General features: G+C 39.6%; 5 protein-coding genes across 10 annotated transcripts; all 5 read left to right on the plus strand.

Annotated features, from left to right (window-relative positions):
* Positions 1-962: 962 nt before the first annotated feature.
* On the plus strand, positions 963-24,617 carry LOC130421070 (macrophage mannose receptor 1-like). Its single transcript, XM_056748738.1, has 6 exons — positions 963-1,002; positions 1,237-1,275; positions 4,546-4,896; positions 5,508-5,858; positions 5,958-6,041; positions 23,933-24,617. Exons 1-6 carry the CDS (start codon positions 996-998, stop codon positions 24,295-24,297), a joined length of 1,197 nt encoding a protein of 398 aa, XP_056604716.1. The 5' UTR covers positions 963-995; the 3' UTR covers positions 24,298-24,617.
* A 4,409-nt stretch (positions 24,618-29,026) lies between these two features.
* Positions 29,027-31,180, plus strand: LOC130420444 (early activation antigen CD69-like). The gene is given in 3 exon segments (XM_056747731.1): positions 29,027-29,063; positions 29,154-29,504; positions 30,942-31,180. Coding segments are annotated over 3 exon segments (627 nt in total).
* A 9,164-nt stretch (positions 31,181-40,344) lies between these two features.
* LOC130420550 (solute carrier family 12 member 3-like) lies at positions 40,345-55,774 on the plus strand. Its single transcript, XM_056747885.1, has 26 exons — positions 40,345-41,104; positions 41,450-41,593; positions 41,690-41,765; positions 42,016-42,111; positions 42,734-42,873; positions 42,961-43,071; positions 43,200-43,311; positions 44,896-45,026; positions 45,340-45,424; positions 46,275-46,432; positions 46,850-46,957; positions 47,074-47,197; positions 48,482-48,583; positions 48,917-49,072; positions 49,180-49,279; positions 49,354-49,465; positions 49,536-49,661; positions 50,944-51,050; positions 51,146-51,228; positions 51,701-51,766; positions 51,858-51,962; positions 52,067-52,178; positions 52,540-52,626; positions 53,563-53,698; positions 53,790-53,857; positions 54,049-55,774. Exons 1-26 carry the CDS (start codon positions 40,787-40,789, stop codon positions 54,185-54,187), a joined length of 3,102 nt encoding a protein of 1,033 aa, XP_056603863.1. The 5' UTR covers positions 40,345-40,786; the 3' UTR covers positions 54,188-55,774.
* Positions 55,775-82,517: 26,743 nt separating this feature from the next.
* kdm5a (lysine (K)-specific demethylase 5A) lies at positions 82,518-94,724 on the plus strand. 5 transcript variants are annotated; one of them, XM_056748895.1, is made up of 27 exons: positions 82,521-83,217; positions 85,043-85,120; positions 85,195-85,317; positions 85,450-85,620; positions 85,702-85,830; positions 85,917-85,977; positions 86,049-86,143; positions 86,322-86,480; positions 86,554-86,673; positions 86,753-86,911; positions 87,002-87,183; positions 87,274-87,436; positions 87,880-87,999; positions 88,334-88,528; positions 88,619-88,800; positions 88,880-89,004; positions 89,076-89,226; positions 89,915-90,038; positions 91,000-91,355; positions 91,623-91,761; positions 91,854-92,033; positions 92,116-92,886; positions 92,964-93,092; positions 93,173-93,317; positions 93,400-93,620; positions 93,695-94,126; positions 94,251-94,724. In XM_056748895.1, the coding sequence occupies exons 1-27, from the start codon at positions 83,071-83,073 to the stop codon at positions 94,458-94,460; spliced, it is 5,067 nt and encodes a 1,688-aa protein (XP_056604873.1). In that variant the 5' UTR covers positions 82,521-83,070; the 3' UTR covers positions 94,461-94,724. The 5 variants fall into 5 exon arrangements, with proteins under 5 accessions (XP_056604871.1, XP_056604870.1, XP_056604872.1 ...); XM_056748897.1 differs by having other exon boundaries at positions 82,523-83,217; positions 92,116-92,832; XM_056748893.1 differs by having other exon boundaries at positions 82,518-83,217; positions 86,049-86,134; positions 86,753-87,183.
* Positions 94,725-96,854: 2,130 nt separating this feature from the next.
* Positions 96,855-115,974, plus strand: LOC130421157 (ubiquitin carboxyl-terminal hydrolase 15-like). Of its 2 annotated transcripts, XM_056748898.1 has the most exons (22): positions 96,855-97,212; positions 101,224-101,360; positions 101,506-101,636; positions 104,718-104,844; positions 105,595-105,740; positions 105,903-105,967; positions 106,071-106,160; positions 107,244-107,391; positions 108,930-109,103; positions 109,205-109,363; positions 109,445-109,669; positions 110,446-110,529; positions 110,598-110,692; positions 110,774-110,950; positions 112,805-112,920; positions 113,005-113,268; positions 113,596-113,666; positions 113,747-113,862; positions 114,052-114,201; positions 114,456-114,559; positions 114,906-114,994; positions 115,085-115,974. In XM_056748898.1, the coding sequence occupies exons 1-22, from the start codon at positions 97,124-97,126 to the stop codon at positions 115,298-115,300; spliced, it is 2,973 nt and encodes a 990-aa protein (XP_056604876.1). In that variant the 5' UTR covers positions 96,855-97,123; the 3' UTR covers positions 115,301-115,974. The 2 variants fall into 2 exon arrangements, with proteins under 2 accessions (XP_056604876.1, XP_056604877.1); XM_056748899.1 differs by lacking the exon at positions 106,071-106,160 and having other exon boundaries at positions 96,856-97,212.
* Positions 115,975-135,259: the final 19,285 nt, after the last annotated feature.

Genomic DNA, 135,259 nt, shown 5'->3' on the forward strand with positions numbered 1-135,259 from the left:
GTACTGAGTAAAGTTTACAAATAATTTGTATGTAAGGACAACAGTTCAAGTTAATGGGTGCCAGTCAACAACATTTTCCTAAATATCTTCTTTTGTGTTCTGAGGAAGAAAGAACGTCAAACAGAAATGACAAGAGGAAATTTCATTTTTGGGTGAACTTTCCCTTTAAAGACACATACTTTTAAAATCACTGGACTTTATGAATTGTCATCAGTTTGTGTGAGTAAAGGTCTGATGTTTAAATCAATAATCTGTGAATATCTTTACTGAAGTCTCATCTATTGTTGGACGCCTCATTGCTGGTAAACATTGACATTCATCCAGAGGTTCTAGTGTTCACCTCCACAGACCATCATGACACAGTTCTGCTGAATTAAGGATCAGACATTGTTGAATGTAGAGAGAGTATGAACACACATGATGAATACTGACTCATAACGTGGAGATGGTGGTCTAGTGGGTTAAACCACTGAACTGATAAATCAAAGGTTGCTGGTTCGATCCCAGCAGCCACCACCAGTGTGTCCTTGAGCAAGATACTTTACTCCATGTTGCTCCAGGGGGATTGTCCCTGTAATAAGTGCACTGTAAGTCGCTTTGGATAAAAAGATTGCTAGTGACTAAATAAGAATAAAATAACTACACAAGCTTCACTGGATCTGTCTCCTTTACTCAAGCTTTATTGTCCTGATGAGCTGCACCAAACCTGTACTTTTATTTCTGTTTATTAAAAGAAAACATGAGTTCACAGCAGAAACTACACTTTATTTTTCTCACACAGACTGATACACAATATGCAAACATAAAAACTGACACCAGAAATATGGAAATAAGACTTTCTGAAGAGAAACACAAATAGAGGAGGAAATGAAATATGAAAATGAGTCTTCTAGAGAAATAAACAAATGATGTGATGTGTTGAAGATATAATATAATGACATATAAACACACACAGAGACAAACAGCAGCAGATACACCAGAGAAACACACAAGAGATGAAAAGTAAGAACTATTTACATTCTCATTCATATTAAAATCATTCTTTTCATCATTCTGTTTTATAAACATTTTGAATTCATCTGAAAATAACTTCTAATAAAACTTTATAAAGAAGAGATGCACTTTTAACTTCAGTGACATTTACAAACACGACAGACAGACACGTAACAGATGTTCATCATTTGATATTTTGTGAAAGAATAAATGATGCTTAACAAAACTGTGTTTCTTCCTCAGAAATGGCTCAGACTCTATATTTCAGTCTTCTTGTCATCGGTGAGTTTGAGTTTCTGCTTTTATGTTTGTTTTATAATGGCCTACTGTATATATGAATTTATAGCATATATTTGCACTTCAGTATTGTAGTTATTAAAACAGTATGCAATAACAACATTTTGAGTATATATTATCATATTTATTAAATGAATGCCACATTATTGGGATAGTTAAAGCCCTCTCTAACCTTCCAGATAAACAATGTGTTATTTATTACCTGTGTGGTGTTTTATTTCCACTTTGGAAACATTTTCTTTATTTGTGCTGAAAACAAACGCCTTTCCACTCTGATTAGTAACGGGAAAAGAAGAATAGCAATAGGTGGATTTGAACCCCCTTCGATCGGAGCTAAAGCTTTACTTTGGTACGGAGTCACTACCCCTATGCTTCTGGAGCGGATTAGTGATAGGTGAACAACATATTCTTGTACAATCCCACTGTTTTTACAGGGAATTGTGCAGAGAGCAGCGCATTTTCTTTGTTGTCTGCTTTATTGTTAACAGGTGGAACAGCCTAACCTATATATGCTTGATTTTCTTATCAAGAACGCGTAAAACAAAATACTCATACACAGACTGATGCCGTAGCCAAGGTTTGAAAATTTGTGAGGTCCGGGGTGGGATGAAACCTAATATTACCAACAAATACTATAAATTATTCATCATGAATAAATGTAGTGATTAATAAAGTTAACAAATTATAAACTTATATCTATGGACAAGGCTTAATACTGTGGCTAGAGGTTTTCTATAACAACTTTTATTAAAGGTAGATTAGGCTCTGTGACGAGCAAGTTTTGAACCTGCGTTGGTAAAGACTCCAATTTGGTAGGCAGACAGACGGCATCTTTAACCCCTACGAGCAGCAAAGCTCGTAGACTACATCTACTCTACACGCCAAACAACATGTTCTCGACGCGTGACATCAGACGTCACTTTCGCATGTGTTAAAATTGGCGTGTTTTTGACCCTCCTAGCTTTCCATAAAACCGCCCACGAGTCCTGTGCATTTTAAGGGTGAAGTATTTTCTCTTTGAAATACATACCCACCCCTCCTCGCATAAGTATGTTGTGTGATACTACACAGCAAATTGGACAGTGTTAAATGAACACTGATGGGTGTCTATTAGGGATGTAACAATTTACTCAGTTCATGATGCAATTCACGATTCTGATCTCACGATGTGATTTATACATGATTTACTGGCGATTTAATTTTACAAAATGAGTTGAAACAAATTATAAACTAATAACTTCAGTTGCATTATTTCTTAAATGCTTCACATTTCTTTATATAATAAAATGATGTTTTATTTTAAATAACAAAGCTAAACTGATATTTTAAAACAAAATTATAAAAAGTCTCTTTAATATAAACAAACTAATACTGTCTGTGCTTTTCTTGGATTATTTTTCATTTATGAAATATCAGCATATCCACGTTTAGGTTTGCAGTGAACATGGCGACACCTGCTGTTCAAAAAAATTATTGTGATTCAGTTCACACTTCAACCGATTTGAATCGATACACATTATAATACATTTTCAACCAACTCACAGTGAATTGTAACATCCCTTGAGTCTATATGTGTCCCGCCAGGGATTTCCCAATCACTGAAGGAAACATCAACAATGAGAAGTCACACTGATAGTGTTTAGTGTTTCCTTCAGTTTGGGTCTTGATCCTTGATGTCTAGTAGTTCAAGTCTTTCTCCAATTGTAATATTGTGCTTTATGGCTGTATTTATTACAATAAAAGCAAAGTAAAAATAAGCCAAATGAGGATATTGGTAAATGTTAAAGAGCAGAAACATTATACTAAAGAAGTTTTGCTGAGCTTTAGTGTGTCTTTTGACCATGTGCAGCGGTACACAATTATTGTTGAAGGAAACAAAAGTTCTCAAACATTTAAACACACAAACATCAAGAATCTGTGAAGTAATATCAATAATGGTGACAATCAACAACAAAAACTAATTATACAGCAATGCATGTATAAAAAAAACAAAAAAAAAACATTATAAATCAGAGGTTTTTTCACAGAAGACTTAAATCTACATCAGTGTATAAAGTGCGGAATAAAATTCATAAAATTTAATTATTTAAGTTATATGTTTACAAAACTATAAACCCTATACATTTCTAATTTAATTTAGTAATTAATAGATGCAGTGTTTTTATACTATAATATTTAAAATTGTATTCATGGCTATCTTTGTTACATAAAGTGTAGACTTGTTATTTTAACGTGTCCATGGTCCCAAATTGTTTGATGTATACGTATTTAATCACATTGCTCATTTTGATGGCTTTAAAAAAACTCTTTTTTGTTCCTTCTCTGTATGTTCATTAAAAACTCGACCTTTATTTGGTTTTCTGAAAACTGACTCCAATAATAATAAAAACTGAGGGTTAGGTAAGGGAACAGTCGCTGATGTATCATATTAATGGAGCCTCTTTTCATTCTAGAAAATACTACATTGGTCATCATTTTGGAAAAACTTGTGTAATGCTTTTCAGTAGACTACACTATGAATGATAATTCATTTACATCAGAGGATGAAGGTCTGCTGGGTCAGAGGTAGATGTTTAAAATGTTAGTAGGGCCAGTCAAACATAATAATCATGTAGTCTTTATATATCCCTTTCAAATACACAAACATTTACTTTCTTTTGACTTTGTTTCTAAAAAGTTTTGGCTTTCCTAATGTTAAAAGACATGGAAACGGCCGATCCTGAAAGGCTTATTTTCATTTAGGCCTTTCAATAATAAACTGTAGGAGGAGGCCTCGGGTTCAGAAATACATTTTTAAGGAATACAGTCAGTATGAATATAGTTAAACAATAACAGCTTACATTATTTCACTTAACTTGACGCTCATCAAAAACTTGTTTCTCATCAAGAAACCAATTCTTTCTTTACACTAAAAAAAGTAGTCAAAGTCTGCCTTATTGTCTATTCTACCACATGTACAGTACATACATATAGAGGATTGAAAATATGTTACTCTCAGACCCACGGTGCATATAAATAACACTACACAGAATAAAAATATATAGAAAAATACTGATTGGTTTAATCCGAGTCAAGGTCCCAAAGAAAAAAAGTAAACACTGATCACAATCACAATAATGAAATTATCAACATTTTACAACATCATATGTGGCTGCAAAAGTGATATTGATTCAATGCCGTTAACATTGATGTATCAACAGTTTTTATCATTGATTGAATGGTTTCTGTTTGTTTTCTTGCTGTGTGTGTGGACAGCTCTCTGTTCATCATCTGAATGCTCTCAGCGCCGCTATCACTATATAAACATTGAGAAGAACTGGACTGAAGCTCAGAAATACTGCAGAGAGAACTACACAGATCTGGCCACAGTCAACAACATCAATGACATGAACGAGCTGAAGAACACTGTGAAGAACAATCAGAACTTCTGGATTGGACTGAAGAATACAGATGTTTATAAATGGAAGTGGTCTCTGGGTGATCCTGTGAACTATATGAAATGGAAAACTAAACCATCATCTGTCACAAATAATTGTGCTGTTATGAGAAAGGCAAAATGGCGTCAGCAGGACTGTAATGAGACGTCACAGTTCATCTGTTACAATGGTGAGTGACCGCAAACCTTCACTTCACAAAACATGATCATAAGACAACAATAATAAAAATCACAGTTAAGACACAGAACATGATCATAAGAAAACAATAATAAACATCATAAACAGTTAATACACAGAACATGATCATAAGAAAACAATAATAAACATCATAAACAGTTAAGAAACAGAACATGATCATAAGAAAACAATAATAAACATCATAAACAGTTAAGACACAGAACATGATCATAAGAAAACAATAATAAACATCATAAACAGTTAAGACACAGAACATGATCATTAGAAAACAATAATAAACATCATAAACAGTTAAGACACAGAACATGATCATAAGAAAACAATAATAAACATCATAAACAGTTAAGACACAGAACATGATCATAAGAAAACAATAATAAACATCATAAACAGTTAAGACACAGAACATGATCATAAGAAAACAATAATAAACATCATAAACAGTTAAGAAACAGAAATAATGATCTTTGACACATTCACTCAAACTACACTTGAGGAACACTGAGATCAGTTTATTCTCTGAACATCAATAAAAACATTTTAAGAGAATGACAAATAATCTCTCTGCTTTATTTTCAACAGAGAACAATAAGAGTCACATCATCTACACTTCTACTAAAACATGGAGAGAAGCTCAGAGTTTCTGCAGACAGTATCATACTGATCTGACCAGTGTGAGGAACCAGACTGACCATCAACTGATCCACAACATCATTAATGATCCTCAGATATCTGTCTGGATTGGTCTGTTCAGAGACTCGTGGGAGTGGTCAGATAACACTGACTCCGCCTTCAGATACTGGAGGTCTAGTGAACCTAATTATGGACCATCTCCTACAGGTTTCTGTACAGAGATCATAAAGAATGATGAATGGAAGAGTCAGTGGAATGATGCTGGTTGCAGTAAATCTCAGCCCTTTGTGTGTCATGATGGTGAGTAACAAAAGTTTAACAGTGACAAAATTTCTTCATTATTCAAATCTCAGTTCATTCACAGGGTTTCTATAATTTTATAATGTTTTGTTTTATAAGTAATCCATAAGGATTCTAACTCCACCATGTCAGAAGCCACTCCTGCTGATAATGGGACACAGGAGAATGTGAACGAGGCAGATGGTGAGGTTATTTTTATTGAGTTATTTGATTACATTTCATAGTTTAATGTCAACGTGTGTCATCTCAAATTGAATATATCAATTTCAATTAGAATTAGTATGTCCCAAATCATAGAACGCTGACATGAGTATTCTCAAAGTAGCCGCTGGTTGACCGTTTCCAGTGAAATTTCAATGTGCAGATGAACAGCTGATATTACACAGCTTTCCTGTAGCTCAGTGGTAAGAGCATTGTGTTAACAACGCAAGGTTGTGGGTTCGATCCCAGGGATTGCACATACCTAAGTATAAATGTTAAGGATAAAGAAATGTAAGTGACTTTGGATAAAAGCTTCTGCCAAATGCATAAATGTAAATATCACCCACAACGCACCAGGAGTAGAGTTTAGTGATGCATCACTGCATTTATAAAATTAAATAAGAGAAGCTTCACTGAATGAATAAATTATCGTAGACAGTAAACATTACATACAAACTAATGAATGAATACATACTTAAATAACAAACAACTGTTTTTTGGCCCGCGCCCATAAGGAGGCGCCGTAACCACACAAAGAATCATGCACTGAAATGATTCTTGAGTGTCAGTAAATATTACCCATAAAAATCAGTTCAATTTTACTTACATATACTAGGTAGCAAAGTAAACTATATGCAAACTTAATGAATCTAATTAGGTTGAGTAGATTTTATTCTATGTTTTTAAGTAAAGACTACCTAAATTTATCAGATATGAGTCATGACACACTATAATATATTACAATTCAATTCAAGTTTATGTATATAGTGTTTTCACAATGTGCATTGTTCCAAAGCAGGGTTTACATGAGCAGACAGGAAAAACAGAAAAGATAAAACACAGCACAGTGCATGGTGTTTATAGAACAAGCAAGATCATTCTAACAAATAAGAAAAAAAGATATTAGGTACCTAAAGTCTACCTCATATTTCTCAATATGAATTAAAAAATGTATTGTAAGAGTATTATTAGTTTATAAAACCGGCAACAGTTGATCTACTTATTATGAATGATAAATATTAAATAATTAAACACTAGATATGACTTATACAGAGAAGCTTGAATGGCTTAAAAATGGTCAGAAACAGGAGATCACATCAATTTATTTTATTGACCAAATAACACAAGTCTAGAAAAGCCATTTGTGAAAATGAGCACAAGATTCATTTTATGTCACCGTTCACCTCTGACTTTTTAGATGTTTTACATAACCATATTTAGCGTGTCAAATGAAAGTGCAAATAGAGTAGCTGTTGAGTTGTGAATATCTGAGCTTGATGGAGTTGAGCGAATTATTCATGTTAATAGCTTTAGTACTGCCACATAAATTATAAATGATTTTGAGAAGTTTAAAGCTGCTGAATCACACAGATCTCCAGACACATGAGGAATCAGTGTATGAAAAGACAGACATACAAATGCTCCACACAAACAATTTGCATACATACTTATGTGACCGTATGATGATCATTAACTTACACTGGTAAAGCCCGTACTCAGAACCCAATTTCCGAGCCTCCCCAATTACAGGCTTTCAACAAAATGAAAAGGACGAGCAGTGGATATATTAAAGTGTAATAGTATTATAGTGGATATAGCATATTATTTTTTTCTGATTATACATATACAGACACATTCACACATGAGGTCCATGAAACTTATGGCTGTTGTTAGTTGGGGAGAGGAAATGGGAATTGTTGTGTCTCTGAATTTTGGAAAGCTCTGCTTTACATTATGTAGAGCAGGAAAAAAAACATATGTTCTATGGATAACTCTTGACATCTGTAACAAAATATTTGCAGCACTGTTGGCCACCCACACATAAACATATAGATGCATACATACACACACACACACTATATACACTGTGTATTCTGTACCAGAAACTCATCAGAAGCAGAAAGAGCTTTATTTCCCAGTATGTTGACACACACACACAAGAAACTTGTTTTGGTGACAGCAGTGAAAGCCTGAGCCTCCAGTACACAAGGAAACGGGGTCATAAAAATGCATGAAACAATATAGTAGAATAAGCATTTACAGTAAGATGTGAAGCTCAGGTCATTTTACATTTTGCATTAGAACGTCCTCTTCAAATTGAAATAAGGAGACAGGACATATAGTGATGCCCAGTTAGTTTCAACATGTCACAACCTGATGGAAAGTGAATCATCAGGACACACATAGCCCACCAATATATAATATAAATGTTAATAAATATTGCCGTTATTGTGTACTGTCTGAAGATCTGGCCAAACTGAAGATCTGTCAATTAAGAACATTTAATTAGCAAAATTGGCAAGAAATCTTTATGTAAATAACGTATGTCAGTAACATTATTTATTTACATGTCACTATGTCTTAAATTGACCGTTAAATATTAGAACATCTGCTTGTTAAGAATGTACAAAAAGATTGTATCGCATCTTTCTAAATATTTTTTCTATCCCTCAGTTAAATTACTCCCAACTTTACTGAATAAATAAGCAGTGAAATAAATAACAGAACTGTTTGTAACACATGAAAGGGGAACACTGGTCATTGTGTAAAAAACTTTATCTAGTCTTACTTGGGCCAAAGAAGAAGAGTGCTCAATTTCCTTCTGCATCACTCTGCAACACAGCCTATATATGATGGCCTAACAAATAAATACACAAAAGCAAGTCTTCATGCACAGGTCTGTACACAAGTGGCACCATGGTAGACATGCTGATTAGTGATTACAGTATACTTTACAGTACATGCACGAGCAGGAGCATGTACAAAAACACAATACGGTTAGGTATACTCTGGAAACATAACAGCACAAACTGAACTTTATCAGTGAAACTCAGTTGTTTATACACAGTACTGTCTTTTCACACTTGGTTTTGGGTTTTAGGTTCAACATCTATCACAAGATTAAAGTAGACATCTGCAAATTTAAAGATTAAACAGAAATAATTTTATATTATAACACATCAAATGATTATAGACCGAATCTACCACAGTAGTTTGTAATAAGTTCACAGTGGAACTACCTATATCAGTTTAATAACTATGATTAGGCTAAACTTAATTAAAAAATATATTTAACTAAAAGACATTAGATCACTTTGTTACAAACTCTTACTGTACTAAAACCATGGTACTATACTATTACTTTAATAAAAACATGGTTAATTTTTGAGAGGGTGCTTTTATCATCTGTTAAACTTAAATTCATGTTCTAAATAAATCATCATATTTCAAGATAAACTAACAGTTGGTTTTGCAACAAGTTTAGCGGCAAATATAATCACTTTGCCAACTTTAATGAATAACTATAATATTGTTGTACAGCTTATATTAGTGTTCCTTTGATGCTAGAATTTTTAAGTTCATCCAGTTCCGCATATCACACAAAAAAAACTTGTTTTCTAGAACTGCATCATTAGGATTACAAAAAAAATCACACTTCAAGTTTGGCGACGAGTCGGCGACGTGTGTATCACACGTGCTTAGTGATATGGAACGCCAGGAGGGCCAAAAACGTGCGTATTTTAACGCGTTGTTTGCGCGTAGAGTGCGCGTTGTTTGCGCGTAGAGTACGCATAGTCTACGCGTGAAAAATCGACGCGTACTCTACGCGCAAACATATGGAACGCGAACAGGGACAATACTCTTAACATGAAACGCGTGAAACGCGTCAACGTGACAATTTTGAACGTGACTTTTTATTGCGTGTAAACGCGAACGTTTCTTATGGAACGCGAACGGGGACAATACTCTTAACATAAAACGCGTTAAATTTGGACGTGTCAACACGATCAATTTGTACGGGTAAATACGAATGTTGAGTTTGTGTGTTTGCGTCAGACCGTACACCAGCCAATAGCGTTGCTCTGTTTAAGATTAAATTTGCATTTGTGATGCGATGGCACGTTGCTATATACGTATATAAACATCAGATGACCATTTTTGCATGAGAGATAATGCGCTGTTAGGTAATCAAATACCTATGCAAACGTCACACGCAACATTTCTTCGCGAATGAGATCGTACATCAGCATGTTCGTAAGCAAACGTAGAAGTTCTGAGTGAAACGTTGGTTGTGATGTCAGTCGTATGTCATGGGTTGTCATCTCATCGGAGTTGTAAGAGTGTGTTGATCGGAGTGTGAGAATCCAGGTTTTAACTTTTAAACTGTCAAAGAACCTTTACGGACTGCATTGGATTGGCTTCCTCTTATCAAACAGGGTGATTTTAATATTACAAAGCATTATACAGCGTCATATTGCCATACGTTTACTTTGAAATTTGCCCTGCACATTACATATAGACAGGCCTATGAAGAGATATACAGTATGCTGGTCAAAAGTCATAAACCTGATTCTTAATACAGTACAGTGAGACCTGGGAAAACAATGGCAGTGTGTGTGGTTTTGTGATAGTTGTTTAAGGGTTTAAAGTTGTCCTGTTCCATTAAACTGTTCCCTGGTCTTGGATTTTTCAGCACTTTCTGCATGTTTGTCCAGCTGTGACTTTACAATGTTAGAATCATCTTTACAGACTGACAACAAGCACTCATACACAACTATTATATGTCAGTGTGTAAAGATCAACTCAACATCAGAGTTACTGCAGGACAGAGGTCGGACATGCAGAAGATACTGAACATCAAAGAACATGTGCAGGACCTGGAGGATTTCTCTGAAGATCAGTGTACAAGTTAAATGGTTCATAAACAAAAAACTCTTAGACAACACTCAGACAACACAAAAACTATAATTGTTTGTCCAGGTACATCAAACAGTATTATAAGAATAAGCAATATGTAAACTTTTGAACGGTGTGATTTTTTATATATTCAGTTTTTATTCTGTTTTGTTGAATATATGTGAAATAATTTGTTCAGGGAAGTACTAAAATAAAAACAAGTCTTTAAAAGTTCAGTTATTTGAAAAAAATAATTTCAAAAGTTTTTAGGATTTTGCAAGGTGTATGTAAACTTTCAACCACTGTGTATATTCCATATGATATCATAAAAGAAATGATGACAATGAAAACCACACACTGTTTTATTTATTCCTATTTTTTAATATCAGAATCAGAAAGAGCTTCATTGCCGAGTATGTATGTTTGCACATACAAGGCATTTGTTTTGGTGACAGGAGCATCCAGTACACAGAAACAGCAACCACAGTACACAGAGACCATAACACAATAGAATACAGTACACAGATGATTTATATAAGGTCCTATGGGTATAAAAATAAGAAATACAATATAATAAACAAAAGATATAGACATAGAGAGTAAAGCTATGTGTGAATGTAAATATACAAGTAAAAACTAAGAATCGACTATTGTTATAGAAGGTATGTGCTATGTACAGCAGAATTAAATATCATTTGCATAAAAAGTTGTATTAAAATAGATGGTGTATAATCTGGAGGATATAACTAATATTGCACTTAAGTATTATTGCACAGAGTTATTGAATGCACGGTGGGTATAAACCATTGAACTGTTCAAGAGGTAGATGGCCTGAGGGAAGAAGCAGTTTTTGTGTCTGGTTGTTTTGGTGCTCAGTGCTCTGTAGCGCCAACCAGATGGCAGCATTGTGAAGAGATGATGGCATGGATGTGAGAGGTCCAGGGTGATTTTCTGAGCCCTTTTCCTCACTCTTGATGTATACAGTTCATTGGGCAGGGCCGCACCAATGATCTTCTCAGCAGTCAGAACCGTCCTCTGTAGTCTTCTGATGTCTGACTTTGTGGCGGAGTCAAACCAGACAGTGATGGATGTGCAGAGGACAGACTCTATGACTGCTGAGTAAAACTGTTTTAACAGAGTTTGTGGTAGGTTGAACTTCTTCAGCTGATGTAAGAAGTACATCCCCTGCTGGGATTTTTTAGCAATAGAGCCAATGTGATTGTCCTACTTCAGGTCCTGAGAGATGGTGGTGCCCAGGAACCTGAATGACTCCACTGCTGCAAGTGCTGTTCATGATTGAAGAAGCTGGAAGTTTTTAAGTTAATGCCTGGAAAGGTTGTCCTTTTAGGGCTGTTCATCTCTGCTTGAGTCAGTACAAAGGTCTCTTTAATGTCCTTTGGTATTCTAACCATGCCTTTAATTGCTCCCTTATCCACATATGTGCATTTTGGACATAATGGTTACAATGAAGCATAAAAAACATAGTTTAAACCCTTTTCAACAAATACATTTTATTTGATAAATATCTTCTATAAATTCGGTATTAAAACGTATACAAGACATAAGTGATGTTATAGGCTGTAATATGTGTGTGCAGGGACCTTTAAAGCTGCAGTATGTAACCTTGGTATTTGACCACAAGAGGGCGCATTTCCAACAATAACAAAGGCGAAGCTTGATGACGCTATGAAGCAGGTGACGATGGGAGATGTCGTTTTAAATGCGTTTTCGCCATAGCGATGTATCTAAATTGGATAAACGAATCATGATCACGGATGAGGTAATTTATTTGTTTTTGTATTACCTGTATATCAATACACTAGCGAGAGCAGAGTCTCTGTCAAGTCCAAGATTGTCTCCATCTCGAAAACGCCTGGCCGATATTTATCCTGGTTTTATTCCTCCATTTGTCACACAGTCTGCGTGTATCCAAATATGGACGCTTCCGTTTTACTGGCACTTCAATACTCGCCAAAGAGTAATCGTGATCCATAACAACCACTTCCGCATTTGACCATGTGATATTCTGGTCTACACCGGAACAAAGTACAGAGCGGACATTGCGTCACTGAGAGGCGACATTTCTTTTCCGGGACGGCCAGTTATTTGGAATCGGAATTTCTCTGAAATAAAAAATCTTTAGAGACTTTTGAAATATTGTAAGTACACAACTGGAGGAAATATATCACACTGTGCAAGTTATTTTCTGAAATTTTATTACAAAATTATTACATACTGGAGCTTTAAGTTGTATATAAAAACGTAAATATATAAGTTATACACCATACAACACAGGATAGAATATAAATATGTGTATGGCACAAAAGAAGCAATTAAATAACAGCGATATAAAATTAGTGATTTGAATTTATTTATTGACCTCAAATTGTCAGCAGTTCAACTAAAACAGAAAGATTAGTATGTCACGTTTCAAAATAAGAGTCAAAATTAACACGCTCAAAAATGACCTGTTGACGCGACAAAAACGTTCGTTTAAACAAAACACGGCCAAAAAGATCGCGTTATGGCGATACAAACGATCGTGTCTTCAAATAACACGCCCAAAAACTTCGTGTTAAGTCGAAAGAAACGTTCGCGTTTACACGGAACAAAAAGTCACGTTCAAAATTGTCACGTTGAAACGTCCACATTTAACGCGTTTCATGTTAAGAGTATTGTCCCCGTTCGCGTTCCATACCTACCCTCTCGTCGCCGTCAGTCCGCGTGGAGTTTAGAATGGATTTGATAGGGAACGAAGACCATAGACTGGATGCATGTCACGGCGACGTCATGGTAGGAACGTCAACTAGCGGCGACGTTGCGACCGCGAATGTTAGAATATAATTAAAAATGCACGTCTACTTATGAGGTGTGATTTGTGCATCTGCATTGCAAACAAAGCAATCAGTCGTGTCGATCGTTATGAGGTGTAATGTGTGCAAATTTGGCTACTCGCTAAGCAAACTGACGTGAGAACAAACGAAATCGCGCGGACGAAGCTTTGAAAGGTTTTTTTATGCGTTTGACAAACGTCTGGATAAACGTACGTGTGGACAAATTTGGTAATTAAAAAAAGCAGGTTGTTTTTAAATAATTTATGCATAGCGAAATACTATTTGAAAAGTTCTGTTTACATATTTTGTGGATTGTAGAACAGTGTACACACTATTTGTAGTAAGTGCATAAATACATGTATTTGTGTATATAAGTGTTCCAGGTGTTACTTTGTGAACTTTAGTGTGTTAAAGGTGATCACTAATTGCTGATAATTGATAATAGATACGTTTAAACTAGTCATAGCCTGATTTGAACTTGCATGTTAAATGTACTGTTCTATGGTTTTCTTAACGCTGCTTCACGTTTGTTCTGTTTCTTCTACATGTCTCCTCAAATCATCTGATGCTGACCAGCTCATTAATGGGGATTATAATTAATAGGGACTTTAAACTGATGTGAAACGCTGTTTTATAGGCCTAGCGTAGCAGCACAAGAAACATATTGTCAATGTTACACGTTGTTTTTAACTGTCGTGTGAATGTGTAATGTCCTAAAAACAAACAAGAAACATTGTCTCAGTCTTGTCATGTAGTCCAGTGTTTCCAAACCCGGTTCTGTAGGCACAACAACACTCACGTTTTTGATATCTCCCTCAAATGGTTGCTTTATGTCTTGAAAAGGTGACGGATTTATTAAGATGCGGTGATGAAGTGTTGGAAATGTTTTGTAGTGTTTGGTGTGCCTTCAGGAACAGCGCTGAGAAATATTAACGTTGCCTTTTTATTGGTAAAATACAGAAACTGAAAATGTGTACAAATAAGGAATACAATCATGATTTAAAACGCAAAGAGTGAGTTTACTGTATGTAAAACTCCTCTCATCTTACATCAAGTAAACTACCTTTGGTCAATCAATCAATTATCATCAGTCATTGCATAGGAATATAATTTCAGAGAACACACACAGAGGTGTTACAATACGACACAGAGGAACTACAATATGATAACCACATACACATAAGACACATAAGCTCATCACAATCCATGTAGGAACATGATTGATGCAGTTAAGACATTAAAGTTCAGGTTCGAAGTAAAAAAATGATTGCCCGGTCCATAAGGATTAACATGAATGAATAGTGTTTTGATTGACCTGTATAGCCTTGCTGAGGGTAGGAGGGAAAACACTTTATGACCGGGATGAGAAGAGTTCTTATCAATGTATATTGCTCTGGAGGTACAGAGTGTTTGCAATGTCCTTTAGTGAGGGGCGAGGGCGACCAGTGAGGTTCTGTGCAGTGTTTATGACCATCTGTAGAGCTTTTTTGTCGGCTCCTGAGCACCCACCATGTAACACCGTAGGGCAGTATGTTAAAACTAGGGATGCACCGAATATTCGGCCACCGAAAATGGCCCAAAAGCGCATTTTCGGTTTTCGGCCGAAAGACTTTTATCACCGAAACAATACGGCCGAAATGTTGTGATGACACAAACAGATACAGCTCCTTTGATGAATCTGTAGCGGACGTTATTCCTTTAATCGCAGCACTAAAGCGTCTCCTAAACTGCATGCACCCTCAGGGCTCTAGAGTGCGACCAATATTCCTTTACGTGTGTGAACCAGAGGTCGCGTAATCCCAAAAATTCTTTGTCATTGACAGATTTCTTTTTCCCAGTGATGCCGTCATTCTGTCAGATTACAATGAGGGCAATTTGTAATCACCCGTTTCCCTTCAGCGTGATATGGTCGTGCAGCGATCTGCGTTTCGTTGTCATTTGACTGACTAGACAAGTGATGCGATTTGGGAAAACCGGTCGGATGTCGCGTTTATCAAAGTAAAGCACATAACATGAAGAATGAAGAAGTATTAATGCACATTTCCCGCCAGTCCTGTGTAAACTATGGCATGCAAAGTTGTTTTATACAATGTTTTCGTGAGATGACAGAGCTCCCCGTCTGCAGCACCAGGAGTTATACCCGCTCCACTGCTCACGCGAGTCGGACCGCGATCGCAAAATATACGAGAGATGATCAAAAGTCCAGACACTATGCACAGGATAAACAACGTAAAACTTAAAAGCTTCACTGCTTATTAGTTGATGTCCGTAATGTTTCCTCATGTAGTGATGATGGCAGAGCTCTCGTTCTTTAAATGTGCGCTGCACCATTTTCCTTACTTTCGTTTTATTCCAAAGGTTTTGTACAGTATTTTTATAGACTTCAACACTAGGAAATGTTTTTTTTACTAAATTGTTAATAGAGTAAGTCTCTTACCAATGTAAAGTGTTTTTTACTTCTGATACTGGACTGTTGGGCTTTTATTTTCATAACTTAAGTTAAGTTACTTAACTTTAAACACGTTTTTCTGCAAATTCCGTTCCTGAACATCATAGCGCTTCAGACGACAGAATAAGTTGGTTATTCTATTCTTACGCTACTTATTATCAACTTTGCACATCTGCAATTCTTGGTGCATTTGTTGTTGTTAAAGTTCTACAGTTAACATATGGGCTATGGGAGACCCAATTATGTTGAAGGCCTACAGAGAAAATATTGTTGTATCTTAAGCCGTTGCACTTGTTCTGAATAGACTTTCTTGTAGTAGTCCTACAGAGAAAAATTTAAAATGCACTTGACCTAAATGCACTTTGTTTTCATGAGAGAACATTTAATTGTACAACTTTTCAGCAGGCCAGTACCCTGTACATTATTATTTAATATACACATGAGTGGGGTCAATTTAAACATCTTAGTTGAATTTTATTTTATACTATGCATTGTTGCAATGTGCTAAATACATATTTGCATAATTTGTAATTGAAACTTTAATATTTGCAATTGCAATGCCTTGATTTTAGTAAAGTTAGTACACAGTAATAGCCATAAATGCAAGGGTACTAATAATTGGCATTAATTTCTTTCGGTGTTTCGGTTTTCAGCTTACAGCCAAGAATTTTCCTTTTCGTGCATCCCTAGTTAAAACACTCTCCATGGCTGAGTGTGTTGGCCTTCTGAAGGTGTAATGTATGTGTCAAATGTTTGTGTATGATTTTGCATGAAAATTCTGCCATCATTCACTCACCCTCCTGTCAAGTCAAACCTTAATGACTTTCTTCTGCAGAAACAAAAGAAGATATTTTAAAGACACCTGCACTTTATTTTGAAATTCTAGATATTACCAACTGACAGGACGCCTGAGAGCGTAATGCACGTGGAGGACTGTAATACAATAGAAGTTCATTCAAATACTGCGGCGCTAGACCATGTAGGGCTTTATAGGTAATAAGCAAGATCTTAAAGTTAATGCGATGCTTTATAGGTAACCAGTGCAAGGTTGACAGAACCGGGCTTATATGCTCATACATTTTGTATGTGTAAGAACTTGAGCTGCCGCGTTTTGAACCAGTTGCAGTTTTTGTAATAGGCCTGCAGGGCAACCACCTAAAAGTGCATTACAGTAATCTAGTCTTGATGTCATGAATGCAGGAATTAATTTCTCTGCATTTGACAGTGACAGCATATGACGTAGTTTAGATATATTCTTAAAATGGAAAAATGCAATTTTACAGGTGTTGGCGACATGGTTCTCAAATGACAGAGTACTGTCGAATACAACGCCAAGATTCTTAGCTGATGACGAGGATTTTATGGAGCATCCTTCAATAGTTAAGCAGTATTCTTGGTTTTTACGTATTGCGGTTTTCGGTCCAGTAAGTAACACTTCTGTTTTGTCCGAGTTCAGTAGTAAAAAATTGTTACTCATCCAGTTTGTTAAATCGACAATGCAATCCTTTATTCGATGGAACTGCTGCGTTTCATGAGGCTTCGAGGAAATATAAAGTTGAGTATCATCAGCATAACAGTGAAAGCTAATTCCGTGTCGCTTTATTATATCTCCTAGAGGCAGCATGTATAATGTGAAGAGCAGAGGCCCCAAGACTGAGCCCTGTGGTACACCGTACTGGACTTGCGATTTGCTGGACACCTCATTGTTTATTTCTACGAATTGAAAAGGGTCGGATAAATAAGACTTAAACCATTTCAATGCTAATTCCGTTAATGCCGACGTAATTTTCGAGTCTATGTAGAAGTATGCTGTGGTCAATGGTGTCAAATGCAGCACTGAGGTCTAGCAGCACCAATAATGAAATACAGCCACGGTCAGACGCTAAAAGCAGATCATTTGTAACTCTGATCAAAGCAGTCTCTGTACTGTGACATGCTCAAAATCCAGACTGGAATTCATCATTAATGTCATTCCTTTGGAGGAAGGAGCATAATTGAGTTGAAACTACTTTTTCCAGAACTTTAGATAAAAAGAGGAAATTTGATATAGTCCTGTAATTCCCTAGTTCTTTAGGGTCGAGTTTGTTTTTTTTAAAAGAGGCCTTATAACAGCCACCTTAAATGCTTTAGGCACATGTCCTATTGTCAGAGATGAGTTAATAATACTGAGAAGAGGATCTATAATTTCTGGGAGCATTTCTTTCAGTAGTTTTGTGGTCTAGCATGCATGTTGTTGTATGCTGCCATTTTTTATCTTTTTTTGTAGCGCAGAGGAGCAACTGTGTCTAATGTTTCAGAGAAGGTAGAGTTAAAATTTTCAATTATAATGTCGAGATCGTCATCGTTTTTACTCATGCTAGATATTTGAGACACTTCAGGCAGATTATCGAGGAACGCATCTTTGGTAGTTGAAGTAATACTTCTACCATATTTGTAACAAGGAGTTTGATTTGCAGCCGTCGGCCAGTGAAGCAAATATAATATCAGATAATGATCCGAAATGTCTTCACTCTGCTGAACGATTTTAACATCGTCCACATTTATACCATAAGAAAGTATTAAATCTAAAGTATGATTACGAAGGTGAGTGGGTCCTGACACATGTTGACTAACGCCCATGGAGTTAAGAGTGTCTTTGAAAGCCAGTCCCAAGGCATCTGTATCATTGTCTACATGGATATTAAGTCACCGACGACAAGGACTCTATCTGCGTCCAGTACTAGTTCTGATAAGAACCCACCAAAATCTTTAATAAAATCTGTGTGGTGCCCTGGAGGCATATATATGTAACGGAGGCAAGCTAGTGTAGAGCTGTGCAGTATGTAAACCTCACTCCTCTGCCTCAAGGACTCTCTAGCGACAGACGCTAGAGACTGCGGTCTTTAGCCTCCTCGCTAGAGCGCCCGACTCCCATGCCGAACCGACCCGGTTCGAAGCCCGCCTAGTGCAGGTGTGGTTCGTTCCGGTTACAGTGGTTCCGTGACCCGGATTGGGAGTGAGGTTTAGAGGGGTGAATGTAACGGAGGCAAGCTAGTGTAGAGCTGTGCAGTATGTAAACCTCACTCCTCTGCCTCAAGGACTCTCTAGCGACAGACGCTAGAGACTGCGGTCTTTAGCCTCCTCGCTAGAGCGCCCGACTCCTATGCCGAACCGACCCGGTTCGAAGCCCGCCTAGTGCAGGTGTGGTTCGTTCCGGTTACATATACAATAGCTAAAATCCATCCATCCATTTTCTGCCGCTTTATCCGAACTGCCTCGGGTCACGGGGAGCCTGTGCCTATCTCAGGAGTCATCGGGCATCAAGGCAGGATACACCCTGGATGGGGTGCCAACCCATCGCAGGGCACACACACTCACTCATTCACTCACGCACTCACTCACTCACTCACTCAGACCCTACGGACAATTTTTCCAGAGATGCCAATCAACCTACCATGCATGTCTATGGACCAGGGGAGGAAACCGGAGTACCCGGAGGAAACCCCCGAGGCACGGGGAGAACATGCAAACTCCACACACACAAGTCGGAAGCGGGAATCGAACCCCCAACTTTGGAGGTGTGAGGCGAACGTGCTAACCACTAAGCCACCGTGCCCCCCACAATAGCTAAAATAAATTTTAAAAATGTTTTGTCCTTAGTATTAGTTGTCGATACGTGAAGTACCATGACTTCAAAAGATTTGTATTTAAAATGAGACTTCTGAGAGATGATAAAGTATTATTGTAAAGTGCAGAGACACCTCCCCCTCTACCTTTTAGACGAGGCTCGTGTTTATAGTAATAATCTTGGGGAACGGATTCATTTAGAGTAATAAAATCATCTGGCTTTAGCCATGTTTCTGTCAAACAGAGCATGTCTATTTTATGATCGGTTATCATATCGTTAACAAAAAGTGCTTTATTTGAGAGAGATCTAATATTAAGCAATCCGAGTCGTAACAGTTGATTATCTGTATTTTGTTCATGTTTGATTTGTTTAACGTTTATTAAATTACTTTCAAGAGGTTTACGCAATATCTTATGTTTGCTAATCCGGGGGACAGACACAGTCTCTATTTTATGTTGTTTGTAAAAAGGGATTATTACATGTTGTAGATTTTGTGTATTGTGTAACGCGAGACTGCAAGCAGACAGTTGGTTAAGCCATTCTGTCTCCTTCCTGATCTGGGCCCCAGGTAGTCAGCCTTTAGCATTATTAAGACTGTGTGCCAAATTTCTAGAGAGGAAGGAAACCCCATCCCAGGAGGGATGTAGACCATCTCGTTTCAACAGGTCAGGTCTGCCCTCAAAACTCTTCCAGTTATTTATAAAATCTATATTATTCTGCAGGCACCACTCAGACAACCAGCCATTTAGTGATGATAATCTGCTATAAATCTCATCACCACGGTAAGCAGTAAGGGGGCCAGAGAATATTACAGTGTCTGACATCGTGCTTGCGAGCTCACACCTCTTTAATATTATTGGATTGGATTCAATTTATTGTCATTACACATATAACAAGTACAGTGTAACGTAATGGATTTAAGAAGAAAAATACAGCAAACATGAGGGAAGTGGAGAGAAAAACAGATACACATAATACACCATAGACAAGACTTGCAACAGGGTAAAATAATCCAGCTCCGACAAGCAGCCATCTGGCCCAGTGCCATTACGGCGCCGCTCACAGACCCGCTTGCAGGCTGGCAGTTCAAAGTATATTGAGAAGTGGAAGGGATAAGTCTGTGTGTGTATGTGATAGTTCTGAGTCTTTGTGTGGGGGAGGAACACAAGAGCGTCTCACTGCAATGCTCTCACAGGGTTAATTTTCCAGTTGCTTGGTCCAAGCCCGTTTCTGGAGCAGGGGAGCCGAAGAGATAAGATTGTGATTTGTTTAGTTGAGAAACCGTATTCCAATATGTGAACCCAGTTTTCTCCTTGAGAAAATGGTGTCAATTCCGTTGAGAGACCAGTTGATCACATCCATAATTTTCCAAGTTTGGAGTGCAGTGCAAAGAGAGTCTCTCAGTAGATGAAACGAGACAAGACAAGAGACAAAGCAGGGAAAATATGGGCAAGGACGGGGAGTGGGAGAATACGACTGCCTCCGCTGAGAGCCATACGAGATCTTTAGTGATCTCCGATTGACGGAGTCTACGACATTTGTGCCGACGTGAATAACAATCTTACTGAATTTACGATTGGCCTTAGCCAGCACATTTAAATTTGAGTTGATGTCAGGCGCTCTGGCTCCCGGTAAACATTTGACTATGGTGGCTGGTGTCTCTGTTAACGATCCGGACAATAGAATCACCGATCACTAGGGCACTTTCAGCAGGTTTCTCAGTCGGTGTGTCACTGAGCGGGGCAAACCTGTTAGAGACATTAATTGGAACGGTTGAGTGATGTTTTGTCTTGCGACTATGCCGTCTCACCGTCACAGAGTTTCCCAGCTGTAGGGGATTTTCAACCGGAACCGAGCTGTGTGCTCTCACATTGCTCGCATCCGAAGTGTTTTCTACAGTCCTAACACTCTTACTATCCTCAAATAAAGATTGGATGCGAGACTCTAATTGTAAGATCTTCACCGTCAGCCTAACTACTTCCCTGCATTTATCACATGTAAAACCCTCGCCGCTGACAGAGAAGGCTAAACTAAACATATGACATGAGGTGCAAGTAACAACAATAGGAATAGAAGCCATAACTCACCGGGTATGAAGTGCAATCCTAACTTCCCAAGGTTGCTTGATGAGTCTTAGTATATACGGCTAAAAAGAGAAACAGTTAGCACACAAGACAAATAGGGGGAGATGATATTCCACAATGTGAACAGAAGGCAAGCTAACACGCTAATATGCTAGCGGCATTACGCTTCAATTAATATAGGTTTAGAATATAAAGTTATAAATAATTTGGTAACGATAGTAAAATACACTAATATTAAGACCAAGAACAAATGTGAGGTGAAGCAAGTGTCAGAGGATACAAACTAGGCGCCGGCAGCGATGCAATCAGGAACCGGTACCAAAAGAAAGCTTCACGCTATAATGCATTCATAGTACAAAACTCATTCATGACTACCAGCATGCAACTACAACATTCTACTTGTCACATGTCGTGGTAACTTTATTTTCTTTCTCAAAACCATAAACTCTTTAATAAAGCACTTTAATATTAAAAATGCATTAACCTATATAATGTATTATATTTCTACAGCAAACTCTTAATGTTATTTTCACAGAAGTGTGGCGCATGAAACGCAGCTGTGATTGATCAAACAGAAGTAACTTTGTAAAGTGTAAGAATCAAGAGCTCAACTACAGTGAACACTGATCACAATGACGATGACATCCAATGAATATTGTGTTCATTGTCACAAAGGGGTTTTGTAGACATTTGTTATTTGGTCAATAAAAGCAATTGATGTGATCTCCTGTTTCTGACCATTTGTAGGTCAATTCAAGCTTCTCTGTATAAGTCATATTTAGTGTTTAATTATTTAATATTTATCATTCATAATAAGCAGATGAACTGTTGACAGTTATATAAACTAATATTACTCCATTTTCCAGTAATTCATATTGAGAAATATTAGGTAGACTTTATCTTTTTTTTGTGTGTTATGACTCATATCTGATAAATGTAGGTCCTCTTTACTTAAAAACATAGAATAAAATCTACTCTATTGAATGCAAATGTGTATACTTAATTTTATTTTGTAGATTCAGTAAGGTTGCATATAGTTCACTTTGCTATCTAATATACGTGAGTAAAATGTAACTGATTTGCGTGGGTAATATTTTCTAACACTCAAGAATCATTTTTTTTCCAGTAATGGGGGCCCAAAGTGTGCATCAGTTGTACCCTTATTAAAATGCTTCATTCTGAAGGGCCCTTTGAAGCAGACAGTTAGGTGCACTTTAGTTAGGTACGACCCTTCAAAAAAAAAATTCACTCAGAAAATGACACCATTAGTGTGACCAGAGTTCATTTCAAAGGAGCTGACGTATAAAAGCTAAACATCTGTAACTTTAATGAGAAATTCTCCAATTTTAAGTAACTTTTACTGACTCTTCATTTGTAATCCTGATAGTAAAATATACCTAAATTAACATCCTATCAGAAATCAGCACATTCCAGGACAAACACCTTACTATTGTCTGGAGATAAAACATCTGAATAATGGGGTATGAATTATTCAAAAATGTATGCAAACACTAAGGCATCATCACCTCTGGGTGTGCATTGTTTTCTAAGAATTCAACAGACCGCAGTCAATGATTCTTTACTTCATCAAGCGACCATTAATGTTTGCTTTAGTTTAGCTCTTGACTGTTGAATTCAATTAAGTGCCTGCAATTTAAATGCTTACAATCCTGTTTCAATAAGAATGGGTTAGCGTTAACAAAAAGAGAGAAATGATTTCAAAATCAGCAGGAGTAAATTATTTGTTTGAGATACTGTAATAAAGATGAGAAATATGTCTAAGTTACATGTTGATGTTTTATGACCCATTTAAATGTAAGAATGCTGTGTTATAAAACCAAACATCTGTCACTGACACACTCAGACATCAACAGTCATCACATAAACATCACAGTGGTGACAATCATCAGACTTATTCAGATAAACAGATCAGTCATGAATGAGTTTTGTACTATGATGTTATACCCAGCATGCATTGCTTTGGATTTCTTTTGATGAGGTTCATACACTGATTCTTGATGTCTGTGTATCTGACTGATGGAGATGTTTGTGAATATATCTATTTAATTCTGTGAAAGCGTCAGAGTCACATCACGCTGTCCATCTTTTTAAAGTCTATGATACACATATTACATTTGTTCACTGTTCTTGTAGGACCGGATGTGTTGCATGTTTGTATTTGAGTGTTCTCATGTAGAGTTTGTGTTGTGTTGTGTGTTCAGAGAAGCTGATATTGATCGAAGAGAATCTGAGCTGGACTGAAGCTGTGAGATACTGCAGAGAGAATCATGTGGATCTGGTTTCAGTTGATTCAGAGAAGATTCAGCTCTGGGCAGCAGAAGTGGCTCTTGAGGCCTCGACTGATAGCGTGTGGCTGGGGTTACGTCACTCCTGCTCTGTGGGCATCTGGTTCTGGGTGAATGGAGAGATTGTGTGTTATCAGAATTGGGCTCCAGGGAATGAAACATTAGTGGACGACTGTGAGCGTGAAGTGAGATCTGGAGCGGTTCAATCTGGAGGACGTCATCTCTGGATCAGTCTTCCTGAATCTAAACAACTCAACTTCATCTGCAGCAGATATGATTGATCATTCAATCATCTGTGTGTTTCACTACCCGTCATACACAGTTTGTTGCTTTTTTCTATTAGTTTTAATTTGTTTCTTGGTGATGGGGTAATATTAAATACAACTGTTTCATCTCAAACTTGTTTGATACATATTCATAAACTACATTTATTTACAATGTTCTGTGGTTTCTGAAGAATTCTGACACAATCGTTAAATTTGTGATCTTGTGCTGAAATGTCATGAAATGTATATGTAAGCAAAATTATATTTTGGGTCTTTTGTTCAGTGTCTTGTGTGGTTTTTGAATATTTTGCAGTTGTATCAGAGGTAAATGTTGATTTTTAAGATAATTATTACTAGGAGTGTCCACACTTTATATAGTATGTGTCCACAGGATTTATATAGTCAAATCAGAATTGTCACTGGCTAACTGAAAGGCTAATCCTTCGTTGTTGCTAGAGATCAGTTAGCCAGTTGACCCACAGTAATGAAACGTTGAAAAGTAATGTGATGATATTACCTATGATCATCTGTCATGATGCAATATTATATCACTTTATTTAACATTATTAATACAAATGTAAAGAAATCAAGTGAAATGTGATGTCTTGTGTGTGTTGTATATTGTCTGTGGGATGAGAGAGAAGCTGTCAGTGAAGGTTGTAGAGAAACACTGATGAACAATAAGATGACTTTGATGACATTTAAACAGGCAGTTAGAATGTGTTGGTAGCTTTAACTTTTCACTTTTCTTTTTGGGTTTAATAATAAATTGATGTTATTATAGGTTGAAGCTGCTTGCTGGGCTGAACTGTGCTGGTTCATTGTTTTGTGTCATTGTGGTGAGTTGCTGTGTCTTGTGTAGTTTAGTTTATGGTAGTTTAGTTAATTGCAGTTTAGTTTAGTTTATTGTAGTTTAAATGTCAAGTCTTGTTCTTAGTTAGTTGTTAACAAGACTTTAATAAATAATAAATACAAAACAAACACCCACAAGGGGGTAACAGAACAAAACATAACAGGAACATGGACTGACTAGACTAAACTAACTAAGAACAAGACTTGACATTTAAACTTGACTGGAATGGCCGGCTGCACCGGACTGGATTTCCAGCAGACAACCGGATATGCCGGACTGGGTGTTGACAGGATGGGGTAGGTTGTCGGTGGCTGAGCAGCGCTCTCTGGCAGCTGGGCAGCTCTCTCCGACGGCTGGGCAGCGCTCTCTGGCAGCTAGGAAGCAAACAAGTACAGGAACAAACAAGTGACAGGGTGTCGACTGGTCCGGCCTAGGTACTGGTTGGGATACCGGCAGGGATCTGTGGCGGGAACAGGACGCCGGCGGTCTCGACCCAGAAGGGGAACCCGAAGACCTCAACCCTGGAAGGGAGACCAGCGGCCTCGACCTCGGACGGGAACACGGCAGTCTCGACCCTGGAAGGGAGTCCATCGGCCCCGACTCTAAAGGGAGCCCGGCGGCCTCGACCCTGGAAGGGAGACGTCGGCTTAGACCCTGGAAGGGAGTCCGGCGGAGTTGACCCCTCCCACAACGATCCCTCTGTCTGCTGTGTCCATTCATGGCTGGTTCATCTGTCTGCATTTGGGTCCTCTGTCCCTCACCACCCACGTTCATGACACATACCTTACAACCCTAATAGCAAAGTCCCTGGTGTAAAATTGTACACCCCGGTGTATATATGAGTCTGTACCTATGGGTGTACTAATGTACACTGAAGCAGAGTCTTTCTGGTGTGACATGTTACTTAATTCATGCAGTTAAATAATCAACTGAGTTCACATTACAAGTGATTATTGATCAATAATGATGAACACCTGCTGAGAAGAAAAAACAATCACAGAAGAAACATAAACAATAAGAATTCACCCTGATAGTGTTTAGTGTTTCCTTTAGTTGGGCTCTTGATCCTTATTTTCCAGTAGATCAAGTTTTTCTCCGGTTCTAATGTTGTGCTGTATTGCTGTTAAGTAAAATGAGGCCATGTGATGCTATCGGAGAATGTTAAAGAACTGCAACATTCTACTAACATAATTTTTGTTGATGTTAAGTTTTTATTTTGACCCTGTGTAGTGGTACCAAATATTTTTTTTAGGGACAAAAGTGCTCAATCATTTTAATATCCCAGACTTCAAGAATCTGTGAATGAATCAAAATAGTGCTGACAATCAACAACAAAATAACTTTAGGAAGCAATGGATTCTGGGTAACATCATGGTACAAACTCTTCTATGACTCCCAGCATGCTTTCAAGTGTATGTTATACTACTACTTTTTAAGGGTAATATCTTTAGCCAAAAAATTTGCTATTGTAAAATCAGCTATTGTAAATTTGCAGTAGATTACTGGCAGAAGCTTCACATGAAAGGAACTTTTTTCCACAGTTCTTCAAATTTGAAATGTTTACATGAATAACTTTGGTGTTAGTTAAGTTTGTCTATTTAATTTGACCAACCTAAAAAGATTACCTGACACAAAATGAACCTTTAAAGACGTATTAAACAGCAATATAAACATTTAAAACACCACTTAAACTGAAGGCCCACAAAAAGCATCATGAATTTACAATAACACATACACAAATAATTTACATAGATTAACATTTCATCAACAACTACACACTTATTGCATAACCAAAACTATAGATCAACAAACCTTTAAAAACTTGCGCTAATCCTCAGCACATTGGTGAAAATAATATAATAACTTTACCATAAACTACTGGCAGCACCTTCAGCTGCATGAAACTGTTTTGTCTGCTTGCTGTCAATGAGATTATGAAGTGATGAACACAAACACAATCACTGAAGAAAACATGAAGAACAACCGAAGGGAAGACAGTGTCAGAAGCCACATAGTTTAGCTCAGACCAAATCAAACAAATCTTAACAATGTCATCTATGTCAGGACCCCCTGACAGAATACTTTAGATGTCTCCCAATGGAACACATGAACACGTTAATGAGTTTCCTGTAGTTGAGCTCCTAGCCTTTATACTATTAAGTTTTTTGTTAGCTGTAATAGTGTGATTCTGAAACACATTTATAACAGCTTGACACAAGACAAAATAATGAGGTTCTTTCTGGTAGTAATAGGCACAGAGGTGGACTTAAGTGTAGATGTGTTTTGTCATTGTCTGACTCAATGTTGTGCATTTCTCTGTGATATCAAATGTTATGATGGAAACAATTATTACCTAAATAATTCAGACATCAAGAATCAGCTAATGACACTGTAACACACTGTAAACACTGTAAAATCACACTGTGAAACCAAAATCCATCAACTTTGTTTTTATCAAATCAAATTTTATATTTCCCATGATAATGTTAAACTGGTTTGCAGTTGATCTGTTTATCTGAAGTAGTTGGTTGTTTCTCACCATTGCTGTGATTCATACACTGATTAATGGATGTCTGTGTAATTCAACAATGTGTTTTGATAAGCGTACATCCATCTTTCACAAACTTCTATATATCTAAATATGATCAAATTCCTTCATCTTATAATGTTTTTTCAGGATCAACGGTATAGAACTCAATCCATACGAAAGCAGTGAATCAAATGACGTCGTCACAGTGGTTTCAATGATTCCCTACCAACATCATTTGACAAGATACTCTTCTGCACAACTTCTAAACCAGACGTCACAAAAACTCTTTAAAGTGCCATCACAACATACTAAACTCTAATTCCCTGATAGCAAGCAACCATTAAATCATTATTATTAATGGCTTGAATCAAATAACATTTGCACCTGCAATTCATGTTAATAAAATTAACTTTCATCAAAGCATTATTGTGATCAGTGTTGGCTTTAGTTGGGACCTTGATACTTGACATTGTCAAATCAGCTCCTCCATTTCTCTTTCAATGCTTGTGAATGTGTTTAATGAAGTATATGTAAAGTATAAAGAAAGAGAACTGTCACAACATGACAGTGATAGTTGTTTGGCATTTTGAGGTTAGTTATAAAAAAGCACTATCAAATGTTTAGTAAATGTTTTTTGATTAGGGATTGTGTGATATGTTCTGGTCACAAAAATGCAAAATTAACAAAGTTTGATCGACACGTTTAAACATCAACAATGGTGACAATCATTAAACGTATCTGTTTATATTTGACCAGTAGTTTGTGCTGAACTCTTGATTCTTAATTTAAATGTGCGTCTTTTATGTTATTAAAGTAAAAAGTCTAATTCAGTGCCGAAACTCTGAACATACTGCTGACACACAATATGCAAAAAAGAAAAAACTGACACCTGAAATATGGAAATAAGACTTTCTGAAGAGAAACACAAATAATGACCGAATGGACCAAAAGAAGGAAATGAAATATGAAAATGAGTCTTCTAGAGAAATAAACAAATGATGTGATGTGTTGAAGATCAGATCTTATATAATGACATATAAACACACACAGAGAGACAAACAACAGCAGATCCACCAGAGAAACACACAAGAGATGAAAAGTAAGAACTATTTACATTCTCATTCATATTAAAATTATTCTTTTCATCATTCTGTTTAATAAACATTGTGAATTCATCTGAAAATAACTTCTAATAAAACTTTATTAAGAAGAGATTCACTTTTAACTTCAGTGACATTTACAAAACACGACAGACAGACACGTAACAAACGTTCATATCACATTCACACATTTCATTGAGACATTTGACATTTTGTGAAAGAATCAATGATGCTAAACAAAACTGTGTTTGTTCCTAAGAAATGGCTCAGACTCTATATTTCAGTCTTCTTTTCATCGGTGAGTTTGTGTTTCTGCTTTTATGTTTGTTTTATAATGTCATGACAATAGATTCTGTGTTTTAATAGAGACTCAAACTCTCTCTTTCAGCTCTCAGTTCATTATCTGAATGCTCTCAGCGCCGCTATCACTATATAAACATGAAGAAGACCTGGATTGAAGCTCAGAGATACTGCAGAGAGAACTACACAGATCTGGCCACAGTCAACAACATCAATGACATGAACGAGCTGAAGAACACTGTGAAGAACAATCAGAACTTCTGGATTGGACTGAAGAATACAAGTGTTTATAAATGGAAGTGGTCTCTGGGTGATTCTGTGAACTATGTGAACTGGGAATCTGGACCAACAAATGACCGACATGATTGTGCTGTTATGAGAAATGAAACATGGCGTCAGGAGAACTGTAATAAGAACATGAGATTCATCTGCTACAATGGTGAGTGACAGCAAACCTTCACGTCACAAAACATGATCATAAGACAACAATAATAAACATCATAAACAGTTAAGACACAGAACATGATCATAAGAAAACAATAATAAACATCATAAACAGTTAAGACACAGAAATAATGATCTTTGACTAATTCACTCTTGAAAAGTTCCTTTATTATTTAAATCTCAGTTCATTCACAACGTTTCTATAATTTCATAATGTTGTTCCAGTGAAATTCTCGAGTAAAAGTAACTTTGAAATTTTAAGTACCATTTACTGACTCTAAATTTGTAACCCTGATGGTAAACAACCACCTACATCAGAGCATTCCAGGACAAACACCTTACTATTGTCTGGAGATAAAACATCTGAATAATGTGGTAGCCGTTGAATTATTCAAAAATGTATGCAAACATTGACCACGTTTACTGGACAACGTTATGGACTTCAGATCGAATTATTTTCTGAGTAAAGTAATATAAGGATTAATGTGTTGACAGTTTGTCTTCGCCATGGTACCACATTCAGTATTTGGTGTTTTGTTTATTTTCTATAATTGCTGGCATCTTGTTTCCCATTCGGAGCAAAAATCTGCTTTCTTGCTTGACGGAGTTTGTTGGTGTGCATTAAAAACATCATCATGTTTAAGTTTGATTGACTTAATGCATATTGTATGTAAATTGTGCTCTTGATCCTGAAGGAACATTACAAAATCATGGGGTATAATTGCATGTCAATAGCTGGAAGATTAGTGATAACAGGATGCAAAAATCCAACTACAAAATTGAGACAAAACAGACATTAAGTATCAGGGTATGAATCTCAACAATGGTGACAATCAACAAACTATTCTGATATACAGATCAACTGCAATGCATTTGAATCATGAATGAGTTTTGGACTGAGATGTTACCCAGCATGCATTGCGCCACAAAGTTTTCTTTTGTTTATCGTCACAATTGTTGACATTCATACCCTGACATACCCCTCACTATAAAATCAATAAGACCTTAAATATTTTCCTCCAAAGATGTCTTCTGTTACATTTTTTATCATCTTGATGTATGTCCGAATGTTCTTTTTTCAAACAAGTTTTAGTTAGTTAAAAGATACATATAAAAAGGGGTGTGGTAACATGATTACTTCGTTTACAATTGAGTCATCAGGGAATATGGGCGGGACCTTGATACCGCGCTCGAGTCCTTCTGCACATGCCAAGGCTCCAAACTGATATTTTGGCATAACATGTCAACACTCATCGTCACATGTTTTACCATCAATTCATTACAATGGAAGGAAGCAATGTCGGGCCGTCTATCTTTTTTAAAGTCTATGATAATCATATTACATTAGTTCACTGTTCTTGTAGGACCGGATGAGTTGCATGTTTGTATTTGAGTGTTCTCATGTAGAATTTGTGTTGTGTAGTGTGTTCAGAGAAGCTGATATTGATCCAGAAGAATCTGAGCTGGACTGAAGCTGTGAGATACTGCAGAGAGAATCATGTGGATCTGGTGTCAGTTGATTCAGAGAAGATTCAGCTCTGGGCAGCAGAAGTGGCTCTTGAGGCCTCAACTGATAGCGTGTGGCTGGGGTTACGTCACTCCTGCTCTGTGGGCATCTGGTTCTAGGTGAATGGAGACATTGTGTGTTATCAGAATTGCGAAATTTTGTGATCTTGTGCTGAAATGTCATGAAATGTATATGTACGCAAAATTGTATTTTGGGTCTTTTGTTCAGTGTCTTGTGTGATTTGTGAATATTTTGCAGTCATATCAGAGGTAAATATTGATTTTTGGATCTTAAGATAATTATAACTAGGAGTGTTCTCGACTAAGGCTTATATAGTCAAATCAGAATTGTCACTTCTTGCCTAAAGTCGACTGATATCCAGACCGCAAGCGCTTGTGCGTGTGTGTTTGTGCGTCCATGTTGGGTTCCATTTATTGTATCCCATACTGTTTTAAGCATACCCTGCTTATTATGTTTGACTTTTATGAATTATGTCTAACCCTTACAAATATCACTGTGAGTTTCGACTTCAAGTGTTTGTACTTGAATCAGTATGTTCCAGATGTTAAGAACAAGGAACTAACGTAATGCTACCCTTAGCAGAAAATACTAACTTAGAAGCAGAGGTGGGCAGTCCAGGGGCCAAAGAGAAAAAGTCCTTCCATATTTTTGTTTCACCCATGAACTCAGCAGCTGATTTCACCAGCGGAGAAACCAAGTCATTCCTCTCAAGTCACAAGAAAGTCAAATCCCAAGTCCTCAAAGAGTTCAAGTTAATGAAATAATTAATTGACTTGTTAAATGATGATTGAACATTAAGGATGAACGCCTGCTGTTAACAATCAACATCACTGAAGAAATGAGAAACACAAGAACTACAACTGACTTCATAATTGTGCTCTGTGTTTGTTTTAGTTGCACTCTTGAGCCGTTCAGCAGTTCAAAGAGATTTGTCTCTAAGCAATTACAATATTGTTTCACAGCAAACATTTGTCCAATGCTGAATCAAATCTTAAAGGAGACATTAGATGAAAACCCCACCTTTTCTGTGTTTAAGTGCTATAATTGGCTCTCCGGTGCATCTAACAACCTAGAAAAAGGGAAAAATAAGAACCTAGTAAGTTAGTTTTGGTGTCCCTTTCCCTGCAAGCATGTGAGAAATCCAGCCGTTCAGATTTCGCTTCAATTGTGATGTCCAAAGCAGATTTTATTATGATGTTATGATGTTCTACACAGTTTTCACACGTGGTGGTGTACAGTGGTGTACGTGACCCCATGGCTAAAGTTCGTGGACAACATGCAATGTAGTGGCTGCACAGAGTCCAAACCTGGGAAGAGACAACAGTGGATTTATTTTATTTTTTGTGGAAATCCCTCAGAAACCATCAGTACAAACCTGCTTTTTAGCGTGAGTCACTTCAAACCAAAGTGCTTTTTCAACCTGAGAAAGTACAAGCAGGATTAGCTTCAAAGTTATTCCTCAAGAGGGATCGAGACCGACTGAACGAGAGAAAAATTGCCGATGTGAGAAAGATTTATCAACAGTCTGAATTGACGTATATGTAGCGTATATATAGGAGGATAACATTAGCATATGATAGCGAAGGGAGCTAAGTCAGTCACAGGCTTAATAGAACATTCAAAGCCAGTGTTAAACTTACTGTATATAAGTGCAGATGGAGTTTAACTGAGAGAATGGTATTACATTATGTGTGTTAGTATGTTTAGCTGCGGCAAGCTGTTTATTTTGTTAATGAACAGGGGCGAACACTGCAGGATAGTTTAATTTTAAACGTCTCAGATCATTCGTACTTAGGCTGACAAATCATTCCCAGCTTACTAGTATTGCTTTCAGGTTGTGTGTGTAATGTTATAACTTGTGAACAACAAACGCTTAAATCCACGTTATTCCGCTGAGATCTGCAGGTGCGCAACATTATTCAATCATGGATACTGGTTCCACATGTTGAGTCATGTTTTCTTAACATGAAATGAACATGTTAACTGAACATGACTGAATCAAGTAAACCTAAAAAGATACTCTTCTGCACAACTAAAACAGATGTCACAAAAACTCTTTAAAATGGCAACACAACATACTAAACTCTTATACCCTGATATCAAGCAACTATTACAGTTTTTCATGATTGCTAACACAACTTATGAAACAATTCACTTTTTCTGACAACTAAAAACACATTCTCAGAACAATTCACCAGTTTGTACAAACCCCACACAAGAACACACTTCATTCTTCAAAGGTTTGATCACGTTCTCATTCAGAAAACACAAAAGACACAATATAATGAACACAAGATGTAAAATGAAACAGCACATATTGATCCATCAGTAAACATTCAGAGGTAAAACTGATGACACACACATCAGAATCTCAGGATCAGATCAATAAAAGCTCATCCTAGAATCATGTAGTGGGCTTTATACTATATATATCACTACACACTTTATATCAGAGACATTTCTCTCTTCTGTATCCAGTAAGCTGTAGCACATGTACAACATTTTCACCTGTTCTGTGATTTGGCAGAATATATGGAATACTTTTACAATATTGGGCCAAAGGTTCAGAGGATGACATATTTTTTACATTGTCTTATATTGACAAATCACTTCACTGTTTCGTTTCCTTTATCTTCTCTGTGGTTTTGGATAAAATCATCTGTTAAGTGTCTGAATGTAAATGTTATTTGTGCAGTTGTGTACTGAATTATGTTTCATAACCAGTTCATGTTGTTCTTTGGTTTTTAAACTTTTCTTGTCTTATAAGATTATCTTCATCTACTTTACAGTAGTGTAATGTTTTAGTTTTATTTCTTCCTAAAGCTCTTTCGCTTTACTCTATCTGCACTCTTTTATGTTCTATACTGTAATAGACACCGAGCTGTCAAATGACTCCATTCTTGAATCAATAAGAGCTTTTAGTAACAGTGTTTTAAATTGATCTCACATGTGTCTGAGACTGTTGTAGTGTGAGTGTTTGGGGGAAAAGTTTACCTTGTAACACAAGTTTGAATGGTGTTGAGTGGAGAGCTTCATTTTGACATGAAAATAGGATGTTGAGGGAACTGGGTGAGAAGTTTAACACACTCAAAATTGGCTACACAATCATGAATAAACAAAGACAAAAAAAGACAAAAAAGACAAACTCTGTAAATACAGTTTCATATGCAATATAAAAGACACAACCAAACCTTCAATATAGACCGTATTTACAGAAAACACCCAATAAATAAATCAAAAGCAATAGACTAAAGATATAAAGTCCATAAATGCATAAGCAAGATAGTAGTGGCTTAGCTGATGTCCATGTGTGAGTATGATGAACTGAAAGTCTTTATAGCTTAAAGGAACCACAAAGCTCCTCCACAAACTTCTTTCAAGTCTCCTTACATCCACAAATCCATTTATTAAAGAAGGCAACAGCAGGAAACCACTCGGGTAAATGCAAGTAACCAAACATGCAATCAAAGGCATTGAAGTTATTGCAGGTAATCGAAAGTCCATCCATATACAAAAACAACAAACAAAATAAACAAATAACAGTTCCAAAACACTATAGAAATAATTAATTCATACAACTTTCACTAACTTGATATTGAGCTTAAAACACATGTTTCCTAACTAGGACACAAAGTTCTTGAGCAAACAGCCAGACCATGCTTCAGTCTCAATAACTTCCTGTAATACCCAACTGTGAGCTCTATAGTCCCTCTAGTGACTTGGAAGTGATATAACATACACACTAGTCCAATAGCAGGCTTGGGAATGTATAAACGGTTATGTGACTGTTATAAGTTATGCTTTTGTTTTAAGAGTTCAGAGAAAAGGAGCCGTAATTTCAAGAAATGTGTTTAAGCAATCGAGAAAAACTGTAAATGCCATAAAAAAGAATTCTTCAAAACATCAATCTTTGGTCATAAAGTCAAAGCTCTCTTTGATTCCAGGAACATAACTATTTTGGTTTCAGGATACCGAAATAACTTAGTGTTTGGTAACACTGTTAACCTTTAGAAACAGTTCTGTTGTTAAACTCTAACATTATTTTACAGTTCTAGACATGTATTTTCTTTTAATGGAAGCTCTGTCAGTAATAAAGAGTTTAGCTTTCAGAAAACATTTACATGAAAACCAAAACAGAACATTTGAAGAAACCAGTTTTGCCTTTAATCAGCATTTATTAGAATATTATGGCACGTCCAGTGTCTGATGAATTTCAACCGAAATAAAGTTCAGGAACAATATACTTTTTCAATAGATCCTGACACACATTAGTATTGTGTTATTTAAGCTTTAATGACAACTTGCAGTATTCAAGATCTGAAAATATTGCATTTTTTTGTTATTTTGGTTCAGAACCAACATATAAATAGTAAATAAAATTTGAGTGGTCTCCACGATGTTGTCACGGTATTTTCTCTGCTTACTTTTTTCCACGACTGCATTCGTTCAGAGCATGGTTTGTTTCAATCCAGTAGATGTAAAACTAATAAATCTAGTTTGTATCTTATGTTAGGGGTGTCTGATTATTAATACTATTATTATATTTTGCAGGTTAAGCCATAAGGTAGCCATGAGGTCTAGTCAGTACATTTTGTTTCTTTAAAAGACCATAATGTGACAAAGAATTCTACATATGTAGTAAAAGGTACTGTGAAAAGTTTGACAATACTTGCAATACTATTAAACACTTTTGGATGATGTAAGTTTCCACTTGATAACCTCAATAGCATATATAATATATGTTATCTTATATCCTTGTATTGTGGTAAATGAATGATCAGAATCAACCGACACATATCTATTTTAAGATGATCCTAAGAAAAGTGGGAGTGTACAAGACATTCATCTTTTCGCAGAAATCTCTCCTTAGATGCTGAAAAGTGCTCTGGTCTCTGTTTATGGGAGGAGATGAAGGTCTAACTTGTGGTATAAATGAATAAACCATATGATATTGCAAGGAAAACCAAGAAGACTAAGGAGATCTCATTTTTAATTCAGGAAGTTCCAAAGGACGAGGAGACTATCTAACATACATTTCAGACCAAGAGTTAAGTAAGAAGTATTTCTTTGTCTTAACATTGAATGAGAAATGTCATGATACAGTAGTGATGAAACGTCTAACCTAATTTATAAAAATGCTTTTATTTTTCTTTTGTTTTAATTAAAAATGACATGTTAAAAATGTTATAAACCTAACTTTGTTTTAAACCTGAACATCCATTGGCAGGGCCGGATTAAGAACACATGGGGGCCCTGGGGATATAGAACCTCAAGGGCCCCCTTCACTTTATTGCCATCCCACAGTGTCTTCTGCAGTGTTTATTACATTTTATTATACATAGTATTTTAATTTTATAGTTAATACTTATATTTCTATTTTATATAAGCACAAGTTTGCATACCAAACTTTCCGGGCTATTTAAAAAACATTAACATTAACTCAATATTTATTTCTTATATTTACTTTTCTAATAATTTTATCTAATGACATTAATAACAGCCGTTCACCAGTATAATTGAGAGATATCATGTCTAACAGGTAAGAAACATACAGAAATTGAATGTTCTCCATGATAATCCATGCTTTTAACCATGTCGCATTCAGAGAAAATCTTAAAGTGGCTCAGTTGTTCTTGTTCAACTGATGACCCCAAACAAGACTTCATAAAGGATAACTTAGACAAGGAGCGCTCTTCACTCCATCGCATTTGTTACCGATCAGATGAGCTGTCTAATATTCGCTTTCATCTAAAGGGGCAAAGTAAACATTCATAAAAGCCTTGATTCTTAACTGGTTGTTTATAACAACCAGATGGAACTGAAGAAGTTGGTTAGTTTTTTAATTTTAGCTGTAAGATTATTCTCACGTTTTTTTCCTTTCTACTTTATTTCTCCTTCTAAAAAGGCACAACACTATCACTATTTTAAACACAAACAAGCCAAACGGAATTCTTGACATTAACGTGGCTGAAGCGTTCTGCCCAAAGTTGATAGTTTTTAAACTCTGGGCGCCCAGTCGAACTCCGGCGCTGATCTAGAAAAAATGAATAGCACCAGCGACGAGCACTGATAAAAGGTCAACTGAAAGTGCAGCATTTCGGTTGAAAACAAGGCCTTAGGTGGACACAGCCCCATACGAAAGCATAACGCAAAGAGGCGTTTCCTGACATAATGGCGCGAACTGTAAAGTGATTTTGAATTATGGAAACATAGAAGTTATGTTTTGCAAATCAACTCTTCATATGCTTATCATCATATTCATGGCATAATATAGTCATACTTGCGTTTACAGTCTTAACTGTTACATTCAGTGCTGCATTTTTATACAACAAAATGAAAAAAGCTGTTCTCATTTACATATTTCCTGCTTATGAAAAAGTACTTCAATGTCACTTTTAGTGAATTTTGCAACATAAATGTCCGTCTGGACAACAAACTATGCAAATATTTACTGACAAACTACATCCATTTTCTTATGCCCAGGTAGTCTGTAACAGAGTTTTGGAAACGGCGTTTTGTTCGGTCGGTTGAATATGCTTCTGTTTTCTGCCGGTCGCTGCAGAGAAAGACCAAGAGAAAGACAAGATGAGTCTGCTAAGCAAAACCACGCTCTTGCATGCATACATTTTATCTACGCACTTTACCTAAGAAGTCGGAAAACACTACGCAAAACGCTCTCTGCCAACTGTAAACGATTAAAAAGAGGCGAGTCTAACAGCAATAAACACTTTTTACGTGATTGGTCCCCTATACTGGTTTGTGTGCGTTTTGCGCCTGTGTGTGTGTGTATACGTGTGCCTGCCCTGCATGCGCTTGTTTGGAAATTGCCAGGTCCGGAACGAATTCCCTCCCGGGTCTGAATCCGGACCAGAGTACGGACATTGGGAAGGGCTGCCCTAGACCCTGTCATGTCATTCCCCAAAACCCTGAACGGGGAGGACATGAAAGTTAAAAAGACTGAGCCTCCCTACGCCCATAGCTGGTAGGGCCAAAATGATTAAATGTCTGTTGAACAGACTCCAGAAAACATCTAACCTGATCAGTGGTATCTATTAAAGACTGTGAATCAGGATGTAAAACACTGCCAGGAATCACTGGTCAGTTCCTTCCTAATAGTCTCGGGCAAAGATGTCTCGCCCAGACAGATCTGCATTCAGGCTAAGACTGCCGAGGACATGGCCAAATATCTCGGGTAAATTGCGAATGTGTGATGAGTGCCGTGTAAACTAAATTCATATCATCATATTCTGTACGAACCACCTATCTTAAGACAGCCAGAAGTTTTGCTAACACATTCCTGGCTCGAGTAGATGCATTTAATTCTTGACACATAAGGCAATCTGTCTTCTGACATTCCCTACCAGGACCCTGAGGGTTGTCTGTGACAAACTACCCAAAGTGGTTAGTGATGCAATCTCTCGCTCTACTGAAGGCATGTTCCCCATACCAGTTTCAGGAGCATCATTTAATTTAACGAACGGTCTACAACCAGCATTAAAGTGGTGTGCAGCCTTTGGTTTATTCCAAGCTTTCCTCAACATTTGCGAATAATCGTCAGCTAACGGAATTCTGGACGCTGAGTGCGAGAAATGCTTGTCCATACACCTTGTTGAGGGGCAGAAGCTGTACTTTCTACCTGCGTATCAAGCCCTAAAATTCAAGCTGTGCCTTAGGAAGGACCCGATTTAGATTCTTCCTCATCCTCTTCAGGCATTCCCTCACTACTCCAAAGTGTATTATTAGCATTTAGAGAGACAATATCCATGAGATCATGCACCTCTGTCTGATGTGGAGCCGACTTATCACGAGATGGGTTGTAACAGGAGGCGTAAAAGGCTTTGTGCTCACCCCAGGGGCACATGCTTCAAACTTACCAGCTGGATAGCGTAACGTAGTCAAAAACTGTAGCTGAGTATCATCGGTGTCATCATCAGAATCCCAGACTGTCGGAGTCCTAACAAGTTCGCCCTGAGACCCACCAGGTCGTGAAGGGCCAGCAGAATTATCAGGGACATCAACTCTCTTGCTTTTGCCAGAGCGTCCCATATCAGAAACGTCTTCACTGTTGCTGCTAGTTGAAAGTCTGACTCTATGTATTCTCTCCTGTAGAGTTAATCCTACTGCTGCTGCACAGGGATTCTTAATATCATCTAAAAAATGTTGCATACCCAAACAGGAGGGACAATCCCTAACACCAGTTTGACAAAAACTACATTTTCATTCATACTGATGAGCCAAACCAATCTAACAGAATAGTTTTTACAATACACAGTTTTTACAATTCATTCTTTATTAGAATGTTTGAGTGAAGTTTGGCACTTAACTAAAACAAATTAATTTATCGATAACAAAATATCTTATTTTGTTGAACATAGTATGTAAAGAATCACAGCTCAACGATGAAGTCCATAATCAATACTTTTTGAAAAACAAAATCAATTTAGATTTCATACATATCCACCATGCTACATGCGCACAGACAGCAACTGTACAGGAAAGAATAAACATCAGTTGCAAATGCAGAATGCAGAATGAAGAAATATACTTACTGACGCACGTTTCAGCGAAGCTTCTAAACACCTAAATGAGGAGAAATCCACCACAATCCTCAGGGACTAAAAGCACCTGCTCAACAATGTGACGGACTGATATTGCAGTGTTTCTCCTGAATTTAGGCTTTAGACACAATCAATCCAATCTGTTCTCGGATTAGGATAGAAAGCAGTGGTTGGCACATCCAGATGTTATATAGCGGTCAACCCCTAAAGTCAGTCACATGACATTGTTGCTATTAGGTCTCACGGATTGGCGAAGGAATGGTGTCATTCAGGTTAGGACGCTGGTGATTGTCTGAGTGAGGTCAAAATAGATCCTAAATGCAGACGGACGTAAGGGGAAAAACAATATCTCTGAATGAAACACACAAAACAAAAGTCCCACGAGGGGGTAAAACTAGACTAGACAACACATGAAGAACGTAAACTGACAAAGACTAGACTTGACTAAAACGAGAAAATGTGTCAGACGTGGTGTCCTTCATGCGGAAGCACTGGTACAGTATATCCACAGGATCAACCAAAACAAAACGTCCCAAGACAGACAAAGCAAGAGCATAAAATAGGGGATAAAACCAAGAGGGAACAGGTGAGGAGCATGAAACCATTAGAAGTAAATCAATGGGGAAATGAGAGGGCGGGAACAGAGTCGAGACCAGAGAGCGCATGACACGAACTGAACCGAGACAAGCGAACTGAACGGTCCAGGTGTTTTTTCATGTACCGTGCCACCCCTAGAATCGACGCAGAATCATAACATGAGCTGAAAAATGTAAATTACATGTATATTGTATTGATTTTTAAACACAGAATTCATGTCTTGGCCACATTTTCAATGCAAAGTCACCCAACAGAAGCGCATTGTTTTTGTTTGAACAGACATCAAACTGGAATGAGCATAATAAATGTAGAAATGACAATTCAACTATAGTTTCTTACCAGAATATTTACCTATCCTTTGGTTTAAAAACAACATTTTTTGAGGTAAAGATTTGTATATTTTTTGCATATTTATTGGAGCATTTTTTTAATTCATTTTTTATTGTTTCTTTGAAGATTTATTTTGATTAGCTGGCTTTTGGTATGTGGGTTTGAGCTAAGGTAAAGCTAACTCTTTAGGCGCAGAGTTTAACACTGTTAAAGGATTTTCCTTGTTCACAGAGAAAGTGTTTTTCGGAACTTACTGACGTGGAAATGGGTCACCGCATCTCTAAACACAGACAGGGAGGCAACGGCATCCTAACATCAGGTAACTTTCCAATGAGTGAAGACACGCTACCCCAGTATTCTTCTCACAACACCAGCCCTGAGTCAGGGATTACCATGGAAGTGCCAGTTGATTGGATACGAAGAACATCAGATGTCCAGGACTCAAGGCAGGACAGTAGACGACCTTCCATATATAGCACTATGGATGCTATGCCTCATCTTGAGTTTTATTCCAATGCCACTGTCACAGGCCGCATCAGACGCAGCAGGCCATCACTGGAGACTCTTCGTAAGACTTTTGATGTAAGCAGATGTATGTTAAGATGGTGTGATGGTATGTTAAGATACCTCTGATGACTTAGAACAGTGTGTACCGACCACATCTTTTCAAACCACAAACCTTTCTTTATCAATATTCAAGTTGTCTTAATAAAACACTTTTGTAAACATTGAAAGAGTTGCCTTTAAAGAAAGTTCAGAGTCAAGAGCTCAACTAAAGCAAATACTGATCACAAAAATGGTTTTTTCAACATTAACATTGTGGGTGCAAAAGTGATCTATTCAACTCTTTTTGAACATTAATTCAATGGCTGCTTGCTATCTGGGACATCTTGTTAATACAATTGTATCTACTATCATTTGATTTAGAACAGAGAATGTGGCTATGACATAAGCGACTCAGGTGCAGGCAGTCTTTCAGTGATGAACGAAATGGGAAATGGGTCAGATGAATGTGGATCTGAAGGAAAGACATACCAACAAGTGCGCTTCGGATGGGTCACTGGGGTTTTGGTGAGACACATGACCAAATAAGCATACCAAGCAACATGCATGCAGAAAGATGCAAACGTGAAGACATACTGATGACATACTGCTTCTGTGTTTTAGATTCGCTGTATGTTGAATATATGGGGAGTCATTTTGTTCTTACGATTGTCCTGGATTACATCTCAAGCAGGAATCAGTGAGTAGAAACATACAAATTATTTTTTGACTAATGTTTCAGTAAATGGCTATTTTTTCCCACATGCTCATGTTAGTTAAAAAGTTTGTCTTTGTCTTGCAATAAATCACAGATTAAAGGTTTATTTGTCAATGTTACTCAATTAATGATTATGTAGATCTTTTATCTTTTCAGAATTGTTATCTATTTTGGATACATATTCAATGATTCTTTACATATAATGTCAATATGTTCTGTTCATTCCTCTTAGTTCTTACATGGGTCATCATTTTCATGTCGGTCCTTGTGACCTCAGTAACCGCATTGTCTGTATCTGCCATTTCTACCAATGGGAGAGTATCCTCTGGTGAGTCACTGACAAAAGAATGTCATCTAGCTAATCCATTTGTCTTGCTTATGTTATTTAATCGTAGTCACTAAGGCCTGACTGTGACTATTGCTCTACAATGAGAAGGAGAACCTTTCAACATATTTAAAAGAGTCAACCATTCAGAGTAACACCACAGCAATATGAATGGCAAATTCTCTCTTACATTGCACAGTTATACTTACACGTACATGTTGCTCACACTTGCAATTTCACTCAAGTGTCCCTGAAAATGTAACAATAAACTCTGGAATATATACCACTACACAACAGCTTATGCCACTGTTGTCTATATTTTTGATGGGATTTTTTGAATTTCTACAGGACAGCAAAGTTGGGAGGGGTTAGGGGGATTGGGGGTCTTGAGACAACCCAGGTCCCCACACACAAACAGATCGATGTGTCCATATGCCCAGAAGCATGCAAGCAAGCATTTATTTTTAAAAACGCAACTATGGGTCGCAATAAGCAGGTTACACAAATGACCTATGGGCTTGTATTTTTGAAGGAGGACTGGCTCTTAAACACCGTAGCATGCTTGAATGGGCAAAAAAATGTATTGTATTTCTTTTACAGTTTTTATTATCTCTCTACCCATTAGGCGGAGCATATTTCATGATCTCTCGTACCCTGGGTCCTGAGTTGGGAGGCCCTATTGGTGTTGTGTATTCTTTCGCCAATGCTCTTGGTTGTGCACTCAACACAGTGGGATTTGCAGAGACTGTCAGAGATCTTCTAATTGTAAGGACGATTAAAATGAACAGTGGTTTGCTTGTTTTGTCGTGGAATTGCATGACTTTTCTTTGTCTTTGTAATATGATGCAACAGGAATATAATGTAGAAATTGTGGATCCAGTCAATGATGTCCGGATCATAGGCTCCATTACAGCCACAGTGCTTCTTCTCATCTCATTGGCTGGAATGGAATGGGAATCAAAGGTATGTTTTTGAAAAAAACATGCATTTGACATGAATGTGATTTTGCATCATAAACATGGATCTGGAAAGTTTCTGTAAATCATTTTCTTCTGACATTTAATGCAATGTTCATTACTTCTATCTGACAGGCTCAAATCCTATTTTTCGTGGTGCTTATGGTATCCTTCACCAACTACTTTGTTGGCACTGTTATTCCAGCGACTCCACAGAAACAGTCAATTGGTTTCTTCAGCTACCGCAGTGAGTGTAACCATTTAAGTGTGCTTTAGAGCTTTTAGCTTGTGGAACATTTCATTTGTATTTCCTAAAAGGTTCTGTTATGGTGTAAAACCAATCATTTTAAATTAGATATGTTTCTAGATGTTTAATTGTTTTTTAGAAATGCATAACTTCTTCTAAATAATGTAAAACTAAGCAATTTGACATGTTTTAAATCACACAATATAATTTAGTTATTGATATGGTAATTATTATACAAATTTCTTTTAAAAGCTTTAACTTGGAGTTTTTTTCTTAAAGACGCAAACGTTATGGGAGGAGAGTATTTAAAGGAATTATGAAAGCAATTTAGTCATGTTTTCCAGACGTTATAAATTGTTCATACCCTAGCGACTGTTCACCTAACATAAATGGCGCTTGATGGAAAAAAGAAAAATCTGGACACAAGGTGGTGCTGCACAGGTTTATGCTTCTGACGCTCGCATGTAACACAGAAAAGGAATGAGGAAGTAGTTCACTCAGGTTTCGAACACCACTACAAAATGGCTGACACTCAATATTGTGCATTATATAGGAGATATGGAGCGGTTTCAGACACACATCTGGTCTCGAGGCATCTTTCACCTACTTACTTCCTCATTGTCGTTGGTATCAATGTGTGCTCGGCAAGACCCTTTTGAGCTTGAGTGCCACCAAGTTGTGTTTTACTGTAATGTCAGCAGCTCCGGGCACGTGATCAAAAGGACCAATCTCAGTGGTCGGTCGGTTTTTAATGCGGCGCATCAAACCAAAAGACGATTGTTGAAAATGCTTTTCTGTCTGCCGTTTTACACGTCGGTGTTCTCACTCACATTGTGCTCTTTGTTTAGTCATGAGGTTTGAGACATCAGCGATAAGCGCACATGATTATTGCCCCAGTGTGGACAAGGCTTTATACTGGTGTTGGAAGCTTTATTGCCCAAATAAAGGATGCCTAAACCCTGCTCTAATTGGCGCTGCTCTTAGCAAAGACAACACGGTCATGCCGATATGCCTTATTCAACATTAGAAAGGTTAGACCCTATCTCACTGAGCATGCGGCACAACTCCTTGTCCAGGCCCTGGTAATCTCAAGGTTGGACTACTGCAATGCTCTCCTTGCTGGTCTTCCTGCAAAGGCTATCAAACCACTTCAGCTGGTTCAGAACGCAACAGCCCAAAAGGGCTCATGTGACTCCCCTTTTCATCTCTCTTCACTGGCTACCGGTTTCAAGTCTATCAGATTCAAGTCACTAATGCTTGCCTACAGGACTATCACTGGATCTGCACCGGCTTACCTTCACACCCTCCTGCACTTCTAACACCCCATCAAGATCCATGCGTTCAGCAAACCCTTCGTTCAGCAAAAGCGTCTGCTAAATGACTAAATGTAAATGCAGTAGATGCGTTGGTCATTATGAGAATGAGATATTGCATCTGTTTCTTTTAATGTGTGCCATGCTAGTAAATTTCCACTCCCATCTGCACTTTTTTGATATTGCGCTCTCGTGCTATTTTGCCATGTTCAATAAATCTGGCCCAGTATCTTGTTCCACAAAAATCTTCTGATAACTGTTTTTTTTCTAGGTGAGATTTTCTTGGAGAACCTATTTCCAGACTGGAGAGGGCCAGAGGGCAGTTTCTTTGGAATGTTTGCTATCTTCTTTCCATCTGCCATTGGAGTTCTTGCTGGAGCCAACATTTCAGGAGATCTGAAAGTAAAAATAACATAATATGTTTGTCAACTTGACTACTTTATATGTATGGTAAAAATTGGTATGCAAAATGAGTAGAAAGTCTTAACCAGTAGGTGATAAATAAATGCATGATCTATTTAAATCAAATGGTTACTAACACAAGAAACCTGCTTAGCTAAGGGGCTGCCAAATCTAAAAAGTTATATAAATATAGAGAAATGATTTAGTCCTTGTTGCATGCGATTCTCCCACCAAATGACAAATTTTACAAATACAATTTTATTGTTAGACCCATGACAAAGAACATTGTATTAATAAAATGCTGTATTTTTAGGAGCCAGAGGTTGCGATCCCAAAAGGAACATTAATGGCCATATTCTGCACCACTATAAGTTATTTAGCCATATCATCAACTGTGGGTGTGTATTTAATTCAAGCATTCAACATAATCTGATGGTTAAACCCAGAGCCGTTGAAAAACGTAACAAAGTTACGACACTTGCATAGACGTCCATTGGAAGAATGAACGTAACTCGTATCATAGTTCCAAACTTTGGATATAGTTCGAAACACGGCACGGAAGCCCATTCATTTGCGTGTCTCCCAAACGCATTCGCTCTACAGTCTGTGAATTAATGACATGTTTATACATTTAACGGTCATATCTTATATTAATATATCTTATACTCCACAGACAAAATGATGCTATAAATGTAGTCAATGAGCAAATGTATGCAAACATAGTTGCAGTTGTCTGTCCCGCTAAAATCTATACAGATAGGTTAACAGCACAGATTTGTTTGGAGACCACACAGTGGCAAGATCGAGTGTCGTAACTCTTTTTTCAACGGCACTGGTTTGACCTATTTTCAGTCATTTACAAAAGCAGAAAACTTGTCAGTTTGTTCAAACGTAAAAAAAAATAGTAAAAATTGTAAAAACTCTTTACCTTTTATACCTGGAGTAAAATCACTGTATTTTGCCTAACAGCAGACTTTTGTTTGAAAAGTAAAGTATGGCAACTTTAACCAAAAAGTTTAACAAAGGCTTTGAATACTGCTCATCCAATCTGATTCCAGACCCAGAACAATATTTACTTTTTTTACATGCTACCTAGCATTAGTACCTTTTTAAAAAATGATTTGTTTGTCACACTCTCCCTCATCATACGGTATGTAATAAAAAGTAAGATTTAGTTACCTTGTGTCTTCCTGTATTTCAATTTTCATTTCATTATTTTACACATTGCACCTCTTTTTTCTTCCACAGGAGCATGTATGGTGCGCGATGCCTCTGGAAACATGAATGACAGCTTGCTGTTGAACTCCACTGAAGACTGTTATGGTCTGGGCTGCAGTCTTGGCTGGAACTTTACCAAATGTGAGCAAAGTCATGACTGCTCCTATGGCCTGGCCAATAACTTCCAGGTGGGACAGTTTTAATAGATCTCTTTCATTAGCTTTTTCACGAGTGGTGTTCTTTTATGTTTGATTTAATTATTAACTTTTGTTCCAGATGTTTCTCAAAGGTTTCTAAGGGTCTAAGAATTCTCACGTATAAACACAAAAGAGATAATTATTCACATTGAGTAAACGTTTAAATGTGGATGACATATGTCAAATAAACAGCATTTTATTACAGCTTTGATGAAGTGTTGCACAACCAGAATGCATTTAAATTGTCCAGTGATCTGTGCAGTCATGTGATTTACTGCTAAAAGAAAAATACTGAATATAACACAACTCTATACTAGTTTAGTACTACTAATGTAAGCATTGTAACTACTGTACTGGATAAGAAATCCACTGTTTTTAACAATTCATTTTATTGCTGTTTTCTGTCAGGCGATGATCCAAGTCTCTGGGTTTGGACCATTGATCTATGCGGGCATATTTGCAGCCACTCTGTCATCTGCCCTTGCATTCCTTGTCTCCGCTCCCAAAGTTTTCCAGGTACATCCACAGCAGATACTCGGTACTGTGTTACTTACTAAGTAAGATCAACAAATATAAACTTATCAAATAACATACAAAGATAAAAAAGAGTTTCTCATCTGTTCTTGGTACAGTGTCTCTGTAAGGACAATATCTACCCGTACATTGGCTTCTTTGCAAAGGGTTATGGAAAAAACAGTGAGCCCTTGCGTGCCTATCTGTTATGTTTCGTCATTGCCCTGTGCTTCATTTTGATTGGTAAGTCAAAGAAATTGATACTGCCATACTAAACCTTACCTGTTTATATCTGGTAAACATTTCATTTGGTAAATATTTCTCAACGTAATTATTAAATGTCACTTTTTCTATCTAACATCTAAGCTGATACAGTTGATCTTTTCTGACAACATGCCCTACACTGTAAAAAAATGAACATTTGGATCAACTAAAAAGTTTCCTTCCAATGGAAAGACGTAAAAAAAGTAAATTTCCCAGCTCACAAACGTCACACTGGTGGTGATCAGTGTTTTCTTGAGTTGGGCTCTTGACTTTTAGATGTTACTGTAGATGATTTGCCGTCCTGTAACTGTGTGCTTTAAGAGTACATTTCTTATGGCCATGAAATGAGAAATAAATCAAATGGTGTCGTTGAAATCACCATCATCTTTTGTTTATGAACATTCTAAATCATTAGAACATTTTATTTGATTTCATTAATCAATCGCTTTAAAAGTGGATCAAGTTTGTGTTGTTCAAATGTGGATAGGTTAACCAATCCAGAGTTTAGGTGCGGCTAAGCACAGTCACCCCTGGATTTTGGTATGGACTAAGAATAGTTCAAGTCACCATGATATCAAAGTATTTAACACAGCGTTGCAGTGATTTTTATCAAAGATTTATCCATGCACACCTTTTTATTTTTATTCATTTGCACTTGTAATCTATAATCAAAAACATGAAGCTTCCTTTCCCCTCTCAACAACAACACTTCACCACATGATGTAAGCAACAAAACAAGGGTAGGACTATACTCACTGTCCAATGGCAAGCCATCTTTAGCCCTCCCCTCCAGGCCCAACTTACAACAAACCAATCAGAAAGTGAAGGGGAAAATAAAGCCTTGCTCTAGATCTAATTTCAGAAGCCGTTTCTATGGGATATACATCACGTTATGGAAAAGAAGTCAATCGCAGCTTCTGTTTCATGGTGACTTCAACAGTCTCTGATTGGCAGATCTAAGTCTTCTTCCCGCATGGTGTTCACAGATCATAAAGATCATGGGCAGCAAGACCATTTAAATATTTTAAAACAACTGGGGAACAGCTGGGAACTTTAAGTTTTCAAGTGTTACCAGTTGGACTCATTTTTTTAAGTTGATCCAACTGTTACATTTATCCCTTGGCCAACAGAACTGTATTTAGCAAGTACAAAGTCATAAAACATCCAGTAGACTTCAAAACTATCCTAACATGAGTATACTGTAATAATACTTACAACGTTTTCTTCAAATTGCATTTTCAATGTTGTATCTCTTCTCGGCAGCTGAACTGAACACCATTGCTCCTCTTATCTCCAACTTCTTCCTCTGTGCGTATGCTCTTATCAACTTTAGCTGCTTTCACGCTTCTATCACCAACTCCCCCGGTGAGTTAGTAAAGAATTCATGTGATAATCTGTTTAGTTACAACCTTAACACAGTTTATCATTGTACATTGCTGCGTAACATTAACGTTATTTACAATAACCTCAACTTGACACATTTTAGAATGCTTAGAATGATTTTTTTGCCAAATAAAAATTTATTGAGAGACAAAGATTAAGGATGTATTGCAGGCTTACATCATTTTACATGTTAGATTTGACATACTTACCCATTGCATCAACATGTTTTCAATTGTCATATTCTACTTATTATTTATTTCTATCATGTCTCGTTATATATAATATGTTAAATACAAATTGTGTCGCTCACTATAGGATGGAGGCCATTATTTCGGTATTACAGTCCCTGGGTTGCTCTGTTTGGGGCGGTTGTTTCCGTCGTACTGATGTTCTTGCTCACCTGGTGGGCAGCTCTCATCACATTTGGTGTAATCATCTTTTTGTTTGGCTATGTAGCGTACAAGAAACCAGGTAATGTGTTCTTCCATATTCAGTCAAGCCTTAAGATTACTATTGAATGTTATACCGGTATATGCTCTTATAGTGATGTTCTCTGGATGGTTTTGTTTCTTCTCTAGAGGTAAACTGGGGTTCGTCGGTCCAGGCAGGCACATACAACATGGCTCTGTCTTCCTCATTGTCTCTCGCAGGGGTTGAAGACCATGTCAAAAATTATAGGTCAGATAGAAAAGATGTTAAAAACTGCTGACAGATATATCCACTATTTGCTCAACTGACCCTTCTTTCATTAGGCCTCAGTGTCTGGTTCTGACTGGGACCCCAACTACACGTCCAGCACTGGTGGACTTTGTGGGATCTTTCACTAAGAATGTCAGTCTGATGATCTGTGGGAACATTCTTCAGGTGAGCACTGTATTTGATTTTAATAGTCCTTTTCCTGTTCTTGGATATGGTGTTTCATCCTTTTTTTCAGGGGGAGGAGAAAACAGCTTATACAGCAGCTAATACGGTATCATGGTTTAATCAGAGGAAAGTTCGATCTTTCTACACAGCACTCGAGGCAGCCAGTCTTAGAGAAGGAACACAACACCTTCTGCAGGTTTATATTTATTTGTTGTCTCTACCACATGTACAGTATAATAATCAAGTTACTTTTGCAGTGAGGATACTTTTCGATTTGTTTGGTCTTCCGAAAAAGTGACAAATACGTTTTTGTGCTATTTGGACAACAAGACTGCTCGTGACGCTAAAACTTTACGAAAGGGTGCCGTGACGCAACAATTGTGATTAATTAATGTTTTCAATGATTATTTTCGAGTAGACAAATTAACAAAATTAATCAAGATTGGGTAAATCATTCGAATTTATTTTTCTTGCTGCAGCCCCCTCAGCCCCCTTCTTCCCACGGCGATGCATTAGAGTGCCGCAAATAAATCCTATATGTTGCATACAGTGGTGTGCGAAAGTTTGGGAACCACGTGCAGAATCTGTGAGAATGTAAATCATTTGAATAAAATAAGAGAGATCATACAAAGTACATTACTACTGGCCTTCAGAAGCAACAGAAGATACTTCCCAGAAGACAAATACAGATCAATCCTACAGTCACTGCTGGGAGGGGTTCAAATTGTCACAGTCACCAGCTGCAGTGTCCTCTCAAATCCACTAGAGGGCACTCCTCTCATCATCATGAAACACACTACACTTCCCATAACCCATTGCTCAGACTCACTGAACACTGATCATTCCACCTGTGTGTGATTATCTCATTACCTCTGTCTATATAAAGCTGGTTTTACTCTAACTCACTCAATAAAAAGCTGTTAAACAAACTTACATTTACGTTTACGCATTTGACAGACACTCTTAGCCAAAGCGACTTACATTGCATTATCCTGTTCATTTGTTTGTAAGTATGTGCAATCCCCTGGGATTCAACCCACAATCTTGCGTTGTTAACACAATGTTCTTACTATTAAGTCACAGGAAAGCTTGATTAACAGGAAATTGAATTACATTTCTCCAACAAAATACAATTTGTTTGAAACAATTCATTATAATATTGAACTTCATTTTTTTATTAGTCTTGACTAAATGAATGTGTGTCTTACCTACACTTGAATGAAGTGATATGATCAACATTGTTTTATATTATACATTTTAACGTTAATTAGACATTATTCCATTTAACTCCAATAATAAGATATTGAGTCAAAAGAACTCAACTGGATTGTAACCGCCCAATAAGTACCCAAAGGCAAAGCTTTTCTGAACAATGGTAACCACAAAACTCAAAGATATCTGACTTTGGATGAAAGCGTCTGCTGAGTGACTAAATGTATATGTTCATATTTTGTGTGATTCTACTTCCCCCTTTAAAGGCCTGTGGCTTGGGAAAGTTAAAGCCGAATGTACTTGTGATGGGTTTCAAAACAAACTGGCAGGAGAGCACGCCTCATGGAATAGATGACTATATCAATACCATATAGTAAGTGAACACCCTTTAAACTCCTCATATTGATCTTGAATAAACATAAAGCGGTATTCATTCAGCTGATACGATTTCTTTAATTGTGCTCACAGTGATTCTTTTGACTCCAATCATGGTGTCTGTGTTCTACGCATGATGGACGGGCTGGACATGAGAGATGAGTTACAAGCTGAAGGTATGTCATCTACTACAAGTTACTATACTGAAGCATTGTGGGACTGTAATTGAAATGTATAGGTTTGGGGTTATATAAAAATATTTTAAATCTGCAGTGAATTTACTCAAAATCTACTAGGATATAAAGAAGGACGACAGCATTAAATTATACTTACATTTTATAAAAAAAATAAAAAACAAAGAGTATGGAAAAAACAAATCTATATGATAAACTGCAGCATTAAACTAAAGACCATGATCAATGATCAAATCAGCACTGAGCAAATCAGTTGAATGAAATAATTATACTGCTTAAAATATGATAACACTACAATGAAACATGTGAAAAGTGAATATTTGTATCTGAAAGTGTGACTCTATTCTGGAAACATCTTCCATGAACATGACATTAGTGTAGCTGATCTGATCCCCAACAACGGTGTACCGTATGTATTAAACATTCATGTTATGCTTTTGTTGTTATCTGACAGTAAACCTGACCTTTGAGGCAGATGAAGCCAATGACTCCCAACAGCAAAATTCAGATGCCAATTTAGGTACATAAACTTTGTCTTTGTTCTTCACCCTGTCTGGATTGTATGCCATTTTATCCACTGTTCTCTTTTTCTTCTTATTCTGTATTTTCAGACATTGACGACACAAAGAAGATTGCAAACAATCAAATAAAAACAGTGTTTCAGACCACACAAGGGAAGAAGACTATTGATATATACTGGATCTCTGATGATGGAGGTCAGAATCTGAAACATACTTTGTTGTAATCTGTGTCTTTATGATTTGAGTCATGGTTGGTATAAAGTACTCGACTGGGATCTATTAAATATTTATCTTTGCAGGTCTGACCCTTTTAGTACCATATCTGTTAACAAGAAGGAAACGCTGGAGAAGCAGCAAAGTCAGAGTGTTCATCATTGGGCAACAGCAAACGATGGAGGAAGATCGCAAAGAGTGCGTTTATATTAAAAAAGTCAATTATTAGTAGCATAGAAATGGTTTGTGTAGAGTCCACTAACCGCTTTTTGTAACTAAAGCCTAAATACAAGTTACAAAGTACACTAAAGCCCAAGTATAGTGTACTTAATAGAGAAGCAATTTCAGACTTGTTTTAAGCTTGTCCTTTTGTAGGATGGGTTAGGGTTAGCCTCAACCCTGCAGCCTTTCTAAAGGATTGTCAATTGTAAAGCCACATTTAAATGACACATTTAAATTAAATAAAACCAATTGTGCAAACTAGTTGTACAAATAATATTTACTTGAGGCCAAAATCCACACAATTTTGTAGTTGAGTTACATTTGTTTATTTCCTCAGAATGATGACTCTGCTGCAGCATTTCCGTTTGGATGTTCACGACGTCATTGTTGTGACAGACGGCGAACAACCACCATTGGCCAAAAAGTAAGTGATCACAAACATTTATAAACCAGGATTCATGTGAATGAAGTGAGTGAGGCATTGTGTTGATATCTGATGTTTAATGCACTTGGTTGTGTCTTGACCACGACATATTAACTCGCTTAAATTGAAAGAGCATGTTGAGCCAACAACATACAAGATCCTGTCGTCGAGGGAACATAAAATGCTGGGTTATTTTCAACTCCGTATTGGTTTAAAAAAGGAAACAAACCCAATTGCTGGGTGAAATTAACCCATAGAAAAAATGCCACAATGTTATGTCTACTCAAAGTGTAGTTTTGGCCTTGGTTTACAGTTTTCTCACTGCCACAATTTCTTATGTTGAGGGAACGTTTTAGTGAAAATAGACCTGTATGTGAAGGTCCAAGTGATTTCTGCAAAGTGGATCTTTCAAATAGTATGTTTTAAAGAATCTTTCAGAAATGAAGTGCTTCTTTCATGTCTATTGTCATGGGATTTCCTTAATGGGAAACAACAGACACTGATACAAATCAAGTTATTTTCTATAGGAAATAAAGCACGTAACAAAGAATAATCTAGTTTAATCCATTATATCTTAACAAAAGACAATCTGCATGCACTTTACTTATTGTAAGGTTAATCTTTTAACAGAAAAGTTATGGCATGTTTAGTGTTATTTAATAATGCTAGTCTTTATAAGCTTATTTTTAGTTTATAAAAATGCGGAGGCTTTTACTTGATCGGCCCCTTTTGGTAAACCTATCCTAGTGTTAACCATAGAACCAGGGGAGTCAAACTTTGTGACCAAACCGACTCATTGAGAAGTAAAATAAGGTGCCTATCCAAACACAAATGATGCTTGAGAAAACTAACTAATTTAACCAACAAGTACCTTTCTGGCCACTCTACCTTCATTTCAAACGCACACAGTTACTGATACAAACATTCCTTTTGTAGCATAAGACGCTTCGAGTCCACCATCACTCCCTTCACTGTGAGCGAAGGACAGGTAGGAGAGGAGACCGCTCAACAGCAGAGGAAGGCCTGTACATGGAAAGTTACGGACAAAGAGATCGAGGCTTTGAGACTCAAGGTGTGTGTGGGTGTTTGGCATCAAGGTCTCGGTACACTCAAATCAAACTTGGCTTTACAAAGTCTTGTTCATTTTTTCTACTTGTCTATAGTCGGAGAGAAAAGTGAGGCTTAATGAGATCATAAGGAGGAACTCTAAGCACGCTGCGCTGGTTCTTGTGTGAGTATTGACTGTAACACCACAATCATTAGCAGGCAAAACAGGATGTAGGTCGATATGTAATTCACACAAACAAAGCAAAATCTCATAATATTGGGGAATTCAAATGATATTCATACGTTTCAAACGTAAATGATTTGTACGGTCAACATTGCTGTTAATAATGAATGAATGTTTCTGTTTTTTCATAGGTCTCTTCCCGTTCCCCAGGCCGATTGTTCTAGTTCTCTCTATATGGCCTGGCTGGAAACATTAAGCTGGGGTCTACACTGTCCAGTCCTCCTCATAAGAGGAAACCAGCAAAATGTCATGACCTTTTACTGTCAATAAAACACCTATAGGTACTATCACATACCTATTTATTTAGACATATATGTCTCAAACATGTCAGAACATCATTGAATTTGAAATAGAATAATGTTAACAGTACTAAGAAGTTGCTTGTGATGATTCTTATTTGGATAAAATGTGTTAAGCTTGTTTCATAAATTTAAGTCACCTGTGAGATGCTTTGCTCAGAAATGGAGCCAGAAATGGCCTTTTCTGAGTCACTTTAGATAACCCAAGAAGACGTGGTGGAATGATGGCATGAGTTCAGGGCCAGACTTTGGAAGATTGGAAGGGGAGTTTTTTAAAACAGTTCTTTTTTCATCAATTTCAAATTTGGTGACACTATAGCTGCAGAGATTACACAAGTAACCTTTAAGCAAGTGGTCTCTCATGATGATTTTTACTAGATACTGTAGTTCCTATCCTAAGTTTACATTGAAATTTACAATGATTGTTCTTTCTGAGTAATGACTAAAGTTTGACAAGTACCTTCTTTTTTTGCTATATAACACTATGAAGCCTTAAAATATAAACCTTGATATTTTGTTAGACCAGAAATTTTTACAGTAATATATTTGTGCTATAGCATTAGTCATATAAAAAGATTGAAGTTCTGCATGAGTCAGACACACATATCAGCAATCCACATATGAACCTCAACAATGCAATGACAAGCAACTGAAAAGCTTCAAACCGCAATGCATGCTGGGTGCCTATATTAGTAGACTCATCGAGTCTTTTCTACCATCCCGCAGAATCATTCTCGTTGCTTAATTGTTCCACTTAGTGCCGATCCATGCCGCCTGAACGTAAATGGTTTCATTTCCCACCACAGGGCTGATAACAGAAATCTTAAGAAATCTGGCTGGATGTAAAGCGCTCATTGTTTGTCACCATTGATAAGATTTGTATGTTAAGGTCTAAGTGTGTCTCAATAGCCAAGAAAGAGTTTTTACTGGAATCTTTCCTAACACGTCACTTACAGGTGCCACATTATCATTTAAACCAACCACTTTCTAATGAAACTTCTGTCATCAGAAGAGCATAAAGCTGCATTTCCATAAATCACTTTCATTGTTGATTTTTTTCACTCTCGCACCAATTGCATTAGTGTTTTGTGATGTACAGTGACACAATGTAAAAGAGAAGAAAACATCGATCACCATGTTGACTTTAAACATAATAAAACCACTTTGAACCAGAGCTAGACAGATATAAAGTGAAGGTGGCGTCTGTAATAAGATGTGAATGATATTTGTGTTTAATTCTCCTCTGGTGACATGTTGACAGATTTAATGTGTTCATTTATCATTTACAGTTGATGTTGTGACCTCAGTGAGTTACTAGATTCTTCAACTGTGTAGTTTACTAGTATGTTACTGTTAAAATGGCTGGTAAGGTCCAATGATGAATGTAGCCATTGTGAATTTAGCCAGTGTAAAGCTAAACTGAGACTGTAAGAGAATGTATATGATGAAGGGTTGAAGCTGCATGTAAATTGATCATGTAAAATACATGTAAATTTTCGATTTTAATAATCATTTTAATGGTCACTAACAAATAATAAAACCACACGCTAAGATTGAATGCCTTTTGTATTTATTTCACATTTCTTACATTCTATACATTTCGGTTCTTTATTTTTTTATATTGCTTGTATACTGTATTTTATGCTTGCTGTAACATTATTCATTGCATTGCATTTAACTACTTTTAGTTTTCACATTGAAAAGCAGATCAACAAGACCTGTTATTAATCAACATAATTATAGAGTATTTATTCATAGTTACAGTTCCTAAACTTAAAGCATTTTTAAACTGAATCATTTTTAATAACAAATAAAAACACTTTGTAAAGTGTATGAAGTTTTTACCCTGAAATGAAGATCCTTAGATAATCCTCAACCATCTTAAGTCCAGAATTTGTCATATTTATTATCATGTATCTTTCATAAATTAATGTCAGAGAGACCCAGAACCAAAACAATTGCATAGTAAGACAAGTCTGTCATTTACCTGTTAATGTGTTAAATATTATACATACTATTATATTAATATTAACAATTAAAACTTTAGGCCCACTTGAGTGAAATGCTCTTCCATGCAAATCTTTTGATCTGAAGGCGTGTTTAAATGTCTGAAACTACTTCTGTATACAAGAACAAAATTGTGCAAACATATTCATTCATTCCTTTCATTTCAAAACCATAATTGTATTTAATCACAAAAGTTTTAACATGGATGACCTTATTCAAGTGCAACTTCCCAAGAAAGGAGCTTCCTCCTACAAAAACAGATTCAATGGAGCACAAAGAGAGAGAATACAGCCCAGTCAACTTTATAAATAAACTGTATTTAATCAGGTAGGTTTAATAAGATATTATGAGCAGGTAAAAATAATAATTTGAAAACTATGAAAATAAAGATGATCATTTGATAACTGAAAGAACTAATACAGCTAATATACGGCATACATTTGGAATTTAAATAACTGAATACAAACATTATGAGCAACAAAAAGAGCAAACAAGCAACAGCTCAACTTGAATCCTCACTTTCAGAGTGGAAGAGGGAAGTTAATAAATCGAATAAAATAAACTGTTTGTGTTTAACTAGCAAGATATGTTTAATAAGTTATCATTTATACAAAACATAAAATGAAAGTACCTGTAGAGCTGCGTCTGTCAAAGAAAAAGCATGCTATGAGCAGACCTTTAAAGTATTGTCCTACAAGATCAGTAACATTGTTTTAATAATTTCGTAGAGCCATGAACACAATACATAGTAACAATACATTAGATAACAACGTTAAATTACAAACTTGTGTTCTTCTAAAACTGATGAGCAAACACTTTGCCTAATGAGCCAGTAGATGGCATTTATAATTTTTCTTGGTCACTTTAATCTTGTTAAAGTATGTATATTCTGTCGTTTCTTGCATTATCTATTTTTTATGCCATGTATACATCTATAGATCTTAACACATTAGGCCTATAGCCCAACTGATTCTAATTGGTTAATTAATTGGTCGTAGGCCTACTTCCCTCAAAACATTCTAGGGCTAGATCTGTGGGGGATCCTGGGGTTTGGCATAACAAAAAAAACATTATCTGTGAAATCACCTGTAAAAACTTTAAACCTGGGACCCATCCAGACCGGTATCTGGTGAAAAAATATGCATTTAATTTCAGTAGTTTCATGAATGAATAGCTTGGTATATTAAATACCCAGGGCTGCACGATTATGGCAAAATCCTAATTCTTATTAATCCCCTTGATATTACAACATACTTTGAGGTAAATGCAGACAATATTTTCTTAAAACATCCAACACAACTGATAATGAACAAATTGATTACTGTTGTTGCCTCCAGTAACTGTAGTACGTACTTATTTTGTTCAAATGAAATGATTAAAAACGTAATATCGGAAATTATAGAACGATTCACTGCGAGCCGGTTGAAAATGGATTATAAAATGTGATGACTCAAGCTGGTTGTATTTGAATCGCAATATATGTTTTGAACAGTAGAGCCGCTGTTTGCACACTTTCGTTCATATTCTGGCCTCTTATGGCTCTACACATCATGCTTGATTAATGAATTAATGAACTGAATTTCGTCTTATGTCACTTTTTTTTATTATAATATACACACTATATTATGCTTATTTGACACAGAAGACTGTGGTAAGGATGCTGAAAATATAACATAAACTGAAAAAAAAGTTAAAGCATTAACTCATTTTGTTGCTGTTGTTTGCTGAGAAATGATCCAAATTGTAATTTTATGGAAATGCTAGTTAATAAAACGAATACATTGTGAATGAGTATTTAACAAGTCAAACAAACAGTACAAATAAAAAATCGTGATTGTTTGTTTTATTTAAGGAATCACCAAAAGAGTTTATGGCTCACAAGCAATATGTTTCTGATCCTAAAAATAATATATCACCTCATCGTCAGCTGGCACATGAGTCTTAAAAAGGAACACATAAGTCATTGTACAAAGTTGATTTCTTGATTACTAATACTTAGACTCTATAATGTACTGAATCAGACCATTTAATCTGAGAAATCTTACATGCAGAAAAACGCACAAGTACTATTCCAATTAATATTGCACGATAAATACCATGAGGTTCTTACACCCTCCTCGTTTATGTGATGCATGCTTCAGAATCTCTGCTACTTCTTGCTGAACCTCGGGCATCTTTGCATGTTTATATGTTCTAAGGCCAGCTCCTGAAAATAATAAATAAGACATATAACATAAGCAATAAAAATACAAACAATATTTAATTATTTTTTTTGTTTATTAAATGCTTTTAAATGCTTTACATTTTTTTCATTATTTTCTGACTTGTGAATTTGCAAGCAAGAAATCTTACAATCCTGACGTCCTCATAAGAATCTCTATTATGGACTACATTACATAATTATATTACATGAATATTACTCAACAATTTTATTTGATTTAATTAAATAAAATGTACATTTGTTCAATTATTTATTGTGTGTAAATCGTGATTTGTAAAAGCCACAGCATTGGTAAAATATAAACCCATGGTTTTGACCATAGTGCTCAAAAAGTTACTACACTTTTACCACAAAAAAACATTGTTAGATTGACGAGTGCATGTGCTTAGCACTAAACAACAAGAGGCCAAACAAGTGTAATTGTTTATTGTTGAAAACAACTTTTTTCTATATTTGAATATTACGCAACGCAACAGCAAGTGACTTTGCAGCCCTCTTTATGGCCCACAGTTTGTGGAGCCCTCACTGTAAAATGTTTTGTTGTGAATTTACAATAAATAATTGGATAAATTTTGCATGACTTTCACAGTAAGGTTTACAGCAATATACTGTGAAATATACTCACAGCAATTTACTGTAATTTTATATCTGTGATATTACAATGCATTGTTTAAAAGCAAAACTGTACACTGTAACTTCACAGCTTCAATGACAAAACAATTACTGTGATATTACAGTACATTACTGGGGAATTACAATATTTTGCTGTACATCATTACAACAAGGCCCTGTACTTTTACATTATGCACTGTGAAAGTAATAGACAAGTTGACAATAATTTACTGTGAATTTAAAATGTATACTGTGGAAGTCATGCTAAGATTGTCCAGTAACTTACTGTAAAGGTGATGCAGATGAAGCTTCCATTTACTGTGAATTTACAATCATTGTACAATTAACCCCCTCCCCCCAACAAACAACTCTGAGGTAAAGTCAATGTTAGCCCAATGGCATATTTATTAACAAATAAACATTTTTCTATGTACAGCAGATGCCAAGAACTTCAAGAGTTCAAGAAATTCAACTTTCTAGTCATAAAAGCCATCTTAAAATACAGAAATGCATAGAAATTGGGCAAACTTGTAATTCAACTACCTATCTCAAAATTCAACTATTCAACTAGCTGTGTCACAATAACAGTAATGGACAGGATGGGAATGAGGCCTTCATGGCAAGATAAGAGAGCAAGGGAGAGAGCGATGAAGGAATGTCGTAAAGGGGTCAGGCGCTCCTTTCAGTCTCAAACATTATAATGAGTTTACACGCAACAGCATTGTGTAAAAATCTTGTAGTGCAAAGTTGTCTGAAAAATTAAAAACGAAAAATATGTAAAAATATTAATTATAAATAAATATTCGACTCCGCGGTCCGACCATATTCTTCATTAATTTTGAACTGTTCTATTGGGTCATGTTTTTAATATTGGAACACTTCCTGTTGCTGGCAACTTATTAAATGACAAGAAACGCTTATTACAAGCCAAGGGTCTAAGGCCTTAATGCATGTAACAGCTGCGGGCTAAGACTACTGTACTGTGGCTGTTGGAAGTATGTTTTTATTGATTAAAATGATTTCCCATCTACGAACCCGTTTGTATTCCCATTTACATAAAGACTGCACATGCTGCATACATTCAGTATAAACCCCTATAAGCATTTGACGATCAAAAATCTAAAAATGGAGGAGACTGTTCACATACAGAAACAATAAGGGAAATGCTGACCAAAGAAAAGATATTGTTGGGTTATTCTTGTATAACAATTTTTAAAGGAAAATATGGGCCTGTTTTATAACTTACTTATTGGTAAATACAAAACAACAAGCAAAAAATGTGCAATAACGAAAGTTATAGCCTACGCATAGCCATCTTAAGCTAAATTGTAAAACAAAAATAAAAGCCAATTGATTAGGCTGTTTAATGCACATTTATGGATTCTCAATTACAACCAAACTAGAAATTTAATTTAAAAAATGTTTTACACAAGTCGCCTAACTGTGCAGAACGTAAAAGGTATGCAACACAAAAGCACTGGATATTTAGGTTATAATATAAGCTCCATCCACATCCAGCTGAGTTTCTTTATTGAAAAAATACGTGCTTTGACGAGTAAAATAAATCATATCTAAATTAAAGTTTGTTTCTCATTCTCAGTCTGTTGATGCCGGCTGCCTACATAAATACTGCCTTCTTTCAGAGGTTGCCAAGCGATCATGTTTGCTAAAACGTTTTGTATTTTGGGATGGCTATTTTGACGAGGCAGGCGAGGCCGCGTTCACTTATCTTAGTTTTAGTGTGGTACTTATGCATAACTGCATTATGTTAGTGATTTTTATTTATTTTTACGAATTATAAATAACTCCCTTAACTCTTATTTGCTTTACCAAATTATTTAGCCTTAATTATGCGTGCGTGAAGATCTCTTTTGCCTCATGTATCCTTCTTTTTTTGTAATTTCTATATAAATCACCATTACCTGTTTGAAATGTTATATATAAATAAACTTGAAATTGACTATATGTATTGACTCATTAAATGGACGCCAATCGACAACAAGCCTACCCCAATTCTAAATGTACTGTAACCTCTTAATTTGATTGAAAATAGATGCCTTTACGATCTGATGTGAGATGGGCAAAAAGAGGCAAAGGGGAGGTTCGAAATCGGTCTCTTGCGTGAAAAGTATTCGATAAGCGCTCTGACGCGCCACCCCATTAGATTGAATGCGCAAACATAGTCGTTTTTCATCTTGACTTAAGCCAACATGGCTATGGAACGCTAGGAGGGTCAAAAACGTGCGTATTGTAACGCGTTGTTTGCGCATAGAGTACGCGCAAACCACGCATACTCCACGCGAAAACAACGCGTTCTCTACGCGCAAACAACGCGTACTCTACGCGTGACGTCAGACGTCAATTTTGCGTGTTTTTGACCCGTCCGGCCACTTGCCCAGTTTGGACGTGTTAGCGTGATGAGTTCCCATCAGGCCCGGATTGGCTAATCGGGAGCACCGGGAGAATTCCCGGTGGGCCGGTCTGTTTTTTTGGCCGTGAGGGCCGGTGTTGTCATGGCATGGTTGAAATGTGGATGCTGCTGTTCCTTGGCTGCCTGCACTCACAGCGGCCCTAATCTTTATATTTATTATTTGACCGCAGCCCCACTCTTTTTTATTTAATGTTTTTTCGCAGCCCCACTCAGAGTGCAGCCTGAGGATTAATGATGACGTGATTATCTTTTGACTCCCTGGCCCTGCCCCCGACAGCGACACTGCAAGTTGCTTAAAATAGAAAACCGTCAGAAATAAAAATGGATAACAGAAAGCGCAAAGACGGTGCTGAAAAGGCCAGAATAAAAAGAAGAAAGCTCTGGAAACTGACGCGGCCAAATGTTCTAAGCTGACCACATTTTTTCTCAAAACAAATGAAGACGACTTGACGGCCGGTAAGCTAACGGAGTTCGCTTTGGGTGAGCACGAGCTCATTTCGCGTGGCCGGATGCTCAACATTTTTTGTGACTCGAGCGAACAGTTCTCGCGGCGCCGCAGTCAACATGAAAGCTTTGAAGAGATTTTGGCTGAACAGATACGCCTGTACAGACATCTTTATGATCAGTGTGTCTGTTTTATATTGTATTCAGAATAAAACAATATTTATAAACATTGCTCTTTTGAACTGTTCTTATATCTTCTCATTTTATATAACATAAAGACATCCAATGGGTTAATCTATGGCAATGTACATTTAAGAGTCCCTAACCAACAATATGTAGAAATGTGTCTGCATTATGCACAGAAATAAAAGAGTGAACAAAAAGTTTGATATAAAAAATTTTATTAAATCAACAAACAATAGTTTGAAATGCATTTCAACGTCCATCACACGCATCTCCTTCACAAGAGCGATGTATTCTACATCTCCACGTTTTTTTGGCATGCAGTGGGTGAATATTCCACCTCCTTTTTTGCCCTTTTTTTGATAGTATAGCAACAACACAAAATCTTCTACGTTTCCTTGTCGAGCAGCTGCTCGCAAGACGCTATTCTGAATGATCTGACGTAATTCCGGTAAAATTCCTACTTTTCTTCTACTTCCTGCGGATTTACAGGACGATTTCGTTTGTGCGCCCCCTGTCGTTTCAAAGAATATCTCAACGGCAAACGCGTCAAGTATAAACGTCTCGGGGAGTTGCGCGCGTGGACAGTGGAGGCTCGCGGAAAGGAGCCAGGCTCGTGTATAAACAGGCGTTTATTCAGAGGAAAAAGAGATGATACAATCATTAGAAAGTTACACTGTGAACAAAAGTCAGATAAAAGTGCAATACTTTTTTTATTATTTAACTAATGTTCTCATATTTGTGAAAAATATTTGAAGTTGTAAAGCAGCCGTATCATTGAAAAAGAAATTATAGTGTCATTAGACAGTGCAATACATTTTATTTTTAATCTTTTTTAATTTATTTTGTTTTATGTTTTTGTTAGATTTTTTTCCTCATTTCAATGTTTGGATATTTATGAACACTAATTCTTAAAGAAAATATATTCTGATACTGTCCTGCTATTTACCGTTCTAATAAATCTTCACTGTGAAGCAAAACTTAGGCTGCTGTATTTTCACTGAATTGGAAATTATGATATTTTTGAAAAATACAATGAATTAAAAGGCTGTAGACTGCGATGGGTTGGCACTCCATCCAGGGTGTATCCTGCCTTGACTCCTGAGATAGGCACAGGCTCCCCGTGACCCGAGGTAGTTCAGATAAGCGGTAGAAAATGGAATGGAAAAGGCTGTAGAGAACAGTGCGCTATTGCAGACTTATATTCTGAGGTTTTAATTATCATTATTTAAATCTAGTCAGTTGTGAACTAAAGTGGGCCGGTCTAAGGCATGAAACTCCAGGGCTGAAAATGAGTCCTAATCCGGCCCTGGTTCCCATTGGCTGACGAGCGGAAGGGTTAAACCATTATTGTAGGCCTAGGGGGTGCCTCCCATTTCTGACTCCCTGCCATCACAATGCATGTAACATGCGAAAGATCCACTTATCTATTTACGTATCCATTTATCTAATAAGCTATTAGATATAGATGTTTTATAATCTTTTTTTTTTCGTTTATTGCCGGGTCATGTTAGTAGCCGTTTTAGCAGAGAAAATGTATTGATAAAAGACACCATCATTATATAAGCTCCAGTGGTGTAGGGGTAATTGACGCTGCCCATGTGCATTCTATTATTGCGTCTGGGTCAACACAGGATCGAAGCCCGCTTGCCGCGAGGGCTAATTCTCCTGTAACAATATTTGTTTTAGAAAACCTCTAGCCACAGTCTTTAACCCTGTCCATTAATACATACGTTTATAATTTGTTAACTTCATAAATCAGAAAAATTTATTCATGTTGAATAATTTATAAAATTTATTGCTAATATTGCAAATATACGCCACTGTAGACCTAGATATAAATATAGTACTGTAGTCCTAGGAGGTCGCCTGCAGCCGCTCATTCTATTTGGATAGTAGTTTTCTTATATTTGTTAAAGAATAAAAAATTACCAATAAAAAATTTCAATAAATTAAAAGTGAAAAATTGGACGTAATTGCAACTAGTTTCTATAAGGAAATACAGCTTCAAAGGCAAATGTCTGATCACAATATCCACTGCATACAGGATGGAGGAGGTATCACTTGTGATATGCCTATGATTTTACAAGAATATTTATATACACACTGTTGTACTGTTCATAACTGTTGTACTGCTTAATTTAATAAATTGTGATACTTTTTTGTGATTCCTTGATAAATGTAAAGAAATAATAAAAAAAATCTTTGTCCAAACTTTTGCCCAGTACTGGATGTAAACAATAGCTGGATAATATTCAAATTCTGCTGTAATAAATATTAAATAAAAAGTAAGCCATTAAGGGTAGCACTGATTAAAATCTATATTAATGTTTGGTGAAAATGGCATGGTTTATGTCTACACAGGCAAAAAAAGAAAGGCAGCTTTTTAAACCCTTTTAATCTGAAATAGTTTTACACAATCAAGACGTCACATTAGTTCTTTTAGCACTATGAAAAACTAATATACTGTATTGATTCACAAACACAACATTCATACATCCATTTAGAAGGGTGTGATGTAAAAAAACACCCGGATTTGAGTTCATGTTGAAAAGTATCCAAATGGACTCATAGGCAGAAGTTTACTCTTCTAAAATACGAATGACAGTTTGGAGTGCATCTATGGCCTGACTATTTATAGGTCCTGCAAGAACGTCTACTTCTTGGAGTTGCTGCATCTGTACTTGGCTAGGACTCAACTGGTTAAAGGGAACACTGACTACTTCCTACCTGTTCAGCACATGAACTGAAGCAACTGCACCTTGTGTAGCTGTGTTGGTTTCAAAAATCTCAGCCATGGCAGTAAGTTGTTGCGCTTGTCTTTGTAGTCATCCTCAGGAAGGAGTTTGATGGCCAACAGTTCGCAAACCATAGTTGTTCCATTGATCTGTGAACATTGCAATGTCCCGGTTTATACGTGGCAGAGAAACAAAGTGAAGTGCCCACATATGAAGTTCATTGGAGCCGTCAATGATTCTCTCGTTTTCAAGGAAGGAAAACAGCTGATGATAAACATGCGTCACACCTTGCCAAAGATCTCTCCACAGTCGTTCTATTCGCTGGTTGTGGACACTTCTGCCACGGATAGCACTACCTCTTTCCAATCCACGGTAAGTGTTCATGAACAGGCAGATATCATTGTTCTCTCCTCCGTGGTCACATCTGACTCTAGATGGGACCCCATTTCTAGAAGTGGCTTGAACAAACTGTTGCTTCTGTTGTTGTCTGAGGCCTGCAAAAACACCACCAGCCACATATTCCCCCATGGATCACTATTCTCCACCTAGGAATGATACTAAATGCTTTAACTGGTAGTTAAAAAATGAGCATGTGCATATGTGTTTGTTTTTTCTGATGTCATTATAAAACTGGTTTCACTGTATTGAAGGAGATGAATATATGATGTTAATATGTAGGGAAAAAACTACATTTTTTCACCGCTTACTTTGAATACGTTTTATTAAGTTAGTGCAGTCCTGGTGACACTCTTACATAGGTGCTTTGCCCAAAATTTACTAGGGATGCACCGAAATGAAAAAGAGGAAACCAAGGCCGAAAACCAAAACACAAAGCAATTATGGCAATTATTAGTACACTTATTTATTGCATAAATTCATATTTAAGTTTCTAAGAATAAATCAATTACAAGTTATGCAAATATTTATTTAGCACATTGCAACAATGCACAGTATATAATAAAATTCAAACTATAATGTTTAACTTGACCCCACTCATGTGTACATTAAATAATAATGTAAAGGCCTACTGGCCTGCTGAAAGGTTGTAAAATGAAATGTTCTCTCATAAAAACAAAGTGCATTTAAGATTTTTCTCTGTAGGACTACTACAAGAAAGTCAATTCAGAACAAGTGCAATTGCTTAAAAATACAACAATATTTGCTCTGTAGGGCTTGAACATAATAGTGTATCATAACAAAACTGCAATAGCCCATATGTTAACTGTAGAACTTAAACAACAACAAATGCACCAAGAATTGCAGATGTGCAAAGTGGATGATAAATATTTAAACACTATCTTTTAGTCACATATATAGTAGCCTAAGAATAGAATAGCCTACTTATTATTTGAGGCACTTTCTTGCAGGATTTCACTGAACATGTCAGACAACGAGGGTGTATGCCCCTCATCTTGTGCTGAGTGATGAGTCTTTTTTTCTGCCCTCTGAGCTCCTTCTCCTGCGCTGCTCCGTCTCCACGCGGGTTCTCCTCATCCTTCGTGCCCTCGATCATTTCGGCCGTATTGTTTCAGTGATAAAAGTCTTTAGGCCTAAAACCTGCACTTTTAGGCGAATTTTGGCTGAAAATTTCGGTGGCCGAATATTCGGTGCATCCCTAAAAATTACTGCTATTGTGTGTCCAATTTTTTACTATTACACAGTTTACAACTGTTAACCTTGTGAGGGCCCTTTGGACAGGGGGACAACGTATCTCTGATTAATTGAATGCTAAATAATTGAATGCTGTATTTGTATCGTCATCACAAGGAATTCGGTTTCCAGTGGTTTTATTCTCAAGGTTCATAATAATATTGCCAGACAATGTTGTGAAACAGTAATTTTGCACTGTCTGTGCTGGTATAATAACACCTGATGAATCAGCTTTTAGTCAGGTGGGTCTAGAATGTGTGTGATAAGTGATGCATTTAAACGCAATTATGATTTTTCCAAATAAACTCTGCTCATTTATTACATTATCACTTTGTCTCCTGCCCTCTCCTCTTTTCTTTCATCTCTGATAGCAGGTTAATAATCAATTATGAATTAATGATTAAGACCAATCTTTTCTGATACAGAAAGTAGAGAATAATTCATGGTTTAAGTCTCTAATGAATGCTTTCTACTAGGATATTGTGACTTCTTATCATCATGTTGGAAAACATTTTCTGTTAGCACACACTCTATCCGTGAGGGGTTTGTGTGTCTGTTAGGGTTGGAAAATCACAAGACAGCCGTAACGTCATGTTTCAATGAAGTTCTATTATAGCATATGTCCGTTAACTTAGATAATCTAAAGTACTATATGTTGATAACCAATCATGTGAGGTCAATTTACCCAAGTAATGACGTAGTTATTTGAGTTGTTAGCTTAAATACTACTGCATTCTGGATGTAAGGCAGGTCGGCCCGTGGAATTCCTTGAGTACTGAAGCTGACTTCTGCTGGCAAAACTACAAACTATTTTTATTCATAAAAGTTTCTTCAATAAATTGCATTCTTGATTTCTTGTATTCATTCATCATAAATGGTCTACGGGTCTTTTACTGTAAATCCCCTACAGGATCAATAACAAATGAGTAATCTATCATAAATCATTATAGGGCAAAGGTGATTCGGAAGAAAACAATGCATATGCAACTTTGTCATGCAAATCAATGTTGATAACTAAATTAATTAAAAAATTTGCTTAACATTGGTCAGTTATGTATACAATGTATGTCAAATACATGTTAACTATTAAATAAATATGAACTATATTAATAAATAAACTATATGAATATTAACCATATTGTCTGAAATAGGTCTACATTTACAATAATATATTCCTTAATTAGCACATTTATGCGTGTTTCAAAATATGTGATGATTTGCAGCTGGGAGGAGAATAATGTGCGCGAGTTTAGTCAATAAAACACTTCCGCAAAGGAAACACCTGTGTATCCTCGCCCATGACTCCACAGAAAGCCTCCTCTCTCCTCGCCTCCTCCCGGTGCAATTAAAGAATTGAGATGTCCTTAAAGATGGCTGAGCTCCATTGGTTTCAGGTCATAGGATGGAGGAGCGAGGAAGCGAGGTGGCATATTGAGGAGGCACCCTGTGACCTGCCCATTAACACACACGCATCTCTAACACAGTCTATGCAGAACGACCAATAACAACTGACTGTGCCAGCTGACCAATCCGAGCAAAGTGGACTCACGGTAAGAAGGGGTTTAGAGAAGCTTAAAGTTTGAACTGCTTTGAATGAACCGTTTAGAGATCTTTGAGAAATGCAGTGATAATAAATGCATATTTTGATCAAATAACAGCGTTTTTTGACCTTTAATACATTTCAGCATTTGTTTAAGCGCATTACTTAGACAAAGGAATTGTTAAGCAACTTAAGGTATTTAGCATTACAATGACTGATCGCCGTTTCAATGTAATATTTATATTATTGTTGTTATTATTAGTGCCCTTAACAGACAATTACATGACACTACAGCTTATATTCATAGAAAGTTATCAACATATATAACACATAGTATAAATAGTATAAAAATGAAAAAGTGTTTGTATAGAATGAAAGCTAGTTCAATTCATGAAAGCATTTAAAACCATGGAACTGATAGTATAAATAAAACAGCCTTTATTAACTAATGTCTTTAAAATTAGAAACAAAACACCTTGTCGGGATACTTTAATTTTATACTCTCAAGTGCCTTGCTTGTTTTGAGATGAACTATTCCTCATACGAAGAGCACAAATCATTTTTAGCATTCTTTTTTATATACTGTATATATAAAAAAAACGCTGTTTGCGCATTCATTCTAATGGGGTTAGCATTTACCCCCTTTGCCTCTTCTTGTCCATCTCACATCACATTTACATTAATGCATTTGGCAGACGCAAGTGACTTACATTGCTTTACCCTATACATTTTACATAGGTATTTGCAATCCCCTGGGATCGAACCCACAACGCTCTTACTACTGAGCTACAGGAAAACTCATCTACATTCAGTCAAATTAAGAGGTTACAGTACATTTAGAATTGGGGTAGGCTTGTTGTCAATTGGCGTCCATTTAATGAGTAAATACATACAGTCAATACAAGTTTATTTATATATAACATTTCAAACAGGTAATGGTGATTTATATAAAAATTACAAAAAAGGAAGGATACATGATCCAAAAGAGATCTTAAAAAAGCCTTAATTCTTTTAAATCACACATATTTTAAACAATAAATAGGAAATCAAATGTGCAACTGAAGGAAAAAGAATACAAATGCACCACTAATTGTGTTTTTAATCTGGATGTAAAAGTACCTAATATTGAAAAGCATCTGATGCCTGGTGGCATAGTTTCTAAATGCTGATGCATCTTGTTTTGAGTAAACTTTTGTTATCTCTAACTGACTTGATTCTAATGATCTGAGTAGTCTGTTGGGTTATTTTATAATGCGCATATCTGCAATGTACAGTATTTGGGTCCTATGGGACATTGAGTGACGTATAGACAAGTAGCCTAAACATACCTTAAGACCTGACGATTGGGCTGACATGCTCAGATTTTCTATTCAGAATCCTAGCAGCAGCGTTCTGTTTCAGCTGCAGCTGTCTGATGGTCTTTTGGGGAGGACCAGTGAGCAGTCCATACAGGCAGGCTTGTAGTTTATGGGGGGTATGGGGGGAAGGTAACCCCCCAATATTCAAATCCATCAGTTACAACCCCTCCAATATTTCAACCTGAAAATCACAGTAGATCAAATGAAAAATATGTAGAATTACTTTATTTTGTGACAATAATTTTGTTCCTAATCAAATATGAGTTTGTCATAATAAATTAGACAACACATACTCCCCCTCCATTGAACCGATTGGTAGCGCCCAACCAATGAGTCGCACTTTCACCAAAACAACGCGAGTGGTGTTTGAATGGGAGAGCACACGGGTAACTTAACATACGCCAAAAATGAAGAGAAGCGCTGCACAGCGGACTATATTTAACTGCTGGTCAGAGAGGGATGCAAAAAAAAATAAAGCATGTACTGAGAATGAGGTATGAGAATATTGTGTAATAATAGCTAAGTACACACCATATATGTTAGCTAGCTAATCCATTGAAATGTATTTAGCTATAACTATCAGTATAACAAGTAACCAAAGCAGACATCTGTTTTGCTAGTTCATTTTTCAATAGTGTCTGTAATTATCAATTACAAAAGCATTCACAATGATGTTTGTTTGCTTCCTAAAATAATCTGACTTTTGAATGAATTGGATGAATGAATAATTTAAGTGGCTCACTCATTAAAACAGTGAATCGCTGCTGCCTACTGGAGCTTTCAATACTTGATCTCTTCTATGTTAGAATTTATGTCAGTTTAACATACATTCTAAATCATTACATCTTCTAACAGGAAACGTCCTATAGACGTATTGTAGATGAGCAAACACTCTAAAAAATACGTCTTCCAGATGTAAACACACACATCAAATAGACGTCTCCGTGATGTTCGTGTGCTATCTGGGACGTTCAACCCCCCCAATTTTCAAACCAAATCTACGCCCTTGCATACAGGGATCCACCCTGCTGGAGATGATTGAACAAATTTTCTAACTCTTTGTTTGACACAAAACATCTGGAAGAAAACATCTTAATTTTGCAATCATTTATAAATTGATTATATTAATACATTACTTTAAATTATATAATAGCCTATATAAATATAATAAAGCCCATGACCCTGCTGAACAACACGCACGCATAATTAAGGCTAAATAAATTGTTAGAGAAAACGACAACGTTTAGTTTGATGTGAGTGTGTTCCTATGATCATGGTGTTTGTCCGCCAACTTCTGGCCATTCTCTAGGGGGGTCAGAAGCATAAAGTTGAATTGTGCTCTGTGTTGTTGCTTATTCTGTGTACTGGGGCCCGTTTCAATAAGGAAGTTCAACCAACACCGAGTTAAAATCTGAACTCTGAGTTGATTACTCAGAGAATCGCTACTCTGAGTTTTCAGTTTCAGAACAGCTGATATGAGTTAGTTCAATCCAGTGGCGGTTCTACATTGAATCACTCCCCGGGCGAGATCCGCTCTGGGTGCCCCCCCATCTACTCCCACCCATCCGAGAGAAAAAAAGCCATGTTTTACCATAACTATATAAGTGTAAGACGAACCTTATATTTCTCAATTGCACAAATCCTTCAACAGAACATTTTAAAAACACAATTCTGCACAAATCAGTATAAGTTATCAGAACTTAAATATACTCTATGTACATAAATGTTGCAACATATGTACATGATGTACATATGTATCATGATGTAACACGACCAGAGAACAACAACATTAAAATATTAAGAATAATATACAAATAAAATATAGAAAAAATATTCTAAATAGCACAAATCCTTCATCACACAAAAGCAAATCTAATTATTACACTATTGCACTAAGAACAGAAAACACAAACTAAAACCTGACCTTTCTGGCCTTCCTTAATGCAAAATCATCAATAATGTCATCATACGAAATCTGCCCCCTATTGAGTTATTGATACTGATGATAGCAAGGCCAGTGAGCTGTTCCTGAGACATGGTTGACCTCAGGTATGACTTGATCAACTTTTGAAAAGCTCCTCTCTGCTTGAGCCACAGTGACTGGCAGAGTAAGTGTAATCCTGAGAGCAGTCCAAAAGTTGGGGTAGATCTCTGATAGATCCTTATCATGCATAAAAGTGATAAAATTCAAGGAGGCTGATGGTTTTTGATGGCTGACCAGTGACAGAGGATTCTCCAAAATACTTTAGAAGTGCCCATGAATTTGCAATTGAAATTGACATCAAAAGACAGTAGGCTACAGTATAACTCTTATGAATTGCAAATTTAAATAAACATGCCCTTACATGCCAAATGTCTGTCATGACTCATTAGACGCTTTATTAATCTAATCTAAGGGAGGAACAATTAGCTCCTTGGTTACTGCCTCAAATTATATTCTTTGTCACGCAACAGAGTTATAGCAAATGTTTGCCTTTGAACACATCCAGACATATGTTAATTTCGTTGGCTAATTACAGGGCCCAACATTAACCCCAATGATGGAAATAAATAATAACTTTACTTGTAACAGTTTTGTTGCAAAGCACAATCTTATGGTGAAATTAGATCTCGTGTTTGTTGAGTTAAGACCGAATTATTGTTGTATAAGCATCATAGCAAGAAGGCTAACAAACGTAAGAGTTAACGTTACCACCCATTAACATTAGCCCTTCATTGATGATGGATAACGTCACCGTAATCATACAGAGAGAACGTAGTTACATACCTTTACCTTTTGCTCCTTTCTCCGCTTCTACTTTGATTTTTTCTTATATTGGGCACCTGACGGCTTAAACCTTTTTCTCTCCATCGCTTTCATGTTTATCTGGCACTCGACAATCAAGACTAAACCACTTCACCTCCACATAATCGTTTTGGATTAACTTTTTTTATTAGCCATTTCACACACAATGCAGAAAAAAACGTGGAAAAATAGGCCTGTGCTTTAAAATTATGAATGAAATGTGCGTTATTTAGAAGAAAGTCATGGTGTGACTGATTTTAGCCCACTAAATGGGCCCCCCTCCTTGTCCGCTCCATTTGGGAGAGGTGAACTGTCCATCCCCTTTACAGTTTTCACACAGCTTCTGCGCTTCTCAGCAAGCAGGGGCGGCGATTTACCAATTCCCCACACAGACAGTTATATTATACATAATAGAAACCTGCTTTGCGGCGCGGATTATTTTTCTTTTTCAAGTGCTTGTGCCGCCCCCCACGTGTCGTGAAAATTTGGCGCCCCGGGCGGCTGCCCTGTTCGCCCGTGCCTAAAACCGCCACTGGTTCAATCAACCCTGAGTAAGTTCACTCTAGGTTACGCACGTGCAGCATGGCGATGAAAAGCCATCATCAATTGAGTGAAGATAGCACGATTCACCATGGCAACGGCACGTGACAAAAAGCGCTCTGTTCATTTCTCGCCAATCGAATTGAAGGAACTGTTACAAGCGTACAGTGAATATTAAGAAAAAAAGAGCAACACAGCCACAGCAGCAAAAGAAAGAGAGTTGGTGTGGGAGAAAAGTGCTTCACGTGTTAATGCGCCAGTTTATATGTCAATCACTTTTATATTTATTTTGTTGAAACTGTGAAAAGGCGAATTATATTTAACTCTCTCGCTCTCATGTAGGTGATATCCTTCTGCAATAAAAAGATCTTGGCAGCAGCTGAATATGAAATATACGACGGCGTCGTAAAAAAAAAAAAACATTTCGAGAATAAAGTCGAAATGTTACGAGAATAAAGTCAAAATGTTACAAGAATAAAGTCGAAATATAAAGTCAATATGTTACGAGAATAAAGTCGAAATGTTACGAGAATAAAGTCGAAATATAAAGTCAAAATGTTACGAGAATAAAGTCGAAACATAAGGTCGAAATGTTACGAGAATAAACTCGTAATATTTTGAGAAAAATAACAGAATTTCTAGAAACAATGGATGTGGAGGATTTGGTTAAATCCTACTTTAGATTATGATTTAGCAATAAGGAAATTCTTTGTATTTTGGCGCATCATCACGGAGTTATAATTAGTAAAAGGACACTGCAGCGGTTATGAAGGAAACTGAATTTATTCAGAAGAAAAAATCTGACATGAACTACGAATTAACTCACTGATTCAGATGACGTGCTTAAACATAACTTCAACTCTTAAACTACAACTTTCACGAAAATAAAATGGATATTACGACGAGTTTATTCTCGTAACATTTCGACTTTAATCTTGTAACATTTCGACTTTATTCTCGTAATCTTGAATTTATTTTCTTTTTAACGTGGCACTAAAACGCCGTCGTAGAAATACAATAACATCATTTATTCAGGAAAGTTTAAAGAAATAAAATGGTCTTGCTAGTAGAATGCCTGATTGGGAAATGTTAAATATACTTCATAAACTGGCCATAAAAGTTAAGATACAACGTCCAAACGGGGCCTCACAATTCTCTCCCGACATAAATATAATTCTCTGCGAATTAATGCAGATTCCTCTTCTATGGGTTCCTAAATAAACGAACATGCTATTTTAAGTTCTGTGTGACTAAATAGAGCGCGATTAGGAACACGAATCAATAAACAAATGACGTATGCAATTTCAACACAATTTCATGCAATTTCGAAGCTCGCGCTTCGAAAAGGGGGCGGAGATTGTAACAAACCCTGGGTTTGCGGAATAAAACCTGATCCCGACCAGGTTAGGTTCACGGAGTAGGTTACTCTGGTTACTCACTCGGAGTATAAAATACCTCGATTTCTGAAATGGGCTTGACTTACTCCGCGGTCACGGGTTTGACATACCTCGCGTTCTGAAACCAAAAACCCTGAGTATTCCGTGTTCTGGGGTTGATTTACTCTGAGTTTGCACTTACCCAGAGGCCTGTTGCACAAAAGTAGAATTAAGACATCCGGGATAAATGACTCAGCTGAGCTCAATGAAGACAAAACATGTGCGTCCAGGCTTAATTGGTTGCACAAAGACCAAGCCAGGATGAGCAGACACGGATTCATTAAGCCAGGTGAAACCAATCCTGGATAGGTGCGCGCTCACGGCTCACTCAAATAGACCCCGCCACAGATCACAGATTAACTGATTTACCATGGCAACTAGAGCCGCGTACTTTTCCCCTTCGGAAGCACAAATCCTCATGGAGGCATACGAGAATGTAAAAGATATAATTAAGAAGAAAGGCAACACCGCCACAGTGATAAAGCAAAGAGAAAAAGCGTGGCAAAGTATTGCAGACCGCCTGAATGCGTAAATAGTGCACAATTACACACTCACCGCTCCGCTGAAACATCACAATTACAATTCAAATATTTAATTCACATCTCCAAAAACGCTGTTCTACTGTAATTATGAAACGGTTACATTTTTAATTGAAATGCACCGCAGATATGAGTGAAATTGTGTAATGTAACTCCATCACACTGTATAAAGCTATGATAAATTATTACTAAAGCCTTACATTATTATTTAACGTTACCACGCTCAGTACGGTTTAATCTTAGCCGTTGTACTCTGCTTCTTATGTTTTTGTGTTTCTCCTGCTTTTATTAATGTAAAGCTGCTTTGACAGAATGAAACAAGTGTGAAAAGTGCTATATAAATAAAATGTAATTGATTAAATAGATGATCTATAATAATAATCACTTTAATTTATATAGCGCCTTTCAAAGGACCCAAGGTCGGTTGCTCACTGCACTGCAAAAATGTCTTTCTTACTTAGTATTTTTGTCTTGTTTTCAGTTAAAAAAAAAAATATCTAAAAAAAATCTTAAATATTTTCTTGAGCAAAATTACCTAGGAAAATAAGCAAAAAAATCTGCCAGTGAAACAAGAGAACTTTTCTAAAATTAAATGTTTATGGAAAAAGTAAACTTATTTCAAAATAATTTTTCTTATTATATTGACAGATTTTTTTTGCTTGTTTTAAGCACACATTTACTTAAAGTTTATATTTTTTGTCTAAACTATACTTATTTTGCTAGGTCATTTAGGTGAATTCTCTGGTGTGTTGCTGCCAGCCTTTTCTCCTGACACCTTTCACAGACCCCCAGGAAGCACAGCAGGCCTACAACCATGCCCATGCCAGGACCAGGGCCAGAGTTGAAATGACCTTTGGCCTCCTGAAGGCACGCTCTCACTGCCTTCACAAATCAAGGGTCAGCCCTGTTAGGGCATGTGATATTACTGTGGCTTGTGCGGTCCTCCCCAATGTGGCCTGCCTGAGGAAGGAGAGGGCCCCCAGAGTGCCACCAGCCATGGAATGGGACAATCCGGCAATCTTCCCTGATGACGACAGTGGTCGGCTGCTGAGGGACCAATATGTGTTGAATTATTTTAGTTAGTATGTGTGCTTTCAATTTTGGTTAAATATGTCCTGCGGTGGCAGAGGAATTTGGGTTTTTTTGGGTTCGTTTTTTTAAGAATTTGGCCTCTTATGATGTGTGTGCGGTATACTGTGTGTAATACAAGGCTGCAGGGAGGCTACTGCATCCATTCATTTGTCTGTTCAGTTGATGTGTATGGATTTGTCCTGCATTTATTTTAGTGTGCAGACATGCAGGGTGTGTTATATACAGACCTTTGAATGTGTATGTATCATTTTGTATAATATGCTTTGATTCTGTGATTTCCATCTTGTAGAGTCACTGTGACTTCAGTTTCAAAAGGAGCTGATGGTTTACCTGCTTTGTTTTGTCCTTATTCAATAAAGGCACATAATGTTACACATTGTGTTTTTATGTTTATATGGAATGTGTATTTGTTTATATGACAGAGTACTAGGGCCACAATGAGGAAAAAGGATAAAGTCATACATTTATGAGGCTGGTTCTTTCTGCAGAAAAGCTACATATTCTTTTTACAGTTTTGATACTTATGACAATGTGATACTTAATATTCTGGCACATCAGCATGTCTTTCTTTATGAAACCATACTGAAGTACAATTTCACGAAATGCCCCACATCTGTCATTTTAACAACTGTCCTCCTTTAAAACAACTGGTTACAATATTATGACTTGTCTTTTTTTCCCTCTGTGGCCCTAATATTCTATCATTTTATATATTGCCTTATAGTCTATGGGAAACTGTAAATTATCTAATGATAGCAACATCATCTAAAAATCATTATTTATCCAAAATGATTGAAATTAATGATCACAAACGTTTAAATAATGACAGTGTGTGGTGTTATCAAGATAACGTAAGAATAATACACGCCACACGAGAGTAGTGAATCCGTAACTTTCTTTACTCAACTTTCTTCTCTTCCGTACGTAACTACGTAAATACGTTCATACGTACATACGTCACGTCTCATCACGTGACAACAGCAAGGCATTACTATTTTGAAATAGTATACACAAATAGTAACATTGCACATTACTTATGAACACAACATTTTCCCTTTTTTTTAAGAATACAAAGTGGAGGGAGTAACCAGGCAGCAAAAGTAACCACTACACCTATACACTTATTAAGCCAGTATAAATACAGGATGTTGCAACAACATTATACAGACTGCAATAATTCTGTTAATAAAACAAGAAGAACAACATGGTAATGTAACAACCAAAATGCATGCAATATATCAGATATGCAGCAGTACATCAAATCTAAGTGACATAGTCTTTTAGCCAACTGGGTTTGTGAACATTACGTGTAGGCCTAGGACTATTTGCAGAGTTACCAGTGTTCTCAACAGGGGCTGTTGTTGTACATGGAAATGCAGTGAGTTTGGAAGCATTCCACGTTTTCCCATCACTAAGAACATATGTACCCACACCCAGTTGTTTGTGAACTGTGAGGGGATCTGTGAATTTCCTGTGCCCCTTAGGAACATGCAGAGGGTTCCGTACTCTGACTTTATCCCCCACCTGAAAGCAGGGAGTGCGCGCACCCCGCTTTGCATCCGTATACAGTTTCATTTTGCGCTGCAACTGCGTAACCCTCTTGCGAACAGTCACATCAGTGGAAACGGGAACAGGAGGAGATGGCAGAAAAGACAGCCTAGTGTGCATTCTCCGTCCATAAAGGAGCTGAAAAGGTGAAGAACCAGTTGTTGCATGCGGAGTGGCACGGTACACTTGCAAAAAGTCAGTTACGAAAGGTTTCCAAGGTTGATGTTGTTGGATGGCCAGTTGAACAGTATTTTTGAGTACACGGTTAAACCGCTCCACAGCACCATTAGCCGCTGGGTAGTAGAGAGAGGAACGATGGTGACGAATATTCAGTTTTTTTAGAAAAGCAGAAAAGGCAGCAGATGTAAACTGAACCCCATTATCAGTCACTATGCTCAAGGGGTTGCCATGGCGACTGAATACCGAAGACAGAAATGAAATCACGGAGTCAGCAGTGACGGTATGGGTAAAGGAGACCTCAGGCCATTTGGTGTAATAATCAGTCAACGTTATAGCGAACCTGCAATCAGAAGCTGCAGTGTCAAATGGTCCGACTATGTCCACAGCAACTTTCTGCCATGGTCCGTCCGGCAGTGGCACTGGCTGAAGAGGAGCAGGATGTGACTTCACGGTTTTATCATTAAGTTGACAGACATTGCAGGAACGGACAGTATCGTGAACCTGAGCGTCCATCCCAGGCCACCAATAGACCTCGCGAAGGCGTTGTTTAGTTCTCACCTCCCCTTGGTGTCCTTCATGCGCAATAGCTACCAGCGTATGGCGAAAAGCAGCAGGTGCAATCAGCCGTGTGCCTCGAAAGACGAAGTTGTCCTTAACAGATAGTTCCAGTCGCACATGATAGTACGGCAACAACTCAGCCTTCAGTCCTTTGGAAGAAGGAGGCCAACCAATGTAAATCTGTGAACGAAGCTGGGTTAGTGCAGGGCAAGTAGAACAGGCAGCATCAACATCAGCAACAGATAGATGATTGCAGGTGGCAGACAGGTAAGCAACAAACTCCTCTTCCACATCATCATCATGAGCTAAAGCAACAGCCTTGTCTGGTGAAGCAGGCAAGGGCACACGTGACAGATAATCAGCAGGAGCATTTTGGGAACCTGGACGATATATTACGTCATAATTAAATGACAGTAAGCGTGCAGACCATCTAGCTACACGAAGTCCAGCACGACCAACGCCTTTTGTGGTGAGAAGGGTTGTCAGAGCCTGGTGATCTGTCCGCAGAGTGAAACGGCGGCCCCACATGTAAGTGCGCCACTTCTCAACGGCCCACACGCACGCCAGCGCTTCTTTTTCCACTGTGGCGTATTTACGCTCCGCAGCGGAGAGTGTGCGTGACGCAAAAGCAACAGTACGTTCGATGCCATCCAGACCGACCTGGGAGAGCACTCCGCCCAGACCATAATCAGAAGCATCTGTGGATACAATGGTATGCATCGTGGGGTCAAATAACGCCAGAGAAGGGCTGTTTGCAAGCAGTTGTTTCACTTTGTTCAAGCTTTGATCAGCTACCTCTGACCAGCTGAATCCGTCTGGAGCTTGTAGGCATGCACGTACCGGAGCTACTACAGTGGCAAAATCAGGGATGAACTTACTATACCACGACATAAGTCCAAGTAAGGAGCGTAAGGTAGATTCGTCCGAAGGTGCAGGGGCATTGAGCATGGCCTGAACACGCGACTCGTCAGGCCTTAGGCCATCTGCTGACACAGTATGTCCTAAGAACAGCAGGCTGGATTGACGAAAACAACACTTGTCTTTATTGAGTTGTAAACCGGCTGCTTCTAGACGCTGTAAGACCACTTTAAGTGTTTTGTCGTGTGAAGACATGTCGCGTCCGTGGATGATGATGTCGTCCAAGTAATTTTCAACTCCTGACAAGCCAGCCAGGACAATGGACATCATTTTCTGAAAAGCTGCAGGTGCTGAGGCTAATCCATAAGGAACACGGCAGAATCGGTACAGTCCATCATGAGTAATAAAAGCTGTTAGGTCGCGACTGTCCTCGTGCAGCGGTACCTGGTAGTAGGCATTAGACAGATCAATGGTAGTGAAAACACTAGACCCGTTTAAAGCAGCGAGTAATTCATCCATGTGTGGTAATGGAAAAGAGTCCACGATTACGGCTTTGTTTGGCTCTCTGAGGTCAAAACACATCCTTATTTTTCCCGACTTTTTCTGCGTGACAACAATCGGTGACACCCAGGCAGAAGCATCAATGTGTTCTATTACTCCAGCTCCTTGTAAGCACTGTAATTCCGCCGACACAGCGCTTCGTATTGAAAGTGGCAGACGGCGAAGTTTTTGGCGTACCGGTGAGACAGTTTCATCCAGCTTCACGCGGTGTACGAAGTTTGTAACATGTCCAAACTCAGTTAGATCCGCAGTAGTGCACTGTAACACTGGCATAGGGGCCAACTCAGAGAGGCCATGAGGAGGCAGTACTTGGTTGTTCTCAATCCTTACATGTAGTGCAGACATAAGATCCCTCCCCATTAGTGGTGTGCCTTTATCAACAATGAAAAATGTAGCAGGAACTTTCTGATCATGCAATGACACGTTGGCTGACAAACACCCAAGGACCGGAATTTGAGCTTTTGAGTACGTCACAAGCCTGGCAGACGGTTGTGACAATGCAACATCACTAAAATGGCATGTATAAGTGCTGTGGGGTAAGATAGAAACAGAAGACCCAGTGTCGACCACTAAATTCACCACACAAGCCTGATCTGCCGAGGTAGATATTGTCACTGTACTTGTGATGCTGGGAGAACGAGCTGGGCATTCCGTGTACAGAACAGTAACTTCAGGTAATTCAATTTCATGAACTTCGCGCGTAGTTGGTTGTGTCGATCGGCAAACTTTAGCGTAATGTCCCGCCTTCTTACACTGTCTGCAAGTTGCAGTTGCTGCAGGGCAGTTCGCAGCATTAGCTAAGTGAGTTTCCGAGCCACAGCGAAAGCAAGACTTCGACTTCTCTCTGGTAACAGAAGTAGGAGGTGCGCGGAATGTTTTTGCTCTCCTGCGCTTCACGTGCTGTACCGCTTGTACGGGGGCGGAGACTTGACGGCCATTTGAAATAAATTTAGCCTGATCAGCAGCAGATTCAATCTGGCTCGCAATCGTAACAGCTCTGTCCAGTGTAAGGTCAAGTTCGAGTAAAAGTCTCTCGCGAATTCGTGGGCTAAGCACATTTTCCACCAACTGATCACGAATCATATCGTCAGCACAGGCACCGAATTCACATGTAACAACAAGTTCACGCAGAGCAGCAACGTACTGTATGACTGTCTCGTGAGGTGCCTGGCAGCGTTTACGGAAAGCATGGCGTTCAGCTACAACGTTAGCTTTTGGCACAAAGTACGCTTTCAGTGCGTCCTCGGAATCCTTGTATGTTGTACCTATGTTAGGCAATGCGTAGAAAATCCGCTGTCCTTCTGTGCCCAGGCAATGAAGTAGTACAGCTCTCCGTCTGTCGTCCGGCCAAGCATCCCCTATAGCGTCGATAACACGCAGATAGTTATCAAAGATCCGCAGCCATGTGGTGAACGGCATTGCAGGCTCACCGGGGCAAGGCAGGAAAAAACTCGGAAAAGGCACGTTGGCAACAGCCATCTTCGCGACCAGAAATAGCAGAAAGTAAAAACGTAATCCTCGTCGCCAATTTGTGGTGTTATCAAGATAACGTAAGAATAATACACGCCACACGAGAGTAGTGAATCCGTAACTTTCTTTACTCAACTTTCTTCTCTTCCCGTACGTAACTACGTAAATACGTTCATACGTACATACGTCACGTCTCATCACGTGACAACAGCAAGGCATTACTATTTTGAAATAGTATACACAAATAGTAACATTGCACATTACTTATGAACACAACACAGTGGGTCTAGTTATATGTGATAACAATGTATAGTGAGCAGTGAAATAACTATTGGTTTCCATTTGTGGTGACTGCTGACTGACATTAGGGATGAGATTAAATAGATCCTGGAATTTAGCCTGGTCTGGAGCAGACTAGCTCCACAGAATAAATCTCCATGGTAATTTATACCATAACATATCCTCCTGCCCCCTCTCCAGCTTTAGTGCAACCGGATTACGGATCAATTGAGCCAGGATCACCAAGATATCCCGGTTTAATCCCTTATCCTAGTTTTGTGCAACAGGCCCCTGCTTTCTGAAACGGGCCCCTGGATGCTCCTGTCACCGAAACAAATTCCTTGTATGTGCAAACATACTTGGCAATAAAGCTCTTTCTGATTCTGAATAGCGCCACCTTGAGTACCGGTGTGCTTATGATTATCACCTCATTAAGTGGCATCCGTGTCCGGGAGTGAATTATCATGTTCAGTCGGCTCATCGCCAGTGAAAATCACTTTGTAATGAACGTCTAAAAACATTCCCATAAACGTTGACGATAAGAATGTGTGATTAATGTTCAGATGTGTAACTGTTTTATGACACACTTGAGGGGAAAACTCATGCTCACCATCACTAGGGAATACTCTCCGATCGCCGGCAAGAATCCCAAATCAATGACATTTTTGAAAACAACCTTTAAAATGACGTAAACTGAACCATACGTTTCTCTCTTGTGATCAAATTGCGCTTAAAAACATTTTTCATATTCCTTCAGATACTGCGCATGCGTAAAGCTTCGCTGCATTGAGCGTTGCGTTCCTACCCATTCATTTTAATGGCAGAATATATATATATATATATTTCATTGGCAGAGACGCATCTTGTAAATGTTATTATCTTTGATTCAGTCAACACATCACTGACATTGTCCACTTTATATCCAGTAGAAAATCATTTCGGCTTATGAAAGTGAACAATAAAACATGGTGATTACTGTGTGTAAATCACGGTAACATTGAGCAGAAATGAGCCATGATTTTACAATGGCAACTTTATTTGCAGTAAAACTATATTTACACATGTTGTATAGATAAACAGTTTAAATAAAACGATTTCTATATTGTTTCTATGATTATATACAGATATGACTAGAAGGGATACGGATACCTCCACTGGGCATGCGCACTTCAATACAGCATCATTTGTGACACGCTGACAAAACAAACAGTTCATTTCTATTTTGTTATTGTTGTGAGGTTATGTTAATGGTATGTTTAGGCGTTAGCTAATGCGATTTATTATAATTTTATGGCGAGATCTTATTTTAATCCGTGTCCCTTCTAGCCACGACGATTCTGTTACCCGTCGTTCCTCGGAGCGGAAGTGCATCTGTGAAAGGTCACGCTTCCGGAAACAGTAGCACTTGTGTTCCGACGGCTAGCAGAAGAAGCTAACAGTGTTTTATGATTGTTCAGTCTGATTGTTAACGTTGTTTACTAAGAGAGGTGTAATGTGATGGCTGGAGACTGTGAGACATGAGATGATCCAGCAGCGGCTGCGTTTATTCGCCTCATTACAAACACATCAGCTGCTCAACGACAACAACAACAACAACAGAGAGAACAACAGCGTCTGCAGCGCCACAACACGAATGTCTTCTTTATTATCTTGTGGATTAAAGTCACGGGATCAGAAGAGAAAGCGTGTGAATGGATGAACGTCGTCTCTTATAGAGGATTCTTTCATATAAATGCATGAATGACCGCAGGCCGCGCTAGACAGCGGTGTGTTGTGAGTGCTGTGTGGCTCTGTCAGTGATGCTCGCGCGTGAATGCTCGTGACATGTCGCTCTTCAGAGAGTTCGTGGCTCCGCCGGAGTGTCCGGTGTTCGAGCCCAGCTGGCAGGACTTCAGCGACCCGTTCGGATTCATCCACAAGATCAGAGACATCGCTGAGAAAAGCGGCATCTGCAAGATCAGACCACCACAGGTAACTTGCATCACACACGAGATCAGACGCCAACAGGTACATCACTCACGATATCACACCGCCACAGTTACATCACACGTGAGATCAGACCACCACAGTTACATCACACGTGAGATCAGACCACCACAGTTACATCACACATAAGATCAGACCACCACAGTTACATCACACGTGAGATCAGACCACCACAGTTACATCACACGTGAGATCAGACCACCACAGTTACATCACACGTGAGATCAGACCACCACAGTTACATCACACGTGAGATCAGACCACCACAGTTACATCACACATAAGATCAGACCACCACAGTTACATCACACGTGAGATCAGACCACCACAGTTACATCACACATAAGATCAGACCACCACAGTTACATCACACGTGAGATCAGACCTTCACAGTTACATCACACATAAGATCAGACCACCACAGTTACATCACACGTGAGATCAGACCACCACAGTTACATCACACGTGAGATCAGACCATCACAGTTACATCACACGTGAGATCAGACAATCACAGTTACATCACACGTGAGATCAGACCATCACAGTTACATCACACGTGAGATCAGACCATCACAGTTACATCACACGTGAGATCAGACCATCACAGTTACATCACACGTGAGATCAGACCACCACAGTTACATCACACATAAGATCAGACCACCACAGTTACATCACACGTGAGATCATACCTTCACAGTTACATCACACATAAGATCAGACCACCACAGTTACATCACACGTGAGATCAGACCACCACAGTTACATCACACGTGAGATCAGACCATCACAGTTACATCACACGTGAGATCAGACAATCACAGTTACATCACACGTGAGATCAGACCATCACAGTTACATCACACGTGAGATCAGACCATCACAGTTACATCACACGTGAGATCAGACAATCACAGTTACATCACACGTGAGATCAGACCATCACAGTTACATCACACGTGAGATCAGACCATCACAGTTACATCACACGTGAGATCAGTCCATCACAGTTACATCACACGTGAGATCAGACCATCACAGTTACATCACACGTGAGATCACACCATCACAGTTACATCACACGTGAGATCAGACCATCACAGTTACATCACACGTGAGATCAGACAATCACAGTTACATCACACGTGAGATCAGACCATCACAGTTACATCACACGTGAGATCAGACCATCACAGTTACATCACACGTGAGATCAGACAATCACAGTTACATCACACGTGAGATCACACCATCACAGTTACATCACACGTGAGATCAGACCATCACAGTTACATCACACGTGAGATCAGACCATCACAGTTACATCACACGTGAGATCAGACCATCACAGTTACATCACACGTGAGATCAGACCATCACAGTTACATCACTTATAAGATCAGACCATCACAGTTACATCACACATGAGATCAGAGAGTCTCAGGTACGTCCCTTACAAGATCACACCATCACGGGTACATGACACGTGAGATCAGACCATCAAAGTTACATCATACATTAGATCAGATGCCAACAGGTACATAACGCATGAGATCAGACAATCTCAGGTACATCCCTTACAAGATCAGACCATCACGGGTACATCACACATGAGATCAGAAAATCTCGGGTAAATGTGAGATCAGTGAGTAAGATCAGACAGATGCATGTCAAATGTTGTCAAATTGTTTTTGGTGTCTGCAGTGGAATGGGTTGAGTTTGTGCAGTAGTTTGTGTGTTATGTTGATCATGGAGCACCAGTACAAATGTTTGTTTGATTTTGTTTTTGTGTGTTTTGGTTGTGTAGGGCTGGCAGCCTCCCTTCGCCTGTGACTTTCGCAGTTTTCGCTTCACTCCAAGAATCCAGCGACTCAATGAACTAGAGGTGAGTCTCATGAACGAGTCATAAATACACACGTGATGAATTCTGCATGTTGACGTTTAAATGGTTGTGTTCAGGCTCTCACCAGAGTCAAGCTCAACTTTCTGGATCAAATCGCCAAGTTTTGGGAGCTCCAGGGTTGTAGACTGCGGTTTCCTCAAGTGGAGAGAAAAGTGCTGGATCTCTATCTGCTGAGTAAGGTAAAGACTTGTCCTGCTATGAGGCCGTGATGTGTCTCTAACGCTTCTGTCTTGTGTGTGTTTATGTCATGCAGTCGGCATGCAGGAGCACAGTCGCGTGGTTTCTCTGAACGCTGAATGTGTGTTTTGTAGCTGGTGTCTGCAGAAGGAGGCTTCCAGGTGGTGTGTAAAGAGAAGAAATGGTCAAAGATCAGCAGTCGTATGGGGTTCCCGTCGGGGAAGGGTGTGGGGTCTCTGCTGCGCACTCATTTCCAGAGGATTCTGTATCCGTATGAGCTCTTCCGTACCGGAGCTACACTACCCGTGAGTGCCAACTCCATGCTGGGCCGCACCTCACCTGCGTCCTTTCTCACCTGTGACTCGTGTGTGTGTGTGTGTGTGTAGGGCGTTCACAAGATTTACCAAGAAAACCCTGAGGCTGAAGACACAGATGAAGGGATCGGAGGTGGAGATGACGAGGAAGATGAGGAGAGAGGGGCAGAGGGGCGGTCTCCTCAACATCTGAAGGATGAAGTGAGTTGACACTATCACTGTTCTGTCAGATGAAGAAAACATCCGTCTGTTTGACCGTCTCATGTGATGTCTCGTGTGTGTCTCAGAGAGAAAACGAGGAGCCTAAAGCTGTGCAGATGTTCAACACTGCTGACGTCATCACACCTGGTGAGACCTCTGTGTCTGTGAAACACACGCACACACACACGCATGTTATTCATCAGTAGTCTTGTGTTTAGATGATGACAGCTTCATCAGAAAGCAGAAGTACCTGAAGGCTCAAGCGTTTGCCCTGAAGATGCGTCCACGTAAAGAGATGCTGCAGGTGAATTACGTGAGTACTGACATTCTGTGTCAATGAAGTGTTGTGTGGTGATCACCGCTCTTTAAACATCTTCTGCTGTGTTCTGAAGAAGAAAGAAACTCAAAATTGACACGAGCGGGAAAAAAAATAATTTTAACATCATCCAAGAATGATCCCTGTATCTGCGTGATTGACACGCGTCTTACAGATCGACCTGTACATGTGTATGGCGTGTGGGCGGGGCGACGAGGAGGAGCGCCTCCTGCTGTGTGACGGATGCGATGACAGCTATCACACCTTCTGTCTGATCCCGCCCCTGCAGGACGTCCCTAAAGGAGACTGGCGCTGTCCCAAGTGCGTGGCAGAGGTAGGGCGGAGCTCGCACAAGACACGCCTGCGCATGCTGATGTCATATCTAATACCTGTTACTCCTCCCACAGGAGTGTAACAAACCCCGCGAGGCGTTCGGCTTCGAGCAGGCCGTGCGTGAGTACACGCTCCAGAGCTTTGGCGAGATGGCCGATCACTTCAAGTCGGATTACTTCAACATGCCGGTGCACGTAAGATCTTCATGTTTTCTGCGGATGCCACTCACGCGCGCGCACTTCCAGTCTGTTCACACTCACGTTTGCCTTTCAGATGGTGCCCACTGAGCTGGTGGAGAAAGAGTTCTGGCGTCTGGTGAGCAGCATCGAGGAGGACGTCATCGTGGAGTACGGCGCAGACATCAGCTCCAAAGATGTCGGCAGTGGATTCCCGGTGAGAGACGGAAAGAGGAAACTGATCGGAGACGAGGATGTGAGACACCAGTGTTGTTTTATTTCATCTGTGTGGTTCTTCAACTGGGCTGTAGTAGTGTTGATGTGTCGTGTCGTGTCGTGTCGTCAGGAGTACGCCAACTCGGGCTGGAATCTGAACAACATGCCGGTGCTGGAGCAGTCGGTGTTGACACACATCAACAGTGACATCTCCGGCATGAAGGTGCCGTGGCTGTACGTGGGCATGTGCTTCTCCTCCTTCTGCTGGCACATCGAGGATCACTGGAGTTACTCCATCAACTTCTTGCACTGGTAACGGCCAATCGCAGCTCTCTCTCTCTCTCTCTCTGGCCGATGACCGTGACCAACCGATGGATTTGTGCATGTGTGTGTGTGCTGCAGGGGGGAACCCAAGACCTGGTACGGAGTTCCAGCCCACGCGGCCGAGCAGCTGGAGTCGGTCATGAAGAAAGAAGCTCCAGAGCTGTTCGACTCGCAGCCCGACCTCCTGCATCAACTCGTCACGCTGATGAATCCAAACGTCCTCATGGAGCACGGTGTCCCGGTACTCTCTCTCTCTGTGTGTGTGTTTCCGTCTTCTGACTCTGTGACAGTAATCTGAACAAGCAGCCGCTGGAAGTTTCATATATTTGTGAAGGAAGATCCACGGCTAGCCATGCGTTGAAGGATTTTCTAATGCACGATGTGGAGGCCAAGAAGCACCCAACGCTAAGTGCATTAAAATCCTTTAACGCACGGCCAGCCGTGGATTATCCTGCTTCTACCACCTCCATTTGACAAGTTAAAACTGTTCCTTATGTTCACAATGTCAGTTTTCTTCAATCAGAAAGCAGTATTCAAACAGACAGTGGTATAAATAATGTTAATTCATGAATAACCAGATGATCAGATCAGTGGTGTGGATATCAATGAAGGTGACAGTCTGCACCAGAAGATATTGATATCTAACAGTCTGAAGATGTCAAGGAGTCTCGTTCTGTCCCGCAGGTGTATCGGACCAATCAGTGTGCAGGAGAGTTTGTTGTTACCTTCCCAAGAGCCTATCACAGCGGCTTCAATCAGGGCTACAACTTTGCAGAGGCTGTAAACTTCTGCACAGCAGACTGGGTAGAACATTATCATCATGATCATGTGTGTGTGTGTGTGTGTAGTGATGTCATCTGCTCATTTCTGTTCCTACTTATGTGTAGAAGTCAGCAGTAAAATGATTCAAAGTCTCTGTGGACCAATCAGAATGAAGCGTTCAGGAGCACATGAAGAGCAGATGTAGGCATCAATAGCTCCCTGTGTTATTAAATGAGTAACATGGTTTATTGTCTCCACATCTGTGATGTCATTTCCTGTTTCCTGAATGCAGCCTTAAGAGTAGAATTGTAGGAAGAGCAAACATTTGCTTCAGCATCTCTAGAGATGAACGTGATGTGTGTTTTTGGCGGCACAGCTGCCCCTCGGGAGACAGTGCGTGGCTCATTACAGACGTCTGCAGCGCTACTGCGTCTTCTCGCACGAGGAGCTGGTGTGTAAGATGGCCGCCGACCCCGAGAGTCTGGACGTGGAACTAGCTGCTGCTGTGGTGCGAGAGCTCGGCGAGATGATGGAGGAGGAGAGCAGACTGAGAAGAGGCGTTCAGGAGCAGGTGAGAGAGCGCAGACTGAAAGGCATTGGCTGTGGGTTCAGATTAGCGGGAGTAAGATGTATAGCTGTGCTTGTTCCTTCTGTCCTGTAGGGGGTGCTCTCCTCGGACCGGGAGGTGTTCGAACTGCTACCCGACGACGAGCGTCAGTGCTGGAGGTGTAAGACCACCTGTTTCCTCTCGGCCCTCACCTGCACCTGTAGTCCAGAGCGTCTGGTGTGTCTGCACCACGCCTCAGATCTCTGCAGCTGCCCGGCGAGCGACAAGTGTCTGAGGTAACACTCCAACAACAACACACAACCCCTGACCCTTGAACGGCTTTATTCACTTTCTCTCTCTCTGTGTGTGTCACAGATACAGGTACGATCAGGATGAGTTTCCCACAATGCTTTACAGGGTAAAGTCCCGTGCACAGTCTTACGACACCTGGGCAAAGAGAGTCACAGAGGCGCTGGCAGGACATAACAAGAGCAAGAAAGGTGGGACACAACGACACAAAGGAGGTTTTATTCGCTCGTGTTCAAAAACTGAACGCCGATGTTTTCCACAGATCTGATCGAGCTGAAAGTTCTGCTGGAGGACGCCGAGGACAGAAAGTACCCAGAGAACAACCTCTTCCGTCATCTCCGAGACACCGTGAAGGAGGCCGAGACGTGCTCGTCTGTGGCTCAGCTACTGCTCAGTCACAAACACAAACACAAGTCAGTCACACTCACACGTTCAGGACACCTCTCATCAAGGCTTTTCCTGCATAGAGACGGCTAATTTTGTGTCGCCTTTCATCAAAATGACGTCGGGTGTCTTCACAAAAAACACTTTGTGCTCTCACAAGAGTACGCAAAAGAGCTATAGACCGTTTCATTAGACACCTGACACTCAGTTAACTTCAAGTCTGTGTAATTGGCCATTTATATTTGATTTGATTTATGTTAGTATTAATTTATATGATTATTTAATTGTATGACATAAACCATTTGTTGAATGTGTTCCGTAGTTCGGTCTCTTTTAAATCAAGCGTACAGTACACTGACACCTAGTGGTTGAGCTTGGTTTAAATTCAAAATATTGGAGAGACAAGTTCAGCCAAGTAACCCTTCTTCTAGGTTTCTTTAGCTTATTAGAAATAATCTACAGGCGCTTGACTGTTTGTGAATCTGTACCTGAAGTCAAGTGCAGTCCAAGAACATGTTCATGTGCTGTAATGTCTATATCAGGAGCTCTATTACTCGGCTGTTGAAGCTCAATATTGTTTCTTTTGCATCAACATACGTTCAAGCACCCCATCCGCCTCATTCTGAGCCAGGGAAAACTCTGTTGTGTGCTTTCAATGCGTTACAATGATCTTACATTAAAGTCAAGCTCTCACTCTGTTTATTTGTTTGCTTTAAGACGAGAACGTCCAGAGAGCGGCGCACAGAAGACACGGAATAAACTGAGCGTGGACGAGTTGAAAGTGTTTGTCGAGCAGCTGTACCGTCTGCCCTGTATCATCAGTCAGGCCAATCAAGTCAAAGTAAGTCACATGGTCTCCTGCTCAACAGAATAACACGTGCACGTGTCGTTCTACACTTAGGCCTGTATTCTGCATTTGAAGACCCTTCCAATCAAATATTTTTACAGGTTTTGCCTTTATTGGGTCACACACCTGACATTTTAACATTTCTGACCCTGGGCCACCCTGATCTTCAGTTTGTAGAAGTAGCCAATGATCAATTTTTCTTTTATGCCTGAAATCATTAGGCTATTAAATAAAGATCTTGTTCCATGAAGATATTTTATTCATTTTGTACTGTAAATATATCAAAAATTGTATTTTTACTGCCGCCACTCTTTGAGAATGACCCATTTAAGTTTGATCTCTTTGTAAAGTTCATAATTTCAGCTTTCAGGTTCATCTACTCCCCACAACATCATTAAAACCAATATAGAGCTTTAAAACACCTGTTTCTTCTTAGCAATCGCCTGATTAACAACTTTAATGGCCTTTTCTCAATATTTGTATTTTTATTGCGCCCTGCAGTTTCTAGATTTTCAAATAGTCCTACCAAACCACACATCAATTGGAAAGCTTATTTATTCAGCATTTACATGGACCCATGAGACTTATTGTCAAGGGTCACATTTTTTAAAACACTTATGCTAAACAGTGTGACAGTGTTGACGGTAAACAATCAACTTTTACTGCAGGTTTCCTTTTTTAAACCATATTTGTGATATATGAGAGGACATCACCTCTACTCTTTCATTCATTTGCTTTTTTGACATCACACCAAACAAACAATATGAGATTGGGTCAAACTTGAGTTGACATTAGCAAAACAATCTATATTGCCTGTTACCTCTGAAGAACACCCTCGAAACGTGAGAAACCATCATTTTTACTAGAAAGATGACCACTTACGATGACATTATATCCTGCAGTAATAGAACCACTTTTCTTTAGATAAAAGCTTGAATTGAAATTTCGTCCCCAGGAGTTGCTGGAGAACGTGGAGGACTTTCACGAGCGTGCTCAGGCGGCTCTCTCGGATGACACTCCAGACTCCAGTAAGCTGCAGGCTCTCCTTGATCTGGGCTCGGGGCTGGATGTGGAGCTGCCCGAGCTGCCGCGTCTCAAACAGGAGCTGCAGCAGGCGCGCTGGCTGGACGAGGTGCGTCTGACACTGATGGAGCCGCAGCGGCTCACCCTGGAGCTCATGAAGCGTCTCATCGACTCGGGCGTGGGTCTTGCGCCGCATCACGCCGTGGAGAAGGCCATGGCTGAGCTGCAGGAGCTGCTCACCGTGTCAGAGCATTGGGAGGAGAAGGCTCGGACGTGCCTGCAGGCCAGGTGACCGCATGTGAACGTTCTTATCTTTTGTGCTTTCCTGTAGCTCAATGGTCAGAGCATAGGGTTAGGGTTATTGCAAATACTTAGATACAAATGTATAGGATAATGCAATGTAAGTCGCTTTAGATAAAAGCTTCTGCCAAATGCATAAATGTAAATGTGAGTGGGTCAGCTGTTAGCAACTTAAGACTCAACATCTTTCTACACCCAAGGATTTGAACGTAATAGCACAAAACATGACGGTAAGTCGACGTTGTCTTTCCTCAGGCCTCGACACAGTTTACTGACGCTGGAGAGTATTGTGATGGAGGCGAAGAATATTCCGGCATATCTGCCCAATGTGCTTACCCTCAGAGACGCTCTGCACAGAGCCAAAGAGTGGACGGCCAAAGTGGAGGCCATTCAGGTAACACCTGCTGACCATCTTCACAAGCCTTCAGAACTCCGTTTAAAAAACGGCTAACGTGAGCGTCTGCTCTCTTACTCCATCTTAAATAGAGCGGCAGTAACTACGCCTACCTGGAGCAGTTGGAGGGGCTGTTAGCAAGAGGTCGATCCATCCCTGTCAGATTGGAAGCTTTGCCACAGGTGGAGTCACAGGTGGCGTCTGCAAGAGCCTGGAGAGAAAGGACTGCTCGCACCTTCCTCAAGAAGAACTCCACCTACACCTTACTGCAGGTAACACTCGGCTCCTCTCTCTAATGTCCGAGTACAGCTGTTATCTGTATCTGATCATGCCTTCCTGATGAAACTCTTTCAGGTGCTTAGTCCACGGGTCGACATCGGCGTGTATGGCACGAGTAAGAGCAAGCGCAAGCGTGCCAAAGAACTGATGGAGAAAGACCGTGGTCTGGATCTGGAAACTCTGAGCGACCTCGAGGACAGCTTAGAGGAGACCCGCAACCCCAGCGTCGTCGTGGCCGCCTTCAAAGCCAGAGAACAACAAGAAGGAGATGCCATCCATTCGCTCCGCGCTGCCAACCTGGCCAAAATGGCAATAGTGGAGCGCATAGAAGAGGTGAAGTTCTGTCTATGTCGTAAAACGGCCAGCGGGTTCATGCTGCAGTGCGAGCTGTGCAAAGACTGGTTCCACGGCACCTGCGTCCCCCTTCCCAAAGCCGGACCTCAGAAGAAAATGGTGGCCGGCTGGCAGGGCTCCAGCAAGGAGTCAAAGTTTCTTTGCCCGCTGTGTCAGCGTTCCAGACGCCCGAGGCTGGAAACCATCCTGTCACTGCTGGTGTCGCTGCAGAAGCTCCCGGTAAGGCTGCCAGAGGGCGAGGCGCTGCAGTGTCTCACAGAGAGAGCCATGGGCTGGCAGGACCGTGCTCGGCAAGCCCTCGCCACCGACGAACTCTCTTCGGCCCTGGCCAAGCTGTCTGTGCTCAGCCAGCGCATGGTGGAGCTCGCTGCTCGAGAAAAAACAGAAAAGATCATCAATGCGGAGCTGCAGAAGGCCGCCAACAACCCGGACCTGCAGGCAAGAGCTTTAGTGTACTCAAAGTCACGACAGATTCAAAGTGAAGCGTTTATGGTAACAAGGACAAAGAACGTACTGTTAGGGTGTGTGAAAGACGTGTCTGTTAAGTGCTCTTGGTGTTTGTTTGTCAGGGACACATCCAGACGTTTCAGCAGGCCGGATTCAGCAGGGCCACATCACCTCGACCCTCTGTAGATTATGATGATGAAGAGACCGACTCGGACGAGGACATCAGAGAGACCTACGGATACGACGACAAGGTACTTAGTTTTGTTTTAAATTGGTGTGTCATAATTCTCTAGTCTCTGTATTGTCTGAAGATTGTGTTTGCGTGTGTCAGGATTCAGGAGAAGTGAAGCCGTATTTGTTCTGCGATGAGGAAATCCCCGTGAAGTCAGAGGAGGTGGTCAGTCACATGTGGCCGACGACGCCGTCTTTCTGCGCAGAGCACGCGTACTCCTCTGCCTCCAAGTCCTGCCCTCAGAGTAAGAGCACTACATGCACACCTGCACATTACAGCTGTCAAAGTACGACGGCGTCACCTTGAGCTTTTCCAAACCACCTCAGATCAGCCCGTCCCACGCAAGCAGCCCAGAAAAACACCCCTGGTGCCGCGGAGTCTGGAGCCGCCGGTTCTTGAGCTGTCGATGGCCGCTAAAGCTCAGCTGGAGGACCTGATGATGGAGGGCGACCTGCTGGAGGTGTCACTGGACGAGACGCAGCACATCTGGAGGATCCTGCAGGCGACGCACCCCCCTTCGGAAGACAAGTTCCTGCAGGTCATGGAGGTGAGAACCAACAGCATCCCATGTGAATATTGTCTCTCTCGATGTGAATTGGTAACCAAGCTCTTCTCTCGCAGCCCGACGACGCTCCTCTGGACAAACCTGTCAAGCTGAAGGTGAAGGACATGGAGAAGAAGAGGAAGAGGAAGCTGGAAAGAGCGGAACAGCAGCTGCTTCTGGTCGCCAGTGGCATGGAGGGCCGAACAAAGTCTAAAGACATGAAACGGGTTCTGGAGCTCAAGCCCAAGAAGAAGAGACTGAAGCTGATCCCGGACTCTAAGTCTCGGGAGCTGAAGCAGCTGGCCAAGCGGCTCGCCAAAGAGGAGAAAGAACGGAAGAGGAAAGAGAAAGCCGCTGTCAAGGCCGACTTCTCGAAAGAGGGGCTCGAGAGGAAAGCCAGAAAGATCCTTGACATCCCGTCGAAATACGACTGGTCCGGAGCCGAGGACTCCAATGATGAGAATGCCGTTTGTGCCTCCAAGAACTGCCAGCGGCCGTGCAAGGATAAGGTCAGTGAAGATCTTTATGTTTACGTCATAGTTGAACTGAACGGTGGAGCTTTGAACGACTCCAGTCTGTTTGGACTGCTTATCATTTCTGTTTTCATTTGTGTGTCTTTGTGTGCGCTTTCAGGTGGACTGGGTCCAGTGTGATGGGGGCTGCGATGAATGGTTTCATCAGGTGTGTGTTGGCGTGTCCTGCGAGATGGCCGAGAACGAAGACTACATCTGCATGGCCTGTTCTCGTAAAGCCGTCGTTGCAGAGACGGTAGTGATGTCATCGTCAGTCTGCGACGCTCCTTCTGTCTCGACCCAAGCCCTCGACCCCCAAGAGAGCAGTTAACACACAGAAACAAACCCCATCGCAACTCACTAATAACTGCAGCTCGGGGGATCCACATGACATCACACAGCCAATGAACTTCCTGTCTGAAGTCCCGCCTCCGTTTTCATGTGTGATGGGGATTAAATGCTTGTTTGTGATATGTAAATGGATTTTATGCTATTCATGATGGGAAGTTGGATGTGGTCATTTTTGGATATTAAGGTCGTCATGATGATTTGGGGAAATGATCATAAATAAATCTTACTAGTCTTAAAACCAGCATTTACTTTCTGAGGTATAGTTGTTCAGATGAATCGTTTGATTGGAGATTTTATCAGAGTGTAATTTCAGGGAAGAAGCTTTTTTTATGAAAAGTAGGTCATTTTATTTTATAGCATCACATCTGTATGTGTTTGACCATCTAGTTCAGTCAAAGGGTGCACTTGAAGTTTTCTGATACGATGACATCGCCGTGACAGAACCTGAGGACTCATTTTTCACCCCAATCCAAGCTTCACATACAAAAGTATCTGACTAACACAAGACAGTCCAGGTACTGTGGAACAAAACTAAATCACATGAGATCCGTCTTAACAAAAACTATGATCTGTCTGACATGGTACGTCTACAACGTTGGAGATCTAACATCGGCTGAAAGAGAAAGACAAACATGACGCCAGATGAAAGGTCTAGTGAAGAATCACCAAGAAATGAAATCTACTTGTTTTCCTGTCGATGTCAATGAGTTCTTCAGGGGTTTGTTGTGTCGATGGCACACCACGCAGGATTGTGCCAGTCATTTGCTTCCCAGCTTTTGGGTTTAACATGAAAAACAGGTTGTCCACAGACTCCGTGATAATTCGCTGTGTGCGTTTCACGGCCTGTTTGTTGGGTTTTGTCTAACTGACAGTAGTTTTGTGTTTAACATACTGAATATGTGATTCTCACAACACCGGACACGAGTGACGCCATGTGACAAATTGCTTGTTCTCAATGGTTTCTGTAGTATTTTATCGCATTGCATCGCACCGCTCTCGTGCTGGGTAGACTGTATATTCTCTGTATATAGACCATTGGTCCTCATCCTTTTGGACTTTTAGACCCCGTTGTATTTAACAATATTCAAAGCCCCCCTACCCATCAATAAAATATTGTAGAGCTTAAAATTACCTGGAGAAAAGTCTGTTCAGTATAAAAATGGCCAAATATGCAGAAATAAATTGTTTTTTTTAATGTATTCGATGCTTTTGTTTTGTCTAATTTGAAAATGATCATTTGGAGGCTCCCCTGTAATGAGAACCACTGATAGACACTGAAGGAAACCTACATTCTTAATTTGAACGTTTTCAGTATTTTCAAATGAAATTTTGTACCCACATGCTTTTATTCTCCATGTTTAGGGCTTTATATAAATTTATTTATATAGATATTTTTCCTTATTTCTCTCTATGTTGTTGCTTTTTATATTAGTCTATAATGTTCTATGTTTGTTTAAAGCCCCGTTCAGAGCGCCAGCGACAAAGCCAGACGTCAAGCCTCATTCACACTCCAGAGACCAGCATCAGCAGTGCAACATATTCTCATTGATCTCGACGGCGAGCGGGCGACATGAGCGTCAGTGACCGTTGGCTGTGTGTATGCAGCTTAAACCTTATTTTAAAAACAAAGATAGTATATGGAATATTTCCCCAATTTTATATTTGATTCTATAGGCGGTATTCATTTTCTTTTAAAATATAATCCCACATAATCTGGCAAATTTCCATAAACAGGCATTGTTGGCTTTGGCATCATTTTTCGCCCCACCCGTACTTTTTATGGAATAATAGAGACATTTTGTAGAAAAATAAATTTATCTTTGATCAGACACGGTATGACCGTCTTTAAGCAAAATTGTATTCCATATTCAACAGTATATTGGTCTTCAAAATTTGATATCAAGAGTAATATCAATTTTTTTTAGTAACAGAGGTATCCTTTAAACTATTACACAGAATTGATCCTGTTAAGGATTTGTTGGAACATTTCAAATTAGATTTGGAGAATTCTTGAGACTTTTGTGGTGTATCAAAAGAATCTGTGAGACATCTTTACTTTGATTGTATATATTCAAGTCTCTAATTTCTGTTCAAGATTATTTACAACTTTAGTTCAAATTGAACTTCATGATGTCATCTTTATTTTATGTACAAGATACCATTGATTCTAAAACTACAATACATTTTCTTATACAACTTATTATTTTACATTTATGCTATTTAATATTTAAATATATGTGATATTTACTTGGTATTCATGTTAAAGAATGGGCAAAAATTACGCCAAATTTGGAACATTTTCTAAGAGAAATTAAACAAAAGGATAAAATTTAAGCAATATAAAAAAACAAAAAAAGCACAAAAAGACTTAGAGAGCACTATGTCATTTGAATTTATATATTTTTTTTTTTTCTGCCCCTGACAAGTTTTATGTATGTAATTTGTATTTTATTTTTTATGGTATTATGAGTTGTATGTTTGTACGCTTTTGTACTTTAATTAATAAAAAAATAGCAAAGACCGCAAGTGGGGCTATTTGGACGCAGGTCTACTCGTCTTCTTCGGAAGAACGCGGTGTACGTCCAATCGTCGGAGTCGTGCGTGGTGACGTAGGGCTTCCCAGCATGCAGTGCGCTAGTGAAGATGGCGGAAGGCGGCGCGGCGGATGTGGAGACGCAAAGAGGAGAGATCGCGACGCTCCTGAAGACGCCGCTGCGCAGAGCTGACACCTGGTGAGACACAGGAGACCCCTGACACGCGAGAGATCACCAATTCAGAGTTCATGAATTTATCCAATAACGTTACAACATCAGCGTCAATTCACGCGCACGCATACACCAGTGACAACACAACACACCAATAACAACACACAACAGTAATTACACAAACGCAATCAATCACACATTCATACTGGCACACATCGCGTGAATCTCTCTCTATCTCTCGCTCTCTCTCCCTCGAATGGAGTGTTTCCTTCTCTTGCATGATTCAGCAGCTGTGTTCTCTGTGATATTTACAGTATGTGTAACACAACTGATATGACGGTTAGATCAGATCTGTGATCAGATGTGATCATTCAACTCTGTGTGTTTAAATCAGGATGAACCGTGTTTGTGTATGAAAGAAGCATGTGACGTATGACAGAAGCATGTGACGTATGACAGAAGCATGTGACGTATGACAGAAGCATGTGACGTATGACAGAAGCATGTGACGTATGACAGAAGCATGTGACGTATGACAGAAGCATGTGACGTATGACAGAAGCATGTGACGTATGACTGAAGCATGTGACGTATGACAGAAGCATGTGACGTATGACAGAAGCATGTGACGTATGACAGAAGCAGGTGACGTATGACAGAAGCATGTGACGTATGACAGAAGCAGGTGACGTATGACAGAAGCAGGTGACGTATGACAGAAGCAGGTGACGTATGACTGAAGCATGTGACGTATGACTGAAGCATGTGACGTATGACTGAAGCAGGTGACGTATGACTGAAGCATGTGACGTATGACAGAAGCAGGTGACGTATGACTGAAGCATGTGACGTATGACAGAAGCAGGTGACGTATGACTGAAGCATGTGACGTATGACAGAAGCAGGTGACGTATGACAGAAGCAGGTGACGTATGACAGAAGCAGGTGACGTATGACTGAAGCATGTGACGTATGACAGAAGCATGTGACGTATGACAGAAGCATGTGACGTATGACAGAAGCATGTGACGTATGACAGAAGCATGTGACGTATGACAGAAGCAGGCGACGTATGACTGAAGCATGTGACGTATGACAGAAGCAGGTGACGTATGACAGAAGCAGGTGACGTATGACAGAAGCAGGTGACGTATGACAGAAGCAGGTGACGTATGACAGAAGCATGTGACGTATGACAGAAGCATGTGACGTATGACAGAAGCAGGCGACGTATGACTGAAGCATGTGACGTATGACTGTATGACTGAAGCAGGTGACGTATGACAGAAGCAGGTGACGTATGACTGAAGCATGTGACGTATGACTGAAGCATGTGACGTATGACAGAAGCATGTGACGTATGACAGAAGCATGTGACGTATGACTGAAGCATGTGACGTATGACTGAAGCATGTGACGTATGACAGAAGCATGTGACGTATGACAGAAGCATGTGACGTATGACAGAAGCATGTGACGTATGACAGAAGCATGTGACGTATGACAGAAGCAGGTGACGTATGACTGAAGCATGTGACGTATGACAGAAGCAGGTGACGTATGACAGAAGCAGGTGACGTATGACAGAAGCATGTGACGTATGACAGAAGCATGTGACGTATGACAGAAGCAGGTGACGTATGACAGAAGCAGGTGACGTATGACAGAAGCAGGTGACGTATGACAGAAGCAGGTGACGTATGACAAAAGCAGGTGACGTATGACAGAAGCATGTGACGTATGACTGTATGACTGAAGCATGTGACGTATGACAGAAGCATGTGACGTATGACTGTATGACTGAAGCATGTGACGTATGACAGAAGCATGTGACGTATGACAGAAGCAGGTGACGTATGACTGAAGCATGTGACGTATGACAGAAGCATGTGACGTATGACAGAAGCAGGTGACGTATGACAGAAGCATGTGACGTATGACAGAAGCAGGTGACGTATGACAGAAGCAGGTGACGTATGACAGAAGCAGGTGACGTATGACTGAAGCATGTGACGTATGACTGAAGCATGTGACGTATGACTGAAGCATGTGACGTATGACAGAAGCATGTGACGTATGACTGAAGCATGTGACGTATGACAGAAGCAGGTGACGTATGACAGAAGCAGGTGACGTATGACAGAAGCATGTGACGTATGACAGAAGCATGTGACGTATGACAGAAGCATGTGACGTATGACAGAAGCATGTGATGTATGACAGAAGCAGGTGACGTATGACAGAAGCAGGTGACGTATGACAGAAGCAGGTGACGTATGACAGAAGCAGGTGACGTATGACAGAAGCATGTGACGTATGACTGTATGACTGAAGCATGTGACGTATGACAGAAGCATGTGACGTATGACAGAAGCAGGTGACGTATGACTGAAGCATGTGACGTATGACAGAAGCATGTGACGTATGACAGAAGCATGTGACGTATGACAGAAGCAGGTGACGTATGACAGAAGCATGTGACGTATGACAGAAGCAGGTGACGTATGACAGAAGCATGTGACGTATGACAGAAGCAGGTGACGTATGACTGAAGCATGTGACGTATGACAGAAGCAGGTGACGTATGACTGAAGCATGTGACGTATGACTGAAGCATGTGACGTATGACTGAAGCATGTGACGTATGACAGAAGCAGGTGACGTATGACAGAAGCAGGTGACGTATGACAGAAGCAGGTGACGTATGACAGAAGCAGGTGACGTATGACAGAAGCAGGTGACGTATGACAGAAGCATGTGACGTATGACTGTATGACTGAAGCATGTGACGTATGACAGAAGCATGTGACGTATGACTGTATGACTGAAGCATGTGACGTATGACAGAAGCATGTGACGTATGACAGAAGCAGGTGACGTATGACTGAAGCATGTGACGTATGACAGAAGCATGTGACGTATGACAGAAGCAGGTGACGTATGACAGAAGCATGTGACGTATGACAGAAGCAGGTGACGTATGACAGAAGCAGGTGACGTATGACAGAAGCAGGTGACGTATGACTGAAGCATGTGACGTATGACTGAAGCATGTGACGTATGACTGAAGCATGTGACGTATGACAGAAGCATGTGACGTATGACTGAAGCATGTGACGTATGACAGAAGCAGGTGACGTATGACAGAAGCAGGTGACGTATGACAGAAGCATGTGACGTATGACAGAAGCATGTGACGTATGACAGAAGCATGTGACGTATGACAGAAGCATGTGACGTATGACAGAAGCAGGTGACGTATGACAGAAGCAGGTGACGTATGACAGAAGCAGGTGACGTATGACAGAAGCAGGTGACGTATGACAGAAGCATGTGACGTATGACTGTATGACTGAAGCATGTGACGTATGACAGAAGCATGTGACGTATGACAGAAGCAGGTGACGTATGACTGAAGCATGTGACGTATGACAGAAGCATGTGACGTATGACAGAAGCATGTGACGTATGACAGAAGCAGGTGACGTATGACAGAAGCATGTGACGTATGACAGAAGCAGGTGACGTATGACAGAAGCATGTGACGTATGACAGAAGCAGGTGACGTATGACTGAAGCATGTGACGTATGACAGAAGCAGGTGACGTATGACTGAAGCATGTGACGTATGACTGAAGCATGTGACGTATGACTGAAGCAGGTGACGTATGACTGAAGCATGTGACGTATGACAGAAGCAGGTGACGTATGACTGAAGCATGTGACGTATGACAGAAGCAGGTGACGTATGACAGAAGCAGGTGACGTATGACTGAAGCATGTGACGTATGACAGAAGCAGGTGATGTATGACAGAAGCAGGTGACGTATGACAGAAGCATGCGACGTATGACTGAAGCAGGCGATGTATGACAGAAGTTTCTTATGGATCAGTTTTCATGTCACACACCCAGTCAGATGAGCGTTTCATTCTCCAGTGTTTTACTTCAGGATCTAAATCTGTCTGTTGAAGGATGAAGGCTCATGTTATTTAACACACGCATGTGCGTGTTGCATATGTGGTTCTGTGTTTGTGCAGGTATCTGGTGGACAGTCATTGGTTCAAGCAGTGGAAGAAGTATGTGGGCTTTGACAGCTGGGATAAGTTTCAGGTGGGCGATCAGAACGTGTATCCCGGGCCGGTGGACAGCTCAGGCCTGCTCAAAGCCTCAGACCGTAAGTAGCGTCACCACGACAACCGCATGATGTCACTGCGCTCCCTTCACGTAAAGCGAAAGCACTTGTGACAGTTGTTGATGTGTGTGTCGGTTCATCTCCATGTGGTTTTGAGTCTGAAGTGTGTCACATTTTGTGTGTGTAGATGGAGACGTGGAGGGCATCAAAGAGCATCTGATCGATGAGCTGGATTATGTTCTGCTGCCCACCGATGGCTGGAATAAGTTAGTCAGCTGGTACGGACTGGCGGAGGGACAGGAACCCATCGCTCGACAGGTACGTCTGTCAAAAACCACACAACCTGATCAGATCCAACACAACACAGGGTGTCCATACAGACTTGGAGACTGTATAATAAATACAACAGCTGTCTAAAGTAAAAGCAGCTTGTCAAACGTCAGTGCCAATGTTTTCTTAAACACAGGAAAGTTCTTTTGCAACACTTCTTTGATATAAAGACTTAAATGTCCTCATTGAACCAAGAGTTAGTGCTGGTTTCATCTAATCTCTGTCCATGAGATGATGTCTGTCAAAGTCATCTTGAATTGAATATGTTTGATGAATCGCACATCAAGTAAGAATGTAGAGACAGAGTTTGTGAGTCTTCACACGTGTTAAACCAGCAGCAGTCAAATACTGACACAATGGTCTAGACGCTGTGTGTCTGTGAAAATTCAGCTCAAGTGTGCTTTTGTCGTCATTTTGTCTAAGTCATTTACAAACGTGAAAACATCACCTTGATATCGAGCGTGTTATGGATTTAAATCATCCCAACGCTTGATCAATAAAGACAACATGAGACGTCAGGCTGGATCTCCCATATGATCATGTGTGTACCTTTAACACAATATATCACAATAGTGACAGCTGTATGAGATGAGTTTTCATGAGAATCTAGTTTCACATGTGTGGGTCATGTTTTCTTCATTGGGACTCAGGATGTGTGTGAGATATCTCTAAGCCTTTACAGGAGTGTCATCTATAGCGGGATTGTGTGTTTGATATGTGCTGGCGCTCTTCATCATCATCATCATCTCTCTCTGTCATGGCGTCCGCTGCTTGTGACGCCCATTCTGACCATGTGTGTGTTGAGGTGTCGAGTAGCCGCTCTATTTCTGTTCTCATTCGCTCACCACATGACTGCACGGTCGCATGGATTCATCTACACGCAGCAGCATGCAGGAGGTTGGCTGTCTCTCTCTCTCTTCTGAGGCTTTGGGAAGAGTTTGTTTGTGTGTGAATGCGGGTTGAGGGTGGACGGGACCGTTGACTTAATCTTGAGTGTAAGCGGGAGAAACGGCAGCTGAGGTCAAAGCGGCTGTGATGACGGCGGCGCTCTGAGGGAGGATACGGCGGGCGGTCGGGCGAGCTGCTTTACGAGGTGTCGTGTGGATTGGGCTGCGGTTCGATGTTTTCTGACACAGATATTCATTGCGACGAAGGTTCAGCGCCACTGAAATAAATGGCCTGACGCTCTTCAGCTGTTCAGTCTGTTACTATAATAAGACTTCTGTCTCTGTTACTCGTCTCAACACAAACTCTCACCTGACACACTCGCAGCTGTGCTTTACATTCACTCCTGTGTGTGTGTGTGTGTGTGTGTGTGTGTGTAGGCAGTGATGTTGAGTGTGTGTATGTGTGTGTAGGCAGTGATGTTGAGTGTGTTTATGTGTGTATGTGTGTGTAGGCAGTGATGTTGAGTGTGTTTATGTGTGTATGTGTGTGTAGGCAGTGATGCTGAGTGTGTTTATGTGTGTGTAGGCAGTGATAATGAGTGTGTTTATGTGTGTATGTGTGTGTAGGCAGTGATGTTGAGTGTGTTTATGTGTGTGTAGGCAGTGATGCTGAGTGTGTTTATGTGTGTATGTGTGTGTAGGCAGTGATGTTGAGTGTGTTTATGTGTGTATGTGTGTGTAGGCAGTGATGTTGAGTGTGTTTATGTGTTTATGTGTGTGTAGGCAGTGATGTTGAGTGTGTTTATGTGTGTATGTGTGTGTAGGCAGTGATGTTGAGTGTGTGTATGTGTGTATGTGTGTGTAGGCAGTGATAATGAGTGTGTTTATGTGTGTATGTGTGTGTAGGCAGTGATGTTGAGTGTGTTTATGTGTGTGTAGGCAGTGATGTTGAGTGTGTTTATGTGTGTGTAGGCAGTGATGTTGAGTGTGTATGTGTGTAGGCAGTGATGTTGAGTGTGTTTATGTGTGTATGTGTGAGTAGGCAGTGATGTTGAGTGTGTTTATGTATGTGTAGGCAGTGATGTTGAGTGTGTTTATGTGTGTATGTGTGTGTAGGCAGTGATGTTGAGTGTGTATGTGTGTAGGCAGTGATGTTGAGTGTGTTTATGTGTGTATGTGTGTGTAGGCAGTGATGTTGAGTGTGTGTATGTGTGTGTAGGCAGTGATGTTGAGTGTGTATGTGTGTAGGCAGTGATGTTGAGTGTGTTTATGTGTGTATGTGTGTGTAGGCAGTGATGTTGAGTGTGTTTATGTGTGTATGTGTGTGTAGGCAGTGATGTTGAGTGTGTATGTGTGTGTATGTGTGTGTAGGCAGTGATGTTGAGTGTGTTCATGTGTGTGTAGGCAGTGATGTTGAGTGTGTTTATGTGTGTGTAGGCAGTGATGTTGAGTGTGTTTATGTGTGTGTAGGCAGTGATGTTGAGTGTGTTTATGTGTGTATGTGTGTGTAGGCAGTGATGTTGAGTGTGTGTATGTGTGTATGTGTGTGTAGGCAGTGATAATGAGTGTGTTTATGTGTGTATGTGTGTGTAGGCAGTGATGTTGAGTGTGTTTATGTGTGTGTAGGCAGTGATGTTGAGTGTGTTTATGTGTGTGTAGGCAGTGATGTTGAGTGTGTTTATGTGTGTATGTGTGTGTAGGCAGTGATGTTGAGTGTGTGTATGTGTGTGTAGGCAGTGATGTTGAGTGTGTTTATGTGTGTGTAGGCAGTGATGTTGAGTGTGTTTATGTGTGTATGTGTGTGTAGGCAGTGATGTTGAGTGTGTTTATGTGTGTATGTGTGTGTAGGCAGTGATGTTGAGTGTGTTTATGTGTGTGTAGGCAGTGATGTTGAGTGTGTTTATGTGTGTGTAGGCAGTGATGTTGAGTGTGTTTATGTGTGTATGTGTGTGTAGGCAGTGATGTTGAGTGTGTGTATGTGTGTGTAGGCAGTGATGTTGAGTGTGTTTATGTGTGTGTAGGCAGTGATGTTGAGTGTGTTTATGTGTGTATGTGTGTGTAGGCAGTGATGTTGAGTGTGTTTGTGTGTGTGTGTGTATGTGTGTGTAGGCAGTGATGTTGTGTGTGTTTATGTGTGTATGTGTGTGTAGGCAGTGATGCTGAGTGTGTTTGTGTTGTTCAGGTTGTGGAGCAGGGCATGTTTGTCAAACACTGTAAGGTGGAAGTGTACCTCACAGAACTGAAGCTGTGTGAAGACGGCAACATGGATCACCTCATCACCAGAAGATTCAGCAAAGCCGACACAATCGGTACGTACAACACACACTTCACACAACATCTCTCTATCAACACAAATGACAAATTTACTTCTAAAACATATTACACAAAGTACTTTTAAGAGCAAGTGAAGCTTAATTACTTAAGGACACGTCACACAACACAATTGAAATAAATCAGAAGAAATATTCATTTGAGCATTGCATCTAACGTCTTCTTTAACTTCTGTTGAACATTTATTCTTGTGTTCAACACACACAGTATTGTGTAGGAGAGTTGTGTCAACACTTCATTACTGTTCAGAAACACACATCATGAGCTCTTCTATAACTTGAACATTAACTGTTCTCACAAATGACTCTTCTAATGCTGTCACATGCAAAGCATGCTGGGAATTCTAAATCCACTTAGTGACAAAAAGAACTCATGTAGTCTTCACAAAAAAGTGGAGTTCAGATCCTTCATACTGCTTGAAGTGTGTTGAACAAGATGAAATTCAGATGAATTCACTCAATCATTTCGAGAATGAAGAACCCAGTTTAATTTGTGTTCATAACGCAAGGTTGTGGGTTTGATCCCAGGGGATTGCATATACCCAAGTATAAATGTATAGGATAATACAATGTATTATTAAATAAAGTAAATTAAGTAAAGTTTACTCAATACATTTCTTGAAATCCAGAACGACACAGATTGGGTTTCACAACTGCTCACTCTTACTGTATATTGATTCCTTGAGCTGCGTTTGTGCAGATGTTTGTGAGCTCTTTTTGTCCCAACAGACTCCATCGAGCGCGAGATGCGGAAGTTATTCAGTATCCCGGACCAGAAGGAAACACGATTATGGAACAAATACATGAGCAACACGTTTGAACCGCTAAATAAACCGGACAGCACCATTCAGGACGCTGGACTCTATCAGGGACAGGTGTGCTACACGTGTGTGGATGTTTGTAGCAGTGATCCTGTAGATCAGTCGGGCTGACTCATGTCTCTCAGGGTTCACTTAAAGCTATGCTGTGTATACATGTGTGTGTGTCCATCCAGACACTGACTTCACTGACGAGTGCTCCGCTCTCTCTCACGGCAGGTTCTGGTCATCGAGCAGAAGAATGAAAACGGCTCGTGGCCTCGCGGCTCCTCGGCGGCGCTCAAGTAAGCCAATCATCCGTCCGAAGTTTGAGAAGCGCTTTCTGGCCGCATTCTTCTCTCGCCTCGCGTCATCTCCCGTAACTTCTGCTCTTCTTTTCTTTTGAAGGTCACCTGGCGCTTCCAATCTCTCTGCTTTACCAAAGATCTGCCCTTCATCTCTCACAAACGATCATAACAGCAGCTTCAGCGGCCGCAAGTAAGCGCACGGTGTGGTGGGTGTGGCTTACACGTGGGAGGGGCTACAGTAGGCCAGTGTAGTGCGGCTGTTAGGAACGTTTTCATAGTTCTGGGACGATTGCCAGAGGAAGTGTTTTTGTTGTGTGCGCACTGCAGGAACCGGACCGGAGCTTCTTCTCCAGGGTCTGACCCAGAGAGAGAGGAAGCATCAGCAACGCAAGCGTGTCACCAGACATCGACACACAGAAAGTTCATGTTGTCTGTGTCCGTGTCTTGTTTATTCTCCGTCTGTAGCACTCGACATCAAAGGTTTAGTTTGTCGTTTTGCTCTTTCAGTGTCAACTAACATGACACAAACACTCGACAGCAGCGGCCTTCTGGTTTAGAAAGTCTCAAATGCTGCCCTGCCGGCCACCCGAGAGCTCCTAATGCGGTGAGAATGCCATCAGGAAAACTTACTTCATGAAGAACATCATTCTTCTTATTGTTAAGATAAAATCCACTTGCCATAGTTTGACAGTTTGAAACCCATTCAGAGACCATTCAGTTTTAAACGTCTCGTCCTGTACGCCCACACGGAGAAAGGCACCAGTCTGAAGGCCGAACCCTTTTACAATGGGAATAGCGATCATAAATGGAGATAAATGTCATTTCTCCAGAGGTGTGGAGCTGTGGTCACAGAGAGGGTCATGCTCTGCTTATATCACATCGCCATCATGATGTGATTTCCATTCACAAACAGCTCGGTCGGTTCCTGAGCTTGTTCTCTCACATGAATCACCAGTAATATTTCTGAGTTTTCAATGCGTTGTGTTCCTGAACCCTCGTCACCTGACATGAGAACGCTTCAAGAGCTTCTGCTGCCTTTCAGCTCATGTTCGCTCAAACTCTCGGCCGTCATCATTTGTGAAGAGTGCAGATGTTGGACTTTAAATGCGCAGGTGTAGGTTTGTGAAGAAAGCGTGTGAGCAGACGTCAGGGCAGATCGGCAGGTGTCAGATCACTGCTTCTCTTGCTTTCCCTGCATGTTTTTGTTTGAAGCATTTGCCCGCCGCACGGTTTCTGTGAGCAGATTGAAACCCCACCGTCTCTCCGTCTGCAGTATGAAGAGCTCCAGCTACGGCCTGTCGTCCTACAGTCCGGCGTACAGCTCTTACGAGTACAGTGATCAGAGCGGCCACGGCGAGAGAGCCGGTCTCTGTGGCCTGTCAAACCTGGGCAACACCTGCTTCATGAACTCCGCTGTACAGGTGAGACGACGTGACATCACAACACCAAGCAACCTGAAATGTGTATGGTAATGACGTCTGTTTAACTGACAACTCATGTAATGTCTGATGTTAGGGCTGGACCATAAATCCATATTAAGGGGAACACCATTTTCTTTATTTGTGCACTGAAGTACAGCTTTATGTTATATATGCTGCTGCATGTGAAAGCCAGAGGGCGCTGTCGCTCACAAACTCCTAATATACCATAACACACGTAGTTACTTTCTATCTTTCTGTCTCTGTTCTTCAAGTCTTCTCAGGTATTTCATGATAATGGAGTATATTTATAATGATGATGTTTTACGGGTGTTGCTGAACTCAAAGTGAGTTTGAATCGGGCAGCATTTTCTAGTGCTCAAAGAGCAGTGCTTCACAGACAAACTGCGCATAATCCAAACCTGCGCCAGATCATGATCGCACTGGATTAAGGCCGTGTTCAGACTTGACCTCTTTTTCGAAGCTGCTAGCGTCTGTTTTACATAACGATCCTATTGATCCTTCTCGACCAATCACCTCCCTCGCATGTTGTTGTGAAAACGACACACTACTCGCTTGAGATTGGTTAACTATGAAAGTGAGCTTGAGTTATGGCTTTTTTTCAGAAAAGTTGAACTTTTTCAACTTCAAAACTGTCCTGAGCGCTTTTTTAAACGCCATCGCTGGCGTCTTTTTCTGCTGCTCAGGTCATCTTTTTAAGTTGAAAAAGTTCAACTTTTCTGAAAAAAAACATACGTCAAGCTCACTTTCACAGTTAACCAATCTCAAGCGAGTAGTGTGTCGTTTTTGCGAGGGAGGTGATTGGTCGAGAAGGATCAATCTCGAAAAAACGAAGATTGATCCTCGAAGATCAATCTCGAAAAAACGAAATGGCTGCCAAAACGCCGGTTGGAGCATAGTTTTGTTTAAATGTAAGTTGAACTTTCACTTTCAATAACTTTTGACTGCAATTCTATCAAGAAATTAATATAATAGTTTTTAAATATGTGATTAGTTTTTGCAAAGACTATCTCTGTTATCTGTAATTCAAAAAGACTTCCGTTATGCTGCCTATCTGTTTCTCTGACGCAGACGCAGATGTCAAAGTCATGACGTTAGTAACCGAACGCTGCCAGCGGTTTTTTTACATCAAGTGTGTTCATGGCCTAACACGATCTTTAGTGGGAAACTAAGTGATTCACTTCAGTGATTTATCCTGCAGCCCTATTTTGTGTTTGATGTTGTGCTATCATTGCTTTAAGAAGTTCAGTGCTTCTGTTTAGTTTGTATTCATTTTAAACACAGAAGATTCAATGACCCTTGTTTGTTGTCAGTTATTATCAATCTTCTGGTTCTTGTTTTGTGTAGAGTTGTGAGCTGAGTACAACTGTCATTACAACCTATTCTGTCCACACATCATTTCACAAAACACTGATGAGAATGTGCCCGAGGATATAAAATAGCCAAGGTTCCTGTATTTGTGTCAAACACACTATTGAGCTGTGATGATGGATCAGAAAGCACTTGTGTTTTGTGCGCAGTGTTTGAGTAGCATTCCTCCGCTGACGGACTTCTTTCTGAAAGAGCGCTATCTGGACGAGCTGAATGAGGAGAATCCGTTAGGCATGAAGGGCGAGATCGCCAAAGCCTACGCAGAACTCATCAAACAGCTCTGGTCGGGCAAATACAGTTACGTCACGCCCAGACCCTTCAAGGTAAAGCCAGCAGAGACGGATAGTTAAGGTTCTTGTGAACAGCGTATAGTCATATGAGTTTGGATCCTTTATCAAGCCTTACTCCGTGTGTGTGTGTGTAGACTCAGGTGGGTCGCTTCGCTCCTCAGTTTTCGGGTTATCAGCAGCAGGACTCTCACGAGCTGTTGGCCTTTCTGCTGGACGGACTTCACGAGGATCTCAACCGCATCAGGAAGAAGCCTTACATCCAAGTGAATGACGCTGATGGCCGCCCCGACAAGGTGACGGCGCTGGTTTTCTGAAGCGTAAGGAAAGGTGTCGGAGCGTTCCCATGTCCCTCATGATACGTGTTTGTCCCGCAGGTGGTGGCGGAGGAGGCGTGGCAGAACCACATGAAGCGCAACGACTCCATCATCGTGGATATCTTTCACGGCCTTTTCAAGTCCACGCTGGTCTGTCCCGAGTGCTCCAAGATCTCCGTGACCTTTGACCCCTTCTGCTATCTGACTCTTCCTCTGCCCACGAAGAAGGAACGGACGCTCGAGGTCTATTTGGTGCGGATAGACCCGCTGGCCAAACCCATGCAGGTACAGCCATGTTTTAAAGACGTTCAACGTTAGCGACGCCATTCTTTCTCTAGAGCTGATTTCATAGCATGTTTTAGTGGGTTTATAGACATGCTTGTTATCTCTATTCTGAACTCAACTATTCACATACAAGTCTTTATAGATTATATAGAGTCTTTGAACAATGTATTCCTATAGAAAGTGAATTGGTCATTCAGACCCCGTACAAACTCTTACTAAATGTCAACTTTTGCAATAATGTACTTTGACTATATTTCAGTCCCCAAAACTGTATGAACATAAAGAGGTCTGAGTCTCTATACTGCTTAGGTAGTCCTCGAGTCCTCTTTAGAGACAGAGACTGTGTGCACTTAAAGGGGTCTGGGTTGGGTTGGGTTGGGTTCATTGAAAAGCTAATGAAACACATTTCCTGATCATTATCCCGGGACATCCGTGTCATCTGAAAGAGTCTGCCAACAGGCTCCAGACCGTCCACCCAAAACACAGGCCTATATAAACATCTTGCTTTATTAAATCAAAAGCAGTGGATTGATATAGGCCTGCTGTTTTTATTTGAGGAAAAAACTTCCTTACTTGAAAAATCTTTGCCGGTTAGGGTTAGGGTGTCATAGATTCCATTTGTCATAATTTGTTTGTCCAAAATGCTTCAGGTTGGTGAAAATGTGATGATATGTGAATACAGGTGCCGTTGTTGATCTGTTCTGTTTGCTGCCCTGTTGACTGTTAACATGATAGTGAGGATAGGCTGAGGTGTAATGTCTTTATTTCTGTTTCAGTATAAAGTGACGGTGCCTAAAGTGGGCTCTATATCAGATCTGTGTGCGTCGCTCTCTGCCCTGTGTGGCGCTCCTGCTGAGAAGGTAACATCTGAACTGTTCTGTGTGCCATCATGTGTTTAACTGCATCTCACCGCTCTCTGCCCGTCTAGATGATTGTGACGGACATTTACAACCACAGATTTCATCGAATCTTTGCCACCAATGAGAACCTGAGCAGCATTATCGAGCGGGACGACATCTACGTGTGAGTGTCCGGTCCTCGTCAGAATGAAATGGCAGACATGTGTTGTGAAGCTGATGTTGGGCGCTTTTGTCCGTGCCGTAGGTTTGAGGTGGCCGAGGACACGGATCATGTGGTGATTCCAGTTCATCTGAGAGAAAAATACAAGCAGTCAGGTTATAATCACACCAGCACGCCGCTGTTCGGCCAACCCTTCATCCTCACTGTACCTCAAACTCTCAACGAGGACAAACTCTACAATCTACTGCTGCTGCGGCTCTGGTACGGCTCATCTCCAGCTCTTCTGCTTCATCTCTGTCTCATCCCATAGTGTTCAGACTGTCAGTCCAAGTCTGATCTAATGTAAGCGTTTGATCATCTACACTGTCTGGAGAAACTGTTCAGATCCCACTGGAGTGTCCCTTGTTGTGCTTTCTCAACTTTTGGTAAATCTGATTGGTTTCTATGTCAATGATGTTGCATTGATTCATGCGTCGCAGTGCCGTGAGAAGCATTCCACTGCTCGCTGCTCTGTGTTGCTCTCGCAGTATGATGATGTCATACGCTGATCAGCCAGAGCTCTTTTTCTTACAATATAACGCAGGGCTTTAGACTGCCACTAAATGGTTAAATTTTGTGACTCTTCTTCCTGCCAAATGCGAAGTTTTTCCTAATGGCCAAACTGATCAATATATCAATTTTGCGTATTATAAATGTAATGCGCAGCAACGTTATATTACGCAAGCGGCGCATTCAGTCACTCATTTTCATCTCCCCTCCTTTACTCATCTCTCAGTGCCCCCCCCATAAAGCTGAATTCCTGGGTAAGGAGGTCAGGTAAGGTGAAGGACCGAAGGGGCAGACGAGTGAGGTGCTCAATCCCTCAACTGAAATAAATATGCAGAATACAAGAAATACACCAAGTAGGGTACAAAACAGCATACATAAGGAAATGTGTTGCGAGTACTTTATGAATGTGAAGCTAATGCAGGAAACATGTTTAAACTTTAAGCCCTGAACTATTGTATAAGGCTCTCTAACAATACTGCATAGCATACGAAACGTTAAACATCACCATAAATACTATTTATTTGTGAGTCGCTATTGAAAGAAGCCAAACGTGTATCAACGCAGCTTTCATGAACAATAATCACTTAAATCCTTCAGGTCTCTCGGGTTCCTGCCCAGAGAGTCAGAGCACAACATACTAAACGGACTTCTCTTTCTTACTCTGAAACGCACGTATAAACACAAAATAACCTCAAAATTCCCATATTGAAAAGAAACTTTGTAAAGATATTTAGTTCCGTCACCAAACAGTTGGGAAACAAAACACGTGTGTTCCAGTATAGTGCGCAAGCTCTTAAAGGGCCAGCAGCACAATAAAGATCAATGTTTATAATGTTCATCAAACAACAAAGGACGGGCCCAAAACACTCACTGATATTATTGTGTTCTCTAATAGGAGTTGTTCACAACAAATAAAGGAAGAAAGTAGCTTTAAGAAAGATGTGCTTTTAATATGGAAAAGTGTTGAAAGAGACATATACAACACAAATAATTCAATCATAAACAACCATTTGTATAATTTCTAATTGATTTATTAATGGATCAAATACATTTGAATTTGGTTTTAGAGATTGTTTATTTTTACCTCACCCCGTGACTCTGGTGCTATTAAATAAAGGGCTGGTGAGACCTCTCTCAAGTGTTAGTCTAGAGCTAATCTGTTAATCCGATCTGTTCGGTCAGACTGAGTCGCATCTCCAGAAATGCCATTTGAAGAGGGTTTTAAAGCACATAAATTGAAGCAAATTTCATGTGATTTTTTTTTTTTTGCTGTTCACACTTCCTAAATATGATCGGATTTCAATCAGATATGCACAAAAATCAGATCTGGACTCACAGTCTGAACATCTGTCTCACTTTAGTCTGGTCTCTGTCTGATCAGCCTTTGCTATCTTATCTACAGCCGTCATTCCGAGTGTCTCTCTTCGGTTTCATTTACTGGAACCTTAACTGCAGTTCTGCAGAGTGTCCTGTTGTCTTGACATATGGTGTCGCCTCTGTCTGTGTCTGGGGTGTCAATGAGGGAACTGTGTGTTTGACTTTAAGATTACCTGCTGTCGTTTGCAGTCGTTTCATTCGCTCCGCCGCTGAGGAGGAGGAGGAGTCTGAGGAGACGGACTCCACCAAACATCACTCGATTAACGGCAACGCTACCAACGGTGTCATGGAGGAAGGCTCGCCCAGTAAGCCCGCTGTCTAACCTCGGCATGCACATTTAAACAGCGCCAGCGCTTCATTCTAAACTACAATGAGCACTTATCTCTCAGGTGAGATGGAGACCGACGAGTCCAGTCAGGACCAGGAGCTTCCCTCTGAGAATGAAAACAGCCAATCAGAGGACTCGGTCGGCTGCGATAACGACCTGGAGAACAGAGCGGTCCCTGAAAACCCCTCTAAAGGCCAGCAGCTGACCAGCCACAGAAAGCGTCTTTTCACATTCCAGTTCAGCAACATGGGCAAGACCGACCTGAACTTCATCAAAGGAGAGTCGCGTCAGATCCGATTCCCCGAGGATCACATGCGCCTCAGCGGTAAGAGACGTCACTTAGCATGCTCATATTGATCATACCTTCCTGTGATGACATCATCCCTGCACCATAGCAATATAGCTGTCTAAGCCCCGCCTCTCACTGCCGCTGTTTCAGGAGTGATGACTGAATGTCTCTCCTCTAGTTGAGAACTGAATTTTGCAGAATCATATGCAAATGAAAAAGTTGGTGTACCAATATAGGCTGGGTTATAGTGTTTTGGAAAACTCTTATTTAGATTTTCAGATTCATCTAACAGCTTCATCCAAAGCAACTTAAAACAGAGAACATTTAATGAATGTGACACGCTTGAGTCTGTTGTTTCTGCAGATAGATGCTATCTCTCTTTGGACTGGGAACCAGAAATAAAGAGAAAATACTTTAATGAAGCTGCAACCGAGGTCAGACTGTCATTAGTTTTCCGGTCAGAGGTTGTTGCTGGGAGTCGTAGGTTACTGATCAACTTTTTTCCACTTTGAAGGACTTTGATAAGCATGAGAGTATGGATTATAAACCTCCGAAGAAAAGCTTCTTTAAACTGAAGGACTGTATTGAACTCTTCACCACCAAAGAGAAGCTGGGAGCAGAAGATCCGTGGTGAGACTCCATGATTGAAAAGTTTGATGTGTTTTGACATAGAGCGAGACTGATAGTGAATAAGGTAGTTTCTCTATGTTTGACTCGTTGAGAGTTTTATGGCAGTAAAGTGAGGTGCTAGCGGTTCTAGATGATGGTGTGTTTGATCCTGTGGCACAGTGTCAGACGTCTGTGTCTTTTATCTTACAGGTACTGCCCCACATGTAAGCAACACCAGCAGGCCACTAAGAAACTTGACCTGTGGTCTTTACCGCCGGTTCTCGTGGTTCATCTCAAGCGTTTCTCCTACAGTCGCTACATGAGAGACAAGCTGGACTCACTGGTGGATTTCCCCCTGCGGTATGCCAGTTCGGACAAGACGTAGCCCCTGTGCTCTGTTATACTAGTAAATAAATGGAGTAAGATGTTGATAAGAGTAAATGTGAAAAATCTGAATGGTGTAGTAGTTTCATGGGTTGGATCCCAGAGGATTGCACATAGAAACAGATGTATAGTACAATGCAATGTAAGGTGCTTTGGATAAAAGCGTCTGTCTAAGGCATCAATGTAAATGTGGTCCTGTTTGAATGCATGAGGTGTTGTGATTTGTTCAGGGATCTGGACATGTCGGAGTTCCTTATCAACCCCAACGCTGGGCCCTGTCGCTATGACCTCATCGCTGTGTCCAATCACTACGGCGGAATGGGAGGCGGCCACTGTGAGTATGGACGTCACAGATTTTCTCAAATTAGAACGGCAGAGGTGTGAGGATTGAGCCTTGAGGGATACCACAGCAGAACATCATTTATAGGATGGGACAGACTCGTGCCTTAGGCTTGCCAGACATCAGTCGGTTATTGCTTCCCAAACAAGTGAATGTCTTTCAATCTAGAGGATAAAATAGCCTCACCCCACGCTTTGTTATTCTGTCACATATGGAGCATGAGTCGGGCGTTAACATGTTTGCCGTTGTTCAAGCAAATTGATGCCTCGGTATACACTAATATTACTGAGCTAAACATGCGTGTCGTTGGAAAATGAAAGTGTCTTGTTTTTAATGTCAGACACGGCCTATGCCAAGAACAAGGACGATCACATGACCTACAACTTTGATGACAGCAGTGTATCTCCAGCCAGTGAGGAGCAGATAGTGGTGAGATTGGCACCTCAGCTAAATAATCAAAGTTGTGCTGTTGGATGACTGATGCTTCTCCTGTGTGTGTGTGTGTGTGTGTGTGTGCAGTCCAAAGCAGCATACGTGCTCTTTTACCAGCGACAGGACACTGTTGAAGGTACGGGCTACTTTGCGCTGGATCGAGAGGAACCTGAGGAGAAGGTGAAAATACTCACGGTGCAGGAGACGGCGCCTCAAAGCGATGAAGAGGAAGAAGATTTAAATGACAACGAGCAAGATCAAGAGCTCGGCCTTAACCGAGATGTCACCATGAACACCAATTGAGAGGAAGATTGGAGCACGCACCCAAAGCCTTATGTACAGTTAACGATGCGGTCATTGTAAAACGTCCAGAGACGGTACTTTGGTTTGTGATGTAGCCGGCGGAGTCGCATGTACGAGCATTTGGACGTGTTTTGCGTGTATGGTTGTGTTGTTTTGCGTAGAGGAACACTGAGGAGTTGAACTGTCGAGCACTGCTGACTGCTGTTGCACAATCACTTTCATTTCATTTGCAGTTCATGAGTTCATGTCACGCGTCGTAATCATCAGTTAGCGCACTATTCAAAAGACATCGAGAGGGCACGTAGATACCTGTGATACGTCGGCAGAGAGTTTGAGTAAAAGCCGCTTGTGCGGCAGCGCTGACACCATCAGAGGAATAAACAAAAGGCTTTATCATCGCACGCCCTTTTAATTCATGGATGGTCATTTTGTGCCATGTACTGACTCTCTGCGGCCTTAACAAAACCTGACTCTTCTTTGCGGGATTATCAAATTCCGGATCCTCTCTCATATTCTGCCACATGTCTGTTCATTCTGCCTTGAATCGTAGAGAAAGAGAGGCCAAATGAACATTCTGCGACCGTGCCGGCTGGCTTCTTGCCTTTGAATGTTTGCTGGGGTCGGGTCCGGCGGTGACTGCTTTGGCTTTCTGATTAATAAACCTGTACATATGAGTTCACTCTGTGAGTGCACATTTATAAATTAATTTATTTATATTGAAACAAACCTGGGAAGACAGACTATGAATTGAATGAGGCTTTGGTGAAGCGCACACCTGGCTGCAGGTTCTTTTTGGAAATGGAAGCGATGCTCGTGCATGATCCGAGGAATACCTTTAGCTGCACTTGAGTTCACTGTGGTTTACATTTGAAATGTGCATGTGTATTTATATACAGACTTCAATAAAGAGGAGTCCAAATCTCCTGTTGCCTTCACTCTTTGTCCTTAGGGAACATATAGATGCAGCGCAGACTATTACTTCCTCTTATAGTCTTATAATCCGATTCTAAAGGAAAGATCATCACATTTTGATTTCTATCAATGTTGACTTTCACAGAATGGTCTTTTTGTTATGTGGGATAATTTTATGTAAAAAACAGTGAATAGCAAAAGAATGTCCAGCATCAAGAGAAACTCTCACACCCTTCTAAAGACATTGGTAAGTTGGATGAGTGGCCTGTACCATGAAGGCAGGTGAACAAACCTAAGGGTGACAGGATCAGTTTGGGGTTGACAAAACAAATCCAATCAAGCTTTGTTGGTATCACGAAGCAGCTCATTGGGTTTCTTTATTCACAACTGTGAGAATCTGGATTTCGTCCTGTCCTCAACAAATACTGCATCTGTGTTTATTCCAATGTTCATCATATGTATTCATTCCTTATAATATTTGCTCCTTACTTTCTTGTTGTTTAACCTCGTTGAAAGTTGTATCGTATCTTATGCTGTCTTATGTTTATATAAGTATCTGTTGTTCTCCATCTCAAGGTTCATCTCAACATCATGAGATGAATCCCAGGGACGTCAGCGATATACCATAGGATGACATCATGGATAGAGGGAGTTCTCTATGTTTTACAGGAAATAATGGCGCCAAACATTAGGAACGCCAAATGTCGTTCGTGAAGAGATGAATCTGAGTTTCAGATACACTACTGATTGTGTTCAAGGTCTAGTATGGTATCTAATATATATAATATAACTGTGTTCAGAGGTGTATACACACCAAAGTGTTGTGTTTTTATTACCTCGGAATGAGCCGTTTCTCTCTACACACACCGCCGGTCCCCTTGCTGGAATTCATAAATGTTGTTTAGCCCTAAACGGAAAACTGCTCCACAGAATGTGTTTCCTCAATATGTTTCTGTATATATCGTGTTCCCAAGAGAGGGGTGAGCGAGCGGTGGACTGAGCCGTTGGTTCCAATTCGCAACCTGACCACAAAAAACGACTTACGAGGGGTGAGAAAACAATGAAGCGGTAAATAGCAGAGATCGCAGCCGAAGAAGAAGCTCTAGAACCAGTCACACAAAGCAAGACAATAGCAGTTGGGAGAGAAGAAGGGTGTTATTAGCAAAAGTTAGCATGTTCTTGTAAAGTGTTGCTGATAAAGAAAAGTCTTCTGTTGTTTCTTGCAGGATGTCAGGGATGTAGCTGATAGTGCAGTTGTGCTGGGTGCTCAGTCAGGTATGGCTTGATCTTCGGGTCATGGTAGAGGTCAAATCTGCATGCTCGCGTTGTCTTGGAACGTTCCGTGAAGGAACATCTTGACGCATGATTTCCTGAGGCTCAGTGGTTGGAGAGCGGCACTAGCAGCGTCAAGGTCATGGGCTGGACCCAAGGGATTGCACATAGTCAGATAGAAATATATAATAGAATTTGATGCAAGTCACAGTGTCTGCCTAATGCATACATGAAAATGATTCAATGGTCGTTTGCTATCAGGGCTGTTCATTCTCAAGCAGATCTCACACAGATGATAGAAATAAAGTGGTGTGTGTGTGTGTGTAATAATTGAAGATGTGTATGATGTTTGTGTTTAATTCTCCTCTGGTGAGATCTTGACAGAGTTATTGTGTTCATCTGTTGTTTACTGTTAGTCACTAGTTGTGTTAATTTACTCTGAATCATCTGATGCTTTGACTGAAGCTACAATGAGTCGAGTTGAGTGAACACATCTTCTTCAGAGTTTGGTTTCTCCTTTATTTGACTTAAAGTGGCCAAATCTGAGCCACATTCCATTACTACTCAAAATCAAACAGAGGTGTGTGGACCAGATCTGGGCCGAGGACTCAACAACTCACAACTGCACTTTCCAAACAGACTCCAAATATTCAGTGTCGGTTCTGGGAATATTCAAATGTGGCGGTTTGAAATGAATTCAAAAACATTGAGTTTCAGTTTCTGTATATCCAATAAAGTGAAAGTAGAGTTTAACCCTTCTATTATGTTAATCTTTAGCAGCACTTTTAATGTGTGGGGTCATTTTGACCCCAAACAATTCAATATATACAAAATTGCTCAAAAGTAAAGTTATTTTTTGTTATTTATTTATTCGTCAGAAAAATCAAAGCTTTTCATAATTTCTTATTTATATAATTTGTTGCGTTTACCTAGTAAAACAGCATTTTGCACCGAATTAATTTATAGAATATTTAGGATAGTATGAACATTTATTACATTGTTTTTTTCAAAGGGTAAATGCATTCAAGCTATACATTATTTGTATACTTTATCTACAGTAAACATTGCTTTAAAAACAGTAAAGTGTTCCCTGGCTTTGAACCAATGATCTTTGCACTACTAAGAACAAACTAAAACTAATGTTTTACCTATGTTGGAAAGAGAGATTCCTCAGGAAAAGGAAGAATTTAACAGAAAATATTTAGCATAGAAAGTTAAACATAAAAATAACTTTCAACGATTAGGTTTAAATTCTGAAAACTCTGTAACATAAGATGAACATGACGATGAACTATTTTAATGAAATTAGAAAAAGTCAGAAAGAATCAAGTTTTAAATATGTGTTTAGTATTGATAGATCCAACTATGAGATATGGCTTGTAGATCTTATAGATCTAAACTTTGAGTCCAGGTTCACTAGATCTCTCTCCGTCACGAACAAATTACACCTGGAGATATCAACTCCGCTGTGAGTCAATCCTTTAACCCAAACAACAGGGAGATATAGAGCTGAAGGGAAGAACAGCAGGCAGGAGACGAAGTGATGTTAAATAGACAGACAAATGGTTTATTGAATAATCTTAGTTGTGCGTTGATGCTCAGTCAAGCTCTGCCAAACTTCATCTGACTAGAAACAGATTCAATATGTGTTTTTAACAATTCGGGATTACAGTATCAAAACATTGTCTCATGACATTATTATGAACCTTGAGATGGAGACCAATGGATACTCATATCAGCATAAGACACAATACAACTCCCAATGAGGTTAAACAACAGGAAAGTAAAGAGCAAATAATATGAATAGAAGTGAATAATACAATATAGGAATGAATACATATGATGAATATTGTAATAAATGGGATAAATGAAATGGAATAATAAAATGAAATAAACAAGAAACAAGTGTATGTTTCTATCCAGATCTATCAGTATATTTAAAAAAGAATGTAAAAGTAGCTTTTATTTGACCCGAAAAATAACAGAAGGGTTAAAATGTTGCAGAATATATACCCTTGTAATGCTATTGTTTTGAAATGTTGTGATGTTGCTGATATATGCACCTTCTGTAAAAAGGAAAGTGAAGATATTTGTGATTTCTTTTTCTCTTGTAATGGTTCATCACATGTCTGGAAAGAGTTGAGTTTCTCATGTTTTTCTACATTTAATATGGACTGTAATTAACATTATATTTAGATAATATTTTCTTTTTTGAAAAACAGAAGACATCTTTAGAATCTACAGTTAACTTTCTAACCTGATGGCAAAATTATATATAGCTTTATAGACTTCTCATGTGAGGTAGAACATATATCAAATCACTAAGAGTGACAAAACATGTATTTCATTTTATGTATTAATACTTGTTTTTTTCATTTTATTTAGTGATGTTACTTTATCTTCTTCTTCTTTATTTTTTTTCCTATATGTTCAGATGACTTTGCATACACTACATAAAGTTTATTAATAATACATGCAAAGTAGTAGCAAAGAGTGTTGTGAGCTTTGGCTCTACTTTAATTGGCGTTGGCGCTGAGAAAGAGATACGTCAGTGTGACGTGTGGTTGTGCTGTTCTTAGAAACGCTCTGAAAGAGAGACGAAGAGAGAGAGTACAGGAGACGGACCCACTGGTCGCCCTACAAACTACAGAGAATTTATCATTCCATCCGTCAAACTGCCTGGCGTCACTCAGGGAAGAGACTCAGGCGGAATGCAGATATGGTATAAATCTGAATACGCTAACTCAATAAAAATGATTAAAACTGGCCAGTTTTACACATGGATAGAAATCAACAAGACCATCACTTCAACAGATAAGAATATCTTCCTGTGTGCAACCTACATCCCTCCAGCAGAGTCACCCTACTTCAATGAGGACAGTTTCACGATCCTGGAAGAGGAGATCAACTACTTCAGTCACAGGGCAATGTTCTGACCTGCGGTGACCTAAATGCCAGGACAGGCGAAGAGTCAGACTCAGTTCACTCCAAGGGAGACAAACACATTCCAGGAGGAGATGTCATTTCCATACCTACATACACACAAAGACTAAACTACGATAAAACAACAAACAAAAATGGATTAAGACTTCTCCATCTTTGTCGCACACTGGGTCTGTACATGGTCAATGGACGACTACGAGGAGATTCATACGGTAGGTACACCTATAGTTCTAAGCTGGGTAACAGTACGGTAGACTATTTCATCACGGATCTGAATCCTAACTCCCTCAGAGCGTTCACAGTTAGCCCACCATCCCCATTGTCAGATCACAGTAAAATCACTCTCTACCTCAATAGATCCGAACCTAACACAGAGGCATCAAAACAAACTCACCTCCATACCCTAAAACAAACTTTCAGGTGGAAACAAAATTGCGAAGATACATACAAAAGCATAACTCGTGAACCAAAAATTCAAATCCTACTGAATAAAATTCCTCGATACCCCATCTCCACACGATAATGAAGGTGTAAATTTAGCAGTAGACAGGATTAACCAAATTTTTACAATATCTGCAACCCTATCTGACCTAAAAGCCACTAACACAAAACCAAACAAAAAGCCTGTAAATGAGAAATGGTTTGATAAGGAGTGTAAAAACCTTAGAAAAGAAGTAAGAATTCTATCAAATCAGAAACACAGAGATGCTGACAATGTAAACACACGCCAACTCTACCATGAAAAAGTTAAACAATATAAGGAAACACTAAGGAAGAAAAAGAAACAAGATACACAAAACCAGATTAAAGCAATTGAACAATCTCTAGAAACAAATCGCTTCTGGGAACATTGGAACACACTTAACAAACCCCACCATGAAGATCTTCCCATTCAGAACGGAGACGTATGGATAAAGCACTTCTCAAACCTCTTTAGTAAAATAACCAAGAACCATGAACAAACTAACCTACACAACAAACTATGCACTCTGGAGTCAACAATTAAAGATTACCAAAACCCTTTAGACTATCCAATTACACTCGCTGAGCTAGAACAAAATATACCAAAACTTAAATCCCCAAAAGCAAGTGGTATCGACGGTATCCTAAACGAGATGATTAAACACGCAGACCAAAAACTTACACTCGCCATCCTCAAACTGTTTAATATCATCTTTAGTACAGGTATATTTCCCACAATCTGGAACCAAGGTCTCATAACTCCAATCCATAAAAGTGGAGACAAATTCGACCCTAATAATTACCGCGGAATATGTGTAAACAGCAACCTAGGTAAACTCCTCTGTAACATTCTTAACAGCAGACTTCTCCAATATCTAAACAACCAAAACATCCTGAGAAAATGCCAAATTGGTTTCCAACCCAAATACCGCACATCCGATCATATATACACTCTTCATACCTTAATTGACAAAGAAACAAACCAAAATAAAAGAAAGCTCTACTCATGCTTTGTTGGCTTCAAAAAAGCTTTTGACTCAATCTGGCATGAGGGACTTTTTCTTCAGTTGATTCAATGCGGCATCGGAGGAAAAACCTACGACATCATCAAATCAATGTACACCAATAACACATTTGCAGTTAAAATTGGCAACAAGCACACAGACTTTCTCTCCCAGAGTCGTGGAGTGAGACAGGGCTGTAGTCTAAGTCCTACACTATTTAACATTTACATGAATGAATTAGCTGGAGCTCTAGAACAGTCACCAGCACCCGGTCCGACCTTACAAGACACCGAAGTGAAATGTCTCCTGTTTGCAGACGATCTGGTGCTGCTGTCACCCACAAAAGAGGGTCTACAGCAACATCTGGACACCCTGCACACTTTCTGCCAAACATGGGCCCTATCGGTTAACCTTAAGAAGACTCGAGTCATGATATTCCAAAAAAAGCCCAGTAGCCAAAATCAACATCACCGTTTCAAACTAAACAACGTGCCCCTAGAACACACCAAGAACTACACATATCTTGGTATAAACATTAGTAACACCGGAAACTTAAACAAGGCTGTGAATGACCTGAGAGACAAGGCACAAACAGCCTTTTACGCCATCAAAAAGAATATCAAAATTGACATCCCAACCGTAATCTGGTTGAAAAAAATACAATCAATTATAGAACCAATCGCGCTGTATGGAAGTGAGGTTTGGGGTCCTCTCGCCAACCAAGAGTTGACCAGATGGGACAAACACCCAATAGAGATTCTGCAAACAGAAATGTGTAAAAACATTCTACGGGCACAGAGAAAAACTCTACAACTCTACAACCCCAAACATGCCCAAGTCAACCCACACACAATCAAGTGGAAACAGAGCTGCACTTTCTCCTCTCCTGTCCCAACTACACACACATCAGAGAAACATTCTTCCCCCAGTTTACAAACTTACACAAAGACTTTGAGCAGTTTCAACAAAAGGACAAGATCTCATACATACTGGGAGAAAAGTCAAGAAGCTCAAACCTGCTGCAAGATATGTCAAGTCCTGCCACGACCAAAGAACAAGCAGCACAACACAACACAACACTGACAGAACAACACACACAAACTGACACTGTCACCCTCATTGAGAACTTTAATTAAAACTGTTTTTCTGTTTATATTGAGATGTATATATATATATTTTTACTTATAGACTTTTAATTTTATTCTATCTTATTTTTTATCTTAATCTGTATTTCTGCATGTTTATATTTAATCTTGTGCTTTGGCAATGTAAATTTTCTTTTAACATGCCAATAAAGCTTTGAATCTTGAATCTTGATAGAGGGAGAGAGAGACAGAGGAAGAGAGGGAGGGAGAGAGAGAGAGACAGCGAGATAGAGGGAGAGAGAGATCTATTAGAAAGACATGCGAAAGATGAGCTCTTAGATTTACCTTTACCTCCCGGAGTCCACACAGAGCTTCAGCGCCCAGAGCCGATCCATACGGACTGAGACTGTTCTATAACAGCCCCAGCGCTCCAGGGAGAGAGCAGCAGCAGAGCCCGGCCCAGCCAGACAGACCGAGCTACGCCCGAGCTGTCAGGGGAGGAGCGAGCCAAGCTAACACCGAACTCCACGACATCCAACACATGCTGAGTATCATCTGCTCTCACTTACTCACAGACAGTGGACAGTGGTAAAAAGAATAAAATAAACAAATAAATAAAAAAAAACATTCCATTTACCAAGCCACATTGTTTTAGTGTAAGTGAACATGTAAATTAAAATGGATTTGTTGATGTTTTTGAGTTCCTACCATAACATAACTTTCATCATTCGTTATTATTATTATTATTATTATTTATTTTTCTACTCTTGTATTTTTGAATCATTCTCTTTTCTCAAAATAGGGCCTCTACCTACCCGTCACCCAGCAAGAAAGAAGCACTCTTTTGCCAGTTTATCCGAGAGGAGGAGGCTTTCTGGTAGGCCTCAAGAGATTCTCACAATTCCATAACAATCTAAGCTGATCTGATAATAACAGTGACATCATCAGCGTAGGAACTAAGTTTCAAAGTCACTGAATTTGAGGTTATCGGGTACACTGTTGATACACCACCCAGCTTGTTTCTTAGAGCTACCAAAAGTGGTTCAATAGCAACAGCATACAAAATACCTGAGAGACCACACCCTTGTCGTATGCCTCTGTTTACATTTACATTTAGTCATTTAGCAGAACTTTTATCCAAAGCGACTTACAAGTGGGGTAGGCAATGGAAGCAATTGGGACAGCATAAGTACAACAAAAGCATAAGTGCAATCAAAAAAGAGGACTAGTCTCATATAACCTAACACAGTATACAGAACTGTTCATTGTTATATATATATATATTTTTTAAATAGAGAAGAAGATAGAGTCAGAACAGATCAGTCAGATGTTGACAGAAGAGATGTGTTTTCACACGTTTCTTAAAGATGGCTACAGAATCTGCAGATCTTGTAGCAGCAGGTAGATCATTCCTCACAGGTGGAACGGATCCGGAGAAGGTGCACTAGAGAGATTTTTTAGCTTTTTGTGATGGCACCACAAGACGTCATTCGTTTGCAGAGCGTAGGCATCTGGCGGGTACATATGTCTGCATTAGCGATTTAAGATAAGGTGGTGCCGAACCAGTGGTGGTCTTGTAGGCCAGGAGCAGAGTCTTGAATTTGATGCGAGCAACTATAGGGAGCCAATGTAGCTTAATGAGTAGAGGAGTGACGTGTGCTCTCTTCGGTTCATTAAAGATAACTCTTGCCGCAGCATTCTGGATCATCTGTAGAGGTTTGGTTGTGCAAGCTGGAAGTCCTCCCAGTAGCGCATTGCAGTAGTCCAGTCTGGACAGGACAAGAGCCTGTACTAGGACTTGCGTGGCATGCTCTGATAGGAAGGGTCTAATTTACTGTTTACTTTAAATGGTCTCGTAAGGTCTCGAGTCATTAATTTTTAGTATGCTATAAATATCTGTGTACAGCAGTTTGACATAAGCAATAAAAGACGGACCAAAATCAAACGCTTTAAGACACTTAAAAAGAAAGTTATTATCAACCCGATCAAAGGCCTTCGCTTGGTCCAAGGAGACAAAACCAATGTCGAGCTTATGTGCTCTGGCAAAAGAGATCATGTCTCGAATCAAAAACAGATTATCAAATATAGTTCGTTCTGGGATGCAATATGACTGTCAGTATGAATCACAGAAGAAATATAAAGTTTGATCTTGTTGATTAAAGCCATAGAGAGTATTTTATAATCTGTTCTGAGTAATGATACGGGGGGCCAACATCTGAGATCACCCTTCTTTGGTAGTAGGGTGATCACAGCTCTCCGTAGGCTCACAGGTAGTGTACCTCTATTAATGCTCTCCATGAATACAGAAAACAAATCCTTTCCAATGACTGGCGAGTATAAAATTCAGCATTTAGACCATCCAAACCCGGGGCTTTACCCGATGACAGTTCTTTAGCAGCTAAAGATACCTCATCAAAAGTCAACAGTTTATCAAGCTTAGATTTCTCCTCTTTTGAAAGCTGAGGTAAATCCTGAAGGAGAAGGTCCGTCATCTCCTTGTCACATGGTTCAGCCCGATAAAGATCCTCATAAAAACGAAGTGCATGGGATTTGATATCATGTTCATCAGTAACTTTTCCCCCTTCCGGCAGTTTCAAACAGTTCAGGGTTTTCTTATCCGCCGTCTTCCTCTACAGATTGAAAAAAAAGGATGTTGGGGCATCTATGTTATTAAAATTTAAAAATCTTGCTCGAAGTAGTGTCTCCTGGGCTCTATCCTCCAACAGATTCCACAGCAGAAGCCTATTTCGTTCCAAGGCTTCTGTAGTATCCTCACGGTCCCCTTCAAAGTTGAGTTGAAGGATTTCTTGTTCAATTTGGGTCATCTTCTCATCTAGGATACTTTTGTTGTATGCAGAATATCTCTGACAAAACATTTTAATTTGGACTTTGCCAATGTCCCACCACTGGCTCAGAGACTTATATTGGGTTTTTCTCTCTCTCCAGACCTCCCAGAAAAACGTGAAAGAGTGCACAAAGATGTGGTCTTGCAATAGCCTACAATTAAATTTCCAATAAGGGTGTTTAAAGGTGCTCTGTGCAGTGGTGACGCTAACAGACAGAAAATGATGATCTGATAAAGCCGTGGGGAAAATACTGCTTTTAAAGAACTTATCTCTAGCAGTTTTCTGCACATAAAATCTATCTAGCCTTGCACCAGATATCATATTTGAGTTCATTCTCAGCCAGGTGTATTGTTTAACCTGGGGGAAAGATTCCCTCCAAACATCTTCAAGATCATGGTATGTGATCAAAGCCTTAAACACATCAGCTGATTGACTGTGGGGTTCAGCATGGTTCCTATCTAAAGTGTGATCCAAAGTGCAATTAAAATCCCCAGCAAGAACAATAATCTTAAACTCCTCAAAAAAAGAAATGCGTTCTGGCCCAGTGTTAGGACCCCTTGAATTGTTGTATCGACTCTCAGCAGGCGACCAGAAATCATCTCAACAACATTTATAGGATGACCTTTAATCTCAGGTGCCATTAGTATTGCAACCCCTGCACTCACACTGGAGCCATGACTCAGTATAGCCTTCCCCTTCCACTCACTCAACCACTGTATCTGATTATTAACATCAGTGTGTGTTTCTTGAAGAAAAACTACACTAATGCTCTTTAGCATTAAATAATCAAAAAGACTGGTCCGTTTAACAGCATCACGACACCCATTGATGTTAAAAGAGCCAAGTCTCAACGGTGCCATGACAAATAAAATGGAATAAACACTCAGAAATGGCAGTACACAGAAGTACGCCTGAGATGAACATACAGAATTCATTTTTTGCCATGTAAATTCAAAGAGCTTCTAACATTACTCAGCAGCTTCTTAAGACGGTACCGTCAAGCTCATCTTACGTGGCCTTTTTCATAGTCAAAGTACAGGACGCCAGAAACAGTTTTAAATCGGGAAAATATGACTGTATTTTGGGTTTACGATGCCCCTTCGTAGCATCAAGAAATGTATTAATTTGCTGTACAGAGTAAAATATGATCTTACCTCCAGAAGCCAATTCTGAATACATGGTGTCATTTTCAGTGGTCTCAATATCCTTATATTCATTGTCCAAATCTTCATTTTGTGACTCTAAATCCATTAGCTCCTGAGATGAGATATCCTCTTGGCTTTGCTTTAATAAGTCATCGGTGGTTTCGGTAACAGTTTGGTCAAGTTTCCTTTTTTCTTTTCTATTAAGCGCCTCGGGCACAGGCTGCGAGAGTACTCGGCTAACATCTGCCGGCGGTACAGCGGGGATATGACTCGGCCCAGGCGCCTCTTCAGCAGCCTTTAGGCCGTCTTTAGAGGGAACCTGCCCCGGTCTCTCCTCGGGTGAATCACCCGGCGCGGAAAGCGCATCAGCCGGCTGGGGTTGTGAAGCCACAGCGGCCGCAGCGGCATCCTCGCCCGTCACTCGCTCACTGTTCTCCGCCTCAGCAGATCGAGTCACATCAGACACCGCCGGCCTGTCCCGATTCGGGCATGTTTGCCTGATGTGTCCAAAAGCACCACAGATAATACATCTCATAGAATCAGAGCTAATGAATATAGTGTAATCCTTGCCATCAATGTTTAGTTTAACTGACAGATTTAATGAATCTCTCTGAGGATTTAAGATCATGAAAGCCTGACGGCGGAAAGACATAACATGCTTAATTTGTTTTTTTTTACATCCGAGCAGAATCATTTTTATTCCCTATTTTTCCATACCTCTGGAGTATTTGCTCTAAACGTTCGTTTTTTACAAACGGGGGGACATTTGATAACACAACTTTTTTCGATGGGTTTGATAAAGGCAAAACTGGTACAAAAGTATCATTGATTATTAATCGAGATACAATTAGATCATCCACCTTTTGACTTTCACTCAAAAATATTAAAATGGCCTCATTCATGCGGGAGGCCGATCTGATATGAGCGCCTCCAACCGCCGCACTCACGGCTATCAGACAATCCTCCACAGATACCGCGGCGTCGGGCATACATTTGCAACCATGCCCGAGCGTCAGCCGCGAGAAATCTCTCACATCTGACCCCATTACACCCACACGCTGACCGAAGTCAGTAATGTTTTACCTTATTACCCTACCTACACTAGCTGAAAAATATTAATAAAAATGAAAATTAAAGATAAGATTCACTTCAACAGCAAAATACTCTCACTCACACCAAACGACTCCTTCCACTCGCTCCCAGCATGCACTCAGAGAGAGAGAGAGAGAGAGAGAGAGAGAGAGAGAGGCAGAGAGAGGGAGAGAGAGACTGCTTTTACTTTCACTTCTGATAAGAGTGACACATATTTGGTTTCCATAGTAACCCTTATGATAACTTAAAACCAAAAAAACATGGTTACTGTAGTAAAGAGATACTTGTGAAATATGGGATGGCTCTGAGCCAATCAGATTTGAGAACCAGAATCATTGTAAAGTTGGCTCACAATGGATATCAATTAAACTGAGATTATTAGGTTTTATTTTTAGAAATGTATGTTACATGTCTGATTTCAAATTAGTATGGGCAAGTCCAGACAGCACATATATGTTTGGCCGATATCGGCCATCTTTTCTCAAAAAAATCAAACAAGTGCAAGTTGTGAGGCGTTGCATGCATTTGTGTTTATAATATGTCCAGCAGTATTATACGGTGGGACGACTTTGACAGAATGTCCTACAGGTCAGTCTGCCCCCGCGTGTGCAACTAGTACTCAACCATGATTGGACAGAATGGGATTAATGTGGCCTTCTATTGATTGACTCTATATTCGTCTCATAACGCTGCTTATGTTGTCAGGGATGGAGAGACGGCTGCAGCGGCGACCGTGGCTGTGTCAGGTGTGGGAAGACTGCGTCCTCCGGAGGTCTCATGTGAAGTGCGTCATGATTAGTGTCATTATTAATGTAATTATTAAATCAATCACTTCTTCTGTCAGTGAGGTTTTGATGTGCTGGATGTTCTGGCTGGTCTTCGTATTTCAGAGACATCAAACATGTCAATCCTGTTTTTACAGAAGGGTGTGTCACACATGATTAGAACAGTGCTGTAGGCAGAATGCACAATAAGCCACAACAAAACACATTTCTTCCAAGGATATATTTCAATTCACAAACATTTCCAAAAAGGAAACATACGTGAAATACCAACTTTCCTACTTTGCATTATATGCATCTTTGCTTGGCTTACTCTAGATACACAATATGTACTCATTTCTGTACATTTCCTACAATGTGCACAACCTGTGGTTTGTTTTAGATGTGACTCAATGTGTTTACAGGATTTAAGGTTCAAAACCAATGTATCTCCTCTTTGCTCCTTCTCTATGAATCGTGCAGCTTTTTTTACAAAGCCCATGGCTCTGAGAGAGGTGTGCTCTGATTGGCTAGTTCACCAGTTCATAGTGATTGGTGGAATACTGCAATCATGTGATGACTCAACAAAGATAATATTTGTTGCCTCTAGTTGGACCATTATTACTGATTTTTAAATGAATAACATTCCTACTACAGACGTTCAGACGTCTCCGAGATGTATTGCAGATGAGCAAACTACGTATTGCAGATGTAAAGGCAGATATCAAATAGAAATAAGCCAGGTGGATTGTGCTATCAGTGTTACACCTTTACTGTTGCAAACACAAAATTAATCTATATTTCGATGATAGTAGATGACTTGTTCATGTTATTTCATATAGGATTGAAATGTACGAACTTGAGTCACTGTGTTGCACAAAAGCTTCTAAATAGTACAGAAGTATCATTTTTGAAAATCTAAAAATTCTTAAAGTTTTCTATGATCTTTAGATTTGGCGGATAAAAAATACAGTTTGTACAGTATACAACTCATTACGCTTATGAGTTGTATTCATTGTATGTGCAAACATACTTGGCAATAAAGCTCTTTCTGCTAAATGACTAAATGTAAATGAAGGCAGGAGTTTGGAGTTTCATCCACTTCCTGCTAATAAATTGTGTAACATAATGTGTTGCCCTTGGAATGATAAGATTCTTTCTGCGGTCAGAATAGTTTCGAGTAATTGAGCTTTAAAGTTTTTGCCTTTTATATATCAAAACTGATCTAAGGAACAAAACTCTTTTATACATGAAAAAACATGTTCAAGCAACACAAACAATTACTTTTAACTTTAGTTAAAACATAAAATGAGTGTATGATAATGTGTAAAAAAGGTACATTTACATGGTATTATGACACTGTTTACATATTTTAGGATTCTTGTTTTTGGTGGGACGGATGAGATGAATATGGCTGAAAAAACATAACAATGTTTATTGTTGAATTCAAGACACTTATAACTATGTATTGTATAACAAATAAAATCCAAAGTATCAAATGAAATCATAGTAGAGAAAAGAAAACCAAAGTAACAAAGTAATCCTCCAACAATAGGTGTCAAACAAAACAACCCTTCACTCGCTCTAAAGACTGGTTTTTAGGGGTTGTCCTGAGGCACCACAGTAGCACTCTTGCGTTGACTTCTTAAACCAGAACAAGTCTTGATTTGTGGTTTTTCCTGGGCTTATAAAGGCCAAACCCCGCCCCTTTTTGGGGCCCTACCATTATCCAGTTAAGTGAGATGAAAGAATGTGTCCATGTGCCATCAGTGCTACGAGTGCATCCGCTCCTCCGACAGCGCTAACAGGGAGAAGGAGGTCAGGGGTTAATGAATAAGGTATGTAGGTGTGTTAGTGCTGCTTCCCCAGCGGTGACAGACAAGGTGAGTTTATCACAGGCATTAACTGCAATATGAGAGTCTATGTAAACACAGGTATCAGGAAGCTAGCGCCGCTGGCTAGTGTTGTGTCTATAAATATCAAAAAATACATCTCCTCAACAAAACCTCCAAGGTCCAACAAAAGATCCAAGATGGCGCTCACGTGCTTGGCCTGCGGTCTGTTGCTTCATGTGCTGTCTGTTTGTTTGGCCAATTGTCTTGGTTTTATCTATCAGCCTCTGTGTAGCACCTCACTGGTACTGATATGTGTCTGATTCATCTTCCTTCGCTAACTTCTTCGGGCAAAGCAACGTCAGGAATTAACCTCAAACCCTCGGAACTTGAGGAGGGCTTTGATCAACACCAGATCGGTGATTAACAAGACTTTCTTTTTAAGTGACTTGTTTTCCACATGGAATCTTGATTTTTGATTTCTCACTGAAACTTGGTTCTGTCCTGGTGATCTGAGCTCATTCTCTAGCTGAACTCTTGCCATCTAAATGTTTTTTTTTTTAACTCCCCACGTACATCTGGTCGGGGTTTCTATAAAGATTATTTTACTTGTGGCTCAGTGGTGGGAAACAACTACAGCAGTTTGAACTTCTTATGTTTGTTTTAGAACTTGGTGAATCTGCTTTCGATAGGAAAACATAACACAAACACTGACATACGACAAGCTCCTTGTGCTCGGTGACTTCAATGTTCATGTTCCCCCGTTCAACTTCACAACACAAAAGAAGAAACGCTCTTCGACTCATCCACAGCAAAGCACAAAGAGTTAGTTAAGACATGGCTCCAATAGTCCATCTGACTCTAGTGCTTCAAACTTTGAATGCAGCGACGACAATACTTAACTAGCTTTGTGTGTTTTCATTGTATCCATGGAGTCAGAAATATGAACAGATGTCTTATGGGTGATTTAAGGTTGAATCATGCATGACAACATTTTCTCAAATCACTTTGTACAAACAAAAATGTATACCTGTGAAAGTTCCCATGGCTTGAGGAGCAGCTGAAGGAGTTTCAGAGAATGTTTTTTTTAAAAGAATTTCTCGGTATCTATAAACACGAGCGGAATGAGAACAAGGTACTAGAAAATATGCTGAGCTCATTTCAACACCCGACTGGATGAAACAAGTATAAAGCCAGCCATGGGGTTAGGAAGGAGCCTCTGCTGTATTGTTTTAAAGTTTAAAGGCTGGGTTGTGTCGAACTATGGACGGGTCAATCAAAACCAATTATGGGGGTTAACTGAATCCAATACTTGGGTCCCAGATTATGGCTAAATGTAAATGTAACTGTAAATGTACTTCACTTAATGTAATTGTGCAAACTCATTGCCTCGATTCAATTAAGTAAACTTAACTTAATTTCTATTCAAATAATTAACGTTTAACTTACTTCAATGAATAAAATATTTCTTATTTTTCTGACTCAAATTTACTTAAATTTCTTTATTAATAATTATTCTTTATTTGACATATTTCTTAATCTTGATGTGTATGATGCAAACTCATTCTACCCAAAATGAGCAAGAAGAGACTGATCTCATAACTGACATTAGCACAGTCACTGGAGGACATAACACATGTTACAGGTTACACGTAAGCTGTCTTCTGAACAATGGTAACCACGAAACAGAAAAAATGTCAAGGTGTTCCTAATATGTAAGATAAATGAACATTAAACACTTACAAGTCTTTAACTTTACTAAAAAACATTTCACTCATGTTGTTCAGGGATCGGGTCAGAGACCTGGGATGGCTATGGCAGGATCTTGATTTTGTGTTCAGTGAAGCATTTTTTCTTGATTTTGATGTTTAGTTTCCACCCAATGTGCTGATGGAAGATCTAACCACCACCCATGATACTATTTCTATAAGAGCAAGTCAGGTTTTGATGTCCAGAACCTCTGGTATAAAAGCAGGTCAACAACATTGAATATCAGGTGGCTTATTAACTGTGGACATGGAGCATTTTTTATCCCTTTGTCCACCAAACCTATCTTGTGTTATTGCTGCATAAAAGACCCCAGTCTTGGTTGAAGATCCAGTGTGGCAGATTAATATGGTGGAGCAAAAGATTTGTTTTTGAACAAAGTCTCCCAAACAACTTGTGTTGATGGAGGTGCAGTTTTTCTTTATTTTTTCCGACACTATAATTCAAGGTATTAATTCCCCATCTGTGATCTTTCAAAAGTTTTTGGCCACACAAAATATTCTCTTTGCTGTGCATTAAGACAATCTAGACACACAAATTTTCTTTCGGTCAGATTTGCAACATCTCCAGTCCATTAAAACTTCTTAGTTATTGGCCTGATGTTGGCACTGTAACAGAAGGCGGTTTAGTAAAAACAAACAGTTTACTGGAACTTTGAGGTGTGCTCTCCTGTTTCTGACATGAATTGTGAAACTGTTTACTGGATGGTCCAGTCACCAAAATAAATTCATTGTATGTGCAAACCTGCTTGGCAATAAAGCTTTTTCTGATTCTTATTGAAAGGTTGGGTATGACAGATTTAGAGTGTGTGACTCATTCTACATTCATTCTACTGTCATATCTTGTTCTGCTGGTGGAACATCAAATGGCGTGCCAGATTGTCCCTTTAGGGCACTCACACCCTTTTCACATGTCAGGTGTTTCAATAAACAGTAATGTGAATGATGTGTGAGGCAGGTGATAAGAATGCAGAGAAACTCCTACTGGAGAAATTTGATCTTTATTGATTTAATCGGTTGACACATAATGTAACATTGATAACCTATAAAATATTCATCACGATCATTGGAATGAAAAGTCATTTTTTAAATAGCAGCACAATATCTCATCTCATTTCTTCCATTATCAGCAGCACCTCACCAAAAGGCCTCTTTCACCCAGGATTAGGGATGTGATGAAAGTGGGATCAGACACACAAGTCATGAGATGTCTCTCTGAAAACAGCAAGGAAAGAAAGTATAAATATGCTATTGTGACCTGACACCAATTGACCAGGGACGAGAAAGTCTTCTTATACGTGAAGCACACAGGTTCATTTCAGGAAGTGGCAAGAGACGTGAGCGTAGAAATATAGATACTTTTATTTAAAAGATCTAACACAAAATCAATCACTCGAAGCAAAGGTAAAAAGATCAACAACAAAAATCATTAAGATTGCAAAATTCAACAGTAAGCAACCTGGGCCAACAGACACTTCAACTAACCAAAAAGGGGACAGGAGCCAAGGCACGACCGCTGGGGCCAAGGGCACAACAGGCCACACCGCAACTCACACTGGTTACACCGGTGCACACACACACACACCACAGGACTCGTGGGTGAACACTGCCACGCCAAACTTCCCTTCGGCACTCAGCTCCTGTAACCAGTAATTGACAGAAAAATGTTTGGCACAACAGTTTGCACATGTTTCAATAAGGCCGCAGGAGGTCTGCATTCTGTGCACTCTATGTACTCTACTTGCTCACAACTATGCACATTCATACACAAATACAAAATAACGATTATAAGACAATAAACAAAAGTAAAATGAATGAACCGAAGAGAGCACACGTCACTCCTCTATTCATTAAGCTACATTGGCTCCCTATAGTCGCTCGCATCAAATTCAAGACTCTGCTCCTGGCCTACAAGACCACTACTGGTTCGGCACCACCTTATCTTCACTCGCTACTGCAGACATATGCCAGATGCCTACACTGTAAAAAATGATTTTATGGCTTTGTAAATAAAACAGAAAAAAATATGTAATTTTTGCAAAGAATAATTTGGTTGAACTAAAAACTTTAGATTATTCAGTAAAATCTACATATGTACTGAATCTAAACTTGTAAATATTAGAAACCCAACAGTCAAGTAAATTTTACTAGTGATTCTTTGACAAATGTACATTAATTAATTACGTACGTGTGGCAATTTAGAAAAATCAAGTAAAATTTAGGCCGAGTCCAAGCAATCTGCGCATGCGCGATAAAAGAAGATATCCCGCCATCATCACCAAGAACTTCTCTTCATTCTTCGACAGGTAAGCAGTTGAAAAGGAATTATATTTTGGCATATTGGATTTATTGTATTTGGTTAAAGTAATAATATTGAACATCCGAGTTGTCACGACAGTAATTCTCTATATTTTCTGCACATTTGGAATGTTTGGAGTCTTCGGTGATCTTGATTCGTTAGTAAAACGTCCTACGACCTCTTACAATCTAGTTTTACATAAAGACACAATAAAGTGAATTTGTTTGTTTCTTTACCCGTGTTATATGTTTTGTTCGATTAGATGCTATTCGATATACGTATGCTGTATTCAGGGATTCTTACGATATAACCGTTATAACGTTACACGACATCTTGAAACCTTTTAAGTAATACGTAAAGTGTAACCTTGAATGTGTGATTTGACACGTGATATACGACATTAAAAAAAGTTATTCATGAAAACGTCTAAAACCCTTAAACGTCTGACTGGTGATATACGTGACGAGTATTTCGACAGTCATACAAGACCACATCTACACCAGACGCTAGTGGCGCGAGCCATGATGCTTAAAATGGCGA

This window comes from Triplophysa dalaica, chromosome 5, assembly GCF_015846415.1.
Source record: "Triplophysa dalaica isolate WHDGS20190420 chromosome 5, ASM1584641v1, whole genome shotgun sequence".
Classification (NCBI taxonomy): domain Eukaryota; kingdom Metazoa; phylum Chordata; class Actinopteri; order Cypriniformes; family Nemacheilidae; genus Triplophysa; species Triplophysa dalaica.

Excerpts from the sequence above, each read along its gene's own strand:
- LOC130421070 (XM_056748738.1), top strand. Across the intron at positions 5,859-5,957 it reads GCCCTTTGTGTGTCATGATG|TAATCCATAAGGATTCTAAC; the intron begins GTGAGTAACAAA and ends TTGTTTTATAAG. Across the intron at positions 6,042-23,932 it reads GAATGTGAACGAGGCAGATG|AGAAGCTGATATTGATCGAA; the intron begins GTGAGGTTATTT and ends TTGTGTGTTCAG.
- LOC130420550 (XM_056747885.1), top strand. The coding sequence starts at position 40,787 with ATGGGTCACCGCATCTCTAAACACAGACAGGGAGGCAACGGCATCCTA. Across the intron at positions 41,594-41,689 it reads GATGGGTCACTGGGGTTTTG|ATTCGCTGTATGTTGAATAT; the intron begins GTGAGACACATG and ends TCTGTGTTTTAG. Across the intron at positions 52,627-53,562 it reads CAACCACCATTGGCCAAAAA|CATAAGACGCTTCGAGTCCA; the intron begins GTAAGTGATCAC and ends TTCCTTTTGTAG.
- kdm5a (XM_056748892.1), top strand. The coding sequence starts at position 83,071 with ATGTCGCTCTTCAGAGAGTTCGTGGCTCCGCCGGAGTGTCCGGTGTTC. Across the intron at positions 85,621-85,701 it reads GTACCGGAGCTACACTACCC|GGCGTTCACAAGATTTACCA; the intron begins GTGAGTGCCAAC and ends GTGTGTGTGTAG. Across the intron at positions 86,481-86,553 it reads GTCCCAAGTGCGTGGCAGAG|GAGTGTAACAAACCCCGCGA; the intron begins GTAGGGCGGAGC and ends CTCCTCCCACAG.
- LOC130421157 (XM_056748898.1), top strand. The coding sequence starts at position 97,124 with ATGGCGGAAGGCGGCGCGGCGGATGTGGAGACGCAAAGAGGAGAGATC. Across the intron at positions 113,269-113,595 it reads GGATCACATGCGCCTCAGCG|ATAGATGCTATCTCTCTTTG; the intron begins GTAAGAGACGTC and ends TTGTTTCTGCAG. Across the intron at positions 113,667-113,746 it reads TTAATGAAGCTGCAACCGAG|GACTTTGATAAGCATGAGAG; the intron begins GTCAGACTGTCA and ends TCCACTTTGAAG.